Genomic DNA, 133,831 nt, shown 5'->3' with positions numbered 1-133,831 from the left:
TACAAAATTCAGCGTTGTATGTTCCACACAATCTTTATAACATGCTGTAGTTAATTTTCAATTTGTATTCAAAGGAGTTTCCGCTAGAGGGCTATGTGCAAGTTTGCTTCAACGTGATGCAACCAACGTTCCATGCACTGTATAGATAATACGCTGCATATGAAACGATGAAAATTCTTGAAATTGGTGGTAATTCTGGGGTTTCATTCAACGACGCTAACAGCTTTGAGTGGATAGTACTTTTTACAATTATGAAACTTTGGTTTACTTCAAGCAAGTAGTCTTTCTTAAATACAATGAGGATTATTTATCCTCTCTTTTCATTTTTTATTCTTCACCTTTCGTTGATGTCAACCTCTGAAACTACACAAAAACTAAAAAATGTCATCCAGTTGCTTTTGAAGTACAAAAAGAAAAACTCATGATCTCATCATGAGGAAGACACATGTCTAGAATGAAGGGTATTATGGGGTAAGAAAGGAGAGCTCTATGCACGAGAAGAAATAGAGTTAACAGAAACTTTCTGCATTAAAATTACTATTTTACATATAAATAACAAGGTGTGTACGTCTCATGGTATGAGATGTGAACCATTTGATCAAATCACTATTTCATGAAGACATTTTTTATGTTATTATTCCTAAGGATATATTGTTGTTGTTTTATCTCGTGTGATTTTAATATCGTTCATGGCGAGCAGGCAGGTAGTTTATTACATATCACACTTGATATCTTATGTGATAATTTATAAGTTCGTTTGTTTGTAATAAAGCTCTACTTTAGGCTATCTATAGTTTTCCTGCATCGGGTATTGAAGCCCGGTTTCTAGCGTTGTAAGTCTTCAGACATTCCTTTATGCCACCAGGGGACCTCATTTATAAAAGGCTTGTGTCTCTTTATATATATATATATATATATACTGGACCTTTTTAGCTACTTTGCAAACATAAAGCCAATTCTAAGTATAAAGGAACTTCTTTACTATATTTATAGTTTACAAAGAAATGACAGAGAAATATTTACTTCTATGTTTGCTTGTACGAACATTAATGATTTGAAAGATGGTTGGAAAAAAAGTCCTTCAGGCAAAATCAATCAAAATACATCGTCTAGCCTTGCTGATAATAATTTTAATGTTTTATTTAGGATTTAGGATATATATACATAAATTATACGTAGTAGGAAAATTAATATCTCCCGATAGATTGTTGAAGAAAAAGACCTTCTGGCAAAGTCAACCAGTTGAGAATATAATTACATGGTTCGGTCTTACTGATAAGAAATATAATTACATGGTTCGGTCTTACTGATAAGAAATATAATTACATGGTTCGGTCTTACTGATAAGAAATATAATTACATGGTTCGGTCTTACTGATAAGAAATATAATTACATGGTTCGGTCTTACTGATAAGAAATATAATTACATGGTTCGGTCTTACTGATAAGAAATATAATTACATGGTTCGGTCTTACTGATAAGAAATATAATTACATGGTTCGGTCTTACTGATAAGAAATATAATTACATGGTTCGGTCTTACTGATAAGAAATATAATTACATGGTTCGGTCTTACTGATAAGAAATATAATTACATGGTTCGGTCTTACTGATAAGAAATATAATTACATGGTTCGGTCTTACTGATAAGAAATATAATTACATGGTTCGGTCTTACTGATAAGAAATATAATTACATGGTTCGGTCTTACTGATAAGAAATATAATTACATGGTTCGGTCTTACTGATAAGAAATATAATTACATGGTTCGGTCTTACTGATAAGAAATATAATTACATGGTTCGGTCTTACTGATAAGAAATTTAGGACTTCATTTGGGAAATAACTTTTTTACATATAACTTCTAAAAACTGCCTTATAGTAAATGAACTAATATTTTACTGTGTTATTCCTGATAACTGAAAAAGTTAATGTTATGTACGTTATGCCATTTATATCTCACTTAAATGCTACTGTTAGTTGCCAAAACATGATTACCAGATAATTATGAAATTTGACTGGGAAAATTGACGTACAAACAATTTTATTTAAAAAAGTATAAAATTATGTTGAACACCCTAATTATTCCTCAGACATTTTCCTTTATGAAAGTCGAATTTGTCCTGTTTTTCTCAAAGATACAAAACCATATATTAAAATAAAAAGGAACGTGTGTTACACATGCTCTGATAACAATGATTAATATTTGAGCTGTTCAACTGTTACCATTAAAAATGTTTAAATGAGTTTGCACCGCCTGGCCAAAAGTAAACATAAATACAGCAGTTCGATTGGAGAGGGCCTGGCATGGCCAAGCACGTAAGGCGTGCGACTCGTAATCCGAGGGTCGCGGTTTCGCGCCCGCGTCGCGCCAAACATGCTCGCCCTCCCAGCTGTGGGGGCGTTATAATGTGACGGTCAATCCTACTATTCGTTGGTAAAAGAGTAGCCCAAGAGTTGGCGGTAGGTGGTGATGACTAGCTGCCTTCCCTCTAGTCTTACACTGCTAAATTAGGGACGGCTCGCACAGATAGCCCTCGAGTAGCTTTGTGCGAAATTCCAAAACAAACAAACAAAATCGATTGGAGAGATAAGCCGTTTAAATTACCCATTCACTAGCTGAAAACATAGTTCTTTGCCATAATAAAAATCTTCATACTGATAACAGGGTTAGTTCAGTTTCGTATTTGTTGCTTAAAGCTTTTTACAAGCTATATGACACTATATACACAATAAACTATTTTGTTAAGATAATAGAAAAACCTATTCCCTTTGCTTTTTACCCATCACGGCATTATATTAACCTGTTATATTTGTTTTTTCTTCTATCTATTCAGTTTTTCGTTTTCCATCAATACAAGAGAAAGAGAATAGTTATTAATTTCTAGGAAAGTGTGTGTGTGTGTTTTCTTATACCAAAGCCACATCGGGCTATCTGCTGAGCCCACCGAAGGGAATCGATCCCCTGATCATAGCGGTTTAAATCCGTGGACATCCCGCTGTACTAGCGGGGGGCAATACCTCTCTACTAGCGGGGGCTCTAGGAAAGAGAGACTCTTATTGTTTTTCAAGAAATATTGTTAATTGTAATATTTTCTGCTTCAAAAATGCTGTACGCTGATTTTCTCATATGTAGCCACGTGTACAATTCAATAAGGTGATAGAAGTTACGTTTTTACTCATGTTTGTGTTTGCCAGTGAGATTTGTCGAAAATGCCTTAAAGGATTTGAATGAAAGTTGGCATACATTTGGACTATAAGCCAACTTAGAAGTTTTGAACGGTCAGGGTCAAAAGTCAACGTCACAACAAGGTCACGAAAGTAAAATTCTTATCTGTTAACATGGCAATCGATTTTTCACAGTATTTTGTCTCTACAACTTAGTGAAAAACGATTGGATTTTGATTAGATTTGGTGGACCTATGTAGAATATTATTTTTCATTGTTCTGTCAAAAATTGCTTGTGTCCGTTGGTAACGATACATTGTCCTATTTTTGAGAGCCAAAACTGATTAACGCTACGTTTGTGCTCAACTGAGTATTCCTCTACTCTAGCAATAATTCCGTCCAGGCTTCTTTGTTTTAAGCCGGTAAATTTACATTAATATTCTGGCATTACAATAGGTTAATCTCGAAACCAGTTAATACTAGTCTGTTTATTTTAAATTTCGCGCAAAGCTACGCGAAGGCTATCTGAGCTAGCCGTCCCTAATTTCACAGAGTAAGACTAGAGGGAAGGCAGCTAGTTATCACCACCCACCGCCAACTCTTGGGCTACTGTTTTACCAACGAGTAGTAGTATTGACGGTCACGTTATGACACCCCCCACGGCTGAAAGGGCGAGCATGTTTGGTTTGACGGGGATTCGAGCGCCTTAACCGCCTAGCTATGCCGGGCTAAGGATTTATGAAGAACATCCAGGGTGGTGTGGGTTCAAGTACTTGGAATCTTACCTCTTACTAACTTTGTTGTTAGCTTCTTTGATTTTTTTCTATCGGCGATTTGGAATATTGCTAGTTAGACTTGTTTTGAATTTCGCGCAAAGCTACAAAAAGGCAATCACCGCCAACTCTTGGGCTACTCTTTTACCAACAGATAATGGGATTGGTAGTAACATTATAACGCTCCCACGGCTGAAATGGCGTGTATGTTTGGTACCCTAGCCACTTGGCCATGCCGGGCTTTATAAAACAGTCGTGAAAAGTTTAAATACATAAAATATTTTGCAATAAATCAGACTTACATTCCTAGTTTATGATCGCTTAGTTTTAACAAAGTCTATGCAACAAATGTCTACCAGAACAGTTTCTGCGAAGCCGCGAGAGTACAAATAGTATTCTTTTTTTCTCTAGGTAAAAATGTATGAATTATAATTTTCGTCCAATGTTAAAATAAATTTATTAATTAAGAAATCAAATCAATTGACGTTAACAAGAGTGCTAAGACTTTGTTATTGTTTTCTTAGAGAAATGCTACAAAGTGTGTTAGATGTACTCTGTTCACAATAGAAATCGAACGCCGCATTTTAGTGTTGTAAGTGCGTAAACTTACCAATGACTTACTGGGCTACAACAGAAACATTCAAAATTTCAACTATATTAAATCATGTTTTTTTAATCGACATGCATGTTTCTACGAAACATCATGTTTGCCGGGAAAGCGTATAAACGTGCATGCTGATTAAGAAAACATGGTTTGATGTACTTGAATATTTTGAACGTTCCTTTTATATCCCAGTAGGTCATCAGTACGTTTACACACTTACAATGCTAAGGGCAGCTATATAAATATTATAGTACTGTCTGTTGTATGTCCACGTAATTACTTCGCAGGGTTCGGATGAATCTTCACCAAATCTTGTATGGACGTTCACTGGGTGCATGGGAAGATACAAACAAAATCAAGTTTTGCATTTTGCGTTTTGCAGTCGTTATAGGCGTTTTCGCGTTTTTACCATTACTTCATCCCCTCTTGATGGATCGTCACCAAATTCAACAAGGTTTATTGAGTTCGTGCAAAGATACATGGAAAGATGTGATTTCGTGTTCACTGTTTTGCAGTCTTTACGGGTGTTCTTGCGTTTTATATTATTATATTTGTTTATTTTTTGTTTTCTTAATTTCACGCAAAACTACTCAAAGGCTATCTGCGCTAGCCGTCCGTAATTTAACCGTGTAAGACTAAAGGGAAGGCAGCTAGTCATCACCACCCACCGCCAACTCATGGGCTACTCTTTTACCAACGAATAGTGAGATTTACCGTGACATTATAACGCTCCCACGACTGATAGGGCGAGCATGTTTGGTATGATAAGGATTCGAACCCACGAACCTCAGATAACGAGTCGAACGCCACAAACCCCCTGGCCAGGGCAGGACATATTATTATATACAAAGGAAGCAACTTTTCATGTCCTAAAATAGCTTTTCAATATAATCATGAATTTACATATCTTTCGTACAGGGGAAGGGACTCCAGCTAATAAACCAATATTTCACATATGCATCTAGAATTCATCTATAGCATTCCATAATTCTCAAATAGTGATCAGAGAGAAAGTATTCAACCCGTAACATTCCATGCTACGGAGACTTAGTCCGGTCCTTAGAGCCTAATAAGTGGAATCACCACTACTGTGTCTACTGATGATTATTGGAGAGTGTGTTGAGTGGCATGACATCTCGAACGTCGGACCACAGTTTGAGCTGGAGCCCGACATTGCAACCATTAGACTGTGCTCGACCCATATGTGTTGTTAAAACCAGGGTTCCTGTGATAGACGTGTGAGAATCCATATGATTTGTAACTTCTGTTTGTTATTTTATTTTCTAAAGCAGAAATCAAAACTCATCTTTACAGCGTTGTAATTTCATAAAATTACCGTTGTACCGTCGGAGGGACTTGATTGTTCAGTGAGATTTAGTTATGAATACTACCAATTATTGTTCATATGTGTCATTATAGAAATACCTGAACCTTTCACACTACAATAATTTGCTACTGTGTTTTAGATTGAAAGTACAATTATGCAACTAAAAATATATGTGTGCAATTTTCATTAATTGCACACTTATATATTTTTAGTTCATTGATTCTTACTAAGAGGGATTTTACGTTCATAATTCATGTACTAGGATTTTATTTTTCTATTAAAGGGGATATTTGAAACTATTCAGAAGAGATTGTCTTCAAAGTTGCAATTGTATTGTTTCTTGGGTTTTGAATTTTGTGCAAAGCTACGGGAGGGCTATCCGCGCTAGCCGTCCCTAGTTTAGCAGTGTATGAATAAAGGGAAAGCAGTTAGTTATCACCACCTACTGCCAACTCTTGGGCTACTATTTTACCCACGAATAGTGGGATTAAACGAATGTTATAGCGCCCCCGCGGCTGAAAGGGCATGTATGTTTGGTCTGACGGGTATTTGAATCTGCGACTCTCAGATTACAAGTCAAGCGCCTTAACTACCTGATCATGCAGAGCTCTTGTAATTGTAATATATTAGTATTTCTTTTACAACATGTTCTCCTGAGAAGAGATAGATTTTTTTTGAAGTGAAAAGGTGTCTTCCGGTACTATATCATTAACATATGTTTTTAGTTGCTCTCTACTACTGTCCTCTGGTGAGTTAACAGTTAGTTCAAGAATTTCAACGTTAAGATCTAGGTTTGTTTGCTTGTGTTGAATTTCCCGCAAAGCTACACGAAGGCTGTCTGTGCTAGCCGTTCCTAATTTAGCAGTATAAGACTAGAGGGAAGGCAGCTAATAATATCCACCCACAACCAACTCTTAGGATACTCTTTCGCAAACGAATAGTTGGATTGATCATCACATTATAGCTTCTTCATGAATAAAAAGGCGAGCATGTTTGGTCTGATGGGGGTTCGAACCCGCGACCCTTAAATTGCTAGTCAAACACCCTGACCACTTGGCCATGCTAGGCCAAAATTTGAAAAAACAGTAGTTTGATAGTTAATGGTGGTGATTGTTTTCCAGTTACCACACCTCAGTCTGTCAATTTGAAATTAAACTTCAATGCATATAGAGATTATTATGTGTTTCTTCTGTACTTTTGCTGTGAGTACGTAAGATACAAAAAAAAAATCAAATAAGAAACAAAGTGTCAACACTTTGTGATACTGTAAATAATAAATTAAGGATTGAGAATGTTTGGAAATGATTTTTATTAGCAGCAGTCAACACCAACAATTCAACAAATATTACAACAGACACAAATAATCCATCAGAATACACACAACTATTCCAACACAAACTTATGAACTAAGGAAATTCACATAATGTAACTAACACATATCGATTCTCAAAACTAAAGGCATCTTAACACCAGCTTCACAAAACAATATCATGATCACCTTAATCAAATGTCACGTTCTCCCTCTCCAGTGGCACAGCGGTATGTTTGGGGACTTATAACGCTAAAAAGCGAGTTTCGATACCAATACTGGATAGAGCACATATAGCCCATTGTGTTGCTTTATGCTTAATTACGACCTCTTGCGGAAGTTAGTTGACGAAGTGCATATATTAGGTAAAGGACTAAACTCCAGTTTAACGCGAACAGAACACTCATCCTAATAAGTTTAGTTTGTTTTGAATTACGTGTAAAGCCATACAAGTGCTAACTGCGCTAACCTTCCATAATTTAGTACTAATAGACTAGAGGGAAGGAAGCTAGTCAATATCACCTACCACCAGCTCTTGAGCTACTCTTTTACCAACGAATAGTGGAATTGACCAAATGTTATAATACCTCCATTACTGACAGGGAGAACGTGTTCGATGCGACAGGGATTCGAATCCGCAACCCACAACTTAGCACTCGAGCATCCTAACCACCAGACCATGCCACGCCCCCATAATAAGTAACATGCATCGTAAATGCATGGTTTCACTTTCTTACGTGATTATTGGGGCTGCTTTTATAACCTCTTCAGTGGTTATATTGAATCTACAATGTATCTAGCTGCAGTTGACTAAGTAACAAAGATGTATTTTCTTGCTCTAACTTATGAAGCTTAGGTTGGCCACAGATGCGCATGATAATGTTATAGAGTAGTAGTAGTTATTGGACTGTTTTCATCCAATATTCTGAGGTCTTTTCCAGTTTTATTGGGAGAGGATGTTTCTGATTTTTTCTTTGTGTTAGCTGTGAAATTAGACTTGTTTTTTTTTGTAGTGGTGACCATATTCAAGATGACTTTGGAATCCGGTGGTGTATTCTTCTCTGTCTATGATTACCTTTGTCTTCTGGTAGAATTTTTTTCTTGTCAGTTGTTAAGTTACTGAGGATGGCTTTTCTTTTCTATTTTGGTGATATTATGATATAATATTGCATTGCCTGACTTCCAGGACTGCTGCCTTTGTTTTAATTGTAAAAATTCTCTTTGATTGTTCTGGTAGGCTCGAAGTTACGTCACTATCTTTGAAACGCAAGAAATCCGCCAACAGTTATAAGACGTTTGATGAACGCACTCAAATGACAGTCTTGTTTGCTTGTTTCTGAATTTCGTACAAAGCTACACGAGAGCAATCTGTAACAGCCGTCCAGAAGCTGCCACAAGCTGCTCTATGGACGAACAAAAATTACCTCATCAAACAGAATCGGCATTCTACGTTAAAGCACACAACTAGAACATAACAGTCCCCCGCTATTACAGCGGTAAGTCTACGGATTTACAAAGCTAAAATCAGAGGTTCGATTCCCCTCGGTGGACTCAGCAGTTAGCCCTATGTGGCTTTGCTATAAGAAAGCACACACACACACACAGAACATAGATAGCACTGATGTTGCCACCTACAGAGGATTCATGGAGTATTCGGTTGGATTGTTTGTTTGTTTTGAATTTCGCGCAAATTAGCAGTGTAAGACTAGAGAAAAGGCAGCTAGTCATCACCACCCACCGCCAACTCTTGGGCTATTCTTTTACCAACGAATAGTGGGATTGATCGACACATTATAATGCCCCCTCTGGCTGAAAGGGGGAGTATGTTTGGTGTGACGAGGATTCGAACCCACGACCCTCAGATTACAAGTCGAGTGCCTTAACATCCTGGCCATGCCGGGCCAATGACAGTCTTCAGAACACTAAAACTCAGAGCCCTCATGTATTAACTTGAATATAAATACGATCAATAACAGGAAGATGTTATGAACTCGTTCCTGTCACCAACATACAGTAATGATTATTATCTGATCGCCACAGTCGTACCGTCATTATTTAATTCAAACACCATGTTTGCGATGAAAAAAAATATTGCACGTTTCGAAATATAAATGACAACGCCAAATCAAAATGTCACTCTGCTGGCTGACAGATTATAACGCCATAAATCGGGATTCGATACCCATTGGTCATAGAGAACAGATCTCCACTGGGCTAGCGGTACGTTTACTGATTTACAGCCCTAAAATCAGGGGTTTGATTTTCCTCAGTGGACACAGCAGATAGCCCGATGTGGTTTTCCTGTAAGAAAAATACGCGAACACAAACAGAGAATAAAAGGCTTATTTTGCAGCTTTTCGCTTAACACCAAACGAATAAAGAAATACAAAATTTAAAAAAAATGTAATTGTTAGAGAAGAATTGATTTAAACACAAGATTAATGGTTGAATTTATTTCCGAATTTAAAAAAAAAATGTAGTGTAAGAAATGGTCGTTTAAAGATATTGATGAAATATAGGGGCAATACTTACAACGTTGTCCATTTTCTTCTTTCAAATCTTTTGTTTTTTCTCTCGAAACTTGTCTTCTGAACAGTAAAATATTTCTCATCCTTCCTCTTAATCGCTTACTAAGAGCAAACTTTTCTTCTTTTTTTTTAATTTTGTATTTTCGTTTGTTCTCTCCATCAAAATTCTTTCAAAGCTAAGAAAAATATTTCTCATTGATTTGACAGCACTAGTTTAATGCTCTTTTTGTCACTTGATGTATTTGGTGTAGAACGTCAGGTTGTTATTTTCCCGCGGATAGTTTAGGTTACTGACGTCACTGGTACAACTCACATCAATTTCTGATGTATTCTCCAACCTTAACAGAAGGAACTAACAAAACAGAGAATTGAGTCTATATTTGTTATTGTACAAACATCTATCGTAATAGCTATCTTAAGACTGCATAAGGCTAAAAAACAAACAACACATACGATAAACTCATGATCAGTATTTTCAGCAACATCGCTGGGTGGTTTGTTTGTTTGTTTTTGAACTTCGCGCAAAGCTACACAAGGGATATCTGCGCTGGCCGTCCCTAATTTAGCAGTGTAAGACTAGAGGGAAGGCAGCTTGTCATCACTACCCACCGCCAACACTTGGGATACTCTTTTACTAACGAATAGTGTGATTGACCGCACGTTATAACGCCTCCACGACCGAAAGGGCAAGCATATTTGGTGTGACGAGGATTCGAACCCTCAACCCTCAGATTATGAGTTGAGCGTCTGAACCACCTGGCCATGCCCGGGCCACGTTGGGTGGTGGATAAATTCAGTGAAATTTTTGGATTTAGTTCGATACACTGTCTACCAAGTGTTGTGATATTTAGATTTTAAAACTAGTTCAGCACTTAGCAATTATAAACAAGCGTATGTATGTTTTTCCTATAGCAAAGCCACCTTGGGCTATCTGCTGAGCCCACCGAGGGGAATAGAAACCTTGCTTTCAGCGTTGTAAATGCATAGACATACTGCTATACAGCGGGGTGCGTATAAATAAGCATTTTCGTCATTGTTTAAACTTAAGTTATCAGAAGCACATTTTCAACGATTTTTTTAAATATTAGTAGATTTTTAGTTGCAAAATAAAAGGAGAAAAACACACTAAAAACGTGTTCCTATTTTTTTTCATCACTTTGTAGAATGTGCACATAAAAAAGTACAAAATCGTTATTTAACCATTGTGTGAAATAGAATGGATAACTTCCTGGGGCCCAACATGGCCAGGTGGTTAAAATACTCAACTCATAATATGAGGGTCATGGGTTCGAATCCCCCTCATACCAAACATGCTCGCCCTTTCAGCCGTGGGGTCGTTATAATGTTACGGTCAATCCCACTATTCGTTGCCTTCCCTCTAGTCTTACACTGCTAAATTAGGGACGGCTAGCGCAGATAGCCCTAGTGTAACTTTGCGCGAAATTCAAAAACAATAAATCCTCAAGTTTACCGCTGAACCATCAGGGTAAGAAGGGGTTACGTTATAATTCCAATTTTGAAACCTTCGAAGTTAATAAAAATTTATTCTGACGAGTAAAAAACACTTGTTAAAAGAGAATTTTTTTAAATAAATGTATCTTATTGAAATCTATTCTCTTCTAAGAATCAAATGTTCACTATGAAACGGGATTATCTTTACTTTGTAATGGACTCAGTTTTCGTAATACAAATAAAAGTAAACCTTAGTTGAGGATACATTTATTCAAGAATACTGATTCCATTTATTTCACCTGGTCCATTCACTGGAGTATCTTCGCTGTCTTTCATACATAATACACACAGTTAACTTCTATTTCGTTGTCGAGTGCATATTGCTTGCGTGCGAGAAGGTGGTGTAACGCCTCCCAGCGGCAAGTCTACGGACTTACAATGCTAGAAATCGTTTTCTGATGGTGGGAACAGCACAGAATAACTCACTACGTAGCTTTGTGCTTAAGTACAAACGAACGAAAACGTAGTATAACTGTTCAAATAATCCTCGCGTAATGCAAACTAACTTTTATATTACACTACGTGTACAACATCATTATTGTTTACTAATGTTTATCTTGCGCTTCATTTACTGAATTTATTTACATGTAACGTTGTTGCTTAATACAAACTTACACAATGGGCTGTCTGCGATCCGTTGAATGCGGAGAAACGAGCCCTAAATTCTAGTGTCGTAAGTTTATAAAATTACCGCTGACCCATTGGGAGGACTTATTTTCATCTCTTTATGCAAACTTTGCACTGGTCTCAGTATAAGTACGAAAAAAACTCCAAACTGTGCTTACACATTTCATTAACCAATTTGAAAAGATTGGTAATCAAAGTCCAGAACATCCATAACCGTTTTGCCTTCTTTTTCTATTGATACGAAAAGAAATTATTATTATTTCTTTTATATTTTGTTTCGCCACATCGGGAAAAAATACGTGCTGTTATTTTGATTTAATAACAGAGTTAGTAGGAATTAAAGTTTCATGTTTATTTTCTGAATTGTAATCAGAATATAATCAAACGTTATTCACGTCGAAAACCAAATCTTACATATGACGAAGCATAATTTTTTTTGGAATAATATATACACGATAATTTCCAAGTTTAGAATTTCAAACAATAATCTAAGCTTTGTAATTTCATAAACACAAACTTGTAATTTTGAAAACTATTCGTTAATGCATATTGTTGGGTATTGAACTTCATCAAAACTTCTTAACATTTCGCCGTTTGAAATAATTTACACGTAATCTATACTGTGTTCAAATATTTATCAAATTTGTGTTGAAGTTAAGTCGGCATTATAAAATAACGCCATCTTTATTGTATGCTCAGGGATATGTTATTATATTCTTATCCTACAAACTAAAATTAATAATTTATAAGTTATTACTCTTTCATAAAACTTTGAGATCTTATAAATTATGATCCACTTGAAATAATTTTAAATTTTCTTCATCAAAAGCCTAGATTTTTCAAGGAATGCTAAGAAATAAAATATTTTTGAAGGTTAAAAAAACAAAAAAAAAACTGAAATGTCGTTGAATTTGGTATATAATGAAACGATTTCCTGATGGACCAAAATATGAACATGTGGTACGATGGACGATCCTTAGGCTATACTAACTCACTGGTCTCTTTGAAGTTTTACATAGATTACCATTTTAAATATAAATTACTTTTATATTTTAATAAACGGGTTCATTATTGCAGTTACTTAACAGAGGACATTAAATTACTTAGCACTACGTCATCACAAATCTCTGGAAAAAACATACACAGAATTTTATTTTCAATTAGTCATCAAATGGAGTTCGTTTCGTATCTTCCGTGTTTATGAAAGTCTGGGGTGTCTTTGTAGAAGACATCATTTAGTGTTATGTTTTGTAATCGAGACACGTGGCGCTAAAAAACAAAGTGTACGTTTTTTTTCATAACTCTATTTCAGTGTATTTTATTACTACATCTCGAACTTCTTACGCATAGAGTTATGAATGTAAATCTTACGTTATTTATTTTTCTCTAACGTGTGTGTGTAAAGAATGAGTAAGAATAAGACGTGAAGAATCAGTAACTTAGTTTAGAGTTATCTCTTCTATAACCGGATGTTTTGTTAGATAATTCAGTAAGATGAGGATTCCAAATGTGAAGAATCAGTAACTTAGTTTAGAGTTATCTCTTCTATAACCGGATGTTTTGTTAGATAATTCAGTAAGATGAGGATTCCAAATGTGAAGAATCAGTAACTTAGTTTAGAGTTATCTCTTCTATAACCGGATGTTTCGTTAGATAATTCAGTAAGATGAGGATTCCAAATGTGAAGAATCAGTAACTTAGTTTAGAGTTATCTCTTCTATAACCGGATGTTTTGTTAGATAATTCAGTAAGATGAGGATTCCAAATGTGAAGAATAACTTAGTTTAGAGTTATCTCTTCTATAACCGGATGTTTTGTTAGATAATTCAGTAAGATGAGGATTCCAAATGTGAAGAATAACTTGGTTTAGAGTTATCTCTTCTATAACCGGATGTTTTGTTAGATAATTCAGTAAGATGAGGATTCCAAATGTGAAGAATAACTTAGTTTAGAGTTATCTCTTCTATAACCGGATGTTTTGTTAGATAATTCAGTAAGATGATGATTCCAAATGTGAAGAATCAGTAACTTAATTTAGAGTTATCTTTTCTATAACCGGATGTTTTGTTAGATAATTCAGTAAGATGAGGATTCCAAATGTGAAGAATCAGTAACTTAATTTAGAGTTATCTCTTCTATAACCGGATGTTTTGTTAGATAATTCAGTAAGATGAGGATTCCAAATGTGAAGAATCAGTAACTTAGTTTAGAGTTATCTCTTCTATAACCGGATGTTTTGTTAGATAATTCAGTAAGATGAGGATTCCAAATGTGAAGAATCAGTAACTTAGTTTAGAGTTATCTCTTCTATAACCGGATGTTTTGTTAGATAATTCAGTAAGATGAGGATTCCAAATGTGAAGAATAACTTAGTTTAGAGTTATCTCTTCTATAACCGGATGTTTTGTTAGATAATTCAGTAAGATGAGGATTCCAAATGTGAAGAATCAGTAACTTAATTTAGAGTTATCTCTTCTATAACCGGATGTTTTGTTAGATAATTCAGTAAGATGAGGATTCCAAATGTGAAGAATCAGTAACTTAGTTTAGAGTTATCTCTTCTATAACCGGATGTTTCGTTAGATAATTCAGTAAGATGAGGATTCCAAATGTGAAGAATCAGTAACTTAGTTTAGAGTTATCTCTTCTATAACCGGATGTTTTGTTAGATAATTCAGTAAGATGAGGATTCCAAATGTGAAGAATAACTTAGTTTAGAGTTATCTCTTCTATAACCGGATGTTTTGTTAGATAATTCAGTAAGATGAGGATTCCAAATGTGAAGAATAACTTAGTTTAGAGTTATCTCTTCTATAACCGGATGTTTTGTTAGATAATTCAGTAAGATGATGATTCCAAATGTGAAGAATCAGTAACTTAGTTTAGAGTTATCTCTTCTATAACCGGATGTTTTGTTAGATAATTCAGTAAGATGATGATTCCAAATGTGAAGAATCAGTAACTTAATTTAGAGTTATCTCTTCTATAACCGGATGTTTTGTTAGATAATTCAGTAAGATGAGGATTCCAAATGTGAAGAATCAGTAACTTAATTTAGAGTTATCTCTTCTATAACCGGATGTTTTGTTAGATAATTCAGTAAGATGAGGATTCCAAATGTGAAGAATCAGTAACTTAGTTTAGAGTTATCTCTTCTATAACCGGATGTTTTGTTAGATAATTCAGTAAGATGAGGATTCCAAATGTGAAGAATCAGTAATTTAGATTAGAGTTATCTCTTCTATAACCGGATGTTTTGTTAGATAATTCAGTAAGATGAGGATTCCAAATGTGAAGAATCAGTAACTTAGTTTAGAGTTATCTCTTCTATAACAGGATGTTTTGTTAGATAATTCAGTAAGATGAGGATTCCAGACGAAGACAAATAAGGTGAAAACATTTTCGATGCTGATTTCTATTAAAATTATTGGAAGAAGAAAGAGATAAGACAAAATGATAATTATAGGCTTTCGAGTGATTTAAAACCAGAAGTTTTGATACCTTGAACATCACAACATTTTACTTTTTATGAACATCTAACTTTTCTCGGCAAGGTGGTTAAAGTCCTTGATTCGTAATCTGAGGGTCTTGGATTCGAATCCCCGTCATACCAAACATGTTCGCCCCTTTCAGCGGTGGGGGCGTTATAATGTGATGGTCAATCTCATTATTCGTTGGTAAGAGTAGCCCAAGAGTTGGCGGTGGGTGGTGATGACTAGTTGCCTTCCCTCTAGTCTTACACTGCTAAATTAGAGTTTGCTATGCCTGAATTTTGGAATTTCTGAGCTTGTTATTTAATTCAACTTTTAGGTTCAGAATACTGTGCAAAAAACATACCGACATTTATACACTTATTATTATTACTGAACTTTATAGGACTTAGAATCACAGACTTTAATAAATTATGTTTAACCGTAATACAGCTTAATAAAAAAAACATAACATTATCTTTGATACAAATTAAAAACTGAGAATCAACCACCAAAACCGCAAATAAAAACTACTATTTATGTGTCTATTTGAAAATTTAAGTACGCTAAAACCAGGGGCTTATAACACTAGAGTTCTGGGTTCGATTCTTACAACGACAACACAATGTGTAACTTTGTACTAAAAAAACAAAGCATTGAAAAGCACAGACGCATTGTTCGTTTCTTAAATTTCCTTTAAAGCTACACAAAGACGTCCGTAATTTAGACCTGATAGAAAAAAGGAAAGGCAACCAGTCAGTCAACGATGTCCTCAAACAACTTCTGGTCACTCTTTTCTGGTTGAGGTACGGATCGCGGTTTTGCGGCTTGTCTGTTTTATAGGCGAGCTCAGATACACACAAATAAAGATATTACATTTTATTTTATAGAAAATTTTACGTTAAAATATTAACAATATAAAAATGAATAAATTAAGCAGTTTTCCACATTCCACATATGTTTAGAGACTTGCTACGTTACATCTTAAAACATTATATACTGATGTATAGCTGCTTTTCCTATATCACAAACTATCAGTTTTTCACCGAAAATTTAAACTAACAGGTATATAGAAATCGTTTCAATTAAGGTCTAAAATTCAAAATTTTATCAAGTCATGAAGAATTAACGTTCCAGAAAATATTAATTACAAAACTGGCAGAAACAAACAAATAAAAAAATGTGAATTGAGTTAAACTATTCGCAGGGAAAGCACAGAATTGCAAAGCTCTTTATATCATGTGGTAAATGCTAATTATATGGTAATTGCTAATCTGTGTGCAGCTTGACCAATTCGTCTTGTATTCTATCAGTGATGAAAGAACGTAATAAAGTATTAGTACATAAAATAACTGAATTAGTTACTGTCAACATCAGATTTGGTAAAGATTTTTTACGAGCGTGTTTTTCGGTTTGTAGACATTTGGGAAAGAATATTAAACCATCACAGGTGCAGAATTTAGATACTCATCCAAAAGACTTAATTTCTACACGTTACATTTATAGAATTATTCGTAAGAGCAAGTATATTTAGTTCGTTTTAATTACTGTAGGAATATTAGCTCCAAGTATTTACTGGAATACAGTTACAAACACCAACTATTTCATTGGATTTTTAAGGGCATCACTTTACTTATTTTCATTCCGTTAGAAATCCCAGCATGACCATTTTTGTATCTGTGCTGATACCTCCACTCATAAGGTAGATAGACTAAATATAACACAGATGCTAAAGTACCACAGACAAATATTCTAATTATTTTGAGGTACGAATTCCCTTGGAGTAATTATAAAAGTATGGTTAGCTCACCCCTCTTAACAAGTGCTAAAACACGCACGGAAAGTCGTCCGGGCTTTGTATTTCTGGGCCTACCTCTGTATCCTGTTGACGCCATGTTTCAAACCCCATGCATAGCTCCACTAACAGGCTAACAGGATCACACTTTGCATACGTCTTGGTGTCCCACGGGAAGACATCCTAACGACATTTTTTAGGTACTTTAGGGATAGCTATAGAAATAATTTGGGATAATGGAGGAGCTTGATGGGCACGATGGTGCCTTTGATTCCAACAGTAATAATATTCTATTCATGCAATACTCACAAGACAAATCTCTCGTTACCAAGTTTTATTGAACTAATGGTATGACTTTATAAAGTAATAACCATACCCATACTTTAGGATTTTTTTTCGGCATAGATCCTTCATAAATAGATGTTTCTAAGTAATTGATATACATATTTATACAGCTACGGTTCAATATGACAGAAAATCACGTCTTTGAATCATTCACAAATATTGTTGCAAAAAACTTTAGCGCAACACATACAAATTAGAAAATATATATAATCCGTAATCACCTGTGTGTGTTTTCATTTAGCAAAGCCATCTCAGGCTATCTGCTAAGCCCATCAAGTGGAATCAAACCCCTGATTTTAGTGTTGTAAATCCATAGACTTAGCGCTCTACTAGTGGGTGACTGTCTGTTACCTGTATAATATACTTGTCATATAATACTTTGCAGGATACAAAACCTTACAGGATACATAACCTGCCTGTTTAATTAACCATCTCGTTTCTTATCTCTTTTAGTTAGTTGCTGTTCCAAAACAAATACAAACTATATGCGTAATATCAAACAAATTAATAAACGTGCTAATCCATGCACGTGAGAATACTACATAGCGAAGAGATGCATTAGCGTAAAAATGTTCAGATGCATAAGTTTTTCTTTTCACATTTCTGTTGTGCCCACTTCCAACACAAACTCGAATTCTCATTGGCTGCTGACCGAGACAATCAGAATACGCTAAAAGTATCTTCCACGGTGACGTCACGATTTGATTATGATAATATTTCGTGATGGAACAATATAAACTAGAGTTCTATAATCAAAACTCACTGCTAGTTTGACCCATAACCTGCGCTTGCTTTGAACGTCAAGGCACCAGTTCGTCACAGAAGCTTCGGCCATATCCTATTGTTGGTAAGTCATTGTTTCGTGGAAAATTCTCCATCCAATAAAACTTCAGAAAGATGCTGAAGTCCGGTAGTTTCAAAATAATGAAAATGTTTGTTTGTAAGATGAAACGTCTAATAAGTATTCCATCAGTTTTTGTTATTTTTTATTTTAAAAATCACTACTAAACTCGCTTTATGTATATCCTTGCTATTCCCGGAATATTGTTCTGTTGGTCTATCGCAACTATTGTTCTAATAGTTTAACAAAATATTTGTTTTGATCTTATAAAAAAGCCGTATCACAATACAGCCTTTGTGGAAAGTAGAGAAACACTTACATTTTTTGATCTGATATGTCATAACTATATCTGTATAGTAATATAGACCATAATATCTTTCTATTCATATAGACTTTGGCAACAAATTTGTTTATTTTTATTTCTGTGTATGTGTGTTTATTTCTTTGCTTGAAGTTAAATATAAAGCTACAGAATGGGATATCTCTATCTGCCCACCACAAGTATCAAAACCCGGTTACCAGTGTTGCAAGTCCGTATACATATCGTTCTGCCACTAGAGGGCTCTCTTTTGTTAAAGAATATTTCAGGAAAAAAATAACCTCATTAAAATATTTTCGCAAAGTGGTTTGTAACAAGAGGTTAACCACCTTAGAGTTAAAATAAAAATTACTTTATTGTGTTTTGACAACGTTTTGTGTAAATGCTTCTTTAATTTAAAATTTTGAAAAACTATTTATGTCGTTAATAAGGGAAATTTCTGACAAACTAGTCTTTCGATGTTAGTTTAGTCTTTAAAACTTTCTATATTCGTTACCTACCATTTGTCTGGTTGCAAATAATATGTTAACTGAAATGTTTCCTATATTTTATCTTCTAACGTAAAAAAAACTGTAGAAAAAAAGAAGTAATTTATTTTATCGAATATAAATATTTTAAAATGAATAGTGTTTAATTTTAACAAGAGAACTAGTCTAATCAACGTGTTAAAGTTTTACAATTATATTTTTTTCATTAGAACAGCAATTGTGAATTTGAAAGAAAAGATTCGGACACTATACGAGTTTTAATAGTTAAAAACAACAAGAATTTATGCCTTAGATATTTTTCTATCACTATTACCATACGAGCAAAGACTTCAAGTTAAAAATCAAATTGGGAAGGTAATATATATGGGAATCACACACACATTTTAACGTTGATGTTAGGAGTCTGAATGTAGTTAAATTTCGCAACATGAAAGAACATTGTATTTTTTTCTCTGGTATAATTTAATTCTTCAGGCTTTGAGTTTGCCAGACAACCAAGTGGTTGTCATTCTTCAAAATTTCATACTTCGTGTCGAAAAATTCCAAACTCGAGCTACGTGCTAAGTATCCTCAGATTTGGGAGGGTTATAAAAGTGGCAGTAAATCCCATTATTCGATTTAAAGAATCGGACAAAGCGAGTGTTGTTAATTTGGCTATCCCTTTTTGGTCAGTAGTTACAAATTAGTTGGTTTGTTTATAATTAAGTACAAAGCTACACAATGGGCTATCTGTGCTTTCTCCACCAGGGGTATCGAAACCCGCTTTCTAACGTTGTGAGTCTGCAGGCGTACCGCTGAGCTACTGGGCGGGGAAGCAAATAAATGATGGTTACATGGTTATACCCAAACTCTAGGAATTACCGGCGCTTAAATGCGCTTAAAATTCCGTTCTGATTGAAAATTTTACCTGCGAATGAGAATTGGGTGAGGCAAAAGAAAGTTTTGGAGAGGCTTGACTTAGTTTTATTTATACCGAAATCGGATTGAATTTAATTTTATTAAAAATAAATATACAAATTTCAAAGTTCTAGAAATATTTTTGAACAAGAACAAAACAAAAAAAATGACGTTTACTATTTTAAATTCAATTAGCTGATTCATACGTAAATGTATTTATACATTACCCATTTACAGCGGTAAAAACTGTTCTCCTCAGATTTAAAAATCAAGAGCAGAATTAAAACTTACCTTTTACAATGGATGGTGACTATTTCTCAGAAACAACTCTTCTGTTTGATGTATGTACAATAGTGAAGTGAACACCACAGCGCAGAATAACACGTGTATGTATTAAAATCGATCAGTTCTTCAACATTCATGTAATGAGACTATGTAATGAATACGTTTAGTTCCAGGGAATCGCCAGGGTAATCACGAAAATGCGTAATACGTATGTGTGTGTAAAACATGCTGTGCAATGAATTTCATTAGTTCCAACGAGGAATCACAGAAAACTCCACAGTTCTTCTTACTAATAACCATTGGTTTCCAAAGTTTGTTTTAACATATATCGCTATTCTTTAGTTCAAATATTTAAACTGCAAATTGTAGATTTGCAAAAGTGGCATTACAAAGACCTATTCTTAGCTTCCTTTCTTAAAATGTTTTAAGTGGTAAACAAACATAGCTTGTTTCAGCACTTATGTTGATCTGAAAGTAATTTTGATGTACTTGATTGTAAAATGATTACTTTATGACGATTAAGGTAAATTGGAGGGTCTCATACAGAGACGTCGGAACCGAGGTTGCTACATACTTTTACATATTGGTATGGGTGTCCGCAGTTAGTTTCCCAGGGAAGAGTTTTTTTGTCTGTAATTAATCACAAAGATACACAATGGGCTATCTGTGCTTTGCACATCACTGGTATCGGAACCCGGTTTCTGATGTTGTACGTCAACAGATATTTCGCTGTGCCACAGGAGAACTCCGGGAAAAAGCAACGTTTTCTGAGGAGATCGGGCAAAGTAGTGTTAAAAACTCGTACATAGCGAGATGGATAAAGACAGAATTGTGTCTCTCATTTTCCAGGAGGGAGTTCCCGTAATGTTCTCCGTGTTGGGAGGACGCTCATGTATATTTGTCTTATATAGCAACTGTAAAATATAATATTATCTTCATGTCCAATCAAGCACCTCACTTTCACATATTTTACTTATGTAGCAACTGTAGGTTATTTTATAATATCCATGTCTAGTCGTTGATATTTTGAATTAAGCACAAAGTTACTCAATGGGTTATCTTTTCTCTGCCCACCGCGGGTATCGAAACCCGGTTTTTAGCGTTGTAAATCCGCAAACATACCGCTGAGCCACTTGGGGGCTCATGTCTGGTCAAGTACTCCCTTTTCGAAACTTCTTCCTACACCACTGTTACAGTTTTCGAACAATAAACATTACGAGTCCCTTATCGCAAACCTGATCGGAAAGAAACAGTTCTCACTAATAAAGTAACACTTGGTTTGCTGCTTCTATTTTGTGTAAAAAGATCGTAAACAAGGACTTGTTATCGAATGGTGCGATACTGAAGAACTTAGAAAAACAAAACCTACAGTATAAAAACGTGGCGAGGGTATTGCAGATGGGTTTGTGTTGCCGCGCGTGTTTTTCGAAAACTAATCGGCCGTTGTACCAAAACAAAATTTACTCAAAATGGGAAGTCAGCATGAAACAATCCACTCCAAATTTGACCCGGATCTGTCCCCTAGATCACTTTGAAGCTTTTTTATCAAATTGAAAAATAGATAATTTTCCTAATTTTTAGTTAATACCTCTGAAAAGGGTGATCGGATTTGTATCAAATTTCATGGACATATTAGGATTGAGATTCCTCATCATACTACAAAAAATGATCCGGATCGTTGATCATTCTGGATCTGAGAAAGATCTTTCGAGTTTTCGAAGTTGAAATGTGACGTTATATTATTGAATATAAACGCAACCAATTTTGAAAATAATCCATGGAATGAAAGTATATAGTGTCTCTGATTGCTCTTGGTTAATAAAGGGAAACTTACATTACCTGTACAATTAGAGGCCGAGCTTTCTATAGCACTAAAGTTTGTATTTTTATGTTTAGAGGGTATACAATCTCTCTGATTGCTCTTGGTTAATGAAGGGAAACTTACATTACCTGTACAATTAAAGGCTTAGCGTTCTATAGCACTGAAGTTTGTGCTTTCATGTTTAGACGTTTGTGAATCTTTTGATCGCGTCACTACAAAAAATTTCAATTATTTCTGTGGTGTTTCACAGCAGCTGATATGTTGTATTAATTCGAAAGTAAGCGTGTTTTGATTTTATTTACTTATTTTACGATAACAGAGCGTGAAAAGAATTATTTGAATGTGCTCGCGTGTTTTTTTCCTGTCTTATTTTTCAACTGTTCAAACTGAAATAATTAAATCTCATTAGGTTTCTTTTCTTTACGTGAACTAAAATTTACGCTTTTATTTTAAAATAGGTGCCACACACTCCAAGAAATTTAGCAAAAAAATGTCATGATCAATAACCAAATGATTTCACTTTGCTAAATAAGTTTTAAAATATTTGGTTATTTAATCTTACATTATATATATATATATGTATCACAGGAGCTAAAATACCCATCTAAAAGTAGTAGAAGTCAGTTTTCATAAATGAAACAAAAACACATATATAAAAGGTTGTTGCATCACATATATGTATATATATAATGCTATTGCAGTACCGTTTTTAATTAAATTTATTTGGATGTATTTCTGGTAGTGGAATACATGTGATGCAGATAAGTATTAACATGTACAAATGTTTGAAGATACCAGAAGTAATTTTCTGACTAAACAGTAATGGTTTAAGTTATATTCAGAACTTTGTTTGTTTTAATTTTGCGCTAGCCGTCCCTAATTTAGCAGTGTAAGACTAGAGAGAAGACATCTAGTCATCATCATCCGCCGCCAACTGTTGGGCTACTAATGAATAATGGAACTGAACTTTACATTATAACGCTCCACGGCTGAAAGAACAAGCATGTTTAGTGTGACGGAGATTCGAACCCGCGACCTTCAGATTAGGAGTCGCGTACCTTAACCACCTGGCAATGTCGGGCCTCAGAACTTTGAATCTTTAATTAAGTACGTTGTCTCTCAATTTAAAGCGATTAGTTAAAAAAATTGATTTAAGTCTTGCTAGGTTTGACACTATTTTCTCTCGTTGACCTTAAAGTCTTTCTCTCTGCTGGAGTTAGTCATACCAAAATATTTTCACTGTGTAAATCATGGAACTAGATATATATCCCTTGACAATAAAGGTGTGAAACTGTAGGTAATACACAGCACTGAAGGACAGATATTACAAAGTCTACTCACGTTTAGACCGTAAATATAGAATTGTTTCGCTTCTTGAAACTATTTGAAACATACAAAGAGTCGCTATTATCTTGAATGAAATAAAAGCTTTCAGTTTCTATATCTTGTAAATTGAATAAAAGCTCTTATCACAGTGAATCTCCCAGTAGACCACTTGCAATAAGAACTCTAACTCCACGTTTACTCAGATCTGAACCAGTTAAGTTTATAAGGAAAAAACGTATAGTGTTAAAATATGACACGGTTATAAACGTCAACATCTCCTACGTCAGTCGTTCAACTGTGGTATTGCGAGAATGTAAGATATGGTATATTTTAGTTGAATGAAGTGTGAGAGATATTGTTCTTACACATTTGTTAATGTGTAGCTGTCAGGGTTGATAAAAATATTTTCGTTGTTGTGATGATTTTTTGGACAATCAGAAGTCATGATGACATAGTACCAGCACGTGGTCTCATGATTCTCACCATAATTTTGTGAGTGAATATATTGAACTTCACATATGGGTGTTACGTGGAGAACAAAAGAGGTTACATATGTGTGGGAACACTGAACTTTAATTATAACTATATATTGTTTGTTTGTTTGTTTTTTGAATTTCGCACAAAGCTACTCGAGGGCTATCTGTGCTACCCGTCCCTAATTTAGCAGTGTAAGACTAGAGGGAAGGCAGCTAGTCATCACCACCCACCGCCAACTCTTGGGCTACTCTTTCACCAACGAATAGTGGGATCGACCGTCACATTATAACGCCCCCACGGTTGAAAGGGTGAGCATGTTTGGTGTGACGAGAATTCGAACCCGCGATCCTTACCATCCAATATATAAACTGAACACACTCGTACCTCTATTTTCGTGTACTGATACTAGGTGACATCATTATGGATACATAAAATCATATTTAAAATAATTTAGTGGATAATGTTTTAATAACAGTTAAATCAAATTAATATATTATTGACTGTGGTTTTTGCATAAAATTATTCAAGCTATATTGGTGAAGTATTTATTTCTTTGTTTTTTTCATTTTAGCGCATAGATACACAGATGTTATCTGCGTTAGTTTTCCTTAATTTGGCAATGTAAGGCTAGAGGGAAGACAACTAGTCATCACCAACCACGTAAACTCTTGGGCTATTCTTTTACCAACGAATATACCCTTACATTATAAACCCCCACGGTGAAAAGAGCAAGCATGTTTAGCGTGAGGGGGATTCAAATCAGAAGTCCTTCAGATTACGAGTCGAGCCCTAACCACCTGGCTATGCCTGGTTTCTCTATACGATAAATTAAATGTAAATACGTTATAACATTTCAAATTTACTACTTCTCCCATATCCAGTGCCCACGAAGCCTTTTGCCAAATGCCAGTGCTCATCAAATTATTTGTATTACCCACCCAACTATGCCGGGCTGTTGGTAAAGTATCACTTGTAACTGTACACCACCTTTATCGTATCAGAATAACTAGCTAATTTATACACTTAGTCTTACTTTCTTTATCATGTTGGAAGAAGGTTTCGTAATTGACATCTTCTGATTTATCCTAATATTTACGAGATTATAAAATTAGGTTGCCTAATGCTTGATTAAGATTCAACAAGAAGATGTCTGGTTGTAATAAGAAGGACTTTACAACTGGCATGTTAAACGGGTCTGCTTAATATTCCTTTTTTTATTTTAAATGTATTCTATAACTATTTGGGAACGTAGGTTTAGTATTCAGGCTTTCGGAAATCCAAATGAAGTTACGATGTGTCAAGAATGTGGACACTGGCCTATATGAAGACTGGAAAATTCAAATTCAGTCACCTTATTATGTTGAATAAGAATATAAGAACTATTTTCCAAGTTCCTTGATGTCTTTGGCGCCATTTTATTCATCGTCATATATTCTATCTTTGGTGATAATGACTGGTCATTACTGTCCAACACTATAGTTTCCATGGTAATACGTTTCTGCAAAGATTTACAAAGTTCATCTTAAACCATACTTCATAATAAAGTTATCGTAGGTCATTCACTGGACGTCGGCTTCAAAGTTAACAATTATGCATACAAAAGGCGCAGAAATTACTTGATCTGGACGAGGAAGATTTTATATCTAAGAGGTTAAGTGTCATAATTCCCGTGAAAACAACTAATGATTTCAACGTGTGGCTGAAAGCTTGTGAACTGATGTCAATTTCAATTGTACCTTCGTTTATTATATCGTTAACAGTACCAGGAGATATGCTCAGCCCTATTGTAATGTTTTATGTTTTGGTTTGGCCCGGCATGGCCAAGCGTGTTAAGGCGTGCGACTAGTAATCTGATGGTCGCGGGTTCGCATCCCCGTCGCGCCAAACATGCTCGCCCTTTCAGCCGTGGGGGCGTTATAATGTGACGGTCAATCCCACTATTCGTTGGTAAAAGAGTAGCCCAAGAGTTGGCGGTGGGTGGGGATGACTAATTGCCTTCCCTCTAATCTTACACTGCTAAGTTAGCACAGATAGCCCTCGAGTAGCTTTGCGCGAAATTAAAAAAAAACTAGTCTTATTTCTGCATTTGTCTTGGTTATAGAAATGTATTGAATCTCGTATTTCTATAATTATACACCAATTATGTTTTATAAGGCTAAGATAAAACTTACGATAAAATAACTTCTTAACTTGATTTTTCATGATTTTGTTTGGAATTAAGCACAAAGCTACACAATGAGCTGTCTGTGCTCTGCTCACCACGGGTGGAGAAATCCACTTTCTCGTGTTGTGAGTCCGCAGACATACTGCTGTGCCACTGGAGGCCTTATGATTTTGAAAAATAAAAAAAAAGTCATTATAAATTTGTGAGTATTACTGTGTTGTATTAAGGGCTAAATTTGAAAGTTTATACAAAAAAAAATGAAACCAAACATGATATTATTTTTTTCTTATACAGATATAAAAATTATCCATCTGCTACTCCAAAGTAAAGCAGAAAATATGGCATGGTCAAATGGTTAGGGGCTCGCAGGTTTAAATCCACGTCACACCAAACATGTTTGTCCTTTTAGTCGCGGGGGCGTTATAATGTTCGGTCAATCTTACTATTCGTGGTAATAGAGTATGCCACAAGTTGGCTGTGTGTGGTGGTGACTAGTTGTCTTCCCTCTAGTCTTACACTGCTAAATTAGGGACGGTTATCGCAGAAAACTCTCTTGTAACTTTGCGGGAAATTAAAGTAAACAAAATCATATTTTAATTAATTTTTCACACCAAAAGAATGCTTTATTATTTAATATTATGCCTCTTATTTATTGTTATTTCTAAGTAACACCTAAAGGAATCTTTTGAATAAAGTGTAGAACTGAGTTTTATTTTGCGCCTTTTCTTTACAATATCCAACCACAAAATAAAGTTCCGCAAGTAAAGCAGAAGAGCAATGCATCAAAATGAAACATAACTTTGTGATATTAACTTCAATAAAAACACCTGTCTTATACTGACTTCAATAAAATACTTGTCTGATACTCACTTTAATAAAATTAACTGTTTGATCCTGACTTGAAGAATTTAATATACCTGGATTTGTATTTCTCCTGAATTAGAATTCATATGCCTTGGAATATTAAGGTTAATGATGTTTTATTAATTGTCGTCATTTGAAAGCTGTCGTTAAATAACAACAACCGATAAATAAATATAAAGTGTAACTAACAGTAACCTGAAACTGGACCGGAACGGGAGCAATTATTCTGTTTCAAAACAAATAATAATAATCAACACAAACAGTCATGAGATAATTTTGAATGATTACTAATTATGTATGCTGCCATCTATGAAACATAATCGAAACATTTGATGCGTGTAGATAGTTACTACTATTTACTTCCCTCGACTGGGACAAAGATAAGCTTACGAAAATACAACACTAAGATCCAAGGTTCGATTCTACACTTTCGATAGAGCACACATTTCTTATCATATAGATATAACATTATAAATAAGTAATCGAAACACTCTCGTATTACGTTTCTATGGTGTATCGGCTCGGCATGGCCCGGTGGTTAAGGCCCTCGACTCGTAATCGGAGGGTCGCGGGTTCGAATCTCGGTCGCACCAAACATACTCGCCCTTCCAGTCGCGGGGGCGTTGTAATGTGAGTGTCAATCCTACTATTCGTTGGTAAAAGAGTAGCCCAAGAGTTGGCGGTGGGTGGTGATGACTAGTTGTCTACCCTCTAGTCTTACACTGCTAAATTAGGGACTGCTAGCGGAGATAGCCCTCGAGTAGCTTTGCGCAAAATTCAAAACAAACGAACAAACCATGTTGTACTTAACTAAGATGGTATCACGTTTTCATACCCACGAATTTATCGGTTGTATATAACAAAACGTTTCGAATGTATTTTTCTGGAAACATTTTTTTCCTCCTACAAACCTTAAAGAAATGTTTGTTAGATATCAGTAATTCATTTTTAGTGTATTTTAAAATACCCAAAATAAGACTTCTTAATTTATTACTTACGTTAAAAAAATGTATAAGTTCAATATGTCTAAAAGTAATCTGAGTTTAAAATACTCCCTGTTTTTTGTGGTGATAATTTTCACGTTATCATCTAAGTGTGAGAACTCACGCATATTTTCAAACACGAAACAAAACAGTTTCCGGTGTTATTAATAAAATTGTTACTTTTTCAACATTCTCTTTCCTTAAAGGTTATGTAATAATTTAAGAGAAACACATATACTTCCTCGGTGTATCGGGAGCAGCTATATCTCTGATAAAAGCAATGCCAATTTAAGCAAATGGTAAAATGAAATGTAAGATCAAAATTCAGAAAGTGTGTTTTCATATAGCAAAGCCACATCAGGCTATCTGCTGAGCCCACATTTTATGTGATATTTTTCTATTCCATTTGAGCTGTTTTCTGAGGTTGTTTTTTTATAATTTTACAGAGTCCTATATCTCCAATATCTATATTGATGAGGAATTAGATGTCTGAGTTAATTAAGTTAAGGTGTCTCGAGTGCCATTTTTCCAGTACTAACTATAACAATGGAGTATTTCAAAGAATCCATTTATTGCTATTTATATCTGTTGTCATTAGCAGCACCAGTTCTTAACTGTTTTAACTATTTAATTTTAATTACATCGCATAGAAGTTTAATATTTCCATAAGCTGAACGTAGAATATATATTCATATATAATAGTAATTCACTAAAATATCCAAGATCTCGCAAAGTTAGACTATCTAGAAAAAGAATTATATTTAATTTTTGATGTGGCCAGGTGGTTTGGGCGCTGGTCTGAAAATCTGAGGGTTCGAATTCCTGTCCCACCAAGCATATTCACCCTTTCAGCCGTAGGGGCGTTATAAAATGACGATCAACCCCACTATTCGTTGGTAAAAGTGTAGCCCAAGAGTTGGCGATGAATGATGATTATTAGCTGCCTTCCCGCTAGTCTTACACTGCTAAATTGGGAACGGTTAGCGCAGATAGCCCTTGTGTAGCTTTGCGCGAAATTCTAAAACAAACAAGCGTGCAACGGTATATTTGCGAACTTACAAAATTAGAAACTAAGTTGGGATAGTTGTGGTGGGCAGAGCACAGATAGCTCACTGTGTAACTTTGAGCTTAACTACAAACAAACAAATTACTTAATAACTCATTCCGTTAAATATGTGTTTTTACATAGCAATTCTACCAAAAAATATTGTAGAACAAAGCTAAGAAACCGCATCTCTCTTTCCGATAATTAATTTAAATAGAGATTTTATTATTCCTCACTTTATTTGCTAATGTCTATTTTAATTCTTTATTAACTACAAAATACGTAAAATTATTCTAGGAACCTAACCCTAAGAAATCAATCTTCTCAAAATGGATTTTGATTTGAGATTTTGTTTGTTTTTTACATTCGTTTCACACACATCGTGTAGCCTGATATAAAAATAACAATGATCTACGAAAACAGCTATTTTCTGGTTTCAAACCTTCAGGGAAAAGATTGATTGAAACATTAAAGTTGTGGGTTAGCTCAGAAACTCTTCATGAGGTACGTATCTCTTTAAGAAATTCGGAAAATTCAAGGAACTCTCGAGTATCCTTGAAATTACTCGTCGATTTTGTATTCATTTTATGGGAATAGAACCTATTGCATGCATAATAATCTGAGAGAGTGAGCTAATATGAATTTTTGTTTAGACTTTTTTTACGAGTAGAAAAAATTGTTTTATTTTAACGTTATGATTTTTAAACAGTAATTTATTCGAAATAAAGGGTTAAGATTCTTTTATTAAGATCTCAGGGCAATAACTTACATACCTAACTGCCTACTCAGCATCCCTCATGTATATAAATGAGTACTTTCACATGTATTTTTTCTTTAATCTCCGAGAATCTTTATGAACGCCACCATAAATGTGTTATTAACTTTAACAATTTACATGTTCTGTAACGTGTAACATACACATCTGAGAGAAATCTTTACCCTCCACTTAACCTCAGGAGATACTTGAAATAAAGTAAAATAAAAGAACAAAGTGAATCACGCAGTCAGTTCCTAGTGAGGTTCATTTGTTTTGAAATGGTGTTATACCATTGTTTCAAATAGTTGAATGTGTTTCTAAGTGCTTGCCGGTGGTATAGGTTTTATAAAACGATTTCAAGAAGAAAGAAAACAATAATAAAATATTCCGTTTTCATAAATGTCACATTAAATTACACATTTTATTCTTATAAAAAGGCCTGGCATGGCCTAGCGCTTTAAGGCGTGCGATTCGTAATCTAAGGGTCGCGCCAAACATGCTCGCCCTCCCAGCCGTGGGGGCGTTATAATGTGACGGTCAATCCCACTATTCATTGATAAAAGAGTAGCCCAAGAGTTGGCGGTGGGTGGTGATGACTAGCTGCCTTCCCTCTAGTCTTACACTGCTAAATTAGGGACGGCTAGCACAGATGGCCCTCGAGTAGCTTTGTGCGAAATTACAAAACACACACACACTTATAAAAAGTGAAGAAAAATTAGCGTTGTATGTTCTATAAATAAATTAAGTTGGCGTGTGTTTGTAAATCACGTTTCAATATATATTATCAACATAATAACTTTGACTTTTCGACTTCGGCATGACTCTGTTTTAAAAGCTATTATAAATATAGCCTCATACGACGATAAAGTTATATACCATTAAGTTTGTTTAATAATTAAAAATGTACAAGAATGTTATGAACTGCGTGTTTATGATGTTTGGTGTTTACAGAGTACATTTCTATGAATGTATTTATAATATCATATTTGGATCATTCTGTATTGTCGATTGTTTCCAATATGAAATTATAAAACCATTATTTCTCCTATTTTACAGTTTAGCAGTTAAATAACTAAAGAAACATTATTACGCAGTTTCAAACACCTTGTAGTCAAACACAAACAATGTTTATTGAAATATTTGTTATTTCATTAATTGGTGAATAACATGACAACCGTGCAAGAACAGGCTCAATAGGATGGGTTGGTTGAGGTGGGTCAATTTTGTGGCCTTAATGTTTGCCATAGGTGTGCGATACATGATGTCCTTAACATACCCCTAAATAAAGAAGTAACTCATTTTACACAGTTTTTATTGACACGTCGGTGAACTTCTATGTGTATACAATCATCGACTTTATGTTGAAAACTGCGTATTATATTACTTTATTTGCTTAATTATTAAATTTTAAAAGAGAAAATATAATTCGGACCGACCTGAGATTTTAATTACTTTGTATGTTTTATTATTACGTGTTTCTTTGTGGGTTTACTCATTTCAGGTTTTTCTGTGCTCACTATTCATATTACGCAATTTCGAGAAACTTGTGGTGTAGTGAATGTATAAAAAAGGCTCGTTACTCATAAGGTTTTTAAAACTGTTATTTATCAACTACAACAGATCTTTTCAAAGATTGACCATCGGTGGCCAATAAATTATTGTGTTAGTAAGGACCAACATTCGAGCCGCCATAGGCATTGAACATTGAGCATTCAATGAGAGTATTATTTATAACTGCGACAGTAAGTCGCGCTATGCGATTAAGACTAGCGTCATAATCGACGGTGGACATAGCTGATTGATTGTCCTCTTTCTAATTTGCAGGTCTAACTTAAGAATTGGCTATAACTTGAACTCATATGTAGTTCTGACCCGATCTGTTAGTCCATATGTCATATTATATACTGCTCAGCTTAAAAATACCAACACTCTTTAGATAGCAAAACTATTATTCTGGACAAAAAAATGTTCATTCGACATCGATTGATTGATTTTTATATGGGCCACATAGTTATGGCGCTCATTTCGCAGTCTGTGAGTCTTGGGTTCAAATTCCCGTGCCACTAAACATGCTCGTGCTTTCATCTGTGAGAGATTTAAAACGTAGCAGTCAATCCCACTATTCGTTGGCAGAAGAGTAGCTTAAAAGTTGGCGGTGGGTGGTGATGGCTAGCTTTCTTTTTTATATTTCTTTTTTTTTTCTGTTTTATATAACTGCTTTATTGTTGAAGCAACAGCACGAGATGTCAGAAATATCGTTTCCGATATAGTTATAGAGCCAAGTTGACGTAAAATAAAGAAAACAGTTAAATATACATGTAGGTGGTTTCATTTCTTCACCATAGGATGTACAGCTTTTAGAGGTTGACAAGTAAGAAACTGTAGCTTAAATATAGTTATGCTATCAGACAATGTATTTTAATTTTTTAATGGTTCAAGCACGTTACTTTACTTTCTCTGGCTATCAGAGTCTAATTTCCATCTCGGTCACGTAATTCACTTGTGTTATCTTTCCCACTAAATTTGTTGTAAATCCACATGATGAAACGCAGATCACACTGTAAATTTAGTTTTTCACTAGACTTATACTGTATAATGTTAGTATATAAGCAAATATTGCTGCTGTTGGTGTAGTTGCTCATAATTCGTGGAAAAACACGTACATATACTTTATCCCACCAAAAATAATTTTCGTAAGTGACCATTTTGGCACGTGACACGAATGTGGGACCAAGTAACGTAATCGCGTATTCCAAGCTCAGCTTAACTGTTCTCTGCGCCGTGGTTTCTATTATAATAAGTAATTTTTAATTAATTTCTGGCGAAGCTTTCTGTTAAGCTATTCTGTGATAATGAAATTTCGACGTTTAAGAAGAGATTAGAAAATTTCTGATGTTTTTGTTTTTTAAAATCAGAATCGAAATAAAAATAACTAACGATTATCTATTTCTTATCAAACGCGAAGCGAAATTTTAGCGCCAAAAGTCCCCAAACTTACTGCTGTGCCACCTATGAGGCAGTAAATAAACCACTTGTAGTCATAATAACAAATGTCATTTATAAATCATCTATAATTAGATTTATTATTACGATGCGTAAAAATATCTTTCATTATTTGTTTGAATTTAAATTTCAAGCATTCCTATGAATTAATATGGAGTATATTTTGAAGCAATTAATCGTGAAATAATTTTTTTTGCGCAATTTTCAGTTTCAGGTGCGTTTCAGGGCGTTGGTTCTTGACGCATTGCTCTTACTTAACGTTATAATTTTTACAAAATCAATTATTAGCTTTTAAAGTGAGTCATATAATTATTAAATATGTGAAATTAATCAGGTGAAGATGTGTAAACATGGTGTTTTTAACGCAATTAGGAATGAATATTGTCAGTGGTGTAGCTAGGGAGGGCAAGGGAGTACATCTGTCCCAGGGCGCAGCATCGGAGGGGCGTCAAATTGATGTTACGTAATTAGAAATTATGACTTACATTTTGTCACGAGGGTGTCCGAAAACTAACTTTGTACCCGGGCGCTGAAAACCCTAGCTACACCACTGAATATTGTGCAGTTTAAGCAACCTTGATAAATGTGAAAAAAAACTTTAAATTTTCAAACTATCGAAAAACTAAAAAAGGCATGACTTGTTTGTTTGCTTCTTGTAAAGCAAAGCAAAAATCGGCTATATGCTGTCTATACCTTAGGGAATCAAACCCTGTATTTTAGCATCGTAAGTTCGCAAATTTGCCGTTATCCCACCGGAAAATAATGTTTTGGCTTTATTTGTTTTTTTAGTTTCGCGCAAAGCTAACGTGGGCTAGCTGATCCTAATTTAGCAACGAAAGAATAGAGAAAAGACAGCTGGTTATCACCATCCATCGCCTACTCTTGGTCTACTATTTTGTTAAAGAATAGTGGAATTGACCTCCCCGTTATAACATCTCTCACAAGGACTATGACTGACTGACATATTAACTGAAGATTAATTTTCCTTTATATTTGTGTAAAGTGATTTTATGCAAGAATTCATAATTTACCGCAAACAAATTTGTCGCAGAAAATTCTATTACGTCAGGTATACATGTTCTCTCTGTGGTACAACAGTATGTCTGCGAACTTATACTGCTAGAAACCAGGTTTCGATACCCATGATGGGTAGAGCACAGATAGACTCTTGTGTAGCTTTCTGCTGAATTTCAAATAAACATACATCATTTATAATTACAATATAATTTAGAATAACTCAAATATCAAATTTCGGTGTATTCGTGCGTTACGTACGTCATTATGTTGAAGGCAAAATCTTTCATTGGAAACAACATTAACTTTGGCATCAGTCACTGGTACTTAGGCTAAATACTTATATATTATTGGTTGTTGTTGTTTTGAATTAAGCACAAAGTTACACAATGGGCTATCTGTGCTCTGCTTACCACGGGTATCGAAACCCGGTTTTTAGCGTTGCAAGTTCTCAGGCATATCGCTGAACCACTAGGAGGCATATTATTGGTTTGTCAGGTTACTTAATTCAGTTGATATCAGAGCAAACGACATAGCATACGTAATTAAAATCAATCCCACTATTCATTGGTAAAAGAGTAGCCTAAGAGTTGGCGGTGGTGGGAATGATTAGTTGTCTTTTCTCTAGTCTTACACTACTACATATAGGGATGGCTAGTGCAGATAGCCCTCGTGTAGAATTGTGCGAAAATTCAAAACAAGAAAAATTCGGAACTATTCATTATATTCTTAACTGCGTTACTTTTGAAGTTTTGAACTTAATTTCTGAATTGGACTTTTTTGTTAAGACATCTTAATAACAGTTGAACACTCTAACAAGTAAATATACAGATAGTTAAATCAAATGGTCAAATTAGCAACGCAACTTATACGTGCCGTATTTGTAATGGTATTGTATACAAACTCTTTTTTTATAGTTGCTGATTTTTAACATTTTTGACACTTTTTGAATAAATATAAACGTATTAAAAATCACGTCAAACGTCTTGAACCTAGGACCTTACGATCCTTAACTCGATAAGGTAACCACTAGGCTATTGCCAGTTTGTTTTTTCTAATGTAAACAGTCTTGTATTAATCAATAATGCAAACAATTTTACGTTTGTTGTCGAGAGTACAACCTTATTTGAAGTTGAGCACAAAGATACATAATGGATAGTCTGTGCTCTGCCCAACCCGGGTATCGAAACCCGGTTTTAGCGTTTCAAGTCCGAATATATTGTGCTGTACCAATGGAGGGGCGTATAAGATTATTACACAAACCACACTGTAATATTTATGAATACGTCTTGAAAGTAAGGTTAAATCTGTCATGTTTACACTGAGAAAAATTTACTCACTATACTTCCTGCTATTATAATACGGGTATTAGATTTTACACTACTGAAAGCTTTCTGGCAAAATATATCATAGTATTTACATAGCAAATCTTTCTGTTCTTTACAAAATTCAAGTATTTTTACAAAAAAAAACTGTTTGAAATGAGTAAATAAACGCTATAAAACCAAAAAATAATGAGATACGAGCTTAAGCTGATAAAAGCTGCTTTATACTTTAAATATTTTCAAACTTTACGACCAGATAAAATCCCACTCGAGACTATGACGATCGGTTACCACAGAAACCAACCTAATACAGAAAATATTTTGTGAATATGATGAGAACCTTGAACTGTTAATGGTTCAGGTTAAGTAGCAAGTCTAAACAATATAATTATGGATTATGACTGCTTTAAAAGCTTTATTAACCCGATCTATATAAGAATTTTAGGCTTCACTCCTTTTGTATACAATCAACAGATATTAAGATGCCAGTTAAATTTTGTGTTACTTTGAACTTTATAAAGTAATACACATTATAGCAGTTTTTTTTTAGCTCGTTTTGGTGTTTTGTTTATAACGGTTCTCACACGTGGTAACTTATACGTTTATAATTTATAGGAAACTTATAGGATTAAATCACCTTTATAGGTCCAGAATAGATCTTATAGCTGAAGAAAACTTAGGAATAAACCCGTTTTATCGTCTGTTTATTTCCTTTATCTTCTAATACATTATATTTTTAAATCTTAATTTATATTTCCTGTGATTTCTTTTATCTTGCCACACATTACTGTAAGAATACCCAACAGGAGTTAAATGGAAAAGTTTTACTTCGAAAACTTAACTTGTCTAATTTATGTGTTAGGAAAAAGGTGTTACACGTATCTTATTATAAACTGATGTATTTCATTATTCAGTTTAAAACTATATTTTGTATTGATAATGTAAGATATTTTTTTTTAAATGCCAACATTTTAAAGATATATTTACCAATATATTAATAAAATATAGACACTTTCTTATAATGCTAATTAAATTGTTTTAGTGGTGTTTTCATTCAAATAAAACATTCTACAAGCAGAGTTATCGCTAAAGATTTTCCCAGTTATGTTTTATTCAAAAAGTAAATTATATAAACACAAAAATAAACACATTTTATCTCCTTATTTTATATGTTTCCAGTAGCACGGCTATAAACCATATTTTGATACACATGGTGGGCACAGTACAGATACCCCATTGTAAACCTTTGTCCTTAAATCCAATCAAACAATAGTCAGCTTATTTCGTATAATAATGCAGGCTAGACTGGACATTTACCAGTTTACTTTATATTACCAAACCAGTATTATACAACTTTAAACTTTGCTGAAAACTAAGAGTATATGTACGCATGTATATATACGAAGTGTGTCCGCATCATTACAAAACGACACAAACATGGTGATCGTTTAAATCCCACTTTTTTCCAGTAACTACCGTAGAATTTACCTATTTTTGTGTGTTTATGAATTCTACCAATATGTTTACTATATTATATAACAAAGACGAAAAAATTTATAAAAGCTAAACAAGTTTACTTGGTAAAATAATGAGGTTAAGAAGCTAAACAAGTTTACTTGGTAAAATAATGAGGTTAAGAAGCTAAACAAGTTTACTTGGTAAAATAATGAGGTTAAGAGGCTAAACAAGTTTACTTGGTAAAATAATGAGGTTAAGAGGCTAAACAAGTTTACTTGGTAAAATAATGAGGTTAAGAGGCTAAACAAGTTTACTTGGTAAAATAATGAGGTTAAGAGGCTAAACAAGTTTACTTGGTAAAATAATGAGGTTAAGAGGCTAAACAAGTTTACTTGGTAAAATAATGAGGTTAAGAAGCTAAACAAGTTTACTTGGTAAAATAATGAGGTTAAGAGGCTAAACAAGTTTACTTGGTAAAATAATGAGGTTAAGAGGCTAAACAAGTTTACTTGGTAAAATAACGAGATTTAGAAGCCAAACAAGTTTACTTGGTAAAATAAAGAGGTTAAGAGGCTAAACAAGTTTACTTGGTAAAATAATAAGGTTAAGAGGCTAAACAAGTTTACTTGGTAAAATAACGAGATTGACGACAAAAACAAAACATGAAAACTTTTAATATTTCTATTTCATGCTCAAGAACTACACAGTGAGTGATCTGATGTTTCTCAACAGCGTGTCTCTGATTTTAGCACTGGGCCTGGCATGGCCTAGCGCGTTAAGGCGTGCGCTTTGTACTCTGAGGGTCGCGGGTTCGCGCCCGAGTCGCGCCAAACATGCTCGCTCTCCCAGCCGTGGGGGCGTTATAATGTGACGGTCAATCCCACTATTCGTTGGTAAAAGAGTAGCCCAAGAGTTGGCGTTGGGTGGTGATGACTAGCTGCCTTCCCTCTAGTCTTACACTGCTAAATTAGGGACGGCTAGCACAGATAGCCTCGAGTAGCTTTGTGCGAAATTCAAAAAACAAACAAACAAACAATTTTAGCACTGTAAGTTCATAGCAATACTACCGACTCACCGGGAGACACTGTCAAAAAATACACAAAAATATCACTTCAAAAAGAAAGTTCCAAAGTACATTGGAGACACCAGTCTGTGACAATATTCCAAACAGACGCTGAAATAAACCAGGAGAGCTTGCAAGGGAAAACAAATAGACGCGATAATTCAAATGCTAGAACCTTCAACGTCAGAAGCCTAACTATTAAAAAGCATCCTACAGGCCCGGCATGGCCAGGTGGGTTAAGACGTGCGACTCGTAATCCGAGGGTCGCGGGTTCTCATCCCTGTCGCACCAAACATACTTGCCCTTTCAGCCATGGGGGCGTTATAATGTGACGGTCAATTCCACTATTCGTTGGTAAAAGAGTAGCCCAAGAGTTAGCGGTGGGGGTTGGTGACTAGCTGCTAAATTAGAGACGGCTAGTGAAGATAGTTCTCGAGTAGCTTTGCGCGAAATTAAAAAAAAAAAGCTTCATTTAGCCAAACCGATAACGTACACCGAATTTAAAATGCAATACGTGTTGTAATCATTTCTTTCGTCTGTTTTTTTAAAGATTTTTTATTTTAAAAAGTCGTCAAATATTTAAACTTCAAAAATACATTTCAGGTAAACGAATACGTTGTATTAGCGTGAGTGTCGCATACCTTCATTCACACTCGAATTTTAAAAACTGCTGGAAGAAAAAAAAAAGAAGAAACAGAGAATCGTCATTTTCATCTATGGAAATATTTTTTCAATGCATCATCTAGTGTCATATTCCGAGATTTTCTTCGGTGTTTTCACACTTTCAAACTTACTTTGATTTCACCATCCCAATATCCTTCTGCACGTCATCTATCACGTTTGAGTTTGATATCAATCATGAATACGATAAGACCAGAAAAATGGGAGGATAGGATATATCATCGATTGTTCAAAAATTTATCCTTTCAGAAGGAATCGTAATAAACTGACTGTCATGGTTTTATAAGCACACATGACAAGTGTAATAGAAATGAAATTATAAATCGACTGATTCTAGCTCGAGGTTGGCAGAAGTTATAGTGACGTAATGACTGATCACATTTTAACTTTCATAACTTCTAGAATTATTTCCGAGAAATCTGAAACACCTTGATAACATAAAGTGCTCTCAAAATCACGACGCAGATCGAATGACCATAACTGCTGAACGAACAACAATAAAAATTATGTCGTAAAGCAGGTGACGATGCGCACAACGGTCACTATGTGACCACGATATCAGTGTTCGACGTAACTACTAGCACAAGCAATACTGTTAGTGCTAATATTCCTAATACATTTTCGGCACATAAAGGCAATGACTGATTGATAATGTTTGATAAAACAAGAAAGCTTCTATAATTGAAAAAAAAAATGACCATGGCCCGAAAGATTATGAAACTGTGGAAAACGGGATTTTTTATGAATTTTGAAAATATTTTTGTCAATTGTATATTACATGTTTGCTTCTTTCTATATCATCAGTCACACTGTAAGTTCTTTTGTTTGTTTTTCCCTATTTATAATGTACCAGTGACTGCACTGTTGTTACGCTTCACAGTACATTTTCAAAGGAGAATACTGCTAATAATGCCATTCGCTCAAAAAATTTTAACGTTTTTCAAGATATACAAAGTGAGTACATCATTACACGCTTTATCATTTAACTGTCTTCTTGTGCTTCCCGGAAGTTATAGTCGTTTAAAACGTGTCATAAGTTTTATGGGCTATATAAAACAGTCATTTTAACGTATCAGTAAACGACTTTTCTGGCTTAGTTGGACTTGAATCGTTTACCTATATCTGTAAAACTGAGAGTGAGTGGTTAGATAAAACCGTTTACCTCTTCAGTTACTGTAAGTTCAGATATTATCGTAAGGTTTTTCTACTAAAATAATGGGTTTTTCGTGTCGCATTGCCTTTCATTACGACTCGGTTGTTGTTTTTTCTACGGGAAAGGCTTAGATTCGAGTCTTGCGCTGTAGTCTGCTTCTGTAGTGTTTGTTTTGTTTGTTTCTTGAATTTCGCGCGAAGCTACATACTGCTAGTTTTGCTAACCGTCCTTAATTTAACAGTGTAAGACTAGAGGGAAGGCAGCTAATCATTACCACCTACGGTGAACTCTTCGGCTAATATTTTACTAACAAATAATGGGATTGATAGGACATTATAACACACCCACGGCTGAAAGGGTGAGCATATTTGGTATGAAAGGGACTCAAACCTGGACCCTCAGATTGCGAGTTGAGCACCCTAACTACTTGGTCATGCCAGGCCTGCTCTTCATTAGAAACCATTGCAGCCAAGACTGTAATTTTATAAGAAATAAGTTCGCGTTTCAGGATTCAAATCATCATACAATGGACCCGGCACGGTAGGGTGGCTAGGGCGCTCAACTCGTAATATGAAGGTCGCGGGTTCGAATCCCCGTCCCACCAAACATGCTAGCCTTTTCAGTTGTAAGGACGTTATGATGTGACGATCAATTCCACTATTCGTTGGTAAAAGTGTAGCCCAAGAGTTGGCTGTGGGTGGTGATGACTAGCTACCTTCCCTCTAATCTTACACTACTAACTTACGGACAGCTAGCGCAGATAGACCTTGCGTAGCTTTGCGCGAAATTCAAGGCTGAAAGGGCGAGCATGTTTCGTGTAACGGGGATCAGAACCCGGCTTTCATAGTGAAAACTATTTTACCAAATGCTGACCGTCTAATCGTTTATTTCAGTTGCACAATACTGTAAGCGAAAGGAGAAAGCGAAAATATTAAATTACATTAAAAAACAGCTTGAAATGCTTTTTTCTTTTATCACAATCTTTGTAGTTTATGCGAACTTATGATAAGCTAATTTTATTGTCAACAAATTATGCTAGGTTTTTATATTTGGTAAATATACTCTTTGAATAAGCAAAATGAAAAATTATAATTATTATGTTTTGCCGAGTGTAATTAGATACCCTTAAACTGTCATAAAAGCGAATGTTGTGTTAAAACAGTTTTAAATATACAACTCAACAAGTCACGTGGTAAGCATAGCTGATATAAATTCATGGTGGTGCTGTATTTAACGTAAATACAATTTGACAATGTGGTGTTTCATGGGTAATGTAATGCTATTTTTTGTGAAGGTTTATAACAATTGCTTCTGACATAAAACATTCATACACTCAGATCACAAAGATATGTTTATATTGAGAATTTCAATTCCTCTGTACTTAATGACAATGGAAAACAAAGGATTATTGTTTAATTTGGAGCACAGATATCAGCTACAGATACTTGTAGCATGCCTTACTCTAACCGTGGTGGGCCCTACATGGCTTGATGGTTAGGACTAACAATTTGCAATCTCCAGGTTGCGACTTTGAATACCGTCACCTGACATATTCGCCCTTCCACCTATGAAGGCGTTTTAAAGTGATTGTCAATCCACTTTTCGTTGGCAAAAGAGTAGCCCAATAGGTTCACGGTGGGTGGTGTTGACTACCACAATCTATCACCTCAAAATTATAACAAACTAAATTATAACTGAAGTATCCGTGCACAAAATTTAAAAAAACAAACAAAAAACGAAGCAAAACTAGCTGTAGTAAACAAAATACAGGATTTCGTAGCAAATTGGAATCCACAAACACAAAGGTCAGTAGCAAAAGCCATTTGCATGCCTCAGGCAACATAATAAAGAAATATCTATACCTGGAAAGGCGATACAACTTCCATCTACATAAATTGCTTCCACAATATATCTGTACGATCGTCGCAGGGATTAAAACAGATTTTCTTGCTGTTCTATACAAGCATCGTATGGATTTTTGTATGATAGAATGGTCAGGTTAAGTGCTGGGAAATTGTCCTCATTAAACACTCAATGGAATATACAAACTTCATACGGAGATGTGAGGTTCTTTGGACATAACCTTACATAGGAGCCTTTTACAATGGAAATTACTTTACATCAGTGTTACCACACACGAAAATATGGACTGTGACGACGAGATGAGGTTCCAAACCTGTGTTAATATAGCGTATGCAACTTCTAATGTTTTAATTATTATGTAAAGCATAAACATTAACTGAATATATTTCTATTCTAAACATGATTTTTACGAATCCAAATTAATGCTGGCTCATATGGTCGTGCTTTTAGCTGTTTAGTAACACAGGATAAAGTACTTTCCAATACATTCGAATTACAACCTCCCCCCCCCCGTCAGTGGCACAGCGGCATGTCATTCAGTACATTTTAAAGTTTTCTGTAATTTCTCTATACTAGCTGAAGCTAGACTAACATATATGCACATAAATATTTATAGCTGGAGTTGATTTTCTTGTATAATTAATTAATTAATACTTTTAATTCGTTATGTCTAATTTCTATATTTTTCTTTTTTCTCGAAGGTTTCGCGCTTGTACACTATAAATTATATTGACATTAAAAAAGTATTTTATTCCAGTATTTTAACTAAATCTGGGAATCATTTTGCTTTTTCTCTTCTTAAACATGTATTATATGACTAATTTAATGACTTATTAAAGTTATTATGATATTTGTTTCGTGTCATCAAGTGATTATTAAACGGTGTATTAAATGATAGATTAAACAACGTATTGATATTTGGATTTATTTTGATGTGCTTTCGACGCTAGTGTAATTAACAGGACAATTGAGCTGCCCCCTCCCAAGTGGCACAGCGGCATGTCTGCGGAGTCATCTCGCTAGAAACCAGGTTTCGATATCCGTGGTGGGCAGAGTACAGATAGCCCATTGTGTAGCCTTATGCTTAATTCTGAAATAAATCGAATTACAAAATTCAATGAATATTAAAATCATATAAGAAGGAATGAAACCCAATCTTAGCATTATGGTAACTTACTAAAATGATGACCTGTAAACTATCGATGAGTCTGTTATTGCAACACTTTGATAGTTTGCAAATCTATTATAATAATACTCAGTGTTTGTCTGTCCTAAAAACATGCACACACTTCATGTAAACGATTGTAAACAAAGCTCTCCAGTAGGATAGCGGTATGTCTGTGGACTTACAATGCTAGAAGACCTGGCATGACCAGGTGATTAAGGCGCTCGACTCGTAACCCGAGGGTCGCGGGTTCGAATCCCCGTCGCACCAAACATGCTCGCCCTTTCAGCCGTGGGGGCGTTATAATGTACGGTCAATCTCACAATTCGTTGGTAAAAGAGTAGCCCAAGAGTTGGCGGTGGGTGGTGATGACTAGCTGCCTTCCCTCTAGTCTTACACTGCTAAATTAGGGACGGTTAGCGCGGATAGCTTTCGTTTAGCTTTGCGCGTGATCCAAAAACAAACAAACATCGATAGAAACCGGGTTTAGCCCAGGTCGCCCATTGTGTATCTTTGTGCTTAACTTCAAACAAACAAAAACGTAAACAAAAGGCGGATGTAAATATACTTGAGCGGATATTTTGTACAACATATTAAAACCTTACTAAAGATTTAAATAGGATCTAAAGTTAGGTCGTAAAATAACAATATAAGTTTATTTATTGATAGTATTACGATCAGTAAAGTTTAGCCCTAAGTAGACTAAGGAAAAATCCTTCTGGTCCTCAATCATAATAGGAGCGGCTCGTCATGGCCAAGTGATTAAGCAATCGACTCGTAATCCGAGGGTCACGGATTCGAATCCAGGTCGCACCAAATATGCTCGCCTTTTCGGTCGTGGGGCGTTATAATGTGTCGATCATTCCCACTATTAGTTGGTAAAAGAGTAGCCCAAACACAGGCTGTTCATCACCCATGTCAGTGATATGCCTCTCAAAGACCCAAATCACATTCTTTGCTCACGGTGAAATTTGGAAGCGTTCATAAACCCAACAACAGCAGCAAAGAATATAAAACCACTGACATTATGTCCTGATATAAAGGTCAAATCAAGATCAACCTTTGAAACTATCAGTCTGTATCAAAAGAATTGTAGCACACAAAGAATTTTGCATAAACTTTGCTAGTTTTTGTAAATGGAAAATATTTCTTGAGAAAAAAATTGTCAAATTATGTAATCTTATGCATTTGAATGAAGTTGATTTGACCTTTGTAACAGAAAATGTCATAACCTGAACAACTGAAATTACTGAATAAAATCTATTAAACCTGATACCCACTTTAAATTTTATAAGACCCAAGCATGGTTATTGATAATATCTGTGTCCCGTTATCACCAAAATAATATCACTCAGTTCTTTGATCCATAGGTACATTATACGGGTATTGGAGAAATCCCGCTATTTAATCAGATAAGAATACTCCAAAAATTGGATATGGGGGATGTTGGCTGATTAATGTTCATGCAGTTTATCATTTCAAAACGTTGAAAATTAGGACGGCTAACGCAGATAGTATTTGTGTAGCATTGCGCAAATAAACAAATAATCAAGTTTCACAGACGCGTAAGATGGCCATACAACTATACTTCTTATTATAAGGAAAGTAGCAGAAGTACAATAGGACATATCACCAGGACAAAACAAAACTCAAAACTTATTATTCAAGGAAGACCCTCTAAGATTATTGTAACATTTCTCGTCTTTAAAATTTCAACTTAACTCTAAAAAGAAGCTACATAACAACTCTTAACTTCAAGATAACTAGAACTGACACACAATTCAAGACAGAAATCCACGGAAAAACCACCCACACTGGATTATTCATTCCCTGGGACTCAACACATGAAACAAAACTAAAATTCAACGAATTAAGAAACCAAATAAACACAGCCACAAAACTATGTTCACCTGATAAAATTAACGATGAAACAAACAAAATAAAACAACACTTCATCAACATCAACAAATTTCCTCAAAAAACTGTGGAAAAAATTATACGCATACACCTAGACCAACAACAAACAAACAATAGTAAATCCCAAGATACAAAACCTTATACTGCTGCATACCATATGTCCCTGACATCAGCAAAAAAATAACCAACATTTGGAAAAAACTTATAACAAATCACAACATTCCAGTAAACACTAAATTTATTCAAAAACCAGGTACAAAACTAAAGTCCATACAATGTAAAAACTACACTGACAAACACAACACCAACATTATTTATAAAATACAATGCAACAACTGCCACTACTTCCATAACGGAGAAACAAGCAGAGAAATGGAAACGAGATTCAAAGAATAAAAAAACCCAACAAAACAGCTTCACGTGTTTTGGAACACTGCAAGTCAAACAAACACAACATAACCATAGAAAACACACAGATACTAAGTATGGATAACAAATATAAACAAACGCAAAATCAAAGAAGCCCTACTTATACAGCAACTAAAACCAAAATTAAACCAATATAGAGGAATACTTTATACCTATATCAATTAATAACTTAACATCCACCTGCAACGCTCCCTACAATCCCGTAACCGTTTATACTCTCGTCCCCAAGACTTGTGTCCGGCTACGGCCTCTTGCAAACTCTCTCTTTCTTAACCTAAAGATTACCTAGGAAGTTCGTAACAGTTCTCTCCTTATCAATAAAAGTGTTAATACGCATACCAGCCGTCTTGAGATACATTTCTACATAACAACAGTTTGGAAACAGATAGATGTTCTTATGTTCCCGAATGAAGAAAAACCAGCGCACAATTCTGCAAACTACAGACTTATAAACTTAAGAAGCAACCTGGAAAAACTGCTGAGAAACAATATAAATAATAGACTCATAAGGTACCTTGAACTTAAATCAATACTTCCGTAAATACAAAACGGCATTCGATAAAGTAAGGAATAACGGACACAGATAAGAAATGTCCAAACTGGGATTCCTAATAAATATTATTCGCTGGGTTTCTAACTTCCTGAAAATGTATGTTGATAATACCCAATCCGAGTTCTACACTCCAGAGGTGGATGTCCCTCAGTAAGGAGTACTTAGCCCTGCTCTGTTTATCATCTATGCCAGTGATATGCCTCTCAAAGACCCAAACCACATTCTTTGCTTACAGTTCACTGACGACGGTGAAATTTGGATTTCCCTAAACCCAACAACAGCAACATACAATGTACAACCACTGTTAAACGAAATAGAATTGTAGTTTAACAAATGGTGAATTAAAATTAATGTACGTAAAACACAATTGCATTATTTACAAAATTTTACAAAATAATTAAAATAATATCACAGTTATATTATACGGAATTCTCTTACAGGTAGCAACATGCACAAAATTCTTGGAGATTGACTCAAAATTAAATTGGATACCACATGTTAATAGCATAAAAAACAGGATTTGCAACAAAGAAAAAGCGAGTTAACTGAGAAGTCTGACTGGCAACAACCAAGAAGAATAACCAGAAACCATATAATTTACAAAACACACACAAGAAAAGTCGTAGAATATGCCTGTTTAACATGGATCAATGTCTCAAAAACACACATAAGTAAACCACAACAAACACACAACAATATTTTAATTGAAGCATATAAAATCTCACGATCAAGAAACTCAAATACTGCTCAGAGTTATTCAAACGTGTTAACTTTATCGCACAAACTCCTAGATAATTCGCTTCAATAGTATAAGAAAAATATTAATAAAAATGAACTGATGAGAGTTATTTATAATACATGATGAACCTCTCCTCTCTAACATCATAAATAAGAAACTTTCAGGTCAAACAGTACTACATCAACTGAATCCTAGACAGAAACGTAGATAGATCTATTTTAAAAGGGTTCTGTATGTAAAACTAGGAGTATGTGTGTGTGAATGTATACGACTGTCAAGTGGAACTATATTGTGAACACGCATTCGTGAATCTAGTGAAAATATACGTGCTAATGTTACCCCATGAATTACACATGGCATGAAAGAGGTAGATTAATTAAAAACTGCGGACAATAGACACAATTAAACATACTGTAGGCAATTAAGTAATGTAACAACGTAACAGGGGGTGTTACGATTCCGTAACAGTGTAAACAAAATAACATCAATTCTGGAGAAAAAAGTAGAAGTCTATGTTCAACCTGACCCTCTCTGGTCCATAACATGGACCAAATCCCGATAAACAAGAAGAGATAGGTATTTTATATTGTATCATTAGCGGAAAATTAATAATTTCTTACTAATGTTCTTAATTTTGTCAATGTTATGTTTTTAATCTCCTATTTTGTGTGTTCGACATTTGAAAAAGTATGTTTTGCGACAAAAATGACAATATATTAAAAAGATATAAATAGAGAATATTTTATTTTTCAGAAAAATGCTACTCTCCCTGAGAGGAATGTCAGGCCTGACAACTGTATTGTTTGCAGTATTTCTAACATCAGGCAGTTCTATCCTAGCAAACGCTTTCTCTGATTCAGCTGACGAAGTGTTTCAAGTACGTCATACTATGAATAAAAACTCATTTAATATATCTTTTCATCGCTAGTAATACATCCAAACAATTGCTTTTTTTTAATAAGTTATAGTCATATAATCAAGGTACGTGTATTAATATAAAAATAATTTGAACAATAAAACTAGTAGATGCTTTAACTTATTCTGATAAATAATAAAACATAAATTAAGCTCCAATAAATTTCCAAGATCCTTTATTTGGGGGATGGGGCAAAATATTGTTGATATTTTCACTGATTACAGCTATAGTTTGGTTTAAAAAATCAAACACAACATCCAAGTAGTTGAAGTTTAAAGTATCACAGAGTTCGACATTAATTATTTCAATGTTTATTCAATACGTTATTCGTTATTCTTTTCCGAATAATATATACACATAACTTGGTTGGATAGGAAAAAAACAACAACAAATATATGTATATATTAGCTTTATTGAGCTACCGCAGATATTTGAGCTTTTTTCGGTAAATTCATTATTTTGTTTGTCTACACCACTTATCATGCAAATTGATGCTAAGTTTTAATTTGTTGATAATATTTTAATACTTGTTAGCTCAACTTATTGTAATTTATTGGATAACACCAACCTCGAGATACCTCAGAAACTAATAGAATGAACAAACAGTCAAGCTACAATTAAAGAAAGTTGATAACTTAATCACTTTGTAAAAGTTAACCCCCCTTCTTCAGGAAGGTAACGAGAAGACGTGTCTTCCGAAAACCCTCGGATTATCAGCTTTCTGTAATTGCAACCAATGATCCGAAATATTAGTTATTTTAATAACATTTTAACGGTAAAGATTTTAAGAATTACAGTTTACTTAAGATAAGGAAACCCATTATTGTTTTAATATCATTGTTATAAAATACACGCTTAATTTGTAAATTGTTATTGTTGATGGTGTATTATGCTAAATATCTCTATAATATGAACAAGATTTCGTACCGTAATGTAACCATTTCTCATTTTAAAGATGCGTTTCATATATTTTAAGAAAATGGATACCGAAATGAAGATGCCACTAATATCTGTACTTTGATGGCGGAACTTATAAAAGCTAAAGTGATTGTAATGATATCCACCTATTGTCGTGATAATTGTAGTTTAAGAGTAGAAACTATTTAATTAAATTTTGTATGCAAACAATATGGAAATTTAAAACTTAATGTAAAAATAATTATTAATCACCAGTTACAAGAAATCGAGCCAGTTGGAGAGAAGCAGGAAACTAATGAGATTAAACGAGCTATGGCCTTCTTTCCAATGAGAGGTCGAAGAGAACTTGACGAAAAGCGAGCAAGTTCATTTTTTGGACTTAGAGGAAAGAAAGACGAAAGATCCTCGGGATTTTTTGGTATGAGAGGCAAAAAGGATTCGTCTATCGAGAACAAGAGGGCAAGCTACTTTTTTGGCCTCAGAGGTAAAAAAGACATGGCGGACGAGAAGAGGGCTAGTTCGTTCTTTGGATTGCGAGGCAAGAAGGATAGTGTGTGGGACAATACGAAACTTTTAAGCAGCTACCCGAAAAGCGACAACTATAAAACTATCTCGAACTTGAAAACCAGGAGGATGTTGATGATTACGTCAAAAACTTGAAACAAGCTTACACTAGAAATCAGCCAGTTGAAAATGGGTCTTATCCCCCAAGCGATATGGACATTGAAAGCAAGAGGGCAGGAGCATTCTTTGGAATGAGGGGTAAAAGAAATGCAAATCAAGGTGACCAAACAGCAACGAAAGAGGTACTATTTTTTCCAGGTTGGTGTTTGCTGGTGAAATATAGCAGATATTTAAAGAATTTTTGCAAATATATACAAACTAAAAATTGTCTCATGTTATCTGTCAACGTAAGTAGCTCAAATATTAAAATTTATAAAAAGAACAATAGATTTGTAACCTTTCACTTGCTCGAAAATAATTGCTCATTATGTTAATGTTTTAATATTTTTTCCGTTAATAAAACACGGTTTACTGCAGTTGGTTTAGATATAGATATGAGTACTCAAAAACAATACAAATAATACATTAGCGGTTCCAAACTGTAAGGTGCTAGAAGTAACGGGTTTAATCGCGGAAAAATTATACAATAAAACTTATAAATATATATTTATAATAATATACATTAAAGTATTTATAAAGTAACGATCATGAAAACTTTTGAGCAAAAGAGAAACACCAAATGTAACAGCACTTCAAGAGTTTATTGAAATATGTTAGAATAGTACTGACCAAGACTATTCAGGTGAGTCGTGGGTTAGAAAGTTTGGAAACCCCTACAATACCTAATTTTATGACTCTAAATAAACACGATTATTTCTGCAAGATAGTTTATATGTTAATAGGCTATTCCTGCTCACAGTAGAAAACAAACACCAATTTTAGCGATACAAGTTGTCTGGCATACCACTGAGCCATCAAAAAGAGGACTTTTTTCACGATAGATTGTATGATTTTTTTTTTCATTAACATAAAGCTACACGATATGGACCCTCTGAGCTTTGTTTTAGCTTTTAAATCCGCGAAATTACCAGTGACCTACCGAAGGACTACAAGATAAATAAAAGTTTGTTCTCAAGAATATTCATTCGTGAATAAATTTTCTTTCGATCTTAACGCTTTCATAATATCGTATTTATTGTACTGATTTAAACTTATAAATTCTATACATTAGTTCCTTAAAGCAAGAAAAAACAAATGGACTTTTGCATGCAAAATATTTATGTAAAAATTTATGTCTATTTTTGTAGGAATGAAGAGAGCAGCATTTTTTGCTTCCCGAGGATAAAATCGACAGAAAGAAGCTTTGTAAATGTGAAAATTAACACAGATCGCTGTATGATAACACTTATTAATTAATGTATCAGTATTTTGATCAACATGATAAGTAAGATAGTCCCAATTATAAATGAGTTATAGTCAGTTACTTGCTTGTTAAAATGAATTTCTATATTGCATGATTGCCAATATTTTTTAATATTCCAGTGTTACTAACCACGGAACACTTTTTGTCGCATATTGTTTTTCAGCATGTTGCTTTAATTCCTTTCTTCGTGAAATGTTAATTATATTAAACTTAAATCCAAGGGAAATAATATTCGTTTGTTTATGATCTAGACCTTCACTGCTTTCAAGTAATATTATATTAATAAATAAATGTTTTATAATAATAAGCATATTACAGAGATTTGAAAAAACTGTTTACTTTGTGTGTGTATATTGTGTAAAGGCCGTCCTGATGGTTTTGTTGAATTCAATAAATACAGCAACCAGTAGCTCAAAAAAAGTACCGCTGTCTTGAGGTTTATTTGTTACAAGGTTAAACTCAAGATATAATCTATATCTGGTTTGATAACCTGCCAGGTATAGGCCTAAGTTGTAAAATAGTTAAGAAAGTCGTCTTGATTCCGTTTTCTTAAAGTAAGTTGATAACCTGCCAGGCATAGGCCTAAGTTGTAAAACCTTTAAGTGATTTTGATTCCTTTCTTCAAATATGCTAGGTCATTGAATTTATTAAAGGTAATGTATAACAAGGTAAGACAAATTAACTTCATGTTCTTGGAGAAACAAATAATGATTATAATCTCCTTGATTAAGATAGTATATTTTGTGCATGAACAAGGCACATGAATCAAACACCACGCTGTTCCAAATATAGTCTGGTAAAAAACATTTTAAATATATAACAGTTACTGAGTAATAGTTATATAATGATATTAATACCTTTTAACTTAAAGTCTAGCCAATAATTAAATGAAAAACGTTATTATTTTAATATTTTCTTACAATTTTAGTTCACAGAGAAAGAAATAACCAAGTTATTCGTATGGAATGAACGTCACCAGTAGTATGGTCTAAAATATCCATATAAAAAACGTACCTTGTCAACAGTTTTATTATCTCATAAAATATTTGTGTCTGACTGAATAAGTAATAAGAAAACAGTTTCAACCTTATATTTTTGCTTAAAATACAAGATTTGTGTTGCAAAGTATAACATTTTACAAAATAATAAACATACGTCGTTTGACTAGCTGACACTTTGGTGCCCATCAACTCACTTTCTAAAGGTGTTTCTAATACCTTGCGACAGTAATTTAATTGTCATAAACATGTCTTGCTGACGATAACCAACTAGTTAACACTGGTTAGTCTTTTATCTCAGTTGGTAAAGCTCTCATTTGGCGTGCTAGAAGTGATGAGTTCGAACGTGAGCTCAAGAAATGAAAAAGTGGGATTACCATAACAGTGTGAAAATCATCAATACAAGCACGAACACAATCACTGTAAAATAACAAAATAATTAAAATAAGAAACCAGTGATATCGTATGTGGAAAGCAGATGATCGAAGCTTTGGGCTTTCAAGACTTTGGACTATAAACGTAGTTTTATGAAGCCGACGGTTGCATTGCAGAATTAAAGTTATAAGAGAAGAACTCGATTTCTCTGCTTCCCCTTCTGACACACACACACACACACACACACACACACACACTCATATGGTATCAAATAAGTTTGACTTTTGATGTTTTCCAAGAGTTTTTGTAGATTTTTCAAACTCACCATTTGATTTGGCAATCCATTGCAGTTATCAAACTTGTAGCTTTGACTGTGAAAAACATTCCTAGATAGTAATAAGGTGAAGGCAGGAGGAGATGAAATAAGAAGACAACGGCTAGAGGTTGGATTACACATCTGTGATTATGGATTCGTTTTCTATAGACAAGTTATATATTGTGACTGAATTGTGTATCAGTCTTTTCTTGCATAAACATATCTACTCGTTCTTCTTTGGTTTGGACAATGCAATTCACACTTTATCCATTTTTTGGATAAAGAACGAATTAAAAAGTCTACATTAATAACATTTTAAATTTTGTTAATGACACAACAAGCAAACTTAAGTTAAAAAGGTTAAAATAATTTAATTTAAAATGGTTAATTGTTTGCTTGTTTTTTTTTAATTTTCACGCAAAGCTGCACTAAAGCTATCTGCGCTAACCGTCCCTAACTTAGCAGTGTAAGACTAGAGGGAAGGCAGCTAGTTATCACTGCCTACTGCCAAATCTTTGGATACTCTTCTATCAACAAATAGTGGGATTGACCGTCACTTTATAATGTACCCACGGCTGTTTAGTGTGACGGAATTTCGAACCCATGACCCTCATATTACGAGTCGAGTGCCTTAACCACCTGGCCATGTCGAGCCAAAATTATTACCAGCATTTCATACCTTTTTAATGTTTTTCATAGTGACTACTAGGTCGCCCGGCATTGCCAGGTGGTTAAGGCGCTCGACTCGTAATCCGAGGGTCGTGGGATCAAATCTCCATCACACCAAACATGCTCGCCCTTTCAGCTGTGGGGGCGATATAATGTAACGGTCAATCCCACTATTTGTTGATAAAAGGGTAGTCCAAGAGTCGACGGTGGATGGTGATTACTAGCTACCTTCCCTTTAGTGTTACACTTCTAAATTAGGTACAGCTAACGCAGATAGCCCTCGAGTAGCTTTGCGCGAAATTCAAAAAACAAAAATTATTTCTCTTCGTTATGTATTTTTAATCTATGGTTCCTGTTTTATAGATTTTAACTAAATAACGAAGTATTTCTTTACGTTTTGGTTCTCGTTTTACCCGTTAATATTTATGTGTGTGAGTGTGAGTGAATTTGTTTTTTAATTCATATAACTCACATCTCTTCTTAGCTTCCATTCTTAATATTTCTCAGCTCCTGTTAAACTAAATTAAACTCTAGTTCTATCTGGCTAAAGTGGCCTGTCCTCTGAAGTGGCCCGTCCTCTGAAGTGGTCTGTCCTCTGAAGTACCCCGACCTCTGAAGTGATGTGTCCTCTGAAATGACTAGATGCAGCACAACAAACACTTTAATGGTTGTTTGTATGAGATTTGACATCTATATTTTGGTAACTTTGTCTAGAAGTACTCAAATGACGAAAAGAGACATAGCAATAGTATATACAGATTTATCATTAAAATAAAATTATGTCTGTTTAGTAGAACTATATCTTGTCCGTCATTTAGAAACATTGTTTGCATAAACAAATGATCCACTAAAGTAATAATGAAGCTGGTAAACTTGTAGACCCATATACATTAACAAACCAATTATGAGCGCAAGACGGATAAACATATTGTTAATTTGATTTATTATTGGATAATGTTTTGAAGTGACACCCTTCAAGTTTTAATTGTTCATTAAATATTGTTCATTGCACAGGTAAGAGACAACATGTAGAGAATCGAGTCGTTGGATAAGTTTCTGATTGTTTAATTACGTCTGTCAGCTTGCACCGATGGATCTTGAGTGCAACAGAACAAAATACACAGTTAATGTTAGAAACCTGATAATTATATTGTAAATAATGAAGCATAGAAAACAATAAAATTAAAATATCGTCAATCTGTTGAATTACTATAAAAATTACCTTAGTATTTTAGAGATAGAAAAGGAAACAACTTAATCACTAAAATGCCATTCACGCATTGAAAAATAAATAAACAATATATTTAATATATTAAGGAAAGATTAAATGACCGACTGAGTTACAAAAAGGAGGAAAAGTTTTTTGTTTTGTGAATTTCGCGCAAAGCTACACGAGGGCTATCGGCGCTAGCCCTTCCTAATTTGTTAATGTAAGACTAGAGAGAAGGCAGCTAGTCTTCACCATCTACCGCCAACTCTTGGGCTACTCTTTTACCAACGAATAGTTAGGATTGACCGTACACATTATAACGCTCCCTACGGCTGAAAGGATGACGTTTCAACTGTTTCGATATGTTGAAGCTTTTAGTAATTATATATGCACACGTAATGATATGGAGCCTTTATTAGTTTTATTTATAGGAAAGGCTTATAAATAAACTTATAAGTATATGTTTCTTCATATACACAAGTCAACCAACGTAACCTTCTGTTTGTGAAAAATAATACAACTTCAACTCTTCTCATCAAATGACACATTTTCGAACACTCTCGTCTGCACCACACAACAGAGATGTTGAAAACATTTATCAGTCTAAATGAAAGCTTGATTCATTCCAAGCTTTATGTAATTATATGAAATTCCATCCTGTTTTACGTATGAAATGATAAAGCACAGAGGGCGCTTGTGAGTTACGAATCCTTTATTAATCCTACAATCGAAGTAATGAGACTGTGTTTGCCTGTTGGAGTTCTACGTGAAGTGTAAATTAATGAAATGTCTCAGGTGTAACGTGAAAATTTTGCAATTATTAAGTAACTTTCATTTAGTTATGTAACTTTATTACTAATTTAATATATTTTTTAATATCAAATTTGATTAATTTTCTCTATGACACACTTTATAACGATAATTTCTGCTTCTCTTAGTCATGGGGTGATACTAGGCCTAATTTACAAGTAACTTGCTGCAAAAGTTTGAGAAACACTAGCCTGATAGGTTTGCACAATGATGTAATAATGCTAAATCACAAAAATTTTAAACCATTAAAAGCATTACTGGCCGATGATATATACAGGGTGTTCAGGCAATGAATGAAAGGCGAATTACTCACCAAATTAAATATAATTTATTGGATGATGTAACCGCTATTCATATGGTATGAAGCCATGACACAAAGGTAGTATTAAATAAAATACTCATACAGAAATAAAGTGATCTCGTATTTTTAAATTGAACAGTACCTTATGAAGGCTAGGTCAGAAACGCCTGTAAGGTACAGATGTTCTGTCCATAATTTTGATTAAAAGGAAGGCAATAAGCCAGCGTGCACTGTCCGGATTAATAATTGGATTAATTCTCACTTCTCTGACGCGCCCTTAACTGATAATGCGAGACGAGTTCAGCGGCATCGTGATCGAGCCTTGGACCTTCCGATACACAACTCTGAACACTAACAACCGTTTCATGCCTGGTCCACAGCGCATAAGTCTTATACGGATAAATATATAAGGTTGTGAAAGCGATACGTGGTAGTATTTGGACTGAACTATAAGAATGAAAAACAAAAACAAAACACACGCACTTAGAAACAAATAAACATAAAAGAAATATACAAGACAAATAATTATGATAGAAAAACGAATGAATAATTCCAGCGAGATATTGTATAAAACAGATTGAGATGTGTAAATAATTAAACTTGTATAATGTTAAAGCCATATGTGTATAAATGTAAGCATGAATATTTATTCATTATTAATTAATCATTAATTATTATATTATTTCTTGTCCGCCAGTGGCACGGCGGTATGTCTGCGGACTCACGTCACTATAAACCGGGTTTCGATACCCAGGGTGAGCAGAGCACATATACTACATAATGAAGCTTTGTGCTTAATTCCAAATAAACAAAATACACTACTTATTATTTACTGTAATAGAGAGAGTTTACCCGGAACAAGAGAAAACAAGTACAGATGGTTAAAATTTTTTTTTTTTACTTAAGCCCAAATAGTCTGTCTACACAAAGACTCCGGTAAAGAATCAGATCACCTAGATCAGGCAGTTACTCTTAGATCATAGAATTTTACTTCATCTTGGTTGTAATAGGCACATTAAAGTAAGTTAAATGGTTAAAGTGAATCTTCCTGTGTTTCGTATTTTTACATCTCGTTACAGTGTTCTACAAAACAGTTATAAAATTAACAATCAAAATACGAATTTTTTATAATAAAAAATATTCTGTAACTTACGTAAATATTCACAATGACTGCGAAGTATGTCACTTCTTATCATACTTTAGGCTTTTATACACAAACCTACAAACAAAAACTATAACAAAAAAGTGTAAACAAAACGTTCGACATAACAGTAAATTGGTTTGGTTTCATTCTTCAAATGTGTTCTATCGGAGTTAATTGCATTGCGTTTTGCTACAAGATGTTTTTAGAAGTATCCCAAAAGTCAACTTTAAGTTATACTTCTTTGATTTAAATTCATTACATCCAATAATACAATGTTCCATGAATAGAATAATTCTAGGTTTGACGGTGGCATTGAAGTTGAGCACAAAGCTACAAAATGGGACATCTGTGCTCTGCTCGCCACTGGTATCGAAACCCAGTTTCTCGCGTTATAATTTCTTAGCCATTGTTTTAAGATATTTTTATACGAAATAGTTAAAAATTTTAAATAGAGAAAAAATATACTGATTTAGGAAAGTTAAAGTTTTAATTTTTGTTTAAATAATTTAGAAGTGTGCTATCAAAATACATTGATATAAAGAAAAATAATTTTATCTGCTAGCTAGAGGAAAAAATAGTAGTCGGAAGCCACCGTCGCCTACATGACAATTTGTAACCAAATATTGGAAATCATTGTTACCACTATAACGTTCTTATGGCCAAAAATTCAAAACGTATATAGTAAGTTATTATAGTTCTAATCTTAGACCTTTCGATCTAAGTTCCGGCACATTAACCACTGAACCAAGCCTGGTTCAAATAAAGAGACAAATATAAATTTGGTGCGTTGGTAGAAATGTTTGTCTGCTTTTTAAGACAAGTTAGTTTCGAATTATCGAATTAATTTTAGTTTATTATTACGATTTTGAACTTTAGTATTATGATTTTGAACTTTAGTATTAATATTTATTAAAAGCTTAAGAATAGCTTTATGCGGTTTTAGTTTATTTCAGTGCTCCAAAACCTTTATCACATCCAGTTCACGAATTAGTATATTTAATGGTATTATTCTCTTTATTTGATGGCATGTCCAGATAATCAGAGGGCTCGACTTGCAATCTGCGGGTCGCGGATTCGAATCCTCGTCACAAAACAGTTTGCTCTTTTCATCCGTGGCAATGTGTTACTGTGACAGTATATTCTATTATTCGTTGGTTTACAAAATAAAAAAAGGAGTCTAATAGTTGGAGATGGGCGGTGTTCACTAGCTGCTTTTCCTCTATTTCATCACTGCCAAATTAGGGACGTCTAGTACAGATACTCCTCGAGTTGTTTTATGCGAAATGCAAAACGAACCAAACTTTATTATTTGGTATCTCACCACTTTCAGGGTAACGTTTAAGGTTGCATAATACATTTAGGTTATTACATTTGTCAAAACTGATGATCGATTATAATAAAGACCAGTTTCTTTAAAAGTTATGGTTATTGTGTAGTGAAATGGTTTTATAAAGGACAATCTGGAAGAATGGAAATTACAGCTAAAAATAGATGGGAAGTTTGAAGTTTATTTCGAAATGAGACCAACACTAAGGAATATATTACAAAAATATGCTTTCCTACGGAATGTATTATATAGGAGAAACACGAAGACATTTAGGACAAAAATTCAAATAACACCAATATACTGTGAGACTAATGAAGTCACTATAACAAAATAACTGATAAAAAAATAACACAAAATTCAGGAAAGAAACAATAACAAAAAACTCTACATATCGGAATAAAAAATTCGTACCCATTGGACACTCAGGAAAGACTCAGCAAATCATGGATTAACCTCATCAAAATCAGCCTATCACAAATCTAGTTCACGAACGAAACAACTAATAAGGAAATACTTCCACTCAACTACTAATAATTTTCTATTGTAAATGCCTTTAAAGATAATATCATAAAGAATCTTTATTCAATCTGACTGAATCAATGGAACTTCCAAGCTCTTGTAAAATAATAATTGCTGTGTAAATAATCTAAGATGCACAGTGTCTTCCGAAGAAGCGTGGATTACTTCCCTAAGAAATCCAGTAAGCCTTGAAAATAAACACACAAGCAAAGATTTACTCTTTTTCTATATACAGGATTACCTCAAAAAGAATCCATAAAAGCCACTCAATTATGAAAGTTGTTGTAACTTTCCATATAATTATATTCTTAATCGTGGACGTTTTTTCGACTAACTCAAAAGTACAGTTTGGGCCCAAATGTTTGCTTCCCGTTTTATATTGATGTTTATGTCTATATGCATGAAATAATTATGGAGCAAATGCCCAATTAGTAAAGGAGAAGGTAGCGTGTAATCGAACAAACATGTGCTACTTATTATACTAAACTGTATAAGTTGTTTTTAGTAGTTCTTCTTCAAAAGACACACGCCAACTTTGTATAAAAAGTGTACTTTTGGAATAATCCAGATTTTCCAACTTCCTAGATTATCGTATTCTAAAAATCAAAATATTTAAATTATCGTCGATATTGTTAATTTATGCTTATTAATGAGGAAATTTTGTTCCGTCTTTTCAGGTTTATTTCTTTCTTTTCAAGTTTGTTTCATATTGAGCACTAGTCGTGTAAAGTATTCGGCACTCGGCTAATGAAAGCGAGTTTTCTCTGAGCTCTCCCGTTTCCAATACATCCAACTTTATGGCGTTGTATTAATAGATCCCTGTCGTTCTGATTAGTTAATTAAATATCAATTATCTGTAAGTTGTTTAGAAAGTACCTAATTTACCCGTTTACTCGAGCTAATACGATGCCTTCACATCTCCTGTGCTCAGTCAGATACGGCTTACGAAATCTATCATTATTGTTTGCTTGTTTTTGAATTTCACGCAAAGCTACTCGAGGGCTATCTGCGCTAGCCGTCCCTAATTTAACAGTGTAAGACTAGAAGGAAGGCAGCTAGTCATCACCACCCACCGCCAACTCTTGGGCTAATCTTTTACCAACGAATAGTGGGATTGACCGTAACATTATAACGCCCCCACGGCTGAAATGGCGAGCATGTTTGGTGCGAACGGGATTCGAACCCGCGACCCTTGGGTTACGAGTCGAACGCGTTAATCACCGGGCCATGCCGGGGCCTATCATTATTATTTCAATCTCTTCCTCCCTCAAGTTAAAAATGAGAAGCGAACACCCATCACCAGGTTTTTCTCTTTTTTTCTTTCTTCTTTTCCCTGAACAAAGCTACTATATCACGAGTAGGGTGAAGGAACATTGACTAATTCCTGAGCACTGCTGGTTTCGAGCTCAAACATAGACACCGATACTGATGAAAAACTACAAGCCTGAGAAGATCCATGAAACTATATTCAAACGTTGTGTCCAACAAACAACTTTTCAACTAGTTTGCCAGTAATAAATACATTTTTAGCCAAAAATCAACAACCAAAACACATTTATTTTATATAAGATAAAAGCAAGAATCAGTTTAGTTTTCAAACGAAATTTACTTTACTGATAGCCATTTATAATTTGAAAAAAAAAAAGAGTTGTTTATGTACACGAGTTAATATCTTATGCTATATTTTGATCAAAATCTATTCAGCTAACTTCAACTAGATTTGACAAATATGTTGCTTAATCTTTTAATTCCAGCGACGGGTAAGTTTATAAACTTTATGTTATAAATATATTATTAAAGTCCTAACAACAATGCACTAATATATAATCACAAAGATAAGATAAAATATTCGCGTCACTTTTTTGTACAAAAAACAGAATTTCAGAGTCTTCGAACCAGATAATCCTATTTAGTGCCAAGAAAGGTGAGTTCAAAACGACTTACATTATGATGTAATATTTATTTTTTGTATGTTTGAAGTTTTTGCTGCCAAAACAAGATTTGCACTAATCTTCTTTCCGCGTGTAACTAATTCAATCACAATATAAGCTTAGACGAGATAGTTGTGTCTCCTTAATAGTAACGTACTGGGTCAGCGACCAACAAAAACTGAAAAACTAGACATTGCAACATGGTAAATCAGTAGGCAACGGAACTGAGGCTATATAAAATAAAAACAACAGATTACAAGTCACGGGTGTGAAATTTTACATGTTGTTTAATTTTTAAATGTAAGAAGTTTGGTTTATTTTGAATTTCGTGCAAAGCTACACGAGGCCTCTGTGCTAGCCGTCCCTAATTTAGCAGTGTAAGACTAGAGGGAAGGCAGCTAGTCATCATCACCCACTGACGACTCTTGAGCCATTCTTTTACTAACGAATAGTGGGATTAACGCCCCCACGGCTCAAAGGGCAAGTATATTTGGTATGACGAGGATTCGAACCCGCAACCCTCAGAGTAGAAGTCAAGTGCCTTAACCACCTGGCATTGCCGGGCCGTGTAAAGTGTAATAACAGAGTAATAGTAATTTCATCTCTAACCAGTAGTATTTATAAAAGTTCTTTTTTCTTGTTTTATAAAAACAAAACAAAAATGTAAAAAAATAATAAGTTGAACTGCACTTTTGTTGTTTGACATCTTTCCAATAGAGAGTAGAACAAAATAGAGTAGATTTTTAGTGGAGGGGTCAGAAATGCATCAGAAAGGCATATCAAAATAAGGCTTTTTTTTTTTGCTTCAAGAAGTGTTCGTTTATTATTTTTAATTGTAAAAAACAAAATTACCTCAGGCTCTCTTTACACAGCTTCCAAACTATAAGGGCCCGGCATGGCCAAGCGTGTTAAGGCGTTCGACTCGTAATACGAGGGTCGCGGGTTCGAATCCCGGTCGCGCCAAACATGCCCGCTTTTTCAGCCGTGGGGGCATTATAATGTGACGGTCAATCCCTCTATTCGTTGGTAAAAGAGTAGCTCAAGAGTTGGCGGTGGGTGGTGTTGACTATCTGCCTTCCCTCTAGTCTTACACTGCTAAATTAGGGACGGCTAGCACAGATAGCCCTCGAGTAGCTTTGCGCAAAATTAAAAAAGAAAATAAACAAAAATCAAACTGCAACGAATCCCCACCCGCTAATTTTCAACTAAGTAGAAAGAAACATTTCTTTCTGTTCATTTTACATAGTATGACAAAATCTCAGATCCAACAACAACAACTAAAAAGATTTAGAAAGAAAATAACATTTCCATCTTAGAGGAAGTCACAATATAGGGAAAATTTAAATATTTGAAACCTTAAATCTGGATGCTTTATATTGGAAGGCTGCTAGGGATCTCTCTTAATGTGTGTGTTTTTTTTTTTTTTTAACAAAGCCACATCGGGCTATCTTCTTTGTCTACTGAAGGTAATCGAACCCCTGAAGTTTAACATTGTAAGTACGAAGTTTCACCGCTGTCCCAGCGGGGGACTCTATCTATTGAAAAGTCTGCCCCAACCTCGATGGACGGCTCCTGGATATAGTTAAATTCTTTACGTGTTGTATTGTAATGTATATTATCGTACTTAAATGTACAATGTTTTACTGCAATGTACATCATTATACATGATGTAGCTATTATTGGAATATATTTCATCAGCTAGAGCAGTATACGTCACAATAAACAATCTTTAATGCTGAATTATACGTAAATGATAAAAAAGGAACTTTACCGTTTTAGGTCAATACAATCTTGTATCATGAATTTTGATAGGAAGCATTAATTATTCCTTTTAACTGAATTTGAAATATTTAAATTGATTTGAATAAATTAATTAGAATTACTATTTTCAATAGTCACTATAAACAACTCAGAAGCAATTTAAATAATTTATTCATATGATTAGCAACGGTTAGAGCGAAATTCAAATTTTTAGTTTTATTGTTTCACATCACTACAAGTCTCCCGCTGCTACAGCGGTAGGTCTACGGATTTACAACGCTAAAATCAGGGATTCAATCTCCCTCGGTGGATTCCGCAGATAGCCCGATGTGGCTTTGCTATAAGAAAACACACACACACATCAGTTCAATCTATTAGCTTAAGTAATTAGCAAAGTTTGTTACTTTCATTTCGTGTTGTGAAAATGATTGATTTGCAGTTGATGCCAAATTTCGAACTCTCCATCAGTTGATGAATGTTCTCCATGCACTTTTGCATTTGAATCATAAAAGTAATTGAAATATAGCAGGAAAAAAAAAAACAATAGTATAAAGTTTATCGTATCTCTTCACTTTATTCTTGCAGGATGAAAACAACTTGACGGTTTTGGAATCTGTCTTGTGTGTTTCAACAAGCAACTGATATATAAATGTTTTCCTGGTTTGACCAAGTAGTGTGTTACAGCTATAACACGAACTTTTAACATCATTCTTGAAAGTAATTAAAATGGCAGTTCCTTTATTTAAAATGTTAATATTTTATTTCAATTATTACATCTCTAAAGGATGTAGCTCACATTCTGCTGTATATAATAATGACTATAGATGTAAATCTATATCTGTAATAATAAAAAGGTGGATCTGTGTGTGTGTGTGTGTGACCGCCATAACCCTAAGAGGAAAGAACCAGGAAACCTGGAATTTTTACTCATACTAAGTGTACTCCGAGGGTGTGCCTGGATGTTATTATTTATTCACGAGCGTGCGCGAGCGTCTCTTTTTTTTTTGCAATAACCAAGCGAAAAAACACATAGAAAAGAAATTGTACCTGCCGTATATCCAAGAGCAAAGAGCCTAGAAATCTAAAATTTTGCACTCATGCTAAGTGGACGTTGAAAGTGTGCAACTGGGTATTATTACTTATTCACCTACAAACTAGCGAAACACCACATAGAAAACAAATGGTTCCTTATATTACAAATAGAAATCACAGATATATAGCCATGCATGGGTAAGTGCGTGTCTGTATATATGTGACCATCATATTCTCCAAGAGAAAAGAACCTAGAAACCTGAAAATTTGAGCCTATACTAAATGGGCCCTGAGAGTGTGCAACTGGGTATTATTACTTATCCATGAAATGAAATAAAAACCAGTTTGACCCTGAAGAAGAAAGGCCAATCTTTCAGGTTATATGGTTTGCATTTTATTTCCATTAAGACTTCTTGAACCTACTAGTTTTTTTGACATCATTAATTACTTATCCATAGGCATGCTTACGCGTATCTTTTTATGAAGCAAGTTTTACAAAAATTACATAGAAACGAAATATGACCGCTATAGCTCAAAAATAACCTTAGAAACATGAAAATTTACAAACGTACTAAGTGAGCCTTGATGGTGTGCATCTAGGTACTATTACTTATACAAATAAATGCACATTTTCTCAATGAGATAAGACAGCACAAAACTACATCGCAAAGAAATACTTTGTTGTATTACAAATAGAAATTAAAGTCAGACAAACAAGCACGTGGGTGCGTGTGCGCGTGCTAATATTTTTAATGAGGCAAACTAGCAAAAATTGTGAAGAAAGAAAGTGGTTACTTACATAAGTTATAACAATTTTGTTATAACGTTTTGGTAACAATGCGTACCAACAACGGTTTTTATATCATATCGCTTACCAACACAAGTATATAGGTTATACTTTTATGCTAAAATTGGTTCAGAATACACACAGTGGCATAGGCAATTAGAATACATCTACATAATATCCCGAGCGAATTCGAGTACTATCACTAGTATAATTATAAAAAAAACAAGATGGTTGCAAGTACATTTGTTTCATCTCCAGATTCTTCTTAATTTATCCATTACGGGTTGACTTCAAAAGTGCGTAAAACATAGTATTCTAAGTCTGTATTTTGTCTCCCACATGTTTTTGTATAATACCAAAACTCATTGTTTGTGATGAACGATAAAAGACGAAATAGTATACTATACACTGTTGGCCAAAATCTTAAAGCCAATGAACATAAAGAAAAAATATGCATTTTGCTTTGTTAAACTCAACCACTTATTTGAGTAGAGCTTCGAAAGATGAAAATAAGAAAAGGGAAAATAAAAACAAACAAACTTTTTTATCATTTAATAGGGAAAGTGTTAACACTATGAAATTAGAAGTTTGTTCGATCCTCTACGTAAAGCTTTCTCTGCCCGTACCAGCCGTTTTTACATATATATATTTTTTTCTGTACAAGTGGGTTTTCTCGTCATTACGAAATATAACACTACGGTTTATCCACTGAAATCCAGGGAAATATTAACTCGAATAATTTAGCGTCCTCTTTCGCACGAGAATCGGAGGTAAGCGGAATGTAGATACTGAATTAGTTGGGTTAATGAAGTATTCGAATACCAACACGTTAAGAAATTGTTGTTAAAACGAGTTAACTGCTAAATATATTCTCATATTTGGTTCAGAGCTGCAATGTACAAATTAAGAGGAATGTAGAAACAAACATATTTGCAGTTAAATTGTTTTTTATAAGCGATTATATTGTTACACTTAACGTTGATACTTTTCAGGCTTAAACTTAAAATTTCGGATAATGATAATTTGTTTAATACTATTTATATTTACATTTATTTGATTAAATGAGAATTTGAAGTTATTGTAAATAATCATGTGTGACTGTTAAACTGAATAGTAGGGCTTTCGTCCAATACCCGTTTACCTTAGGCCAGCTTGTATGTGTATAGTATAACTTTTAATGACAGCAAGGGACCTATTGATTCATTTTTTACTCTAGGCAGTCCCATCCACTTCACTAAACTAAAATAGATATTAGAATAGTTAAAACCAGCACTTACTCAAATATTTACCAAGCTTTTCCTGAAACTCCTTTAAATTAACTGCATCTGCCACACCTAAAAGCAAACCATTTCAAATGGCATGTAGTATTAGTATTATAAAAATAAAGCTGTAAATGTGATAGTGAAAGATGACTCCTAACTTTCCAGAATTTATATATGTGTTCCATAATTTAACCATTCTCATGAGTAAGTTTGACAAAAGATAATGAATCAACACTGTTGATTTCCATAATTTTAACCATTTCTAGTTTCTAATTCTTTTTTAAAGAGAAAACAATGTTAGAAGTCTTTATATGACAATCTTTCCACCCCAGGTATCATTTCTAGTAGCTTTACCCTTAAGCGTTACCAACAATTCAGTGTCTTTGCTAGGGTAAGAAGCTAAAGGTTGAACACACTATCCCAAATGTGGCTTAACAAATGAAACTATAGCCTCTTTAAACTTGTATTTAGTATTTCTGTAATTAGAACTTAAAATCGTGTTTGACCTATCACTAGGAGCAGTACATTTCTTGGATGGTTTAAGAGACTGTTCAATCAAACATTAAGGTTTTCTTCCATAACATAATAATTCAGATTGTGATACCTCATACAAATTATCTTGCATTTATGATAATTAAAACCCATCTGTCATTTGTGTGCTCAACTTGCCAATTAATCTAAATTCTTTTGTAAAACAGTATCGGCAGTTTCCTCACAACATGCAATATGCAAAATTTTGATATCATCGGATAGAATGGTTGAGGTGTTTGTATTTACAATCTGAGAAGATTGACATCTAATAGGATTTGTTAATTTTTTATTTTTTAAATATTTTTGTATGTGTCACCACATGAAAGAATTAGATTAATGATCATTTAACCAGCTTTTAATTTATTAACTGTTATTTTCTTGAATTAACTTCCTTATTATTCAGAAGAGCTAGCAAACCAACAAGCTAGGCTTCTTCATCTTGAAACATGACAAATGTTAGAGTCAACATGAGAATATTACATTAATTATTATTAATAACAAATGTATTAAAGTAAAATGGTGTATATATAAATATATATCAACCACACTATATCTGTTGTATACAGAGTCAAAGAGGCCTTTTGCTCAACACCATAACTTTTCAAGTTGGCTTGTATACAACAGATAGAGTAATGTGTTTAAGACAGTATGTATATTAGTACTTCTTGGCAGTAAATATTATGGTGTGAACTGGTTAAAGTGGTCTTTTCAAACTCCTTTCTGTTTGTCACAAAATGTATAAATTAGGTTAAGGATGCATAAGGTGTACTTGTTTATTTTATAAATTTATGTAGATTATGTTAGCAATGATAATTTTTTTCTTTCTTTACAGCACACAGATTGGTAACTCTTACCAAACTGTATTCATCACTTGTTTTTAGAAAATTGCAGTTGTATTCTGTTACATCAGTTTACAATAATTCCTCTAACGGTGCAACAACTATGTCAGAATTCAACATTGTGTGGCCTAAAGTGGTTTTGTTTGGTGACTCATTAACACAGGTATAACTGTTGATAATATGTTTAACCATGTTTATCATGAATTTTGACATATACTTGGTTAAATCTGTACATTTTCACAACAGATGTTAATTTGATCAAAATTATGCAAACAGAGTTAGAAAATGGTGAAAATGAAACACATTAGTTTTTAAATAATTATCTTGTTTCATATCAAAACTCATGTTTTCAGAGGGTGGATAAAGTTCAAACTATAATATTTGCCCTTTAAATGAATAAACTTATTACAATATGTCAGAACAATAAGAAGGAAAAGTGTTAACTGAACACAGTGCATTAAACAGGACATAAGTAATTCAGCAAAAAACCTAAATTAATGTAAACTCTTTTTAATTTAATCAGTTTGTGAAAGTGAGCATTCAATACATTATAACTAAATTAATTAGAATTTATGAGATTTACAGTGTAAAATTTGAAGAATTATCTTTATAAGTAATCAAAAAGTTAAGATTTTGAGCTGCATGTCTTTCACTGGTCTTTTATTCACTTTATTTTATTTTTTTTTATTTTGATGTCCTTTACTTCCATTTATACCAACAAGCCCTTAAAGGTTTGACAATGCCTCACTCATTGAAACTAATATATTTGTTTTCCTATTTTTTTTTGAAAAATGATTTTGGTTTAAATCTAACAAGAACAGAATAAGTTAAACATTTTTGTAAGTTAATTGAATATTTTCACTGATATGTATATGATTTTAATTTGTAATGTTTTGGAGGTTTTTATTTATAATTTACATTTTTTGTTTTCAGAATTCTTTTAATGTCCAAGATGGTTTTTGGGGTGCTTTATTAGCAGATAAACTTCAAAGGTAATGTTTTTTAATGTTTAAAATATAAGAGCCCGAGAAGAAAAAAATGGTCTTGGAAGAGTAGGAAATAAGACTATTAACTGATTTGACAGATTGGTAGATCTGTTAAATGTTTAATAATATTAGTATGTTAGAGTGTTGCAATCTATTTGTATTTGTCACACTCCACCTTTAAATAAAACTTTTTTAACATAAAGTGTTTGGACAATAAGGGTCCTATTGCACCATCTTGGCTGTCTCATCCTTTGAACTAAACTTAAAAAATGAATATATTTGAAAAATCTAAAAGCCAGCACTTATCGTTGATTATTCTTATCATGCTTTCTCTTTAACTTACTGCTTTACAAAACAAGTTAAACCCATTCCAAAGGCCAAAAATATAACATTTTAGCTAAAAGTAACTCCTTTCGTTAATTTGTGTTTTCTCTAGTACTATTATTTTCATTAAGTATAAAAAATGATGCATCAACATTGTCAGTTCCATTTACAGTCTTAAACACTTTAATCAGATTCCCTCTAACACTTCTTTTCTTGAGATAAAACAGTTTGAGAGATCTCAACCTCTCATATGACAACCCCTTCATTCAAGGCATTAATTATATCCAATAAGTCTCCTTCCAAACGTAAGGATCCTAAGACTGAACACAATGCTCTGAGTGTTCAAAGTAATTCTATTAAATGTAAATTACACATTCACTTGGACTAACTACCAGGTCTGACCTTTAAAGTTTGAAAGGTAATGCTTTTCTTGGCAAAAGTTATACGGAACTTCTTTTTAATCAACTTAAAGTTAATGACTGATAAATCTTTAGACTGAGAAGTTGGAATTTAGTACTATATTATATATGTTTATGAAAATTCTGTAAATACACAGCCTTTTCACTAAATTGCAAAAACAGGAAGTGCAGAACTTACATCAGTTTCAGAAGACTAAATGTGGAGCCACCAGATCACTGTATTATGTACAAAATGTTGTTTTAACCATGCAGCTTTGTAGCATTTCATGTTTCAAACCAGGTTGTTGGGTCTGGACACCAATGTACTGTTTATCTTGTTATTGCTTTTACAATGCTGTTTCTGGCACAGCTAAAAGGTGTTATGATTGATGCTGATGTATTCCAAATACTTAGAGGAGTTATAATGTAAATTATTATAGGATGCCTTTTTTTTTTCTGATGGTAGAGGTTGGCCGATGAAGGCTATTATTTACTCTTTCAGTCATTACAAGGATTTAAAAGTTGTTTGAATTTTTCAGCCTGTATCAAGTTTGTTTGTTTTTTAAAGAGAAACTGATAAAAAATTTTAGGCTTACAACAACAGAATAAGATTGGTTTGGAAACTAAAAAATTAAAGCTGTCATAACAAAAGATGACTCCTAACTTGCCAAAATTTATTTTTGTGTTCCCTAGTTTTGCCATTCTCACCAGTAAGCCTAACAAGAGATAATGAATCAATGCTATCAGTTCCCATAAGTTTAACCACCTCTAGTTTCTAATTCTTCTTTCTAAAGAGAAAACAATCTTTGTAGATTTTATCTTTGTATGACAACCTTTTCACTGCAGCTATCATCCTAGTATCTCACCTTGAAACATTACCAATAATTCAATGTCCTTCTAAGGTATGGTTGTTTGTTGTTATTTTTTGAATTTTGCATAAAGCAACATGAGGGCCATCTATGCTAGCTGCCCCTAACTTAGCAGTGTAAGACTTGAGGGAAAGCAGCTAGTCATCACCACCCACTGCCAACTTTTGGGCTACTCTTTTACCAACGAATTGTGGGATTGGCCATAACATTATAATGCTCTCATGGCTGAATGGAAAAGCATGTTTGGTGTGATGGGGATTCGAACTTGCTACCCTCAGTTTGCAAATCAAGATCCATAATCATCTGGCCATACTAGGCAAGGAGTCCAAGACTAAACACAGTACACCAGATAGAGCCTAACCAGTTACCTATACAGTGAAATTATAACCAATTTAGACTAAACTAGAAACAGCACATTCTTTGGATGGTTTAAGAGTTTGATCAACCATTGCACCAAGATGTTTTTCTTGTATAATCTATCAAGGTTATAATTGAAATAATGATAACCCACATGTATTATCTTGTATTTATTTTAGTCAGAATAAATTTGCTATTTATTTGTCAAACTCGTCAAATTATGTAAATCATTTTATAAAGCAACAGCACCCTCCTTGCAGCTAACAATTATGCAACATATTCATCAAAGCTCAATGTTTCAGTGCAAGGTGATAATAACTGACATAAGCTTATTTGTTTTAGTCAAGCACACATATATAACACAGTAAAACATTTGCAGCTTTCTAATAATATAAGAAAACAATCTCTAATTCTAAGTAAAAATTTAAATATTGTTTATTTAACTCGACTCCTGGTTTGATTCATCAGCTACACAAGGCCAAATTACCATTTTATCACTGTTTTCAGTGTTTTAGGTGCATGATAAAGTCTTCAGTTGTGCACTAATATATTTACAGTTTGTACTTGGGAAAACTAAGAAAATAAATTTTAAAAATAATTTGGTTGCTCTAAATTAATAATTTATGGTAAATTTACCATGTAAAGAAGTGCAGTCTGTATTAATATGAATATTCTGATTTATTTACTGTTTGAATATTTTTCTTCGTCAATTACAGAAAGTTTTATATTTATTTCTTCTGCTTTTCTGCCTGCTTGCTCTGTTATAGGTTTTACTTCTGAAAATGTTTGAAATGCTCTTATAATTCTGTTGGTGTTGTGGTATTCATTAAACACTGAGAACTGTATGTCATGAGGATTTTTATGAAATATTTTGTATTAAAATATATTTTATAAATACACATTTATATAGATTATTCAATTTTTATGTCAGTTTTAATGCATTTAAACCTCTAACTTTTGCACATTCTGCCTAACTCACTTTTAAGATTTTTCATTAATTATTACCATACCTTTATTATAAAGTTTCAGTTTTCTTAACCTTGTGGATAATAACGTGGTTTGGATTAGTTTACAGCCAAAAGAGCATAAATATTATTAGATCATGCCATCATGTGATAAGTAAATCTGGACTTTTGGTCAAACCCTGTAAGCATCTGCTGTGGTTCAAGAATTAATTGTTTAAGAAAAAAAAACTATGACAGCTCCTTGCTTTGTATAATATTTAAAAAAGAAACATTCTACATAGAGTACATATAGATGGATACCTCTCTCTTATTAAGTAACTTTTACCCCAAAACAAAAGGCCATTACTAATATACTAAACAGTTAAAACTAATTTCCAATGTATAACGTAGGAAATGCTGAATTTGTATAATAGCAAGAATGGCTATTCAGTCTTTCTTTTATTTTGTAGTTTTTGTTTTAATTCTTCAGTGAAGTTGTCAGTTACATTCTGAATTGGTGAATCAATGAGGTTGAGATAGATTAAGAAACTTTATTACAAAATGAAAAAATGGGTACAGTATAACTTTCCTCATTAAGTATTTTAATACAGTGCTCATTCAAAAACTAAAATGAAGAGCATTAAAAGTAATGTTTTTAGTTACTATGTGAAGATAAGTTTCATATATGTTTTCTTTGTTAACTGGCTAGTTTATTTGTCTGTGTGAATCCTAGGCAGACAAATGTAGTGAATTGGCTTTACTGTAAGCCATGTAAACAAATGTATAATTATATAGTGTAGTGGTGTAATTCTTTAACCGTGTCTGCTACATCTTCAACCATTTTCTTTTCCAATCTTGTATGAAGGAAAACTAATGTTTTATTTGTAGTTTAAATTCTAAGTAAGCATTCTTATTATATTTACAATTTATTTTTAGTCACATGTATATTTTGTTGGTCTAAGATCTGTTTTTGCTTTGATGAATTAATATAAATGTATATGTATAATTAAATATTCTAAATTTATTTTAATTTAATATAATCGTAATCTTCATGTAAACAGAAGTAACCAGCATGTGACATAGAGATGTTTGTAGAGTGTGTGTGTATTTTGCATTCAACTTGGAAAGAAGTAATATAAAAATGAAAGCACACTTGTATAGATATTCTATCTTTGCAGAAAGGCTGATGTCATCGTTAGGGGTTTCTCAGGGTATAACACACGGATGAGTAAAATTATCTTGCCTAGAATTTTTAATTCTGATAATATGAAAGAAGTCGGTTGTTTTGTTATTTGTCTGGGAGCCAATGATGCATGTGGAGCCACTGGTGCCACCAGACAGCATATTCCTATAGAAGAGTACAGTGAAAACCTAAAGGAAATGATATGTTACTTAAAGGTAAATATTCATATAGTTTCATTTAGTTTTTCAAGTTCCACATATTAAACCCAAATAATGTTTGCATATAATACAAAATTGTTGATTATTTCCAAAAATGGAGTACTAAGGTGAAAACATGGAAGTCTTTTGTTGCAGACTTGTTTCATTTCTTATGTTTTTCATTGTTTACAGTTAATATTTTATGTTTTAGAACTTGATAAAATATGTTCTGGATTAATATTCTGATGAGTTGTGTGCCAGTAGTTAGCACAGAGGGCTGTGGATTAGAAGATTCAAGGTTCTTGCCACATTGTTGCTAAACCTGCTACATACCTTTATCTGTAAGTGTGTTATAAGTCAATCTTGGTATTTGGTTTAAAGCCTTTGTGATTGTTGGTGCTTGTGACTGGCTGCTTGTCCTCTAGCAAGTATATCAAAATTCAGGATGAGTCTGCCCAAATCCTTGGTTTCTGTGACCTTGATGTTCAGCTCATGTGGACATAAGGTGTCACTAATGTTGAGAGTAACTGTGTATGAACGATATACAGCTGGGATTTTATATGTTACTGTACAGATATGGTTATCTGTTTTGAATTATTGTGTTTCTATATTCTTACATGCCAATTTGCTTTTTAAAAGGCAAGTATAAAAACTAGTACTGTTTTTACAGAACCAGTGATTCATAGGTCAAAATTATTGTATTATCACCAGTTTTGGATTTCAAATATTTAATAATTGTGTAGTAGTTTAATTTTGATTACATAATACTAGTACATTGGTGTAACTTACTTGCTTTTCATATCTTCAGCTGTTACTTCTTCAAGCTTTAGAAATAGGCATAACAAGTGGACGTGTAGGATAATCTTGCCTCAGATGTTTAATGTGATTGTCACTTGTTTTGTTTTTTGTGTGGGAATCAAGGATACATGTCAGCCTTCTTTAAGTACATGTAACACATATTTTATGTAGCTCTAAGCTAATATATGCATTTAGTTTTTGATGTATTAATAGTCAGTGACAATCATGTATTAGATTTTTTCCTCTTTGCCGTTGGTAGTTTTGTGTGTAATTCCAAGCCAATATGTGGTTTTGTCCTACTATATAAGTTATTTTATTAGTGAAAGCCATACAATAGAGACTTGGTATGAGCTTTCATTATGTTTAAAGACACTGACAACGGATCAGCTTTTGATGAATCTTGTAGGTATGGAATGTTATGTAAAATAGTTCAAGCAGTGTGATCTGTCTTAGACTTTTTTTGACCAAAACTTTACTATTGAGCATTATTCCATAAATATTTAACTATTTACATAACTAATAAGTTTGTAGCATGTAATGAGTCATATTTTAAATTACAAATAGTCTATATCATTTTTGCCACAAATATTAGACATATAAGATTAAAATAATATTAATGTGTTTTTAATGAGTTATTAACCCAGTAAAAAATAAATGGTAAAATTTTATTTCAGCAAAATGAGTAAATAATTGTTAATAGTATCTTGAATTTCATAATATCAGGGTTTTATATACCTGAGGTTGGTCTTGGATTCTTCTGTAATAAGTGTCTGTGATTTGTTTGTGATAAATTCAAATGATAAATGGGCAGCACACAGTCCACTTGTTTTAAAATAACATATTCAGATTCAGAACAAGTCAAATGTATGTACAGAAACTTTACACATTGCAGGATATGACAATTGTATTTAAAGCTTTAACTAATTCTCTTATTAAAAGTTCACACAGGCTGGTTCAGTTACTTTAGAATCCAATTGAAAAGACAAATTATTTTTATATATTCTGTTTCTTAGTGTACAATCTCTGATAAATAAACTTGTGTTACTTCCTGGGTTACCATGGTTGTATTTCAAACCGAGTAATAATCGTTTACTTCTTGTCAAAGTCCACACAAATGGGTTCAGTCATCATGAATCGATTTGATTACTTTATTGGCCTTTAGTAAAACAAATTATCATTTTTAAAATATTACCCATTATGGTTAATTACTCACATGCCAGCTAACTTCACATACTCTGTTTTGTTTTTGTGACTGAACTTTCACTTTGCTTTTTTACTCGACTCTGTCACATGATTGTTTATATTTATACGTTGTTCACTGTGGTCTCAAACTTTCTGTAAACTATGTGAGCAACACTATAATATAAAAATACCCACTTAAGGTAATGAGAAAAATGCTGAAAATTCAAGTAACTTGGCATCAATAATACTACAACAATTAAACCATACATACAGTGTACAACTCTATTAAGCTATGTAATCAAACTTTTCATTACCATTGCCTTTAGAATAATTACTTTTAACTCTATTGATATGAAATTGGAACATTTGAGGGTTTCCAGTATTGTATATTACCTCCTTTTGCATAAATATTTGTTCTCATTCAGTGCTGCTCCCTGTATGCAAACAATTTTTTCAAGCATGCCACCAGCCTTCTGTCTTCCTTCCATTAGAAATGACTGGTTCCAATGTGTCTCTCACACAAATTATCATGAGAAACCCTTCATCAATGAAAGTATTACAAATTTTTGTTAGGCATGTGACTCCCTCTGCTCAGTTCTACCAGACTGTCACTTCTCATTTGGCACAGTGCTTGTGTTTAGATGTTTAAAATCTTTCTCTAGTATACTTCATCTTTATAACTTAAGTAGTTATACTTCCAAAGTGTTTTTTTTTCTATTAATCTTTTTTAATTATATAGCTAATGCCTTGAGTTTCAATTCACTTTCTAGTCTTTATCATTATTATATTTTTCTCTCTTACACATTTGTATTCATCTATCAAATAGTTTGTTTGATTTCTTAATCACTATGAATTCCAAAGATACTACCAATTCAAGTATCACACCTCCTACAAGCAAGATAGTTCTTCTCCATATTTAGTCTTCCCAGTTGGTTGAGGATGTCAGCAAGCCTTGCCATCCCCATGGGCTACTGATCAGAATGACTATCTATTCCTAGGCTATCAGTGGGTTGAGTGTATTTTGCCAGTTCTGTTGTTGTTGGTTTCTTTTTTTTTGGGGGGGACCATTCCTTACTATTCTGGTGCTTTTAACCTATGCACAGTTTTCACACCTATGTCTTCACCTTGCATAATTTCTAAAGTATTTATTTACCATTTATTTTTCTGAGGCTCTGCACCAAGATCATTTGAATATTTAGAGGGACAGCCTCCATGTTGGCTTAATTGTCACCCTCACATCTTGCCTTACACACACGGTTTCCATGTTATTGAGCTCTTTTGGGTCCTGATGTGGTCTTTTAACAGGCTTGTATTGCTGCTTGCTTATCTCAGGGAATTATGTAAAGCACCCTTTCTTTGGTGGTATGTATTTGATTCTGTTCCTGACATTTTGATATCACATGTGGAATATCTGAGTCAAAACTCTATATTTTCTTCTTTGGTAGCTACTTTGTCACAGTCAGAACCACAGCAAACCCCTATTCCTCTTTTCCATCCAATTCCTTCTCAGCCCTTACCTATTCCTTCTTTCATGGCTCTTAATTATTATTCCAGACTGTTTGTTGTTCCCAAGAAAACAGGAGACTGACAGCTTGTCATAGATTGTCCTTCCCCAGTCAGTTTCTTAATCTCACTCATTTGACTGTGGAATCATTTCTTACCCTCAAGTGGGGTTTTTCGTCAAGTATGTCGATGACCAAGATGGACTTAGTGACTGTTTATTTGCACATCCTGCTAGCTCACCAGCTGTAACCATATCTTCAGTTTGTCTGTTGAAGGATAAGTTATCATTTATACCCACTGCCCTTTAGGCTTGCTTTGACCCCATATATTTTCTGATGGGTGGTGTGAGCTTTTGCTTGTTGTCTCTATGCTTTTGGGATGCATTTTCATTATTACATAAATAACTGGCTGCTGTTAACTCATTCCAAATGCAAGTCTGCCAGACATACTCTTCAGCTGCTCTGGGAGGCAGTTCAAGTGGGCTGATTAATCAAATGAGAGAAGGCCTCCCTTAACCCTGATCCATTTGGGTGTTTTTCTTCAACATCTATCTCAGTCAGGCCCAACCTTTGCCTATATGAATTTATTCGATGTATTTTTCAATTCATCACATTCCTACAGCTCATAAGGTTCTATCACTTTTCGGGATGTGGTCTTCCCTGGCATAATTTATCCCATTAAGTCATATTCACATGGAAGATCTTCAGTGGGCTCTTCAAGACCAGTGGAACTTTGCTCAGTAGCCTTTGCAAGCTTTTATTTTTTTTTCCTCATACCATAGTCAACAATCTGCTTCAATATTTGGACAGAACCCACACATCAATGGGTGTCCTGCTTTCTTGTTCTCATCCAGATTTATGTGTTTTCACAGACTCTTCACTCCAGGGATGCAGTAGGTTGATCAACAGGAGACTTCGGGATATAGGTTTCCGGCCAAGAAGTCTTATCAACACTGTAGGTTCTAGCTGTATGTTATGCCTTGGATTATTTCCTCTATCTGGCCATACATTATTTGGTAATGATTCATTCTGACAATTCCAGTGGTTGCTTATCTCGGTCACTAAGGCGACACCCATTCTTTATCCCTATGTTTTCATATGTCGTATCTTCTATTCTGAGTCAACATTGCAAGATGTCCATGTATATCATTGTGTGTCATGTTCCATGTTTGCTTTCAGTCTTATCATGGGTTGTCTTTCTCATCCAAACAAAATCTGTCAAATGGAGTGGTCTCTCAATCCTCTTGTTTTCCATTGGTTGTGCCTTCCGTAAGGGTACTTCTAACATCAGTGCCTTTGCTACATCAAGACCTTTTGATTGCTATTTACTGGTGAGTTCAACTATGGTTTTCTTAACTTATTCTGCTACAATTTACCCTTCTTAAAATCTCTTCTTCTATTTCCCTCCCTTGTTCAATAGCTCTGGTTATTGGTGCTTCATCCATCTCCTCCTATTCTTGTGTTCATGCTTGGTTTTATTGGGTCCTGGGCAAGGAAATCAGGTTTGTCCTGATGTGTAGCTTCATTTCTAGTTCATTCCATTTCTCCTTCCTCTATGAAAGTTTATTAGCATGAGTGAAACATTTTCTGCTGCTGTTCTCTGGATGGGGGTTTTCAGCTGATCAACCCACTAGTTCATTGAATTGCTGAGTTTCTTTCTTGGCTTTTCACTGTGGGATTTCCTGTCTCCTTGGTTTCCAATATCAGGCAGCTATGTCCCACACCTTTTATTTTCACAGATACTGAATGTTATTTACCTCTTCTACTCTCTCACTGTTAATATGTTCCTTCCAGATTCATCATTCTCCACAGCAGACTGCCTACCAGATTTGGATGTTCATGTGGACTTCCAGTGCCTCATTTTTCCTCCATTCAAACCACATGTTCTTTGTTTCACATTTCCCTTAAGACTTATTTCTTTCTTCATGTAGAGGAAAACAATGAGCAAAAATAGCAGTTTAAGTGAGAGAATGGAAGTAGCTATTTCTAAGTACATTTTTCAGTAAAGTTACAACTTCATGAGATCTAGCAAGTGACTGGAATTTTTGAAAGTTATTTGAATTTTAACTGATGTAAATGTAGTCCATAGGCCTTAAATTAGATCAAATCATTTTCATGTCTTCTTCACCACATGATCATGAAAAATATAAGGCTTGTTGTGAAGATCAAGGTAAGTAGATGTCAGCAGTTTGAATTATTTTCCATCGATATTTCATCTTACTCTTACTCTTGTCATCTTGCATATATTTTCCTTTATCCAAATTATTCTTTTCTCACTAAATTCTCAGCAGGTAGAGAAGGTAACTTGTCCTTTTCACTAATTTCCCATCTCAATCCTCAGTTTGATTCAGGTAAACTTCTGTGTTTTGTATATGCACTTTAATGTTATATTGCTCTCATGGTATCTTCTGTTTGTGTACTTTCACCAGTTAGGTTTTGTTATCTTATTCTGCTCTTCTTCTCCTGTACTTTGTCTTCTCATAGAGTTCAAAACTTTAATCTTTTCTTTGGCATCTCATCTTTATCATTTGCTGGAGGAACTTCTTCAGTTAGGCATGTGGACTCTTTCTGATACATTCATCTCTCAGTATTTTCATAGGACCACAGTTTTTTCATCTTTGGGCTATCATATTCTACCTGTAGCCATTCTTCAAACCTTCATGCAATTTGACTGGGTAAGTAATTTTTATTCTTCCATAATTTTTTCAGGGGCTTTATTTTCTTTTTCATGATAATTACTCATTGTTTGACTCCCATTCTGTGGTGAGTAGTGCCTAATAAGGTCTTCTTTAACCTTTAAAATACACGCTGTTCAGCCATGTTGACTAGCTTATTTATAACATGTCAATGCAATGCACAATGTTGAGATGGGGTGTTCCCTAAGATCATTTGAGGTTACCCTCACAATAGAATTGTTTCATATACACATATATATGCCCATCCCAAATTATAATACCCATGGACTCTGTGGATATAGCAGAGGGCAATGGCTGCCCCTTTTTTTCTAGTTGGGTTTGAGAGTCCTGACTGCTTCACAGTTTCAAGCTGCTGAGGTGGTGGACTGTGGAGGCATTCTCCTGAATGGTTTAGTGAAATAAAAATTAAGTGTAGAAATACCATTCACTGTAGAGTAAAGCAGTGGTGTTTTGCTGGTGTAGATAATGTGATATTCTTTGCATAAGAAAACCAAAGAAATTTAGATATCAAATTGCAGTCCATCCTGAACACTGGAATACATCATACCACTCTCACATGGATGCTAGTTCATAATGGCCAGGTTTTGAATTTAGAGTAGAAACATTTGACATAAATTCCTCACACATGTTAGTTATACTTCATCTGTGTCATGAGTCACAGTGAAGATAAATGGGATTATGATGGTTCTTACCCTTCTGCTCTCTTTTGATATATCTTATTCCAAGGATGTTATTGTGCTGGGTTGATTCTAGTGAGTTTTACTGTTGAGGGAGTTGATTTCTCTATAGTAGACATCTTTTCAATACCTGGTACCAGGCTTCCAGTTTAATATATCATTTTCTATTCTTAACATGTGCCCTGTTCTAAAGTCAGGGAGCTATGAAATCCTCTTCTGTCTATTGAGCTTGAGGTGAGGACATTATGATCTTCATTCTACCCCCAAAGGAAGTTGGTTCCCAGCAGCATGAGATTTGGATGTACTTGGCTTGCCAAGAATGGTCTATCACACCCTAGCCACTCTACACCTGGGGCACTTCTGTTGTTTGTTTCTCACACCACTTGGATGTGCACCTCTGTTTTTCACTCATATGTACCACACTTTTCTGTAATGGGTGAAGAGTATATGTGATTCAGATATGATGGGGTCTCCCACATTAAATCTTAGAATCTAAATATTGTCTTAAGTTGTGTCCTTCAGATGCTTTTGAAAGAAGCTTCCTTTCTTTCCTTACATGGGTTCCTCTACCTATTCAAAGTGGGTTTCTAGCCATTTATGTGAGAAGGGGTAATGTACTGTATTCGAAGATATAATTTTCCTATACTGAAAATGAGTTCTGAAAGATACTTACCCCCTCTCACACTTCCCACCTTTCCTCATCACTGAAAGCTGGTGTTTTCATTTTCTGCTAAATCTCAAAGTGATAGTCTTGGTAGAATTGAATAGAGGGAGTCTCATCGATAACAAGAGTATGTGACACTCTCATTGATGGAGAGCACTAAACAAAAATAGTTATTTATGTTGAGAGGGTGTAAGCACCTTTTGTAAGTACATTTTCAGTACAAGAAAATTGTAACATTTTGAGATCTAGCATGTGATTGGAAGTTTTTGAAAGTTATTTGAATTTTAAAATGGTTGTAATTATAGTCCATAGGCCTGAGATTTGACCAAATCATTTTGATGTCTCCTCCACCATATGATCATGAAAAATATAAGGCTTACTGTAGAGATCAAGGTAAGTGTTTACAAAAATTAAAAAGAAGTTAGATCATCTTTCAGTGAGGTCAAACATGGTCTAGCCTAGTCTTTAAGGTTTAATGGTGTATGTTCCAATGCACTACATACTTTGGAACTGTGGGTACTTTGTAAGATTGAAGATAAAATTTCACTAAGAGTAGTCAAATTGGAATTTTTGTCTAGCTGTCTTCTCTATGGTCTGTTAGATCAAAATTAGGGAAAGCTTACTTCATAGTTCTTTTGTAACTTTGCATAGAGGTTCTAAGCTTTCTTATTCTGAAGAAAAGTTTTTATACTTTTAAACAAAAAACAAGTCTTTTGAAGAATAAAAAGTATTCCATGATATTTTATTACAAGTAATATGGAAATTTATAACTTGTAACAAATGTTACCAGAATAAATTCTCTGTTTTGTTGATATGTGAACCACAATACCAGAAGTTGGTTAGTTGTCATAAGGTGTCACACTTATTTCATGGTTACTTTCTATTCCATATTCTGTGATTTAAATTATTGTTCTGTTTGTAAGTGGCTATAATCAGAAATGTGCTTAAAGCTTGTTATTTGTGAAATCATTATTTTTAAGGAGCGGGATCTTAATATGTTCTCTTTTTCATTTTAATATGGAGGTAAAGAAGCTATTTTTAAGACTTGTGTTACTGTTGTATTTTCCAGAATGAATGATTTTCCACATTTCATATTACAGCTTTCATAGTAAAGTACCTAAATCTGGTATTCAGTTTCAGACTGTAAGGTCACATGCTTTTTTTTGAAAAGAAAAGTTGAATTTCAATTTAATGGGAAATTTCAGTATTTATTTATTATTTAAACAAGAAAATGGTTTTAATAAACAAAGCCTTTTTTTTCTGTCATATTACTGATTATTTTTAAAGATATCTTCATAAAGGAATGAAATACAATTTGGCTAAGAAAACTATGTATATTACATAAACTTTTCAACTTTGATAGCACATTAAACTTGTTTCATGTGCAAGTTACTGCTTCTTATACATGAAGTTTTATCATTATTTTGATCCAGTGTTATTATTTAAATATTCAAAAGTTTATATTAAATTATCAAATAAGACAATGTTTTTCATAAAGCTATTATCATTCACAAGGCAACTTCACATCTGTAGTATGGAATTTTCTGCTTTTTATTGATCGTTATTTTGTAACTTCCATACTTTTCTGTTTTTTTATGATAAATATTTATTATATCAAGACTTTAAGACGTTACTTGTACAAGTACCAAAATTCTTTAGTTTCTTTAACAATTTGTTTTTACTGCTATTTTACATGGCTGATTTTAGACTTCTATTAGTTATACATCATGTACACTTGCAAAGAACTGGGACATTAACTACTATAACTAAAGTTGGCTAGAAGAAACCTATATATGTCAAAGTACAGATTAAACTGAATTTTACTTCATTTTATTCTAACATAGTTAGATACTGTTTCACAGTCATTTTCGTACAAATGTCTAATATTGTATGAGAAAGTTTGAAATATTTTCAGGTTTTCAGACTTACTGAAATAAAGAATTTACCTAAGTTTTTTTATTTTCATTTAAAAAAAGCAACTGTATTTACTTTTAAAGTCTAAGTTTGAAACAGTAAGAATCCAAGTTAGCATTAATGAAATTCCAGTTTTATGAAGTAAGTTTTGTAAATTAACAATTATTTAATGAAAGGTAAAGAAGAGCCTGTGAAAGACAATGCAACTGTAAAACAGTATGCAGAAGCAAGCTGCCAAGTCGCATCATCTTGTGGCATTGAAGGCATTAATCTATATGCAGCTATGATGCAGGATGTGGTACGTTTTTACAATCTTATGCTCATCTTGATAGCCATATTTTACTGTTAACTGTGTTTAGACCTTTATGACTGTATTGAATCTATCACCAAGGAACATTATTTATTTTTAGTTTGCAGTTACACAGTTTTGAATGTGTGGTAAAATAGTTTTATCTAAAAATAAAGAAAACATGGGAAAACATTTAGTTTTATAACTTTTTTAACAGAGAAATCTTTAAAAAAGTCAATGGCTCGATCACCATCAGTACTGTGTCATTTTGTTAAAGCATCTTAGTTCCATTATTTTTTCCAATATGATTATCTTCCAAAGTGCCACTGCCTATTAAAAGTTCAGAAGTAACTGATGTACATGTTTTTATATCAAAAATTTAAGATTTTTCCCCTTGTTGAGCGTAGATTCTAAGTCTTTCTTTTGAATATTCAGTAATAAAGATATTTAGTTTTATCATCAATACTTCAAACTTTCTAACATTTTTCCAGTACCAGCCATTTCTGTCATTGACTGCAATTGGCAACCATTTATGTACTGCTGATGAGACAGAGCTCCCTTGTTAGAGTGTACAAGTGTCAAATTATTTAATAATGTGGGGGTTGGGGACAAAGTTTTTATAGCTACTATTTTTTTACTCAAGGCAAAGCTAGAAGAGTAACTTCAGTGATTATATAATAAAGTATATTTATGTAAATTGGAAATTATAGTTTGTTGTTTCACTTTGGCATAATTATTTAGTTTTATTGAAGCTCATTGGAGAGTCTGTTATAATTTGTGTATTATATGCATTTTTATATATTTTATCTTGACACCAGATTCTTAAGTGGTATTCAGGACAAAAATTTCAAATCTCAATATATGTTCCTCTGCAGGGGTTGAGCGTGGTCTAGTGTGAACTCAAGACTTGTGATTTACACCACTTTACTACATAAACATGCTTGGCACTTTGGATATGCTATAAGAAATGTTTGTCAGTTCTTAATATTTCAATTGGACAAGAACAGCCTAACAGTTGGCAGATGGTGCTGTTTATTAACTACCTTCCCTCTAGTTCACAAGTTAAAATTTGTAGACACATGCTAATAGTCCTTGGGTAACTTTTGCAGAAAATGTTTAAAACAAACTGTCCTCAACCTGTTTTGAGCTTTTCAGTGGTTTCAAATCAGAGAAAACCAATTTTCTTCTGATATTTTTTTCCTTATTTTTCTTACCAGTTTTAAACTTTTGAAAATTACTAGACTTAAAAAACCAGAAGTACATGCACAAATTATTCAATCTAATGTGTGCATATAGAATAATGTTCCGACTTACTTCTTCATAACTGGTGACTTGTTACCTACCACAGAAAGTGTTCAACATAAGTTAACAAGTTCTGCTCAGTTTTACTCCTGAGTGACAGCACTTATTGACTTATAGGATTTCTGCAAGCATAATAACCAGCCATTCCATCTTGTACTTTAACTGGGTTTTTGAGAATTTAGTTATTTTGAGACTATGAATAAATACCCTGTTAATATAGTCATAAGTAAATTGTGTCTGTGAGTCACAGAATTTATAAAAGATATTTTTCAGAAATGTTTTTTTAGTTACCGTTTAGTTGATTGCAGAGTTCTGAAATTATTGGACTCGCTGAAATTAACAACAATAACATTGAATACTTACTGAGGCTTGTGTTTGGTTTTCATAATTATTAGACTGATGAAGACATTCTTTAAATAATACTTGATGTATGCTTTTAAAATGTTAATAAATCAGTGCTTTGGGATACAAAAATAATATAAATCCCCTTAAGAGATGCATATATTTTCAGTACATCTGGATACTTGAATTTGAGCTTAAGAGTATTTTGTGAATATTTTGAAAAGAGAAGTATGTAAATGTGCTTTAAGTTTTGAACTGTAAAATTGGTTGAGTAATAAAACTGGACTAACTACAGAGATAAGAATAGTTTCAGTATGAAACACACACACACTGACTTACTCTGGAATTAAAAAAGAAATAACAGTCCACTAAATGTATCCAGTCTATTTAATCTCTAAGTTTAATAAAAAAAAACAACCTTAATGTAAAAAGGAACCAACAGTTACCAGTGAATAACTTATTTCCTTCATTGTTTTTTTCCCATATAGCTTTTCAGAAGAGGTTATTCCACTACAAATAATAGTAGTCTTAGTACCATTAAATAAACCACTGATGCAATTTAAGTTACAGGTTGGTAATGGATTATACCAATGTTGAAAGACAAGTTGCCAGTCTTACAAAAATTTCTGACAGTATATTTACTTAACATTTGTGAAAATTTCAATAATCAGATGTAGAGTTGAATCTAGTGTACAAGTTAAGTAGAAGTGCACTAGGCTGAGGTTAATACATATAAAATTCCCAGTAGTTCAAACTCAAAACTAGACAGTAGTATCAGGCTACTAAATTTTTCCATTCCTAATTACTAAATCTGTCCAGGTAAAGATAAAAGTTTAAAAACATGACCTGGCTGATTTAATTTGTTTTTTATTGAGCAGATTATTAGACAACTGTTGATCAAAATCACCCATGAAAATAATACTTATTGATGGGTGATTACACAAGAACACGTACATAGCTTAAGTCTTTAGGCAGTGCCATACAATATTTTTTCTAAACAATATTCTGGTCACTATTGAGACAGGAAGAAAAAAATCACTCCTCCATGTTCCCGAGACTCAAATAATTTTATGCAACCTACATACTTTTATGAAAGTTCATACACAATTATAGTGTATATATATATGAAAGTACTTTTTCCATTAAAATGCATGTAGTTGGCAATGCTGTAATTTTCTTCCTCATATTTGTCAAGTTTTCATTTTTATCACATAATTTGCAGAAGTTTGTATAATATATTGTGGCTACTTTATTCTCAGAATTGGGAGAAATTTCTTGTGGATGGGTTGCATTTTGCAAGTGAAGGATCATTATTCGTATTCAATCTTTTGTGGTTTTCCATTGAAAAGAAAGTTGCACATCTGCAACAGATCCTACCTACCTGGAGTGACATCAACAGAGAAGACCCATCCAAAGATCTTTTGCCACACAAAGACTCCAAAGGTGCTGAAGGATAACTTGAACGCAAAAACATTTAGTAAATGTTAACAATGCAACTGGCAATTCATGATACAATGAAGTTTTCTAGTGTACATTGCAAAGTCGCATAAATTTTAATACCTTTACCTTTTTTAATTTTTTAAACAAATATTACTTCCTGTGGCTTAAGATGGTGTAATGAAAGTGTTTATATTATCGTGTATATTCAGTATGGAAAAAAAAATATATAGCTTATTTTTTGATATATATTGTACTAATGAAAACAAAGCTTGTATAATTTCAAAAAAAATTAACTTTTTTGTACCTGTGAGGGTTTTAATATTATAGATGTATATTGTGTGTTATGAATGTGGGGGTTTGGTAACATGCTTATTTGGTATTTTCATTAAGATTAAATATTTCCAAATGAGAAATGAGGGTAACTTGTATTTGTTTACCTTGGAAGAGGGTGCTAAACAAAACTGAAAGAACCTTTTCTAAAACAGATATCCATAAAGGAGTGAAGAAGTTGCTGAAAATAAATACACATGTAAACTAACCACACATAGGTCAACACCACTGTTTTTATAACTTCTAAGTTTTTTCATTGGCTTCAACAAGTTGCATTACTGGTAATTTGTTAATTTCTAGCTAAATGTTAAGTCAACCTTCAATGCTGAATAATGTGTTTAAAACATATTGAATGTAGATCGTAATGGTGAACTTTTGTAATGGTAAGATGTACAGTGACACAAATGTGTATCATAACCAATAAAATATTTTAAATATCAAAGGATTTTTTTATTTCTTAGCTTATATAAATAATGAAATATTACCTTATTATGGAGACAAATTTCTACAAACAAATGCTATGACAATTTAATAAATAATTTATGAAAAGGAGTGACACTGTAGTAACTGCTCTTGAAGTCTCTGGTTGATTGTTTTTAATCTCTGGTGTATTAAAGATATTTTCTACTTTCTTACAATAGTCTTTTGCTGATCCAATTTCCCCATGTTTCTCTACCCACAGAACATTCAGGTAATTTTAACAGGCAAGTCTAGGTTGATGCATTATTGTATTTATAATTGATATGACCACTAGATCAAGGCTCAAATAATATGAAGGAGTTTGTCTTATGTGGGAGAGAAAATAATTTTATGTATGCTCATACTGTAGAATATTTCAAAATGGACAATGACTGGCTAGTGGGACAAGGTCAGTCTTTCTGTGCATTATGCACATGTTGGACAATCATTGTATAATGCACTTATCCTTACTTATACATTTGTTTCTCATTCTACAACAAAGGTTTTAGTGTACAAGACACTTGATTGGTTGGTTGGTTGATTTAGTGTTTTATGGCAAAAGCATGTAGGCTATCTGTGCCAAACATGGTGAAAAGGTAAAAGTAAATGAAGGTAAAACAAAACAGCATTAAAAAACAAATAGCATAAAACCAATGTTGACATCCAGTCTACAATGTTAAGAGAAACTACAGGAAGAGAAGTTATAAAGGACTTTCTCTAGCATAATGGTAAGACTAACAGGTAAGTACAAGAACCATCATAAGTCACCCTAAGTTGGCCTTTCCAGTCCTGGTTCCAGGTTATGTGTCATTACAGCCATTATCAAAAGGTAAAGTAATAAAAGTGTTAAAAGACATGCAGAAAAACTGTAATAATAACTCGCCAGGACGAATAAAGGGTAGTTCAAACAGCAGCGTTAGTCACCTGAAGTTGGCTTTTCCAGTCCTGGTGTCGAGTTATTTAATGTTATGGCCATTTTATAATTTCAAATCAAAATAGAGAGATTGTGATTCTTAAAAGGGAACCACAATAAAAACTTAAATGACGTTAAAAAGATTAATGGCAGTTAAAAAACTAAAAACTTTATCAAGATGAACAGTGTCACCGTCACCAATAACACTGTCTAATGTAATGGACAAACCTTGGGACAGAACATGTTTAAAATAGTAACGATGGCAAGAAACTAAAATGTGGCTTATAGTGATCTGAGTGTTACACAAACTACACACTGGTGCATCAGTTCCAGATAAAAGAAAATGATGAGTTAAAAAACTGTGACCAATGCGTAGTCTAGTCAGAACAACTTCATCCTTCCGATCCTTACAGAAGCAAGACGGCCAAAGTCCAATATTGGGTTTTATTTGGAAAAGCTTGTTTTCGTGTTGTTTGCTCCAAGTTGACTGCCAGCTGGCACAGAGAGCTCTGAATACAGGACCATAGTCCATGTATGGAATAAGCACAGTGGTGATAGTACCAGAGCAGATAGATGAAGCTGCCATGTCTGCAAGCTCATTCCCATGGATACTAACATGCCCTGGCATCCAGAAAAACTGGATAGAAGTAAATGTTAATGAGAAATGGGCCAGTTGGTTTTGAATACCAGCAAGAACAGGGCATGAACCAACATTAAGCGATTCCAGGGTCAGTAGAGAACTAAGTGAGTCATTATAAATAGTGCAGTTGGAGTACTGCTTAGTTTCAATATGATCCAGGACAAGAGAAATGGCATACAGTTCAGCAGTGAACACAGAAGCTATAGAGGGGATTCTGTATGCAACCACCGAACTGCAACAAACCATGGCAGAGCCCACAGAGTCGCCTGATTTGGAACGGAAAGATTGTTCGAAAGATGTTCAGTAAATAAAAGAGGGTACTTCCAATCAGGAATATCTGCTTTTCTCAGATGACTTAAAGAAAGGTCACATTTGAGGACTGTAATAAGCCATGGTGGGATGGGCTGACCAGTGGATTCTGCAATGTTATCCAAGGACAGACCCAATTCATCCAATTGTGCCTGGACACGAAGGCCAAAAGGAGCAATGGCAGATTGTCTTTTCTGAAAATGTATGGCCCACCAAGGAAGGAAAACACAACCCCAGGTGGGATGCTTTGGTAGGAACAAAGTTTCGAAGAATATAGTAAAGACAGTTGCAAACGGTGAAGGTGCAGAAAGCCCCAGTGCAGAGTCGACGTCCTTGATGATGAATGGGGTCCAGCATCTTTTAGGCCGAGGGTCTGGCAGAGCCACAGACCATTGATCCATAGTCGAGTTTCAATCGAATAAGAGCACAATGTATCTTTAACCTAGAACATCAATCTTCTCCCTTACAGGTAGTAGAGAGGACATGGAGGATGTTCAGTGCTCCTGTGCATTTGACCTGTAGCTGCTTTAAGTGTGGTATAAAGGTCAGCTTACGGTCAAAGATAAGCCCCAAGAACCTGGTCTCATGTACCACAGGCAGAGAAACTGCATTGATACGGAGTTCAGGATCAGAGTGAATACCCCATTTGCAGCAAAAGTGCATGCAAACGGTTTTAGAGAGAGAGAAATTGAAGCCATTTTCTGTGGTCCACTTCAGTACACGATTGAGGGCAGTTTGTAGTTGCCGCTAAATATATTGCATGTTCAACGACTGACACGAGATGTGAAAGTCATCAACATAGAGCCTGTTTGCAACAGTGATAGGAAGTTGTTCAGTGATGGCATTAATCTTTATACCGAAAAGTGTGACACTCAAAACACAGCCCTGAGGGACCTTAAGTTCCTGTAGAAAAGAATAAGAAAGTGTCGAACCCACACAAACTTGGATTCTCCTGTCCGTTAAAATTTTTTAAATAAATATGGGTAAATGTCCACGTAACCCATATATATGGAGGTCTCCCAAAATGCCATATCTCCATGTAGTGTCATAAGCCTTCTCAATGTCAAAGAATATTGATACAAGATGTTGTCATTTGAGAAAGGCTTCTCTGACTGATGTTTCAAGTCAAATTAGGTGGTCCATGGTGGAGTGCTGTCGTCAGAACCCACACTTGGTGGGTAAGAGAAGGTTGTTTGATTCAAGGAACCAAACAAGACGAGCATTAACCATCCTCTCTAAGGTCTTAAAGAGACAGCTCGTCAAAGCAATTGGACGGTAGTTTGAAGGAATCTTGGGATCTTTCCCAGGCTTCGAGAAAAGTAAGATAATAGTCTGACACCAGGCATTAGGAAAAACATTCTCCTTCCAGATCTGGTTAAAAACAATTAGAAGAATATCAAGAGAAACAAGAGACAGATGACACAGCATGTCATAGTGTACATCATCAGGTCCAACAGATGTACTGCTAGACCAATGAAGGGCCATTTTCAGTTCCACCAGCGTAAAGGGACGATTATAGTCAAAGAGACAGTCAGTTCGAAAGGAAAGAGGTGAACGCTCTGTCCAAGTCTTGATGGCCAAGAAGGTGGAGGAACAAGCAGAAGTGTTAGATACCCGGCAAAAGCTTTCACCTAGAGTATTGGCAATGCTCCGAACATCAGCTACCTCTTGGCCATCAGAGAGTGAGATCGAGAGGGGAACAGAATGACCCATATCCATACGACCTTGGAACTGGTGGAAGAAGATATGCTAGTTGTGAACTTCATTCAAGATTCCTTCTGGCTTTGACGTCTTACCCATCGAGCATGTGCATGAGCCCACTGGAAAGCAATGTGATTCAAGAGTGTGGGATATCCACGGAAAAGATCCCAGGCTCATTTTTGAGACTTCCGTGCCATGTGGCAGGCAGGATTCCACCACGGATGTGGAAAACGTGTCGAGGTTTTAGGAATACACTGAGCAGCTGCTTGTATAATACAGTCAGTTACTGCTTCCACACAGTCATCTATTGATGGCTGACAGACGGTAGCAGGATCAAGTTCTGCAAGAACAGTGAGTGGCACTTGAAAAAAAGGCCATAGCTCTTGGGAACTAAATATATATAGTGTTTGCTAGTATACCAAACAGTTAAATAATCTATGCTATCAACAATGCTGGGTATAAAGGAAGGGTAAGGAATGTCAACTATTTTTGAGTACAATTAATTTGTGCAACTTTGCTATGATTCATTTCACATATAATGTCCAAATAATATTTCAGGTATGGCAAGAGTAAATTTAAAGCATTTATTTGCATGAATCAGGTTAAATTACATACACACAAGAAAAAAAAAAATAATACAGCATCCAACTTCACATGTTGCTCATAATTCATAGTACAAAATACTATACTGCAAACTTTCCTCAACACATTTTTTTAATATGACAGTATAATAAAGTGCAACATTCTAGCACACACCTGTTATCAGTAATGACTACACATCCATTAAACATACAAAAAAAAAGTGTAACTGAAAACTTTCAACACTTCCAACTTACGGTTTCTATGACAAGAAAAATTACCTTTCCATAAAAGTGCTCATAACTGTGTGTCTTAGTAATTGAGGCAGTTGCAGTGCATTAAAACTAGTTATGGTAAAAACACCGATTCCAGTGAAAAAAAGAAAAAGTCACTATTGCTTTTCCTTCTAAAACTAATATGAAAATTTGTTAAATACATGAAGTTTATTTCAAAGCTTCATTAAATAATAAACCATCTTCAGAAAATAAAAATAGTTTTTATATGTCAACTTAAACTTGTGTTAAAAGGAAACAAATTCAATGGTTGAAATAATAAAAATCATTGAATTTGCTAGTTTTGGATTATTCAAGGGAAAAAAATGTAAAACTTCATAATATGTACAGTAATTAAAAAAGAAAGCTTATATTAAATTCTTCAACATTATTTGTTGGTTAGGAAGTACTTTATAAAAAAAAAATATTGCAATATACAATATAAGATCATGGTATTGAAATGTGGTTAATATTTGTTAAAAACATGATTAACTTTCTTTTTATTCAGGATTTTCTTGTCCAAAACAACTTAATGATGGTTAATTTTCGTTTGAAATTACATGATAAACATACAGCTAACTCAAAGAAAAATTTTAAAAAGTTTTCTATCAGTCATAAATAGTGCTGATAAAAATATAATAGTATTTGAGTGTGGTTGAAGACAGTGCTTCAAATTCTTTGTTACATCCATATTTTATATTTCCTATTTTTATAACTCTCATACATAATATATAAAACATATTACTTCAGTCAACTGTTGCTAGCATTAAACATTTTAAATGGAGATATCATGGATGTGATAATAGCTATGGTAATGCTTCTGCAAAGTACAATATAGCCACTATAACTAAGAACAAGTTCAGACACTGGTAATTATTACTCTTTGGTATTTTTTACATGATTAAGTTCCTCATAATCTGACAGGAATGTTAATCACTGACTAGAAATACCTGATTATGTAATTCATTAGTAAGAAGTGACTAGGACCATGAAATCTTAGACTAAAATATGCAAAGAATTCTTAAGCAGTAAATAAAAATTATATATTCTGTTAACTTAAGGAACTGGTCAATGTATTAAGTACTGTTACTGTTAATAAATTCGTTGAAGTCACTAGTTTAGTGATAAGTCTTTAAAAGAAGATTGTAAGCACTAAAAAGCTTTAAAAACAGAAATGACAATATAAGAAATTTCTGCATCATTCTGCAAACTGGTAAAAATGTGCAGGTGTAAATACAGAATTTTTATCTTGTTAGTTTTAATTCATGGGACATACAACGATTCAATTAAACTGAAAAAACAAACTAGTCATTTACCATTAAAAATACTAATTTGTTATTAGTGATAGCACTAACTATTCTAGTAGTAGCAAAGTTACACTTTAAATAAATGACCAACATTGCTGACTCACACAATTAGATCAAGTCAAATAAATGATTAAGATGAAAGTTTGTCTAATTTTAACTAGTATTATAAATTGAATCATCAACAAGAAATCTCACGATTACATCTTACCTACACTAACTACAAAGATCTGGAGAAAATGTAAGAAATAGTTACACATCTAAAGTCTAACATACTACATTTACACTGATATCTAACAAACAGTAAGATAATTCTGTAGGAGTTTCAAAAACTGAACTGAAAACAATTCTATCAATAATAAATAACCACTAACACTGTAGTAGGGTGAAAATGAATTGTTTAAGAAAATTTTATATTACAGCCAGAAATAATTCCATTACAACCCTAATATTTGGCAGCAGACATATGTACCACTTTATAAAAATGACTGTGAATCAAAGTTCGGATCCCTCTGTTCTCGAAACCTGTAGGCAAGCCACACACTGATCACCTGAAACAAGTAAAGAAACTGGCATTAGATAAATAAATCAATCCTATGTAACAAGGTGGGGATTGGATATGCCACAATTGTTCACAGAGCACTGAAAAACTAAAGATATGCATGTTGGAAGTTACAGAGGCTATACAATTACAACAAACAAATAGACTTATTATTCACATGCAAATCCCCTCACACAACTTGTCAGATTGATGTCATTTATTCACAAACATATTCTGAGTACAGACAGTTTGTAACACATACTGTATTTGTTTATGACAAGATTTTTGCACCATTTAATAAAAGCTTGCCACATTTCATGTAGATTCATATAGTAAACTAGGGATTACAGCAAATATTTCTTTTCCAGTATGGGTTGATCCATCGGTTAACTGACATTAAATGACTATTGCCATTGTAACAGGAGCTGCAACCAGGGTTATTTAGCCTTTGTTTATATTCCTCAAAAAGTTAACATTACTGCATGTTCTTCTGATCATTACTGAATAATTAAAATATTGTAATTTCACAAATAATTACAGATGTTTCACTGGTTGATAACCATAAACAAAATGAATGAGACTTTCAGTATGTTCACAACAGTCATGGTGTTGTTCATAAAACACCGTTCGCTTCAAGGATGATAGAAAAATAAATGAAGAAGCTGCAGTTTATCATGACTTTAGCATGGAGTAATCCAATGTTTAAGACAGGTAACTGAAAACTATGAAGTCATGAAAGGATTTAATTTTCTTTTGAAACTGCAAATAGGATGGGAAATGACCACTAGAAGATGTGTTTTGTTTGAAGTCAAGCACAAAACTACACAATAAGCTATATTGAATTATTATGAACCACATGTCATTAAATACAATTATGCTACTTTTTAACACTGCATTCTTTATTCAGTCCTTAAGAGCATATAATACTGTAGATGTGTTCTTTCATTGCTTCTTTTCTAATTATCAAAGAAAGTGCACATTCTGTGAAACATACTACTGTGCCACTAGGGTGCACCACTAGAAGAAAGGGGCAAAAACAGACCAGAAATAACACTACTCTTAAAAGTAAAACAAATCTTGAGAATACTGCTAAATTGTCATTAGAGATTCAGAAGATATTTCTTAACAAATATACAAAATCTAAGAAAAATGCATTACTCAATTTATGTTACCAAACACCATCACAGTACTGACATTTGTACTCCAAAGGAAATGCTATGGAAACTGCCAAGATAATAGTTTTGATGTGGGTAGAATAAAAACAAAATGAAAAAATAAAACCTTGAAGTTTGAATGAAAAATCTGCTTAATACTTAACTTGTTTACCAAGGAAACAAGCATAAATTCTGCTCACGAGATAAAATTGCAATGAGAGCTTTACAACACTTAAGACTTTTTGGGACTCTAGACAAGTTGATGTGGATAATGGCAAATGATAACAAAGCATTCTTGGGATAAAAGTCTGATAAATCTTTCAATTTCAAATCAAAGAATAAATTTATGACTGGGTAACATCTGAAAAGATACTGTAAATAAAGTGTGTGAACTAGAGTGCAACTGTTGACCAAATTATTCAATTCTGTGGGTTTAACATTTTTTTCCAATCAGAGGGCACTATTCTGGTGAGGTTTCACAAAGGTCAAGTGTACAGGGTTCGAATAATCCTTTACGAATCCCAATAATCTCCATTTTCAGACTGAAAGGAGAGTGCCATGAACACCTTTTATGATTTTTCTCACAGAAGAAATACTTAACCAAATTATGTAAAAACGTAGAGCATACTTATGTTATGAAATTTCAAAAAAAATTATGCTAGTCTTTTGGAAAATTTGTTTGTTTGTTTTGGAATTTCGCACAAAGCTACTCAAGGGCTATTTGTGCTAGCCGTTCCTAATTTAGCAGTGTAAGACCAGAGGGAAGGCAGCTAGTCATCACCACCCACCGCCAACTCTTGGGCTACTCTTTTACCATCAAATAGTGGGATTGACCATCACATTCTAATGCCCCCATGGCTGGGAGGGCAAGCATGTTTGGTGTGATGGGGATGCAAACCTGCAACCCTTAGATTACGAGTCACATGCCTTAACGAGCTTGGCCATGCCGGGCCAGCTTTAGGAAAAACAATAAAAATATTTCGTTCTAGAATTTGTTTTTTTTTTCCTGTTGGCTGGAAAGTTCCATTTTGTATATCAAATCACCTTCAACTTCATTAAAAGTTACCATCTTATTTCTTCTAAAACTTTATCTTGCCAATTTCAGTAGTTACCAGTTCTAGTTACAAATCATAAATAACATGCAAAAACTGACAGATTTATGAGTGACTTGCAACTTTACCATGGAAACAGGTTAAGCTAAGTAACAATACTCTTGCCAAAAAATATGTAATTTATTTCAATTACATATAGTTTCTTTTTTCAAGAAATAAGCCATTTTACTTATCCATATTGTTGTAATATTATAAATGCAAGCTCATTCAATAAAGATGATTATGAGTCTTTAGTATTTGTTAATACCTACCACATGCTCTAAACTTACCTGATGTCTTGTCATAAAAGAAAATTTCTGTAGTCTTCAAACAAATTTTACTAAAAACATTTTCAGGAATGAAACATACAGAGAAACTACATAAAATTTGCTAGGTCTGTGATTTGTTCCTAGGCCTTCTAAACTCATTACATTATTCTCTGCAGTAACTGTTTTGTTACTTCTTATGAAATAGTAAGTTATTTTTCATATTAATTTCTTCACTATACATCAATAACATAAATAATTTACAATTTGCTCCATGTAATATTTAATCTTTGGTGTAGCTATTCTCAAAACAAAGCCACATTTTCTGATCGCATGCTGTGAAGTCATAAAAAGGTGGGAATACACCATGCAAATAGAATCAGAAAAATAATACTTCGAGGCACAGTATTTGTTTAGCAAATAAAAAGCTATGCTTTGGAATAGGAAGAATAATTATAAAAGATTGATAAAAACATTACTTATAGCCTGGGCAGAAATAGTTTGCTTTTTATTTAAAATTACACTGAAGGAATATTATAAAATGTAACTTATAAAATAGTTTTAGTAGAACATTACAGAAGCAGTTATTATTTTTACTTACATTTTGAACTCAGATACATAGGTGTGCACTTGATACTTGAAATGTTCTCACCAGTCCAGAATAATAATAATAGCTTATAATAGATAGTTGCAGAATAATAATAATAGCATATAATAGATAGTTGCAGAATAATAATAATAATAGCTTATAATAGATAGTTGCAGAATAAAAAGCATATTTACACTATTAATTTACATACACTTTTTTCACTTACATATTTTAAAACATTTTTGAAACACCACACACACTTCTATATCCAAGTCCAATTCCACTTTAAAATACAAGTTACTTTATGTTTCTTATCCACCAGTTTGAAAATAATTTCACTTTTTGAAGCCTCTTTCCTTAGGATAAATTTATAAATAATGTATAGTATACATATTATAATATCGACAACATGGACTCTGTTGGTAATGTTACTCAGTTTTGCATCAGTTGAATTTGTTTAATTATGTTTCTTAGAACAAATATTGCAATATGATAGTATTAATTCACACTGTTATACTACTCCCTGAAGAAAACAAATGATGCTATCTTTTTATAAAGCTTTACATAACTCCCCATAAAATTCTGGCTTATAATGTGCTGCCTTGAAACAAATCAAGTTTATCTGATCCAATATTAAAATTACTTATCTTACAGAAACTTACAAACATCTAATTTCACTTCATATTTTAGTTACCCACTTGAAATAAAAATGTATCTCAGAATGGTTGGTTTGGGTATTAACACTTTCACTAACAGAGCAGAGAATACCCATATCAGCCATTATGAGATACATTTTGGCTATCCAGTTTAATGGTATATGTGTATGTGTCAGGGCCTTTTTAGAGAGCTAAATTCAAAATATAATTAAGCTACATTAGTATCACAGTATATGAATAAACTTAGCATCAAAACATAGCTAATAAATTAAATTTTAATATTAGTTTTATAAGGAAATATTAAAAAAATTCTCACTATTCCCTAGTGTGAGAATTGATATTCATTCCTCAGGTCTTCTCTCTTTTCTAATTTATTCACCTACTCTACAAGAAGTAGAAAACCTAACATAAATTACTCATTCTAATATAGATATTACTAAGGCATAGCAATTTTTTTTAGCCTTTACCTTATTTGTTTACAAAGTCATAAACATGTCACATATTGCTAATAGTTTTCTCTGACATTTTATACAATGTTATTTACAACCAATAGAAAGCCACAGGTTTAATCTATCAAATAATGTATTACATACTACTGTTCTCACTACAAAGAATTATCAAATGTATCTTCACTTTGAAATTTCTTGTCCCAGTTTTACAGATCAACATGCTTAAGGTAAAATTTAAAAGCTCTTATGATAAAATTGGAAAGCCAGAAAAAAACTATGGTAGTTATGGGACTTTGTTTCCTTTGTTCATGTTATTAGTCTGTGTTCTTAGGTGCATTAGTTCAGTAAATAAAAACTTAATGCACTAGTACCATTAGTATAAAAGTATAATAAATTTCAAGAAAGAAGGGGTTAGAGATGACATATTTCTCATTTTTCACATATATTCTTTATTTATTATTGTGAAAGTAATTAACAGTAAAAATTAGAAATTGATTACATTAGATTAGGTAGAAAAATGAAAAATAAAAGCTTGTCATGAATTATGCTAGCAAGCAGCTTGCATATCACATAATTCAACACAGTAACACAAGCTACTCATCTGCCAAGTTGTAAAGTTCAAAATGCATTTAAACAATAACACTAATTATAAACAAATGTATACTGTGACATGCTTTAAGCTATTAAGAATAAACAACTGTTATCATTTTAGGCAATTTAAATTGATTTCACTTTTTTTTTTAATGCAAGGTTGGCCAAACTAGCTGAATACTTATACAGTTAGTGTAGAGAAAATAAATAAAATAAATAGAATTTTACTCAAAAAACTATTTGGTATTCACTTAGAGATTTTAAGAGATTATGTAAACAAAGTGTAAATTTTTATATGAAGAAAGTATTTTTAATTTTAACATGAAAATTACTTAATACTTGGAACAGTTAACACTGACTCCATATACTCACAGACAGATTTTAAGTAAAGGTACTTGATTAAAAATATTTTTTGTGTACAAATGACTTGTAATTTTTACGGAGAGCTTGCCAAAGCTTGTGAAGATATACACAACAGATATAAAAAGTTACAGTATTGTGAGGTACCATGAAGTTGTGCAGAAATATAGTTTCATTATTTTTTAAGATTACACTAAAGAAATGGTATAAAAAGTAAATTACAAAATATACTTTTATAAAAAAAATTGTTGGGGTTACAAACTGACCAAACCTGCAGTGAGAAGGTTAAATAGTTAGTAGTTGGAACAAACAAGAGAGGTCTGTTTAGAGAAAAGTGTGATGCAGAATTACAGAATATGAATATAAAATTCTTACCTCCTGCACAAGAATTGTAAATGACATAATGAAAATAAAAGTTACTCAAAAGCCAAAGACACCACATACCACCTAATAAAAGAACATTCATTTTCAAGAATGTATACCATCCAACATTTTGTACAGGTGTGTTAAGACACAGTATAAAAAAAGCATTATATATTATTTCCAAGGCTGTACAACATAAAGGTGTTTTTACCTAACCTAAGGCAGTTTCCTGCCAGAAGCTTGTCTTGCCTAAAAAAGATACAAGATACTGAACAGTGAACAGTTGTACAAAGTTGTAGGCTCTAAGGTTAAAAAAATGCTCAAAAAAAAAAGGAAAATGTATTTCAGCATTATATTCATTTCTAACCTAAGATGCAATACAAAGTTTAAATCTTGAAATAGCATTTTATGAAAGTATTTTGACTTCAAACCAAAATAATGTAAAAGAAAATAATATAACTATTTGCCATCATATCAGTTAACATGGCCATTATCCCTGGTGAAACAAAGACTAGATATCTGTAAGTAAACAATCATGTACATGTCCACAAAAGAATTTCAAGAATGTTGAATCTTATGACAATTGACTTAATACACAGGTTCCAATAGTTGGGGATTAACAGATTGCTTGTTAATAGAAAAGATGAACAATAGTTGTATTTTAATTGGCAAAGATACTTTCAATCTGATTGCCACCTTATTTTGAACACTGGATAAGGTTAAGGTATAGTTGTCCTTAATTTCAAACTACTAGCCACAAAGAAGACAAGCAATCAGAAATAATTGTCACATGGTTTGTCTGGCTTTGAAACTGAATAACTGACTCTTATAACTTACCTTTAGCTAAAACTAAATAATATAGTAACCCTTGAATCTACAGATTCATAACCCAGCATGTTGATCAACATACCATGCCTGATTATCCTTCTATTAATATACCTGAACTACTCAAACACAACTTTCTGAGAGAGAAAAAGGGAATTTAGAAGTATCAGTAACATCCGAGTTTCATCTTTAATGCACGACAGCCACTAGATGCCTTGAAAGATTTGAAGCAAACCTGATAAAAGTCAAGTAACTATCTATGGATTTGTTCTTAATAAACAACGACCATATCCAATATGTAATTATAAGACCACTTCTTACTGTCAGTACTCTCTTGCTACTTCAGCTGAGGATTATTATGAAACATTTGGGAAGAGTTATAAGTCATTATGTTAGAATATTATTTTTTACTAATGTAAATATGTTTTGTTTAGTCATGATTTTCCTGTTATATTTGTTTGAACAAAAATTCCAAAATATAATGAACAAATATGATGTTAAGAAAACAGAAAATAAAAAACTAACCAATCTTGTAACTTTAGAAAAAATGGCACAGAATCATGTAAAGACAGAAAATATTAACACCATTTATTATGATGTTTAATAGGTTGAAAGTGAAGTGAGTTAATGCGAGTTACCTACAGTTAATCATATTAAACTAATATACAAGTTAGTAGAGTAAATGTATCAAAGCTTAATGTAGATTAAAGCTGTAAACAGTTTTGTAATATTAGAAGTTTACAAAACACATTTGAAACTTTTTTAAAATATAGAAAGCATAAAGAGTACACAAGGTTACCATGCAAAGGATGTTAGAAAGTTAGTACCATACCTGGTTAACCCAAAAGATGCATTACAAGAAAGCACTAGGGTTAGCTCTGGGATCTTTCTGGTTACGATACCGTACTGTCAGCCAAACCCCAATAAACTGGAAAAAAAAATTAATTCAACCAGTTCATGATTAGATTTAGTGAGTACTACTATCAAAAACTAGTTCGTGAAATATTCCTTGAGACATGTCAAAACATTCATTCGATGCTATCACTATTATTACCAAAAAAACAGTCACACATTAAAATCAAGGGTCTAGAATTGTCACCAATTCTTTTTTTATTCCAAAATACTTCATAATTCCATTTGTTACTAAGAGCCCATTAATTTTTTCAATACAGAAAAAAACAGATATGGAGCACATGATTTGATCGTTACATAAAGAGTGAGGATGCCCACTTGACAAATACAGATGTTACATAAAGATAACTTTTGATGACATAAACAAACATTTTAAACAGAAACTAACACTTCTAATTTTTAGTTTTAATTGTGCCAAATGTATTAATTTTTCCAGTGCATAATTTTTTTCTTTACAAGCTTATAAAAATAAAGTTATTGTTAAATTAAAGGGAAATAAAACTATTCTCTCAGATCATACCTAATACTGACATTGCTTTCCATTTCTGTTATGTACTACATATTTCTGTTTCCAAACAAGCTATATTTTGTTGGATTTTATTTTGAAAGCCTGCTGACTGCAAGTACATTTTACAGGAGAGAAGTTGTTGATACATGTGCACAATATAGAAGTATTACAAAAGTACTTTGTTTATAAAAATGTGAATGGTGCCTAACATGCTTCTTCTGTTAATGTTAAAATAAATTATAATTATTTTATTTTATTACTGTAATAATTGTTTGCAAAAGCTATGGCTTAACATTAATTTAAAAAAAATCTGTGCACTCCTGTCATGCATTTCATTTTAACATGTATTCTGTCATTCAGGATGTCCTGTACAATTTTTCTTCACTTATCTCACTACTGACAGGAATAAAAGACATTGCTCATAATAATAAAAAACAGAATTATATTGCCTATTTAAAATCTTTTGTTTTTATAATTAAAAGTTTAAATTTGCTCTTACCTATCCCACCTGAAAGGTGATTTTTAAAGTTCATGTTGAGCCCTAAAGATTCCTTTATAGTTTAAGTTTACTATGAACACTTTATTTTCATTTTTTAACTGCTTGTAATTGAAGAAAAATATTACTCTTCATATAGTTTTGTTCACACACTGGTATTACCATACAATAAATAAATATTACAGATAATTAATTACGCACCTAAAAATGCAAACAGAAAGAAGACTGGACAACAGGTGCTAATGCTTCGTAAAATTGTGTTAGCACATATTTTGTGGAGTTTGTACCAAACTCCATTATTTCATGTAAATGCATATTTATTCACGATGTGTTGTTTTATTAAAAATAATAAAACACAATAACTAAAGTAATCTCAACTCAGCTAATTATTTTTACAGCTATCCTTTCTATTAAACATAAGATGCTCTTTGTTGGTAACACACAGGGTCATAACCTAAACCTAACAAATGATGAACAAGTGAAATTTAATATTTTACAATAATTCTGGTTGGTATAAATTAAGTATACTTGTAATGTATAAAGCAATACTGGATTATGATGAAAACGTGATATTTTCTAAATACCTAATAAAGAGAAAAAAAACTATATTCTTTTTCTTTTCAGATAAATAAACAGATGAATCCTAACAAATACAGATGTGCAGTTAGTTGACCCCAAACCATTATATTTTGTTTTTGCTTGCTACAATTTTTAAAATAAAATTGTAAAAATACCCTTGTCATTTACTGTTCAAATTTTTGAAATATCTAATAAGCATGTATTTAGTTTCATACCGACTTCTAGGTATATCTATATGATATAAGTACAGTAAAATAATTGAAGGAGTTACATATGAATTTCTGCTGTCTTATTAGGCAGAATTTCCAACTGCAAATATTGGCCATCGATCTGATAAGATCTTAGACTGAAGGCTAAGATATAATTTAAAAATACCCACATGTGGCAACAACATATATGAGAAATCTTAGTTTTGTAATAACATTTTGTGCAATTATCTAAAACACTTTTTTATTAATAAATTTTGCTTTAGCAAGTAAATGTATAAAAAATAATGTTTTTTATATTTAGTTAAGTTCTATTATATGAGTGTATAGCCATTATTTTCCATGACATATATACATTATTATATACATCTTAAATGAATTACATTTTACTAATTATTCATTCTTTGTACCAAAAGTCATTTAAATAAAACAATAATTAACCAATGTTAATTTTTACATGAATTCTTAAAAGAAATTTTATATATATTTTTTTATATACAATACTATACTTTTATATTGTCAATTTCTGAAACTTCATCTACAATGATTCTCATCAATAAAGAATCTCAAAAACTTCATTCTATATTATTATGACATTATAGGTTTCAATTTATCACACAAAAGTTCCTTAACAATTTGATTGGTCCTTACCCACCTCTGTGAAACTAAAAAATAGGCCAACTCCTCCTGATATCTGAAGACCACTGTTGATAGCATTCAGCAGCTTTGGTCCACATAATTCACAGTTAGCATTACATTGTCTTTCTGAAGTGCAACAGCTAGCCACCTAAAATTTTCATCACATTTATAAACACTATGGTTATACTACTACTGCCAACAACAAAATAAATAAATATCCAGTCTAACAATCACTGGGCTGTCCACTGGGGGTATTAAAACCAAACTTTAGCATTAAAGTTTTTATTTTTTTAAAGTCTGTTCAGCTTTGGTCTAGTATGGTCTGGTAATTTAGAGGAAGAGGATAGCTAGTAATTTTAGGATATAGGTTAAATTTCCATTGTCATCAAATTTGCTAACCCTGTTTTTGTTATAGCAAAGCTACTGAGGCTACCAGCTACTGCAACTAATTTTGAGCTGTTTCCACAGGCAGTATGAAACCAAAGAGGATACATGAAAATACTGAAATTGGTTTCTCTAATTTCAAGTCTTCTAATATTTTGTTATATATACTGATTTCTGTCATGTACTGCTACATATAATATTATGTTCTATCACCGATAATATTCAAACATTTTCATTATTTTGTTTATTCAGATCAAAGAGGGATTAATGCATATTTTACAACCAAAACTGAATGTGTAGTCACCTTGGCATTAACAATATAGAAAATGTTTAGATTATATTTTTTTAAAAAATTATACCATAGGTTTTAATTTCTCCAGCCATCTCATGAGAATGACCAATTGGTTGAATTTAATCAACCAACAATCCTGATGTTTAATTAATTGGCAAGTTTCACTAATCAGTTAATACAACTTGGCATGACAAACAAATGAAAAACACATCACTCTTGTCAATACTGAATAGCATACAGTCAAATTACTGAATCCAACTTATTCTTATTGCAGTCACTCTTCAAATAAGTGAAAGTTGGTCCTATTTATTAATTTGTTTAGTGTGCCTCAAACCATGGGGCACACAAGTACCTTTTTACAAGTCAGCAGTTCAAATTTAGTGACATTTACAGACTGCTTTAGCAGCTTTGCTGTAACACAAAGGTGACAAGTTTGGTTGCAATGGGAATCAAAACTCTCAAATCATTAAAGATAAACAAACTTTAGGTCAAAAAACAAACTTATATGGCTAAACTTTGGTAGAGCAAAGGTAGATCATTTTATAGTTTGCATTCCAAAGTAAATGCAAAAGAAATTTTTCAATCACTTTGAAAGTTGGAATAATCAAAATGGTAATAGCCAGAAAAACTAATTTTGATTTGTTATTTATATGGCAATTTATTGAACTAAAATTTCAATTAATAAATTGTTGGAATAATCAAAAACAGTAATAACCAGAAATACTAATATTGGCAATATTTTATGTAATCACTGCTTATAGGTAATTGATCATTCAACTACTGTGGGATAAAATTTCAATTTTGTTACATGTTTACAACTTCATATTTCCATTGTAATATTCTTGGATAAACAAAGAATATAACTAGCATTTTAATATTCTTAGTTTTTAATATATTGTACAAAGGGAAATTTCAAATTGCATAAATTAAAAATTACATTTCATAAAATCATTTAACAACTTTAACATTTTTTCTTCATTGAAAATATATTTCTGATAAACAATAAATTACACATGATATAAAACTGCATTATGACATATCAAGCAGCAAAACCCTCCACCAATAGGAGTTCAATACAAAAGTTCCCCCTATATTCGTGCACAAAATACAACATTCTTTGATAAGGCCATACAGAAAGACGCACTGAAAAACAGAAAGGATTGGTGTGAGCTTGTATGGAGGTATCTATCAGAATTAAATTATCAATGAAGGAAAATATTAATTGTTGATAAGATCACTCAGCTACTTTACACAGGAGGGGGTCATTCCATGCCAAATCATCCAGATTTTGGAAAATTTTCCAGGTGACCCCCTCAGAATGCCTTAAACAAATTCACATGTGCTCACCTACCCATAAAATGAAAATTTGCCAAAGATTAGATCAATATCTCTAATAGTTTCTGATTTACAGCCCTGTGAAATTTAGTTTTTTTTTTATTTTTGACAAATTCATTTTCAGACAACTTTGGCTGCTTAAAGCTGCAAGAGTAATAGTGGTAGAAGGCTGAAATTTGTTACACTGACTGAATTAATCTCACAGAATTCAAAAATGGTCTCAAACCAAGTTTATCTCTTACAGGATTTTCATAGTGAGGCTGTAAAATCACCTGAAAACCCAAAATCATAAAAAACATTGGTTTATTTAATAAGCCATAGCTCTAAGACTTAATATGATACAAAGCTGAATTGTGTTTTCAAATTTCCTATAACATATCTGTTGATAAATCAACAATTGTTGTAATTAAAAGTCTATTAGATCTGTAAAAAAATGTAGTTGCATGCAACTTTTTATGATTTAGCTAAAATAACCCTACTTCAGACCATAGTTTGACCATGTCACCAGTTATTCAGCCTTTTCAGATTTTTACCATATATTCTTACATCTCTGAATACAATCTACAAAAAAAACCAAAAAATCAAGATGGTGTTCAACCTACTTTGAGTTATAATTGTTTAAAGTATCCTCTGGCCATACGTTGTTTACATGCTCCAGTTCAGGTGTGTTACTGTGTGCAAATATATCCATACAATTTTGAAATAATGTATGAATCCCATTGAAATATTCTAATCAGCCGTTACCATGTATTCTTACATCTCTGAACATGATCTTCAAAAAAATCAAGGTTGTGAAAAATAATAAATTATCAAATTCTAAGTGTCTCTGATATGTACCATTGAGCAAAGGACCACCCACATTCAGGGCATTGAATTCTTTCTTGTCAATCAGGAATCAGTCCTGCAGAATTGTGTAAAGTTTGATCTACTTGAGTGCTATAAAAAATGCAAAGCCAGATGTTGGAAGAAGTCAACCCATTTTATCTCAAAATCCTGGGATGGGAAATGTGTGGAAAAAGAGGGTACAGGTAGCAACATGGACCCCACCATACACTGGACAATGATTGTCATTTAAACACAGATAACACTTCCAAAATTCTTTAGAAATTGGTCACTGTGAGTTACTGTTATTCATATTAGGTGAAGATGAATGCACACTTAATTGTGAATTTATACTGCAGAGAATTAAGCTACAAAGCAAAGTTGTACAAGTGAAAAACTTGTGAAAATGAAAAACATATCTGAACACAACAATGCAGAAGAAAATGTCAATTCTTCCACACAGAAAAGAGCTTCTAAGCAAGGAGGTATGCTGTATTCCTACTGGTGGTGGTGAGTTTGCTACATGATATGTCATTTCACAACATTTACATGACTTTTAGGTAGTTTTCACAAAGCTGGTAGCATGAGTCTCTAAGGCAGATAGCATTATCTCAAGAGGAAAATAGCTTTTGGGTACTGAGATATTGTCAAGCACAAAGCTGCACAAAGGGCTATCTGTGCTTAAGCACACCACATGTAATGAAACCCAGTTTCTAATAGTACAAGTCCACAGACATACCACCATGCCACAAGAAGGCATATGGAGGAAAGTGATTGTATTGGCGTTCTTGTTTTCACCACAATTGTATACACAATGTGTGTGTATTTCAGTATGATGTTGATTTTTGTCAAAACTGTAACATCATTTTAATTTATATTTACCAATGTGTACATAAAGATCTTACTAGAAACAAAAGAAATTGCCAATTACACTAAATTACAATAACATACAATACTACACATTACTGATTTACATACTCCCCAACATGATGGATGTCCCATTTTATCCTCTGGTCCTAGAGTGTAGTTTTCAAACCCACAACAGTTAAAGAAACGTTGAGCTTCACTTTTCAGTTCATTAGAAGAGCTTCGCCATCCTTTAACAGCAATCTTGTGCTGCTGATCTTCATTAAATGCAAGACAAGCACATGCAACACTGAACTGGATGATGAACAATATGAACAAAATGATCATATACTAATATAACTGTTAAGAAAATAAAAATTAACAGTGCAATGCTAACTTTAATTAGTATTTCCTTTGCTTAAAAGAATTTTATATCCTAGAATTAAATATTTAATATAAAAACAATTTATCCAAATGACTCAAAGAAATTTGTGAGAGTTCCTTAACAATAAATGTATTTAAGTAATACATTTTCCAACATGAATTGAAATAACGTAAGAAATAAAAAATTCATAAATTCAGCTTCAAACAAATAAACCAATGTTTTCCACTCAGTTGTCATTATTATATCCCATATGAATAATGCAGAAACTAGAAAAATTTCTTTATTAAATGAAAAAAAAGTTTGAAAACTACATTATTTTTTTCCTCCTATTCAAAGTTTCAAATAGTTTTTTTTTTATTTTTGCACAGTACTGTGTAACAAGGTAATATATATCTCTCAAAATAACACTAGACAAACTAGTATGTGCCCCAAATACTGTGACATTTTCATAATGCACTACTAGGCAACAAGTGGTACGACCTGTTACTAAACTTACCACCAGTTTTACTAGAAATATTCTAGTTTATAAGTGGTTAGTGTGGACTAAAGCTATGAATTACAATAAATCTGAGAAACTGTCATTAATTTTGGAAATATGGACTGCCCAAGACTTTTTTTAATAATAAACAATAAATGGGCTCAAATCCATAATAATGTTGAAGTGCAATTTTATCCATTTTATATGAAATGTAACTCTGTGAATACAGTGTATGATCAAATTTACTTTTCAGAATCAAACACTCAATGATATAACTAACAAAGTATTCTAATAATTACACCATACAAGGATACAAAAAATAACAAAACTTGGTGATGTTTGATGGCACCAATGAGTCCAAGCAGGGAAAGCAGAAACAGGAATACACCACATGCAATTATTCCTCCAACAATAGCCAAATTAGAGACTATACTTGCAACTCTTCCATACGCAGCTACTCCAATTAGAACAAAGGAAACAAGCTGGAAAAGTGAGACATAATTTATATGGAACATTCTTACTACACGTACCACGTTGAATAATGGTAGACTTACAACTATGTTTACAACCATTAAATTAAATTACTGTACACTATAAAATGTGTCACTGGCCTACATTTCAAAATTAAATAACTTTGTTCATGAAATCCATCACACATATCAACACTGGTTAATCTCTTAAAAGTACAAACTTGTTCATGAACTTTTGTGAAATTCAAATAATCATAAAAAATATTTTGGAAACAAGTCTATGACTTGTGCTTAAACTATGTAACCTGACTTATCCTTTGCTATTATTTTTACAAAGCTCAGTGTGCTGAATTTTACAAGTAGATGATTAGTAATATTTACTAATCAATGGACTTATTAACTGATCAGTACATGGACCTACCCACCCACAGTCCAATACAAATTATTTGCTAACTTCATACCTTTTCCAACCACTGTATTATTCTAACATGATATTAACTTACCTATTTTTATGCACTGTTTTTACTTTATGTTTAAATATTTTTGAATTATCCATGGTTTTGTACAATAGACTTCTTCTGAATACTGATATTTGAATAACCTGAATAAATTTCTACTTAACTATCTTTGTGTTTGTTTTTCTAAATATGGATTAATCCCAGACTAACCTTATTTAATTGTCAATTTATCTGATTTACATACTGAAAACATTTTACTATCACAAATAAGGGTAGTAATACTTTCAATTAAAACATATATTGTAATTATAACTAATAAAGTGCCCAAGTTAAACAACTTGTGTACATTGTTTGGGGAAATATAAAAATAATATACAATAAATATTTTGAAATTATCAACAATACTTACTAAATAGTAAACTGATCTGATATAAAAATTTTATTTGATGAACAAAAACCCTCATGTTTACAAACACTACAAATCAATAAAACCAAAACATATTAATAATCATGATGCTGTAATTTTGAAAAAAAAAAAAAAATATCGACAACATACTTTTATTAACACTGAAGCATTGTTCAGTCGTGTGACTTTGTTTCATATTGTAAACCACTTGAAAAAACTTTTTCCAAACACTGTATACTGGTTAATGTGTTAAGTTTACTGTTACCCATTCAACTTGCCTCTAAACTTTGTAAGCTTATCCAACCTCAAGTTATCCGATGGTTTCTCACTGAAGAAAATTTCTGCAGGTTTCAAACTAATAGAAGCATATAAATACTTTCACAGTTTACAAATGAAAGGAACATATGCAGAAGTTAAGAAAAAAATCTCTTAAATGTGAATATATATGTATGTATATACATATCTATACACACACACACATTTTTTGTTCTTTCCAATGATATTTGAGCTTTCTTCACAACTATTTTCAAAACCATGTACCATTAATAAATGTTTATAGCATTTGAATGACCCCACAAGGTTTCAACCAAGGTCTATGCTTTAAAAAAAACAAAGATATTTTCAAGAAGTGATAGATTCCTTAATAAAAATTTATTTTTGGTAAGCATAAAACAAAACTGACAAGGAGGTTATTTTACTCACTGGTAAAACTTTCCAGCTATGCAAAAATAACAAAACTTTTTGCTTCATGCCTTAGCTAAATAAATATAATGACTAAATATTAATATAATTTTTAAGTTAAAAATTGCTAAAATATAGTTATAACTGACATATCCAATTGACCTTACAATATGTCTTGAAAACTTTATTAAATGATGAAAAAATATGAAAAGCCAAAAGAACCCCTGTCTTTAAACTTCAGGCACAATGAAAAAATTTAGTTTTTACTCTAACTTTTGTTCATGAAAATCTATCATAAAAACAGTGTAACGGTTCTCCTTAACATTTAGAAAAAAGCATTATTAACTTATAAGTTACATGTTGAAAAAATACTGTGTACACTTTCCAGAAAATTCAGCATTCTTTTATACGTTTACAAATGTGTCCACGATTGTGTTTTGAGTGTTATAATCTATATATTTTTGAAATAGTCAGAAAAACAAAAAACAAAATACTTTAATCTCCAGGTATTAATTAAAAAAACAACTTTATTTTAGTAAGTGTATGGCATTTGGAGCTTCATCAGAACTAGTGGTAGAAAAACTGCTGTATGTATAAATGTGCACTTAATCAAACCCTTTGTAACCAACCAAGGGAAATCAATCAACCTGTCTCATTTTATTTATTAGGGAAACAAGTAACTATATTTTTAATATTCTTCTATTAGTCTAAATTTTAAATAAAACAGCGTAAGAATATGATGTACATTAATTTGTAGTGACTGGGTCGTAGAGAAAGCAATGTTGTTAATGGAGTTTAATCAAACTGGACCTTTGTCTCCAGTAGTGTCTCATGTCAATGTTTGCTTGATCTTTCTTATATGAACATTAATGGTACTGATTAGCAGAACAAAGGGTGGTGGGAAAATACCCAAATGCTGATATCAGTGCATGAATATACACATGTATTTGGTACATTACATACAGCTAAGTGGAAATTCTTAACACTCCTACGAAAAGTGGGGCCTAATAGGCCCCAGAGCAACTTGAAAGGTTATTAATATTAGGCTAATAATTTTGTATTTAAATGAAATTTAAATGATATTTAATGAAATGAAATCAAATGAAATGGCAATTTCATTTAAATACAAATTTATTAGCCTAATATTAATAACCTTCAGTTGCTCTGGGGCCTATTAGGCCCCACTTTTCGTAGGAGTGTTAAAGAACTCACCATCAAATCCAATACTTCACAAAATATTGCAGCTGATGAATGATCTTTGCCAGTTAATATGATTTCAGTTTTAAAATATGAATCCAATATGCAGGAACATTTCTGATGTACAATTCTGAGAAATTAACAATTAGTGAAATTTGATGGTTGATTAGTTTTCAGGATCATAAACTGATTATATTTAACTGATTGCTTACACTTAAGAGATTTAGGTAGTTATTTTCCTGGATCATGACACCAATTAATTAAGCAGAACAACTATGAATTAATCAATAATAATAATGAAAAGTAGTTAGAATAATTTACAACCAAAACACTAATTTCAGTTATTTATTTTTCTGACAATAGACAGTCATAATTTTGCTTAATTATTTTACATAAAACTAATGGATGTAATCGATGTCCATAGGTAATCACATTGATTTAGGGAGTTGCAACAAGTCGTAATATTTGCCTGTATGAGCGTATAGTCGTAATGTATACACCAAAATCGTAATGATTACGCTCAAATTGTAATAGTTGGCATCTCTGCTGTCTGCCGTTCTTTCAACTGTTGCTAAATGCTGATCAAAAAACTTCCTATTTCTGCTTTCAAATTCTGTACCTAACTTCTGAATTCAGGTTTGCTATTACAATGTTTATATTCTCACCTTGAAGATATACGGAAGCTAAATGACAACCTAGAAACTTTATACAACGTATCCAGAAAGATAAAAAAATTCAGATTCAAAAGCTTTCAAGAAGAATGAAACTTCACCAGCTTTCACAGTCAAAATTATCCTTGTGCACAACATATTCTGATATACACATCACTACAGTAACAGTGCATAGTTTGACCAATGTGTTATGCTCAATAACTCTTGTAAGCCATTTTATTCATGTAGCAACTGCTGTTGAATGTTTTTAAAGAGATCATATCACTTGCACTCCCTTCAGTAAAGGAACAATTTCTAAACTACTCCAAATGTATCATTTTATTCTTTGTAAATGTATTTACAACCACTAGCTTTAAGTATTGGACTATACTTGCAACTCTTCCATATGCAGCTACTCCAATTAGAACAAAGGAAACAAGCTGGAAAAGTGAGACACAATTTATATGGAACATTCTTACTACACGTACCACGTTAAATAATGGTAGACTTACAACTATGTTTACAACCATTAAATTAAATTACTGTACACTATAAAATGTGTCACTGGCCTACATTTCAAAATTAAATAACTTTGTTCATGAAATCCATCACACATATCAACACTGGTTAATCTCTTAAAAGTACAAACTTGTTCATGAACTTTTGTGAAATTCAAATAATCATAAAAATATTTTGGAAACAAGTCTATGACTTGTGCTTAAACTATGTAACCTGACTTATCCTTTGCTATTATTTTTACAAAGCTCAGTGTGCTGAATTTTACAAGTAGATGATTAGTAATATTTACTAATCAATGGACTTATTAACTGATCAGTACATGGACCTACACACCCACAGTCCAATACAAATTATTTGCTAACTTCATACCTTTTCCAACCACTGTATTATTCTAACATGATATTAACTTACCTATTTTTATGCACTGTTTTTACTTTATGTTTAAATATTTTTGAATTATCCATGGTTTTGTAACAAAATAACAATAGACTTCTTCTGAATACTGATATTTGAATAACCTGAATAAATTTCTACTTAACTATCTTTGTGTTTGTTTTTTTAAATATGGTTTAATCCCAGACTAACCTTATTTAATTGTCAATTTATCTGATTTACATACTGAAAACATTTTACTATCACAAATAAGGGTAGTAACTTTCAATTAAAACATATATTGCAATTATAACTAATCGAGTGCCCAAGTTAAACAACTTGTGTACATTGTTTGGGGAAATATAAAAATAATATACAATAAATATTTTGAAATTATCAACAATACTTACTAAATAGTAAACTGATCTGATATAAAAAATTTATTTGATGAACAAAAACCCTCATGTTTACAAACACTTCAAATCAATAAAACCAAAACATATTAAAAATCATGATGCTGTAATTTTGAAAAAAAAAAAAAAATATCGACAACATACTTTTATTAACACTGAAGCATTGTTCAGTCGTGTGACTTTGTTTCATATTGTAAACCACTTGAAAAAACTTTTTCCAAACACTGTATACTTGTTAATGTGTTAAGTTTACTGTTACCCATTCAACTTGCCTCTAAACTTTGTAAGCTTATCCAACCTCAAGTTATCCGATGGTTTCTCACTGAAGAAAATTTCTGCAGGTTTCAAACTAATAGAAGCATATAAATACTTTCACAGTTTACAAATGAAAGGAACATATGCAGAAGTTAAGAAAAAAACCTCTTAAATGTGAATATATATGTATGTATATACATATCTATACACACACACACACATTTTTTTGTTCTTTCCAATGATATTTGAGCTTTCTTCACAACTATTTTCAAAACTATGTACCATTAATAAATGTTTATAGCACAAGGTTTCAACCAAGGTCTATGCTTTAAAAAAAACGAAGATATTTTCAAGAAGTGATAGATTCCTTAATAAAAATTTATTTTTGGTAAGCATAAAACAAAACTGACAAGGAGGTTATTTTACTCACTGGTAAAACTTTCCAGCTATGCAAAAATAACAAAACTTTTTGCTTCATGCCTTAGCTAAATAAATATAATGACTAAATATTAATATAATTTTTAAGTTAAAAATTGCTAAAATATAGTTATAACTGACATATCCAATTGACCTTACAATATGTCTTGAAAACTTTATTAAATGATGAAAAAATATGAAAAGCCAAAAGAACCCCTGTCTTTAAACTTCAGGCACAATGAAAAAATTTAGTTTTTACTCTAACTTTTGTTCATGAAAATCTATCATAAAAACAGTGTAACGGTTCTCCTTAACATTTAGAAAAAAGCATTATTAACTTATAAGTTACATGTTGAAAAAATACTGTGTACACTTTCCAGAAAATTCAGCATTCTTTTATACGTTTACAAATGTGTCCACGATTGTGTTTTGAGTGTTATAATCTATATATTTTTGAAATAGTCAGAAAAACAAAAAACAAAATACTTTAATCTCCAGGTATTAATTAAAAAAACAACTTTATTTTAGTAAGTGTATGGCATTTGGAGCTTCATCAGAACTAGTGGTAGAAAAACTGCTGTATGTATAAATGTGCACTTAATCAAACCCTTTGTAACCAACCAAGGGAAATCAATCAACCTGTCTCATTTTATTTATTAGGAAACAAGTAACTATATTTTTAATATTCTTCTATTAGTCTAAATTTTAAATGAAACAGCGTAAGAATATGATGTACATTAATTTGTAGTGACTGGGTCGAGAGAAAGCAATGTTGTTAATGGAGTTTAATCAAACTGGACCTTTGTCTCCAGTAGTGTCTCATGTCAATGTTTGCTTGATCTTTCTTATATGAACATTAATGGTACTGATTAGCAGAACAAAGGGTGGTGGGAAAATACCCAAATGCTGATATCAGTGCATGAATATACACATGTATTTGGTACATTACATACAGCTAAGTGGAAATTCTTAACACTCCTAGAAAGTGGGGCCTAATAGGCCCCAGAGCAACTGAAAGGTTATTAATATTAGGCTAATAATTTTGTATTTAAATGAAATTTAAATGATATTTAATGAAATGAAATCAAATGAAATGGCAATTTCATTTAAATACAAATTTATTAGCCTAATATTAATAACCTTTCAAGTTGCTCTGGGGCCTATTAGGCCCCACTTTTCGTAGGAGTGTTAAAGAACTCACCATCAAATCCAATACTTCACAAAATATTGCAGCTGATGAATGATCTTTGCCAGTTAATATGATTTCAGTTTTAAAATATGAATCCAATATGCAGGAACATTTCTGATGTACAATTCTGAGAAATTAACAATTAGTGAAATTTGATGGTTGATTAGTTTTCAGGATCATAAACTGATTATATTTAACTGATTGCTTACACTTAAGAGATTTAGGTAGTTATTTTCCTGGATCATGACACCAATTAATTAAGCAGAACAACTATGAATTAATCAATAATAATAATGAAAAGTAGTTAGAATAATTTACAACCAAAACACTAATTTCAGTTATTTATTTTTCTGACAATAGACAGTCATAATTTTGCTTAATTATTTTACATAAAACTAATGGATGTAATCGATGCCCATAGGTAATCACATTGATTTAATTATCTGGTTTTAATAGATTAGTACTGTCTCAGAGATGCCAACTATTTCAACTAACTCAGCATAATGATTGTATACAGAGACCTTTCACAGTTTTAGTCCTTTTAGATTTGTCAGAAACAAGACAATCTGGTGAACGAGGCTTCTTTTTTTCCATCTTGTGAACAATCGCATTGATGTTTCTATGCCACTTAGAAAACGAGAAATACCCATCTACGCAAGTGCTGATTCGCTGACAAGCACTGATGACGTAACTATGGATTCCCCCACGTACCCAGTATGGAGAAGCACTGCTCTCAAACTATTGGTAGACATCGGAGATACAAATATTTTTTATTTCAAGGATAAGGATAAACATGATTATTGCAAGTAGCCATTTGAGTATGTCTTTTATTTATTATCAAAATTTATTTGTGTCTCACTACAAATTTTCTTTTCACCCCTTTCAAGCCCTTGGGAAACAATTTATCACTTTATTGTATAAGCCTATATAATATATAATAATTTGGGAGTTGCAACAAGTCGTAATATTTGCCTGTATGAGCGTATAGTCGTAATGTATACACCAAAATCGTAATGATTACGCTCAAATTGTAATAGTTGGCATCTCTGCTGTCTGCCGTTCTTTCAACTGTTGCTAAATGCTGATCAAAAACTTCCTATTTCTGCTTTCAAATTCTGTACCTAACTTCTGAATTCAGGTTTGCTATTACAATGTTTATATTCTCACCTTGAAGATATACGGAAGCTAAATGACAACCTAGAAACTTTATACAACGTATCCAGAAAGATAAAAAAATTCAGATTCAAAAGCTTTCAAGAAGAATGAAACTTCACCAGCTTTCACAGTCAAAATTATCCTTGTGCACAACATATTCTGATATACACATCACTACAGTAACAGTGCATAGTTTGACCAATGTGTTATGCTCAATAACTCTTGTAAGCCATTTTATTCATGTAGCAACTGCTGTTGAATGTTTTTAAAGAGATCATATCACTTGCACTCCCTTCAGTAAAGGAACAATTTCTAAACTACTCCAAATGTATCATTTTATTCTTTGTAAATGTATTTACAACCACTAGCTTTAAGTATTGGACTAAGATGTGCACATAATGTACCTTTCTACAATGAAAAATCATGCTTTAAAAATAATCTGCAGTGGACTTAACATCCCTGCAACCTCTATATCCAAGAGTACCTTTGCACCTAATAAAGATTCAATTACTTCTTCATTTTAATTGATATATCTAACAACAAAAGAAAGCTGACATTTTTTACAGTTACATTTGATCCTATCCAGTGTAAATAGTACTGTCTTTTTAATGCGATAGATTTAATGATGTTACAATAGCTTTTTTGAAACTGTGTTTTAAGTGAGGACTAGTAATATACAAAGTAACTACAGTTTAAAACAGTTCTAAATCAATGAGAAGACACAATCTAATGAATAATTATGATTGAATGATAAGGTGAACAACTAGTAAGTAAATGACCTTTAATCGTAGCTACAGAAGGTATGCATTTTAGTTATCATAATTTGGATCACACACTTAAAACTTTCACAACAGGTCAGGGTTCAAAGGTCATATCATCACGTTTGTTGACTTGCATTCAAAGTTTTATTGAACTACTATTTTATGAATTTACGTCAATGAGTTTGGAATGAAATTATTGATTATAATTCAAATTAATATTATATGTTTATTTCTTAATTTAAAAGTAAATACTAAAATAATACACCTAAATATAGATTTTAGTGAGTCACGTGGTATGTTGAATGCAGCACTGTTTAGAATAAGATGCTTGTGATGTTAAAATACTAACTATAGTTTCATACAGATTACTAATATTATCAAGCTAGAATTTAAAATTATAACCTCATATATTTTTATTTTGCTGAGATATGGCTTACATACCGAATCATACATGGTAGCCATGTTCAACTCTTTACATTTTGTAAAACAGTCCCTTATGTACACTTACTTCAATATCTGATATGTGAATAACAAATCAACAGATTAGAATGTCTCCAGAGTAGTTTTCCCTGCCATTTTAATCTTTGAAAACTCTACAACGTTCTTTCAATCCATGATTTCAATGAGGAAAGTATTGTCTTTAATCAATTAAAATCTAAATAAATTTTAATTACCTTAATAAATTATATTGGAATTCTATGGTATAAGTGTAGGTATTTTTGTTTTTTTGGTTATTCAAGTGTATATACAAAACCTAAAAAAATTTTTTTTACATCCTTCACGTGCAAAATTTTAAAAGGATTTGTAACCTATGTCCAGCAGCAATCTCTGTACAAGATTTAGAGAGGGGAGATAATTGCTTGCTTTAATTATTTATTGTTATGTATTTTAAGAATAATAATTTATTTCTAAATAGTAATGATCTATATACATGTATAACAACTGAAATATGACATTATATTACAAATTACTAGCCTGCAAAAACAGCCAAGACAGGGAAGGCTTGTAATCAGTTTTATAGTACTGGAAACTGACCTGAGTACATGTGCACTGTGTCAATGCAGGCTTTCTGTAATGTTAGGTAGACATGACTGGAAGGTCAATATAACAATAAAATTATATATATGTTCATATATAGTGTTATGAGATTTAAGCTACTCAGACTAAACATTTATATTTTCATGTTATAACATGTAGTCTTTTGAGCATGAAAGAAACATAATTTATGTTTCCTAATTTTTTTATGATGGTTACAAGGTTGGTGAAGTAACAGATTTCACATACAGTGTAGAAAATAACAAAATACAAAGTATTACTGAAAACAAACATTTGAAATGTATTTAGGAATTGTAGAAATTTATGCAAATAAGTTTGAGATTTCTGGGATGAAGAATATTTTTTTAATCATAACATGAAATCACTTTCCTCTCAGACTAGTAACGAAACAGTATTTTCACAAACAAATATCTGACATTTTGTGTACAAAATACTTGTAATCTTCACAAACGTTTGTAAACTTTTAGTAGAGATACACAATATATCAAATTATGTCCACAAATACATAGAAGAACTTGAATATATTACACCAAGCCCATTGTGAAAAGGTTAAAATGGTTTGGAACCCAGTCAGTAATACGACTGAATAAAACAATATTGGCATAGTGGTATACAAATTACCTAAGCCATCAAAGCAATACTCTTGGCTAATAATAAATCTAATAGAATTTTAAAATGCATTTTTAAAACTTACTAATTACAAGTCAAATAGAGGTAGTTATTTCTTTATACAAATCACTTGTTAAGCCTCAGATATTTTGCGTACTGTTTTTGTTTCCTTTGCTAGGGATACAGAGGACAGGTGTCAAGAATGTTACTGATAATGGATGTAACATTTCATGACAATAAAGAGCCTGTTAGTCCATCAGAGCTATCCAATCCACTAAGCTGAATTTTAAAAATAAAAACTGCCCTCACAGCCAGTCCTTACTATTAAAATATTTATCATGCCTTCGGTTAAAGAGTTAACATTTCAAACTGATTGCACCTGCTACATCTGAAAACAATCCAGCCATCCTCTTAAAAAAATAAAGCTACCTTAACTGAGGTTTAATGATAACCAGCTAAAAACAGGCACTTGTGCCCCATCCTAGCACTAAATATGAAACATATCAACACAATCACTCTAATAGTCTTAAATCCCTCAATCAGATGTAATCTAACTTTTCTTTTTCAACAGAAAATAATTTTAAATATCTTTAACTTTTTTTCTTAACTACTAACCATGTAAGACTGAAACACTTTCCAACAATTCATCTATTTTAACGTAAGAAGCCCGAAACAAACCACATTTCAAATGAGTCCTAACCAGTGGACTATAAAATGAAACTTAAAACCTTTTAAGAATAATATTCTCCATTTCTGTAAATACAATCTAAAACCTTACTTGTCCTAAAACTAGTAATAGCATACAGCTTGAGTGTCTTAAAATTAATCAACCAAAACACCAAGATCCTTTTCTTCCATAACACTCTTAAGATTATTCCCATTAAAACCATATGTATAAATTATAATCCATATCTATTACCTTGTATTTATTATAATGAAAATTCACATGCCAAACTCACCAAATAACCCAAGTCCTTTTCTAAAGCAAGAGCAACCTAATCACAGCAAGAAACATTCAAAGCCTTAACATCACCAGCAAATTTACACATTTACTATTTCTTCATCTGTATCACCAATGTAAATACAAAATGTCCTAACAATGTGTCATGAGGTACCCAACTTGACATTAGTCCAGTTTAACTCCATTTACAACTCTATGCTTTCTTCTATCCAGCCATTTTTTTGATCAAGTGAACAAACTTTTCCTCAAATCCCCAAGATTGTTTTTAAGAAGCTTGTTATGTGTTGTTTTTTCAAATGCATTCTGAAAATTCAAATACATGAAGTCCACATTTTTACTTTCATCTACATAATAAGTTACCTCTTCCCAGAGAATGGGTTTAAAATGTATATACTCTACTTCTCTTTTGGACTTATGTGATACTCACAGGAATCTTCAAGGGCCAAAGTGTCTCAGTTTGTCTTAATGTTACTGTTATTATGCAAGTAAGAAAGAAATGTGTGAAGCTACGAAATAAAAAACCTGAAAACAGAAAAAGTTAAAAAATATTTCACACTATTATTGTACACAATTTTGCTGTTTCCATGAAATGGAATAGAGTTTTCAGATCAAATTATACAACAGTATTGCCCATTTATGAATTAGCTTTATGATTATAATTTACATGAAATGATAAACACAGTCTAAAAATCAACTTCATCAGACTTGTCTAAAGGTAAAACATATGGGTGTAATTAAATGTATATGTAGAATAAAAAGCAGAATTAGTTTCCATTATAAAACAAGATAACTTTTCAACTACCAGTACCAGTAATATTACTAATAGCAATAATACTAACAGTAATAATAATTTGTCAAAACTCTAGTGTAGTACCATCACTAGTACTAACAGAAAGGTAACAATGCAATGAAAAATCTCTCATATTAGACAATTTGGAGCCATAACCACTAATTTGTTCTAAACCAACATTTTTACCTAAGTTAAGCCAAAAACTAGTAAAATATCAATTTCCGCCTCAAGTTTTAAAAGAGTATTTAATTCTACCAAAAAAAAAAAAATTAGCTCCAGCAGTAACAAAGTAATAAAAAGAATAACACTAACGCATTACTGCCATTAGTAAAAAAAATGGTTAAATAGAAACTTGCTGATTATAATAAAATTCTCAACTTACAATATAGACAAGATTAAGAGCTGTAAGAGCGTTTTTTGAGCAAGTGAATCCTCCACACATTTTAATGTCGAAATTAAATCTTATTTCATACGAAATGAATTAAGTACACGTCAAAGAGAGAAAAGTACAGAATTAGTGTTAGGATATAATCATGAAACAAGATACAAACGCAACAGCTTCAGCAGATAATGTATAACTCTTCAGAGGGCGCTATTAATTATTAAATTTATTCTTGTTATTTATCACTTGAAACAACACAAACTTTAATACATTTAGTCACACACTCTATTGTTTACTTCTTTTGGTATTCAGCATAAAACTAGACAATGGGTCATCTGTGTTCTGTCCATCACATGGAAACTAATATCAGATTTTAACGTCATATGTTCTTAACATCCCACTGACTCATTATAATTTTTCTGTTTTTCATCTAAGTTCTTTTGTACTTCTTCTATATAGTACTATATTTTCTCTTTGAATCGCTTCAAAAAATAAAAATAAAAATGATAATAAAGGAGGAGACAGAAAAATTAAAAAACAGAGAAAAGAGAGAGAAAAATTAAAACAAATCATTTAACTAGATTGAATGTACTACAAAAACTTAAAGGTCCTCACACTTTTTATTCATCAGGAGGATAATCAAGGTTAAAGAAAAAGCGGAAACAAAAGTGAATACTTTCACGCCATGACATAATTTTGAAACATCTTCCGTCTTTCTAAAATCAGTCCAAACACTTACCACAAATGTGATATACATACACTTCTGCATCTGCTCTTTTAGCAATCACACTTACATCACATTGCTGTGTTTGATTATTTTTAGAGTCAACGTAATATGCAAGGGTTTGTTTTTGAAATTCGCACAAAGCTACTCGAGGGTTATCAGTGATAGCCGTCCCTAATTTAGCAGTGTAAGACTAGAGGGAAGGTAGCTAGTCATCACCACCCACCGCCAACTCTTGGGCTACTCTTTCACCAACGAATAGTGGGATTGACCGTCACATTATAACGCCCCCACGGCTGAAAGGGCGAGCATGTTTGGTGCGACGGGGATGCGAACCCGCGACCCTTAGATTACAAGTCGCACGCCTTAACACGCTTGGTCATGCCGGACCATATGCAAGGGAAACATTTCTTTTATTCAGATTATTCAGTGATGCAGTTAGGTGAAACAAATGCAAAATATAAGAGATATCAAAATTAATTTTGAGGCAATAATTTATGTTATGCTGCCAATAGTGCATAACATTTTTAAATACGTACCAAGCCATTAATTTTTATTACTTTTATTTGTGAGATGCAGGTATATCATGAGTTTTCTATGTGATTTTAACATATACAAGCAGTCCAGAAAACTGTTGATGTTGGCTTGTTATGGTTTTCTATGTTACTTTTATCACTATAACAGATAATAGCTACTCTGACCAAAAGGAGGTTGTGGTACCTTCATGTTGAAAGAACCAACGACTGCAACGTCTTTTGCTGGCAGAATAGATTATGTTTATATGTTGCATCTAATCTCATGTCCCCCGCTAGTACAGCGGTATGTTTCCGGATTTACAACGCCAAAATTAGGGTTTGATTCCCTTCGCTGGGCTCAGGAGATAGCCTGATGTGGCTTTGCTTTAAAAAAAACACACACACTTTCCGAACTTTCCGATCGAAATGAATGAGAAAGATTTACGTTAATAGTTAGGATGGTTATGTAGTTAAAAAACCGATGACTAAAAAGGTGCCAGGACTCTTGTTTTTCAAGTCTCGAGAGGAGACATGGGATACCACGGCCTTGTTATGATTTGGGTGAAAACTAGGACAACATTTAGGGCGTGTTTCTAATGATTAAAAGAGCTTTGTTACCATTGCTTTTTGAGTTATTGAGCAGAGTTTCACCATATAAAGTATCTGTCAAATATCAGACGATAACTTTTTGATTATCGACAATTATGATAATGGTTTGGTCGAAAGAACAATGTTCGAAAAGGTTCTGTGTTCCTTTTCAAGCTGTGGAGCGATATCGAGACACCATGTATAAAATATATATTGAAGGATTATCACTCATTGTTGACAGCTAAGATAGGCATGTCATTAAAAATTCAATGACTGACAAAGATGTTAACCAGAAGATGACCTTAGAAGGTCGAAACGTTGATCCGTACTTTATTTTAATTAAAAATTTAATACCCATACAAGTCGTCTTGAGAATACAATGACTGAAAGGTTGTTGCAACCTCGCTTTCCAAATCCTCTGATTGATGAAGTGAAATACTGTGTATATACTATGCCATATGATCACTACACAGTCATTCAATAATTTTTCCCATAAGCTGGTTACATGGTAAGAACTCTACATAGCTTGCTGTCCTGCACTGGTTAGGTTTTTTATCTACCTGTAAAGTATATTAAGTCTACAAGCAGTGAGAGAGTTATGTTTCCTCTGAGTGTTTATTGAAATACATTAGCACAGCGTGTCGGATGTATCAGATTAATATATTCATGAGTGTGCTAACCTATCAATGGTAAATTAAATGCAGGGACAATAACTCTTATATCATAACAAATACAAAGTTGGTGTCCTCGTGCTTTATTTGGTTGTGATAAAAATATTTTTAATCATACAGATTAAATTATTTTGGGTAAGCCTGCAATTTTATTGAATGATTTATTAGTGTGGTTTCATTACAAGATTCAATATTTAAGCATAAAAAAAGCAGATTACACTAAGGAGAGGTGGAAAGTAACACTCGATGTAATTCGCACCAACTTCTAGTACAGATAGCTAACAGCAGAAGGTGCTAATTAGCATTGCCTGACATGGATCAATTTGAGTGTGCAGGATCTTAATTCATTCTGGACCTCCGCTCTTTCTCACTGCAACCAGATACCATCTATAAAACAAAAAAACAACGACAAGAAGAATAAGGCTGGGTCAGAGAATGTGTCACTATCGGTAGGAACAAGGATTAGCACAATCATACATAATTGGTCAAACAAAGACTCATAAAAAATTGTGGATTAGAAAGTCCTAAGGTTCTCAGTATATATAATACTTATGGAGTTTTTATATTATTTCTATTTTAACATACAGTAACCTAAATTAAGTTAGTTGTGTGTGAATAATATTAAGGCGTTGTGTCTAATTTATTATTCAGTATTACATGATGGACCAACTGAGTAATGATCATACTACAGATTCATTTTCATTTAACAAAAGGTAAAATTAAAAGTACAATCTGTGTGGTTAATCAAATAATGCATTTTTCTACATTGTGAAATGAAAAGGAATATGAAATGTAATCATTAAACAGTTGATATCAGAATATATTATATGCATGATATAGAGCATTACTACACATATAGACATGTTCCTTGATCAATAACTGCCGTCATAGTTAAGGGTGTAACAATGTGTTACAAACCATATTGTCCTATCCACTTAATTGAACTTTTGTGCAAAGAACCAACATTTGGATGCTTCAGGATACTATGTTACTGAACTAGCCAGTAGTTTTCTAACCTTTGTTGTTTATTATTCCCTGATCAGGTTCACATGATTGGCGGACCAGCGGTACCTCTGATGACAGTCTTGAGAAGACACCAAAACAGCCCAACTAGTGGTCAACGTCTCCTTCACTAGAACAACGAAGAAGGCAGTGGATGTTTATGCTTGAGATCTACTGAAGTGAAACTAGTTGCAGTAGGTATTTGTGTTGAAGTTTCGTCACTGGGAGTATATTTTGCTTCTGTTTCGATGGAAGTGATTTATTTTAACGTGTACATTTTCACAAGGGCTTCATTTGGTATTTTTATACATTTAAAGACTTTATGTTATATTTTTGTTTCTATAAATGACAATTTAATGTGTTTGTTATGAATAATTTGTTTTGTATTTTGATTCGTGCTGACTTCTGTTCTCATTATGTCATTATGCGTTACATGTTTAACTTTAGAAGAATATCTTGTGTAAAGATTGTGACAAGTTTATTTATTTATTCATTTGTCTTTCTTTTTTTAGCCATAAAAGAATTATTTTTGCAAGGTTCTTCATTCTCATTGTTTAGTCATTAAAGAATTTAGTATGTTTTTATTACAATCAGTTAAGGACTTTAACTTTTTATGCACTTATTTATAGCTTGTTAGATTACATACTTCAAAAGATGGTAGGAAATATACGTTAAAGTTGTTCCTTTTTAATGGAAATTTTCTTTGTTAAAGGAATGGTTTGGTTTGTTTTGAATTTTATATAAAGCTACACGAGGGCTATCTGCGCAAACCGTTCTTAATTTTGCAGTGTAAGACTAGAGGGAAGGCAGCTAGTCATTACCGCCCACCGCCAACTCATGGGCTACTCTTTTACCAAAGAATAGTGGGATTGACCGTAATATTATAACAACCTCACGGCTGAAAGGGTGAACATGTTTGGTGTGATGGGGATTCGAAACCGCAGTCCTCAGGTTACAAGTCGAGTGGCTTAACCACCTGCCATGCCGGGCCTTGTTAAAGGATTTCACATTGACGTAAGTGTGTAACAGGGAATCGTTTTTGTTTATTAAAGGATATTGTTGGCCCGGGATGGCCAGGAGGTTAAGGCACGTAACTGATAATTTGAAAGTCACGGGTTCGAAGCCCCGTCACACCAAACATGCTCGCCATTTCAGCTGTGGGGCGTTAGAATGTGACGATCAATCCCACTATTCGTTGGTAAAAGGGTAGCCCGAGAGTTAGCGATGGATGGTGATGATTAGATGCCTTCCCTCTAGTCTTATACAGCTAAATTAGGGACGGCTAGCGCAGTTAGCGCTCGTAAAGCTTTGTGCGAAAATTCAAAACAAACAAACAAAAAATATATTATTCTTAAATTTCTTCGTTAAATTCTTTGTTTTATATAACACGTGTGTTTTTTGTATGGTAAATGGCTTATGTTAGTTGTATTTTATTTAGTGAATGTGTTTTTGAAGACTTTCTTTAAGAAGCTTTTTATATGTATGAAATTTAAATTATAGTTGCAGGGTTTTAAGCAATATACCGAACTGTAAAATGTAATTAGGTAAAGAGTTTTATTTATTATTAAGTTTTGAATCTTTGTTAAAGTGTTGGGTCATTTATGTTGTTTGTATATGTTCATAGAAACAAAGGAAAGTCAATGGGGTCTTGACAATGTCATGAGTTTAAAGCTTATTAGTTTTAAACTTAAGTTTAAGTGTCAGCTCGAAAATAATCCTGAAACAGAGAAGGAAGGAAGAAAAGTGCAACTTATATTTCTTCTTACTATTATTGATATAGGAATAAATAAAATATTTTATTTAGTATATTATATGCAGTTCTAGCAAACTATGTGGTCCATAAAACTATTGAAGTGCTTTGTTCTAGTTACCTTTCTGTCTTTTTTTCTCTATATTAGATAATATCTTCTTTGCTGGAGGAGATGTATCAATACACCCGTGTTGAAAATATCAACAACTGTAACGTCCTTTGTTGGTCGAGTTGATAAAGTCCATATGTTATAGCTGAGAAATACTGCGGGAGAATAAGCAGTGATGTGATAAAGAGATCGATATTTTCTGTTTCAGTATGGAACTTTAGTTCTTCAGAATTCTGACTGGCTTTCAACGAGAGGTTTTCCAGGTTCTCGTATTAAAGAGGAAAAAAAGCTGCAGTTATAGTTACCGATCTAGGAAAGGCGTTAATCCACTTGCACACTGTTTTCTTTTCTGATGCGTTGTTAATTAAGATTATTTTCACCTAACATCACAAGTGTCCAACCTTCTTGTTTCTCACGCAGCTCAAAACCCAGACGAGTTTTCAAATTCAGATTGCTGTAAAATTTTCTTTTGGAACCTGCAATCCAATACCATATTGATATCAACTTAAATAATTCAACACCCTAAACTACGTCACACTTAAGTCACAAGAAGGCACCCTTGCTTCCACATAATCGTATCATCATTTCTCCTTCTATCGATTGCTACTACTATACAAAAACCTAAATTTGGCCCTGCAAACTATAACCTTTTCTTTTATTTGTGTTGGGTAGTTTCAATTTCTATATGTCCTATAATAAGATTAAAATAAGCATAATTTTCGTTTTAGTATTTTCATTGAATTAGAACTTGAAACTAAGTAATTTTACTCACTTTCTAAATATGCTTTGAAATGAAAAGTGTTCCCCGCTGGGACAGTGGTAAGTTCTACGGATTTACAACGTTAAAATCAGGGGTTCGATTCCCTTGGGTGAATACAGTAGATATCCCGATATCTCTTTGCCTTAAGAAAAAACACACGCGATGAAAAGTACTGTCAACCACTGTAAATGGCTCTAACTTTATTTTAAATTATTTTATACTATGTCTCATTACATGCTTATGTTACATCACAGGAAAAAATATATTTTTTTACTTACTTTCATCTTATCACATAGTCACAATATATATTAATGCTTAATTATATTATATTCGAAACAGCTTTGCTTTTCATTTATTATTATAAAATGAAGTTTAACATATTTTGACCAGCATACTTGAAATAAATAACATATTTCTGAGTACATTTCAGATCTGATACGCAGGCACAAACTTTTATTACTTGTCCCTTTAACGAATTATTTGAAACAAAAGAAAACATTTCTTTACACTTCATACTTTTAAAGTATTAACAATAAATAGCAGTTAGTACTGTTCTTTAGTTAAGATTACCTGCTTCAAACAGCTTGTGCTTGTTGCCTTCCTTCTGGTTTTCTATTTGAATTAGAGAGGTATCTGACTTAATTAATTCACTGAGTGGTTAAAGAGTCATTCATGTGATTGGCTTGTTTTGAATTTAGCGCAATGCTACTCGAGGGCTATCTGCGCTAGCTGTCGTTACTTTAGCAGTGTAAGAGTAGAGGGAAGGCAGCTAATCATCAACTGCCAACTCTTGGGCTACTCTTTTACCAACGAATAATGGGATTGACCGTCACATTATAAAGCCCCCCGTCTGAAAGGTCGAACATGTTTGGTATGACAGGTTTCAAACCCACGACCCTCGGATAACGAGTTAAGTGCCTTAACCACCTGGCCATGCTGGGCCTCGTTCAGGTGAACAATTGTTTATTTGTCGAGTTTCTTACAAAGAATATGGATGGCTATATGCATTAGCTATTCGTCATTTTGAAGTAAGATACTACCAGCTGCTATCTGATGGATTTATTTTGTCTTAAAACGTACTCGTGACTCAGAAGTGTGGAGTGCAATTTTTTTATAATTGTAGAACTGAAAACTGTATTACAGCTTGCTTGCCACTGAGCCACAATTGGCATCAAGCGAACGCTAAAAGACACTTTACAGGAAAATCTCTGTGACTACGAAACAAAAAGTGGAGAGAGCAGTAATTTTTTCTGTGTATTACACTACAGTGTTTACTATAATAGTTAGAGCTGAAAACTACTAGACAGTTTTACGGAAACCAGTATTGTGTTAAATAATAAAAAATGAAAAAGAAAAGAACAACGAAACAAACTTATGCTCAATTTTGTTACACGTAAGCTTTAACTAATAAGACTTATTTTATACGTGCAACGTAAGTTTAATAAACAGTCATCTTATAAAGAAGGTTTTAATAAAGTAAGATATTTATTAAAGACTAAAAATGATATTTAAAAAAAATCTTCAAGTAGTTTTAAATTATACCATAAACAGAAGGTAGAGGGACGTGTGCAGAGTGGAAGGTTATTAGTTAGAGAGTTAGTAAATTAATTAGAGAAATATGAGAGTTGGTGTTATACGTTTGATAGTTGCAACTTGCTGTCTTCAATTACTTAGTTATTTAGCTGAGGCTCTCAAGAACTCGATCTAACGTTAATAAGAGCAAACTCTAATTAAATTTAGAAGATAGTTTGGACTACAATAAATTTAATTAGCTCTTGCAGACAAAGTGTTTTTATTAGTGGAAAGTAATATACATCTTGTTTTTTTCAGGAAAATAACCTAATATTTCTGTGCCATCTTGTGTGAATCAGCTCACAACGTTGATATCAATTAAAGCATTGTATTTAATGCTGTTGTTTCAGCTGATATTTATCCAACGGTCTGTCTGCGATCTATTCACCTCATAGATTCGAACCTTGGATTTTATCGTTGGAAGTTCAGGGGACGTACGTATTATATATATATATATGTATGTATATAACCTCTCTGAAATCCTTTTAATAATATTAATGTTAGAATAAACGTGTCCCACATTGGATTTGCAACGCTAAGATCGGGGGGTTTGATTCCCCTTGGTGGACATAGTTGATAGCCCGATTGGGCTTTGCTATGAGAAAAACAGTAAGATGAAATGAACGTAAGTCCTATATATGTGAAAGAAGGAGCATTTTACTTTATCAGATATAGACGATTTGTTTCACCTTGAAATCTCAGCTGCTTAATCAGGTACACTTTGAGTAAAAACTGTTTGAAATAACGACAATGATAAAAAAAAAAATATTAGAGCGTAAATGTACGGTGTTGGTGAACTTCAACTACAAATTAGCCCAAGTCTAGTAAGTAATGATTTATTTATTTTGATGAATATCAAGAGTTTATTTTCCATTGTTTTCTGACGTTTTGTGGTATTCTGTGATGCATACATTTATTCAGTTTTTGGTTCTATTGGAAACATTTTACCTTTAAACTCGCGTTGGCAGACAACGTAGCTGTTCTTATGAAATCGTTGTTTCTATGGTTACAGTCGTCTCGAACGTTAATAGCAAGCAGTGTTGAAACACAGCGTATTCTGATAATCAGATATAGGTGGTGCGCCCCCTTCCCCAAGTGACACAGCTGGATGTATGTCTGTGTATCTACAACGCTAGAAACTGGATTTCTATACCCGCGGTAGGCAAATCACAGGATGTCTATTGTGTAACTTTGTTCTTAACTTCAAAAAACAAAATATTCAGGCGAGTGGTTATGCTGACAAAAACATTTGATGACAGAGAGTTTCGAATTCGTTAAAATGTGAAAGATCATTGGTATTTTTCTTGCTTCAGTGGTGATGCTCTGATATTTACATAACGTTATCTTATAGAGAGAAATTCTGTTACCAATTGTTCAGGATTTTAACAGGAATTTTTAACGTAAATAATAGTTTAACGTAATAATTTTAGTTGAGATTGTTTCAGTGATTGTTTTCAGTCTGTCACAACATGGACATGTTAATTCTAATGAAATTTTAGGTCAGTATAGATAATAATTTATCTTCGAACGAAGATAACAATATTCACTCGGTTGTGTTTGTTATCAAACTTGCGCAACTAGTTCGAAACTTTATATTGTTTGTTTGTTTGTTTGTTTTAGAATTTCGCACAAAGCTACTAGAGGGCTATCTGTGCTAGCCGTCCCTAATTTAGCAGTGTAAGACTAGAGGGAAGGCAGCTAGTCATCACCACCCACCGCCAACTCTTGGGCTACTCTTTTACCAACGAATAGTGAGATTGACCGTCACATTATACGCCCCCACGGCTGGGAGGGCGAGCATGTTTAGGGCGACTCGGGCGCGAACCCGCGACCCTCGGATTACGAGTCGCACGCCTTACGCGCTTGGCCATGCTAGGCCTGAAATGCCTGAAACTTTATATACAAAAAAGAACTCCACACAAAAGATTGTTAAATTTTTCTCTGCTTAAATATTATTGTATTTGTTACTGGACTTGTTAAGATAGTTCAAAACTTTGTATACAAAAAACAACTCCACATGAACAATTGTTAATGTATTTTCTCTGTTTAAATATTATTGTATAAGATAACCTTTAGCTTAACGTATTATTGAACCAAGAGTCCAAATTCATTAATACTCAATTTTTTTAGTTGTAGGCTTTTAGTAATTTTTTTAAAATTTCGCACAAAGCTATTCGAGGGCTATCTGCACTAGCCATTCCTAATTTAACAATGTAAGACTAGAGGGAAGGCAGCTAGTCATCACCACCTACCGACAACTCTTGAGTTACTCTTTTACCAATGCATAGTGGGATTGACCGTAACATTACCCCCCCCCCCACTACGGCTGAAAGAGCAAGCATGTTTGGGACGACGGGAATTCGAACCCACGATCTTCGGATTATGAGTCGAACACCTTAACACGCTTGGCCATGCCAGGCCTTTTAGTAAATAAAAAATTATTAATTACATAATCGTTTGGAGAAAACAACAACAATTAGAAACAAAATAACCTGTTTTTTATATGAATAGTAAATTTAATATACTTAACAGTCCACATCAGTTCGGCGTTAGGTTCGAGGAATTCTAAATATCAGGATCTGATCCTGTCAACCGGCACAGCACAATTCATCCTACATATTTGTGATTACGTTTGTTTGTGGAATTGTACATAAAATTGCTCGAGCGTTGTCCGTGCTAAACACCCCTAATTTTGATGTGATAGGTTAAAGGAGATGTAGCTAGTTAAAATCACTCACTGCCAACTCTTGAATCATATTTTACCAGTGAAGAGTAGGAGTTACCGACACCTTTTAATACCCCCCACATCTGAAAAAACGAATATCTTCGGCGACGAGCTTCGATCAAGAGACTCACAGAATAAGTACGTTATGTTGAAATTATTTTAAAACTGTGTTTCGTCGTTATAGTCTATGTACACTACTGCGTCTAGTGGTAATCTGTACAATGATTGCTCATCTTGGCAGTAGTTTCCATTGCAAAAGGCTCAGTCATAAGGCTATAATATTCAAAGCACACTCTTCCGCCATGACTTTTTACCATAATCCATCTGAACTATAAAAACAGCTGTTTACTGGAGCTCAATCACATAGAAACTTATGAGCGCTGTGTTTTACGACTGGACTAGTAGGTTTTTAAGGAGTAATAGGAATAATAAAAACATTTATTTAATAATTCAACTGCTTGTAGTTGAGTAGAATTGTATTTGTATTCATGACAAAGCTATTAAGGTCATCAACTTTTGTTCCTAACTTTCATCCATAAAATCCAAGGACAAACAGAAAGCCAGTAGTACTTAAACATCCATCATATACATCTTAGTGAGTGAAGAATATTTAGTGATACAAAACGATTGAAAGCCGATTTTCACTTGTCAGAAGACGTCGTTCTTCGCTTACCATTGGTGGAGCTTGTTCACAGGTCTGTCTCTCGGTGGTCCTCGTGTCTCAAGTTAATCTACATTTCTATATTTTCTTATATCATTAGACGTGAGGTATATTTTCGTCTTTATGATACGAGTGTAAGATTATTTCGCGTCGAAAGAACTCTTGTATATCATTCGCAAATTTTCGGTTGTAATATATTGTGAAACGCCAATTAATGCGAAGTTCTGTTACAGGCCAGTTCATTAAGACTTTATATCGGAAGTGGCTGTCACTTGATTCCTTCATTTGCATATTTGAAAATATTTTTTAATATAACGTACTAAACCTTTTGTGTTTAGCACTCCAAAAACGGCCTAATTGTAATCCGCAAATTGTTGTAATTTTATGGCAAAAAATACATTTTTTTGGTTTGTTTACAATGTTTTATGGTCATCAAAAACTCTTTTTGGATAATTTTGTTTGTTTTGTTTTTAAATTTCTAACACCCTCTACACAAGGGCTATTTGTGCTAGCCGTTCCTAATTTAACACTGTAAGACTAGAGGGAAGGCAGCTAGTCATCACCACCCACCGTCAACTCTTGGGCTACTTTTTTACCAACAAACAGTATGATTGACATTATAACCCACGACCTTTAGATTGCGAGTCGAGTGCTCTAATCACCTGACTATGCCGGGGCCATTTTTTGAGGAAAAAATTGGATAATAATCAGTGATGGTAAAACCATAAAATATTTTAATTGTTGGAGAACACTGTGACTTTTTATCAAACTACGTTCCAAAAAGAACATTAACATAAAAATAAGCACTACTTTTAATACACAAAGTGCTTAAAGATATTTGTCTAAACTTTTTCTGATTAGTTTTCATACGGGTGCACTTTTAACTCATATTTATGACTGTAATTTCAAACTCGTGATTCGTTCTGCAAACAAGGCAGAAATTTAATGAAATATCTGGCAAAACAAATAAGTGTCAAAAGCTCAGTCTGTTTCATATAAATTTTCTAAATTATTATGAACAAGAGATTTTGTTTGTAAATCTCTTATTAAGTTCCACAATCAATGTTTACTTATAAGTTCACTTAAGCTCTTAATAGTTTAACGAATGCTTTATTTTCTCAGTTATTTATACGTGAAATGATTCCACACGTACACTGTTGGCCAAAATCTTAAGACCAAGGAGCATAAAGAAAAAATATGCATTTTGGGTTGTTAGACTCAACCACTTATTTGAATAGAGCTTCGATTTTGTTTGTTTTGTTTTTTTAGAATTTCGCGTAAATCTGCTCGAGGGCTATCTGCGCTAGCCGTCCCTAATTTTGCAGTGTAAGACTAGAGGGAAAGCAGCTAGTCAACTCTTGGGCTACTCTTTTACCAACGAATAGTGGGATTGATAGTCACATTATAACGCCTCCACGGCTGAAGAAGCGAGCATGTTTGGTGCGACGGGGACGCAAACCCGCATCCCTGAGTAGAGTTTCGAAAGATGAAAATAAGAAAAGAGAAAATATAAAAAACTCTTTTAGCATTTAATAGGGAAAATATGAACACTATGAAATTAACCTAAATACTAATCAAAAGTTTAAGACCATAGTGAAATAAAGCGTTAATCGGTAAACACGTAACGAAATTTAGTCATTTGTGTTCAAGCATTAGCGTTGTCAACATCTCCCACTGACATCTCCTGCGTTACATTGGGTAAAACCATGGCAAAGGCTAAAAAGTTGACAGAGTTTGAACGTGGCAGAATTGTCGATCTGCAAAAGCAAGGTCTCTCTCAAGGTCCCATCGCTGGTGAGATTTGGCGTAGTAAAACTGTTATTGAAAATTTCTTAAAAGACCCTGAGTGATACGGAACGAGAATTTTAAGTGGTCGGCCCAAGAAAATTTCGTCGGCGTTGAGCAAGAGAATTCGACAGGTTGTCCGGCAAGACAGCAGCCGATCGTCGAACCAGATTAAGGCCCTTATGGACGCGGAATGCAGCTCAAGAATAATAAGACGGCATCTACGAGAGAAAGGCTTTAAAAACCGTAAACGTCTTCAAAGGCCACGCCTCCTTCCACACCACGAAACAACTCGGTTAAACTTTGCTGAGAAGCACCAAACATGGGACGTAAAAAAGTGGACGAAGGTTTTGTTCTCTGATGAGAAAAATTTAACCTGGATGGTCCAGATGGCTTCCAACGTTACTGGCATGATAAGGATATCCCAGAAAGACATTTTCTACACGACACAGTGCAAAAGGTTCCATCATGATCTGGAGTGCTTTCTCCTTCCATGAAACAATTGAGATTCAGGTTTCACAGAGGCGTCAAACAGTAGCTGCCTACATTGGCATGTTGGAGAGAGCATCCTTATTGACTGAAGGCCCTCGCTTGTGTGGAATTGATTGGATCTTTCAGCAGGACAACGCTGCAATCCACAATGCCCGCAGGATAAAGGACTTTTTCATGGCGAATAACGTGATTCTTTTGGACCATCCAGCGTGTTTGCTCGAACTGTATCCCATTGAAAATGTTGGAGGGAGGTTGGAAAGGGAAGTCTATAGAAATTGAGGTCAATTCCAATTAGTGCATGATCTTCGTGAAGCCATCTTCACCACTTGGAATAACATTCCAACCAGCCTTCTGCAAACGCTGATACTGACCATGACAAAGCGAATGTTTGATGTTATTCGCCGTGCAACTCACTACTGAGACCTCTTGTTGGGCATTTCCTACCTTGTTTAGGACTTCTTTTTGGTATTTTTTCTATTAAATGCTAAAAAGTTTTCATCTTTCGAAGCTCTACTCAAATAAGTGGTTGAGTCTAACAACCCAAAATGAATATTTTTTATTCACGTTCATTAGCCTTAAGATTTTGGCCAGCAGTGTATATTATCATAATTTATTTTACTTCACACAATTATTTTTTATTATTTATTTTAAAACACACCATCACATCTCTAGTTTGTTAATACTCATTTAGTTACACTGTTTTCGTTGCAAGTTGACATCAACGTTAACTCTATATTTTAAGTTAAACTATTTTCTTAAACGTTGTAGTGGAGTTCTATGTAATTTGCGCTCCATACAGTCAGTTGCAGAAGTAGGTTTCGGAATATTTCATGAGCAGATGTGTTTTTTATTTTAATGAGAACATTTGAGTTTTAATTTATTGTCTGGATAAACTACAAGTGAAACATCTAAAAGGGAATTTGAAAGGAAGCCGTTTTATTTTATTAGTTCTATGAATAGTTTTCAAGTACATCTGGTATTTCATTGTCTTATTCTTGCTAAGTCTAATGCACATATATATGCAATGATATTATTTTTTAGGTATGTTCCTACTCAGTCACGCAAAGAGTGGCCTCTACGAAGCACTTTGACTACCTTTAAAGCAAGTACCTTTATAGTTATAAATTGAATCAACTACAAGAACTACGCGTACAAATTAACTGTAGTTTAAGATTCGTCCAAATGAGTTACGTGTTCAGCACAGAACTAAATCTATAGCCATAATTCTTCACTATCAGTATAAACCGAAGGATGTCTGTGGTAAACAGATAATTCATTATACTTTCAAAATCGCCCACCAGTGGCACAATGGTATGTCTACGAATTCACAGCGCTAAAAATCGGGTTTTGATACCAGTGGGGACGTAGCATCGAGGGCCCATTTTTGTAGCTTTGAGCTTAATTCTAAACAAACAAATACACTTTCGAGTACTTGTAATACTGTCTGATACATTAAACGTAGAAAATACTGGTAATGATGCGTCAGCATGTGCTAAACGTAGGGCAGTGCAAATTAAACATTTCTTTTTATCATAAAAAAACAAGAAAATATTTGAAGAGCACACACTTGTAAAATATTAATTAACACCGGAATAATTTATAATTTTGTACTTCGCATGAACATAAACTAGCATCAAGAAAGCTAAACGTTTTATCGGACTTGGGTGTGGGTTGTAAAAAGTGACATTTTTAGCTTGAAGGGAATTTTACGTAACACGTAAACTAAGGGGAAAAGTAAGAGACCCTTAAAGTTCAAGTACAACCGATCCTAAGATTGAACTATATACCAGAGGAAAATAAGCTAGTCAACAGCCCATACCAAGTCAAGGGCATTAGCAGGATTTCAATTGAAAAACCTGAATTTCTATTGCTTTTATGCTACACTCAGAACTCAAGGTACAGGATGTATTCAGTCCAGCATGGCCAGGTGATTAGGGCGCTTCGCTCGTAATCTGAACTTAGTGGATTCGAATCCCTATCACACCAAACATACTCGCCTTTTCAGCCGTGGGGGCGATACAATGTTACAGTCAATCCCATTTTTTGTGAGCCTGACAATGACCGAAGAAGGTCGAAACGTTGTTCACTCCTCTACGTAAAAAATATTTTCTCAACCCAAACGAGCCGTTTTTACAAATATATTTCTCTACAAGTGGGTTTCTCGACATCACGAATCCCACTATTCGTTGGTAAAAGAGTAACCCAAGTGTTGGCGGTCAGTGGTGATGACTAGGTGCCTTCCCTTTAGTGTTACACTGCTAAATTAGGGATGGCTAGTACAGAGAACCCTCGTGTAGCTTTGCGCGAAATTCAAAACAAACCAAAGCGTATTCTCATCCACATCTCGGTATGCTAATCATTAGGTCACGCCCAATATTTGTTATGATTTCTAACAAATTAACCTTAACACTCGTAATGTCACTGACACTAAAACACATGAAAATATATTTCTAGTAAATTAATATTATTTCTCTGTATTTATGTGAAGATATGTATATATATATGTACTATGCCCATGCATTATACCTGACTCGCATAACTTTTACGTTAACTTTCACAAAACCTGATCTTGCGTTTTAAAATTTATTCTTTTCACGGCAGCGAATAATTTAAGCCACGTGCTAAACACGCCAGACGTTTCTTGTCTACAAAATCTCCTGGTAACCACTTCACTTCCAATGAAACAATCACGCAATAAGGGCTTATTCTTATGTTTCTTATTTGTTCGATA

At 33.2% G+C, this 133,831-nt stretch overlaps 3 protein-coding genes and 1 long non-coding RNA gene across 8 annotated transcripts; 2 read left to right on the top strand and 2 right to left on the bottom strand.

Annotated features, from left to right (window-relative positions):
- Positions 1 to 9,285: 9,285 nt before the first annotated feature.
- On the bottom strand, positions 9,286 to 20,367 carry LOC143255198 (uncharacterized). The gene is made up of 3 exons (XR_013030465.1): positions 20,300 to 20,367; positions 9,719 to 10,066; positions 9,286 to 9,487 (listed from the first exon to the last, which is right to left on the bottom strand). It is a non-coding gene; the product is annotated as an uncharacterized LOC143255198 (long non-coding RNA).
- LOC143255197 (uncharacterized) lies at positions 18,214 to 50,275 on the top strand. Of its 2 annotated transcripts, none has more exons than XM_076510470.1 (4): positions 18,214 to 18,310; positions 46,848 to 46,971; positions 48,184 to 48,734; positions 49,740 to 50,275. In XM_076510470.1, exons 2-3 carry the CDS (start codon positions 46,852 to 46,854, stop codon positions 48,586 to 48,588), a joined length of 525 nt encoding a protein of 174 aa, XP_076366585.1. In that variant the 5' UTR covers positions 18,214 to 18,310; positions 46,848 to 46,851; the 3' UTR covers positions 48,589 to 48,734; positions 49,740 to 50,275. The 2 variants fall into 2 exon arrangements, with proteins under 2 accessions (XP_076366585.1, XP_076366584.1); XM_076510469.1 differs by having other exon boundaries at positions 48,184 to 48,750.
- A 13,357-nt stretch (positions 50,276 to 63,632) lies between these two features.
- Positions 63,633 to 84,503, top strand: LOC143255195 (isoamyl acetate-hydrolyzing esterase 1 homolog). Of its 3 annotated transcripts, none has more exons than XM_076510467.1 (7): positions 63,633 to 63,805; positions 65,661 to 65,830; positions 66,601 to 66,659; positions 70,724 to 70,943; positions 78,750 to 78,837; positions 80,535 to 80,656; positions 83,551 to 84,503. In XM_076510467.1, exons 2-7 carry the CDS (start codon positions 65,771 to 65,773, stop codon positions 83,746 to 83,748), a joined length of 747 nt encoding a protein of 248 aa, XP_076366582.1. In that variant the 5' UTR covers positions 63,633 to 63,805; positions 65,661 to 65,770; the 3' UTR covers positions 83,749 to 84,503. The 3 variants fall into 3 exon arrangements, with proteins under 3 accessions (XP_076366582.1, XP_076366581.1, XP_076366583.1); XM_076510466.1 differs by lacking the exon at positions 63,633 to 63,805 and adding an exon at positions 63,819 to 63,945; XM_076510468.1 differs by lacking the exon at positions 63,633 to 63,805 and adding an exon at positions 63,834 to 63,970.
- A 4,150-nt stretch (positions 84,504 to 88,653) lies between these two features.
- On the bottom strand, positions 88,654 to 117,963 carry Tsp97E (Tetraspanin 97E). Of its 2 annotated transcripts, XM_076510464.1 has the most exons (6): positions 117,747 to 117,963; positions 105,320 to 105,487; positions 104,275 to 104,493; positions 100,480 to 100,611; positions 97,956 to 98,051; positions 88,654 to 90,789 (listed from the first exon to the last, which is right to left on the bottom strand). In XM_076510464.1, exons 1-5 carry the CDS (start codon positions 117,804 to 117,806, stop codon positions 97,977 to 97,979), a joined length of 654 nt encoding a protein of 217 aa, XP_076366579.1. In that variant the 5' UTR covers positions 117,807 to 117,963; the 3' UTR covers positions 88,654 to 90,789; positions 97,956 to 97,976. The 2 variants fall into 2 exon arrangements, with proteins under 2 accessions (XP_076366579.1, XP_076366580.1); XM_076510465.1 differs by lacking the exon at positions 97,956 to 98,051.
- Between the last annotated feature and the right edge of the window lie 15,868 nt (positions 117,964 to 133,831).

Source organism: Tachypleus tridentatus, chromosome 7 (assembly GCF_004210375.1).
Source record: "Tachypleus tridentatus isolate NWPU-2018 chromosome 7, ASM421037v1, whole genome shotgun sequence".
In the NCBI taxonomy this organism is placed as follows: Eukaryota; Metazoa; Arthropoda; class Merostomata; order Xiphosura; family Limulidae; genus Tachypleus; species Tachypleus tridentatus.
This window is presented reverse-complemented; position numbering and strand designations above follow the sequence as displayed.

What these genes read in the sequence shown, in the direction of transcription:
- LOC143255197 (XM_076510470.1), top strand. Translation starts at nt 46,852, where the DNA reads ATGCTACTCTCCCTGAGAGGAATGTCAGGCCTGACAACTGTATTGTTT. An exon ending in CAGCTGACGAAGTGTTTCAA is followed by an intron (nt 46,972 to 48,183) that starts GTACGTCATACT and finishes ATTAATCACCAG; the next exon opens with TTACAAGAAATCGAGCCAGT.
- LOC143255195 (XM_076510466.1), top strand. An exon ending in TTGGTGACTCATTAACACAG is followed by an intron (nt 65,831 to 66,600) that starts GTATAACTGTTG and finishes TTTTGTTTTCAG; the next exon opens with AATTCTTTTAATGTCCAAGA. An exon ending in TTAGCAGATAAACTTCAAAG is followed by an intron (nt 66,660 to 70,723) that starts GTAATGTTTTTT and finishes CTATCTTTGCAG; the next exon opens with AAAGGCTGATGTCATCGTTA.
- Tsp97E (XM_076510464.1), bottom strand. Translation starts at nt 117,806, where the DNA reads ATGTGTGGAGGATTCACTTGCTCAAAAAACGCTCTTACAGCTCTTAAT. An exon ending in GACATCCATCATGTTGGGGA is followed by an intron (nt 100,612 to 104,274) that starts GTATGTAAATCA and finishes TGAAAATTTTAG; the next exon opens with GTGGCTAGCTGTTGCACTTC. An exon ending in TATTTTTTAGTTTCACAGAG is followed by an intron (nt 98,052 to 100,479) that starts GTGGGTAAGGAC and finishes TTTTTTTTCCAG; the next exon opens with TTTATTGGGGTTTGGCTGAC.